Source organism: Ambystoma mexicanum, chromosome 6q (assembly GCF_040938575.1).
Source record: "Ambystoma mexicanum isolate Mex_15411 chromosome 6q, UKY_AmexF1_1, whole genome shotgun sequence".
NCBI classification, from domain to species: Eukaryota; Metazoa; Chordata; class Amphibia; order Caudata; family Ambystomatidae; genus Ambystoma; species Ambystoma mexicanum.
Window position 1 is genome coordinate 1,391,375,202 of NC_090937.1, and position 144,179 is coordinate 1,391,519,380.

The following is a 144,179-nucleotide window of genomic DNA, read 5'->3' on the forward strand; positions in this document are numbered from 1 at the left end:
GGTTGGAGGTGGCAGAACCACTTGTCTCCTGATTTAGGGGGGAAGTTGACAAAATAGGTTCAATGCAACTTTGTGTTGTTCCAGTCATCAATTTTGAGTAGAGGCACTGTGACCCCAACAATGTTCCTCGAGTAGCGGTGCTTTACAGGCACAAAGATGATCAATTTACCATGGTGGTGGCTATCTCTTTTTTCCCAGGAGATTAGGCAATAAATGTGGAAGCCATCTCCCATGTAAAAATAAATATTGCACACTATTAGGAGGTATCACATGGTACTCATAGCAATATACCATTCTATGATATGATATGATATGGCATTTATAACGCGCCTATACACAAGTGTTTCAAGGCGCAACGAGGCCAGGGAGGGGAACAGAGGGAAGACAGACACAACGATCGTACTAGGCCAGGTGTCATTGAGAGGCAAACAAGGCGAGTAATGGCCATGAGCCCTGTTGAGGCCCTCACTTTTCCTGGACCCACCCCTATATACTTATAGGACGGGGCAGGGCTGCTTACAACAACGGCAAAAAAGCAATCCCAAGAAATTAAAGAGAGTCCAAACAGCTAACAAGACCAGCAGGCGGTCAAGCTGAGCAAGCAAAACAGATTGAAATAACACCTTTCAAACTTATACAAGCAGAACATACGTAAAACAGACACTTGATAATCAATCCTAAAAGAACAAGTGAGCCAAAGAAGAAGTCAATACAAAAGGATTGGGGTAAGTAAAAATAATATGTGTCCTAAAGTTATAATGCCCATCTAACTGACTTTTATTTATTTCAATATTTGTATTTATTGGCTATTTATAATACACCTTTACACAATGTGTTTCGAGGCACAACAAGATAAGAGGGTGGGGGAATAGGGAGGACAAAACAAAATCTATCCTACTAGGCCTTGTGACATTTGGATTGTGCAAGTACAGTAAAGAGAAGTGCAGGTGGAGAGGGAAGAGGGGTTGCTGGTCAGGTCAGAAGGCCAACAAGAAAAGCTAGTGCCAGTGGAGGCCAGGTGGACAGAGCCAGGGGAAAGCAGATAGTGCATGGGAAGATAGGTCCAGGAGCTAAGTGTGAGTTAAGGGGCTGGAAGTGCTACAATGGTGCAGGCCCAGCCAGGCTAGTGCAGGGGGAGGGGCCTGGAAGGGAAAGTGCAGGTTGAGGGATGCTGGGAGTGCAGGAGAGAACAAGTGCAGGGGTAGACTGGAAAAAGGGTGGCTGGTGCCCTGTAAGACTCTGAAGGAACCACACAGCCAGTCAAGAGGCAGAATGGGAAATTGGCAGGGGATGGGAAGAGGGAAGGAAGCAGATAAAAGGAAGGTCTTGCAAAGCTAAATGAGTTCTAGCTCAAGTCTGATAGGGGCAAGGAGGCCATTCCAGAGAGAGGCACATGCGGAGGAGAGAGATCTACTCCCCACCCCCACTCTCTGCATGCAAAAGCGTCTGATCTGCAGAGAGTCAGTGCTGGATGACTGAAGGGCTTTAGCAGGGAGGTATTTAAGGAAAGAGCATTGGATGTAGCAGGGTGTCAGGTCCCAGAAAGCCTTGTGGATGAGGCAGAGGATCTTGAACTTGATTCTCTCATCAACCTTGAGCCAGTGGAGAGGTTCTAGTGCTGGAGAGATGCAGTCCCTCGGCTTGAGGCCAAGGATAAGTCTTGCAGTCCTGTTTTAGTTGATTAGTTGAAGAGGGCGAAGGAAGGAGTTAGGCAGATTGAGGAAGATGATGTTGCAGTAGTCTAGCCTGGACAGAACCACAGCTCTGGAGACTTTAACTTTCTGGGGGAAGGTGAGGAAAGGGAGAATACCTCTGACGTGAGGTAGCTGAAAGTGAGACTTCTAGGCATGGTCCGTGATGTGAGGAGAGAAGGAGAAAGAGGAGTCGAAGGTTTGACACCAAGGTTTTTTAATTTACAGGAGGGGCAGGGGAGGGGGCCTGTGGCCAGAGTGTGGGAGGGAAAGAGGGAGCAGGGGTCCCAGTCAGAAGGATCTCTGTTTTACTAGCATTAAGCACTTATACAAAAGTGAGACTATTGACTACCCCACTCATAGTCCAGGCAGGCTGGGCTGGCTGATATATTATCAAACTTATTTGTGATGCAAGTTTACCAGCTTAATTACACATTTACAATTTCAACAGACCAATGCCACATATTATTGGAACAACGTACAAAACCATCTCGCTTATGCACCTTCACAAAATCCAAACACTAAAAATCATTAGTCGTAAATGAGTCCATATCAATTTATGATTAAGACACATTTAGAAAAGTTAAACTTAAAACTATAAAAGATATATGTCATCAATCAAAACTGCATGATCGACTTAATCTAATCCTAAAAACATGATAGGGGTTAGTAAATTTGATGAAAACGTATTTAAACCATTGTCGCTAACAAAATCTGTTGTATGATTATTTTTAGATTATGCAAAATTGACCGGGGGATATGGAAGAGGTTTCCATTTTGAATAAAAGAAATTGTCTGTCCTGAAGAAGGCCGAAAAATCACAGGTGTAGAGACACTAGAGATAGTGCCTCAATCTCCATCAAGGCCGAAACATGTTGACACTTGACACTCAGTTATTAAACATATATACCACAGCCTTACTTTGTAGGAATGCATAAAATTCACTCAGACACCTGAAAGAAAGGTAAGTAATTATACAATTAGGAAATACAGTTCACAAGTGTAATACCCTAGCTTTATGAGTCCAGTGCCAAAGTTGAATTGGGGCGTTTGCCCAAAAGTCACAAGGTTCCTTTAGGAGAGGGGACAAAGTTAGAAAAGGTTTTTGTGCAGGTGAAACATGTTCCAGAAGGAATCATAGCATAATGTTGCCATGATTGTGGCAACATTACGAAAATTGCCCCTGAGCGCGATACAAATGTCCTGACCCCCATTACTGCTCCCAAGCAGAGGTGGGATTGCGGGGGTGTCCCCCGCTCTCTGTGGATGCAGTAACAGGGGTCTGGGTTGCTCGGGTGTCCCCCGCTTACCATTAAAGTAAGCGGGGGATAAGATTTTTTTTTAAAAAGGACCATGCAGCGTCAGCACCGCACCACGTAAGTGGGAGGAGCTGATGCTGCAGGGGTACAAGGATGCCGGCGGCACATACAGGAATGCGCCACAGTAAAGGGGGGTGCGGTTTTTGGGATTGCGGGCTGGGGCAGACGTGCAGAAGTGATCTATCTGATCACTGCACCACGTGGAAATTGCAGTCAGAATCCTATTTTTAATTTTTGCATGTAGAAACTTGTAAGAAACTTTGTTAGAGGCATTTTAACATGTTTAGCTGTTTTATTGTTTTAAACTTTGTTTAAATTTTCATAGTAACTGCATTGTTTGTTTATTATTGTGCTTTTACTTGGAAGGCAAACGCTAGCTCAGGGCATTACTTTTCAGCAGAAACAGAACACGAGCAGTATTAGAGTAACGTTGTTTCCTCTGCACGCTTTCAGGGCCTAAGAAAACTACAATCCCCAGCAGGATTGTAGTCATCCAATCCCATTTCTCATGAAACCCGGCGCAAAGGTGCCGGTGCACACATGCAGGCACAGTCGCAGGCAAAGTCGCAGGCACAGTCTGCTACAGTCTGTGCAAGGAGGTGCCAGGAGGTCCCCAGAGGTAAGCGAGCCAGCACCCCTGAACGTCTTTTAGGTGTAGCCAAGGCGAGCAGTAGTGTCCCTCTCTGCCTATTTTGTCGTTGACCCTAAGACCTAAGAACCCACTTGGAGGCTTATCAGGCAAGCTGAGTGCTGGCCCCAGGAACATTAATGATGGAGTCTCCAATGGAGATGATGAGTAAGCAGGAAGAAGTCGACGTCCCGCAACATTTCAATAATATACCAGCACAACTGTGTGCCAAAGGGAGCATGGAGAAGTCCACAAAACAGCCTAATAGCAAGACAGGACAGAAAAAAGTCTGCATACTTGACACTGTAACCCTGAAAATAGTCCTCCCAAACACGCGCTCACTAAACAAACACGCCCCTAGTGTCCATGATTTAATTAAAGAGAGGGACCTAGACCTTCTTTGTTTAACAGAAACATGGCTGAAGGAGCCTATTGGCCCAGTAGCCTTAAATGCTGTCCCAGAGGGATACATCTTGTATAATAAAATTAGAGAAAAGGGACAGGGCGGTGGAGTAGCAGTAATAGCCAAAGAGGCTCTACACCTTTTCGAAGCTAGCTTTGAATGTACAGGATGTGAGACCATTCAACTAAACTGACCCACACACCTAACAACTGTCTGAATATCATTGTGGTATACAGACCCCCCTCCCTAATCTCGGATTTTGAAAATGAGGTTGCTGTTCAAATTAGCAAGCTAGTCTCTGTAAATTCCTCCACCTTACTAGTGGGTGACATGAACAGGTGTAGGGGGAACCCAGTAGATAAAGAGGCTATGGCCTTGGAAAGTTCCTTGAACAATACGGGTTTCCACATAATATTCAAATTCAAACAGCAAAGTTTTCGAAATACTTAAGACAATAGACAAACCCAAGGTGCTCTCATTACCTCACAACCCTTCCAAAGAAGACTGTGATAGATTGCAAGAAACATTTGCCGCCAAAATTTTATAATCCAGAAACAACATCACACAGGAAAGGGACACCACTAGTTCAGAAACCCTCCCCAGCGAAAACCCTCTATCTGAAAGTAGAGAAAGCTTCAGTTTTACAGCTATCTCGGAGGAGGATTTTTGTCTGCTGTTGGCCAAAACGAAACCAACTTCTTGTGCGGAAAATACACTCCCACAAAGATCATACTGGACAACAAAGAACGTTTTGCACCCACTCTTACTAGACTAATTAGTGCCTCGTTTAGAGAAGGAATAGTTCCAAAAACCATTAAAGAGGTCACAATAACTCTCTTAGTTAAGAAGGAGGGTTCGGACCCTAAAGATCCAAGTAACCTACGTCCTATAACCAATTCGAACTTTATCTTGAAGATATTGGATAAAATCGCCACAAACCAGTTGCAAAACATGTGGAAACTTATGAGATGCTCCACAATCAGCAATCTGGTTTTAGAGCAGCACACAGCACCAAGTCAGCTATGTTTGGCTTACAATCACATATGCTGGAGTTGATAGATAAGGGCAAATCGGGGCTGCTTACGCCGCTGGACCTCAGCGCGACGTTCGATCTGGTTAACCACCAGTTACTCCAAGTTGCACTAGATAAAATTGCAGGGTGCTCTCCATCAGCATTGGCTTGGCTAGCATCCTTCCTGAGTGACAGGAAGGCAAGAATTCACTGGGGAGATAAATTCTCAGAAGCGGCCCTCATCCTGTTTGGAGTCCTTCAAGGAGCCAGTCTGTCTCCATTGTAATTTTAACTTATACAGGCAAAGCCTCTGTGACCTACTGGAAAGCATCAGTGTATTTTTCACATACTATGCCGATGATACACAGCTTGTCTTCGAATTTACAGGAGACTATGTCACAGATAGTGCCAAAATACAGGAGGTTTATAAGGTCATTGATATCTGGATGCAGAGACACTGGATTTGTCTTAATAACAACAAGACAGAATTTATGATTTTTGGATCCCGTCAATCAAGATCTAAGTTAGGAGCACAAAATTTGCGCTCTGAAACACTTGTGTACGAGCGCGATAGAAATAAAATATCAATCAATCAATCAATACAAAGAGTTTGCTATAAAAGAAGCCATCCTCTCAGTGTTACCACAAGTTAAAACACTGGGGATGATGGTGGAAGCATCCGTTGGTGCCGATGCCCAAGTCAACTACTTAGCTAAAAACAATGCGTATTATTTGCGCCTCCTAAAAGCCATCAGGCCCTTCATTAGCGAAGCAAATACTGCAAATATCGCAAAGGCGATCTTACTGTCTCGCTTAGATTATGGTAATGCTTTGCTAATGGGAGCAACAAAGAGGGAGCTACAGAGATGTCAGGTCCTGCAGAACGATGCTGTCCGTATAGTTAAGATAACCAAATACGCTGAACACATATTGGCAGGAAGGAATGATCTTCATTGGCTTAGAATAGAAGAGAGAATCAATTTTAAGGCCATGACGATTGTACACAGATGCCTTTTTGGTGTGGCTCCAACCTACTTCAAGGAAAAATTCTCGCTTTATATACCAAAGAGATGCCTCAGATCAGCAGATTTAGGTCTCCTGAGGGTCCCAGAGGTCAAACGGGCAGCTTGTCAAGGCAGATCCTTTCCGGTCAGGGCAGCCACATTTTGGAATATCACTGAAAACATTCTTATTTCAGTGAATTTCAAGGTAATAGGTGTAAAGACTTGAGGGGGGGTGTCTGTACTTCTGCTCTCTATTACTGTAGAGGAGAGGCGCAGAGGACCCCAGCCAAGATTCTCTATTATTGGTAGACGTGGTCGAGGAATCAAGGCCTAGCTTCCCAGGAGGTGATGAGGGCTGGTTCTTAAGTACAGTGTAGTCCCCAAGCACCCACAAAGGAATGTCCACATCCTGTATCGGTTAAAACACAGTATTATATAATTAATATTCAAGGTTACATACACTATCACGATAACTCACTGTATACTCCAAAAATCAACAATTGTAAATATGTACAGTTCTAAAGTGGTACCACTAACGTTATCAGATCGCATTTAAGTGCATACGGTCAGAATGACACACAGATCAAAATAAAGAGGAAATCAGCAGAAGAGAGAGGAAGGAAAGCAAGAGGGTTGAACAATTGGCAGTATACTGGTCCTGATACCTAGACACAGTTCTGTGTGGAGATCCCCCCCACCTGGGCAACCTGTAAAGCAAAGATGTATCACAAGCCCAGTCCATATATTATTAATCCTAGACTTTCCAATAGTTCTGCAACCCCAAAGTACCTGGCGTTGTAGTGTTCCTCGTCAGGGAATCGACAACCCTTCTTGAGTGCCCTCCCTTTAAGGCAGGAGTCACGGGTGGTCAAACGTCCAACGGAGAACAGGTCGAGCTACGACGGTGAAGTGGCCACGTCGTTCCTAGCGATGCTCGTTGGCAGGGAACCACGAAAGTCCTGCAAGGAAGAGGCGTGCGGGGCACCTCGGTGTCGGTAGTTCTGAACCGCAAAGAGTTGAAGAACTGTGGCCCAGCAAGGGTGTCGAGTCGTCAGTGTCTCTGTGGTCTTTGGGTGGCGGGAACCCACCGGTGGATGCTCCTCGGCACGTCGACGGTCAGGCCTTCACCATCAGGATACAGCGGCGACCATGCGGACGAGAGCGTCTTTGGATCATTGAAGTTCTTAGGCAAAAACGGGAGCACAGCGGCTCCAGTCAGCGACAGCTGTCGGTGACAGTGGCGGACAACAGTCTGGGCGCTTCTCCTTGGGGTTCCGCAGCAGTCCCCATCTTGGGTCGGCAGCCTGTCGAAGGTCTGTCTACCAGGGAGCTTTGGCAAAGATCAGCTGGTGCACGATGGTCCCTCGTAGCTCGGGAAGAGGGCACCTTACCAGGTCCTCTCTGGGTCAGTCCTTGGAGGCACAGCAGCTTTCAGATTGTGAAGGAGAGCAACAGCAATTCTTCTCTTGCAGCAGGGCTTCAAGGTCAAGCTTCAGTTACTCCAGTTACTCGTCGTAGTGGACTTCAACTTCTGAACACGATTCCTAGCAGTGAGAGGTCCCCAGATATACTGTTGATCTCCCATTCATTCCGCTCAGTCATACTCAAGCATCCAATCATGACCAAGGGCAATCATGCAGGCAGGCAGCCAATCAGGCACACGGTACATTCAGGCCATTCACTTCTCTCCAGACACTCACAACAAGTTATGCGTATTGGGACAAGTACCAAGCCATTCAACACTCCAAACTGCACTCATACCGGCTTTGGGCAGGGCTGTCTCAACCATTGTGTCAAACACCAGATACTAGACACCCATAACATAGAATGCATATTCGTCACACACTCCATTCACCCAGGTCCCACCCACAGGCGTACCCACCACATACGGTCGTTGAGAAGGCTCCAGCCAGTCTGGGCAGCACTTCTCCACACTACCATATATGGAACTTCCACCCAACAGCCAGTCAGGGGGAAGGGACAGAGGCAGGGCTTCCCGGTACTTCGGGAAGATCAAGGTAACAGGTGATGGAAGGCAAGAGGTCATGGGGACCATTTTGTCTCCATCCGGAATCTACCGATTCCAATGACAGGGCCTGGTCATCCCAAAATGGAGGACGCTCAGAGCACCAGTCATTTCAGCATAGAGCTGCCACCAGCCCATACCCTGCTCTGTGGGTTACACACAGGTGCCCAAAAACATACACTAGGGGCACAGGGTTGCACCCCTAACCATGGGTGCCATAAGGGTATCCCATGGGTCTGTTCACTAAACCAAAAGACAGAGCTGCACCGCCAGGAGTCCCACATGAGCTCCTGCGTGGAAAACACGACAGAATACATGGAAAAGGGCAGTAAAGGACAAGGATACGGAGGCCCTGTCCCTCTGATGCATTTCCAGCATCACAGTTGCCCATCACAGGTGGAGGGTGAAGGGTGACTAATCTCCCACGGGATAGACACCCTCATTGAGATGGTCAACATACTTTCTGGAAAGGCCATCTGCATTATCGTGACTCTTCCCTGGTCAGTGCTCAATGGTAAAGTCTAGCCCTTGCAGACTAATGGACCACCTGAGCAGTTTCGGGTTTTTACCCTTCATCTGCATAAGCCACTTCAGGGGCTTATGATCGGTTTGGACCTTGAAGGTAGACCCGGTAAGGTAGGGTCTAAAACGCCTAAGGCTCCTAACAATACTAAAACATTCCTTTTCAACAGTAGCCCACCTGAGTTCCCTACCCTTAAGTTGTCTACTGATGAATATGATTGGATGTTCTCTTCCTTTTTCATCTAACTGGGACAAAACACTCCAATTCCGGTGTCGCAGGCGTCAGTTTGAACGATAAAGGGCTTGCTGTAATCAGGCACACAGAGCACGGGTGCCCTACACAGACTTCCTTTCAAGCCATCAAAGGCCCTCTGACAGTCTTCAGTCCAATTAACCTTCTTAGGTTGTTTGGGCGAAGTCAACGCTGTCAGGGGGGCAGCTATGGTTCCATAGTCTGCCATGAAATTGCGATAATACCCAGTGAGGCCCAAAAAGGCTCTCACCTGGGTTTGAGTAGTGGGAGTCTCCCAGTCCTGTACATCCTGTACCTTACTGGGGAGAGGATGGATTCGACCCCCTCCTTCCTCATGACCAAGATACGTGACTTTCCCCTGAGCTATCTGGCACTTGGTGGCCTTGATAGTGAGGTTAGCCCTCTTTAAGGCCTGCAACATTGTATCCAGATGCGTCAAATGTGCTTCCCAAGTGGAACTGTAGACGGCAATGTCGTCTAAGTAAGCCACACAAAAGGCTTCCAGCCTACTGAGCGCATGGTTGGCCAATCTCTGAAAAGTGGCAGGGACATTCTTCAACCCAAAAGGCATGACCCTAAACTGGTAGAGTGCCTCTGGTGTTGAGAACGCCGTCTTTTCCTTGGCATGGTCCGTCTGGGTCTGTTCACCAAACCAAAATGAACTCCTGCGCGGAAAACACAACAAAACACACGATAAAGAGCAGTAAAGGACAAGAATACGGAGGCCCTGTCCCTCCAATGCATTTCCAGCATCACAATAGGGCACTCTCCAGACATAGCTATGGCCAACATAGAACCCAAAACTCCCACCTTTTCATGCAAATCTTATTCTTAGGTTTCTCAGCGCCCTGATGCCTGCAGGCTTTCGGCGCGTTACAAGCATATAGAAGTAGAAAATAAAATAGTCAACACTTTCATCGGCCGAATTGCGGGTGGTGCAGTGATGACATAGATTCTTCCAGAAGACTTCTTAAGGATTTTTAAAACAAATGTTTAAAAAACAAAAGGATTTCATTAAAAAAAGTGTATTCTAAGATTTATTATAGCAGAGACAGGAGTGTCTGTAACTATTGCGATTTCTGAACACCCGTGCTCCGATTTTCCCAAATGTCTTGGCAAGTCGACTGGGAGTCGCTGGATGTAGCTTATCCGCAGTTGCAGTACAGTCGAGTAAGCCCAGGAGCTGCGAGCGTAAGGTGGATTCTGGTCAGGACCAGGACCTGATTGCAACCCTTCCCATTGAAGAAAATGCAGCAGGAACCAATGCAGGCCTCTTCAGGACACTCTACCAGATGGAGGAAATCTGGTTCTGGTAACTGTCAATACACATGGGTGACAGCAGGTGTCTCTCCAGTCGCAATTGAAGAAGAGCTTCCATGACAGGATCCCTTGATGCTAGGAAGCTGGAACTTGGCAGGAATGTGACTCGTGGAACTAGCTGTAAAACACCAAAGTTCCGGGCTAAAATGCATAAGGGTGATGCTTCTGGTGCGGTAGCCTTATTCAGAGATGGTCGGTCCACCAGGTGGCCCAGGGATGATTCCAAAGACTCAAAGCTGCTGGAACATGAGAGGACATTTAGAATTGATGGTCCCACTATTCCATGGGCTGAAGCATCAAAGAAGGCCTTCAAAGATCAGGTAATCCAGCAGGGCGCCAACTGGACAGTTGCAGGAAAGGTTGCCAAACCTCTTCAGGAGTTGCTTGTGGCTCTTCCGTCAGCTGCACAGCTACACAGGATACTTGGCTCCATTGCTGACCTTCTGCAATGGCTGCAGGACTCCTCTTCTTATCCTAAATTCAGTTGACTGATCAAACACAGCCCTGCAATAGCAAGGATCTGCACCACTCACTCAGCCAGCAGTGGTCTAATCATGATCCAATGTGGGTTTCATTCATGCATGCACACCACACATTGAGGCACCCCAGTTGTCGAATGGGACCAGAGAGTCTTGGCAAATGCAGAACCATATTAAGGATTTCCTGACCTGAGAAGGCAGGAAGAAGGCCAAGGAACAATATGGAATGTAATGTAAGATGGCATTTGTATTGCGCCTATATCCGTTGGTGAACGCCATTGGGGGACCAAAGTCCGAAGGACTTGCCCAAATGACAAGCAAAAAATCTCTTAGCACAACAATTTTAGGGTACCAGCCACGTTTAGTAGCCAGGCGAGGTGAACATGAATGAGCACACTAAAAAGAATACAAAAATGGTCCCAATATCATTGCTGCCACCAGCTCATACATAGGCATATAAAAAAGAAACCAGAAATCCCCAGTGTAAAATTCTAGGGTGATACAAAGGTATCCCCCAGTGTACTTAATTGCAAGATGCTGTGTGCACTGTTAAAAAGTTACCCAAACGGGTAAAATGTAAAAAGACAAACGGGTGACATAGTTTCCAAGTTCTGATAGTCTGGAGGGCTGATCAGTTTCCCCATGACAAATGAGCAAAAGGCCAGGGAAGTGAAGCTTCAGTTCTCTGCAAAAAATCAGGACAGGTTAAAAAATAAAAGCAAAAAGTGTGGGGGTCCATAGAATATGAAGGGAAATTTGTGTAAAAGAGGCATCTTTCCTAACATCAGAGTCGCAGGATGTGGTCAGAAGGGGAAGCAAATGTAGTGCAGGCAGTCGTTGGAGTAGATGAAGAAAATTGAAGAGGGTAGATCAAGTTGGAGTGAGTGACGTTTGAGAGGGAGTGAATAATGCAGATGGGAGTCTAGGGAAGATGGGCCGTGGAAGTTCAGGTAAGAGTGGGGTCGGTTGGAGGACGGGGTAGATGAGTGAGGACAAAACAACAGTAATTTGTTAACAGTAACAGTAACCAGTACTATCTCTCTCTCTCTCTCTCTCTCTCTCTCTCTCTCTCGTTCTCTCTTTCCCGCTCTCTCTTTCTCTCTTTTTATCTTTCCCTTTCTCCCATTTCTTTGCTTCACTTTCTGTCTCCTGTCTCTTTCAGTATGGATCAGGCACATTTGCTATTCACTCCATTTTATTTATTGTTATTATCTGCATACAACTATTCAGCCTAACCCCAGTGCACTTTAAGTGTGGTGCTATCTGGTATTCGATGGCATCCACTGTGTTTTCGGCTGGGCCCATACAGGCTTGTCTCATGTTTGTTTTTGTGGCTTGGGGTCCGGACACATATGCCACTCCTGCTTCCCCTTTCCATGGGCTCGCAAGGATGGCACTGACAGTAACTTACACAGAGGCATTGGACATCCGTCATATCTTTGGGCAGTCTGAAATCCAACTTGTGTATACACCTCTAGTGGGGATTCATGATGGTTTCTCCAGTGCATGGTTGGACTGAATTTTGGTGAGTATATTGTCAACTGTGCATGATTTCATTCTGCTAATTCATGTATTGCCTTGACTGTATACATTGTTGATGCACTTCATGCTGTATGCGGTCCCATACCCCATTTAGCTGTCGAGCCCACTCTCATGATGGTAGGGGAACCTGTGGTGGCAATGTCACATTGAGGCACTTGTGCTATGGTGTTTACTCACTGTCTGACATTATCACTGTTGGGTCATGTGTTCATGATGTGTTATGCTGGTAAACTGATAGTCACAGGATCAGCAATATGTTTCCGTTGCAGATGTGGCCACAACAGAGTGGTTCACATAGAAAATGAATGCTACACTGTGGGTTCATGCATTTCCCATGCTAACATGCATTGAATCGCCCTGCAAACACACACACCACACCCCCACCTCAACATCCATCCACCCTCACAATACTTGTTTTCTGAGACATGCTGTATCCCTGCTGCACATGTTCACATTGACTTTCGTGATCGTGAACTGGCGCTGCTGGCTCATTTTTTTCCTTCGTTTTTTTAAGCAGCTGCAGGGGTTTCCAGGCTGCTGACACCACTCACTATACTGTGTGGTGTAGGTAGCAGGGTGTTGCGGGGGTCAACCCTGCAGCACCTGCATTTTCTTTTCTTTTTTGGGATTCCCTAAAATACATGCCACCAAAGGTTGGAGGTTTTGGTGTTGGTGGCATGCATTCACGTACTTTTAGTATAGATTTGGATGTTTTTGCTCACTCTTTTCTTCAGAGTCCGTGTCTGAGGGGATTGTCTGTGGCCGGTTTCCAATTGTAACAGGGCGCTTTGTGAAAGGTGTGTCATGTGTGTTCATATTTTTATTGAGGTTTTCACATTGCATGCCATGGCATGGTGTGTGGGGTGGGTGACATGGGGTTGAGGGAGGTTTAGGTGACATACCAGCATTTGGAGGTGCTATTTTGCGTGGGGGAGTGGAATCTGTAGCTTGCATGTGTGCCTTTTGGTCAGACAGGATTGCGTTTGTTAAAGTGGCTAGGGATGCACACAAGGCTGCAATTCCAAGGACACATGCTCAGGGTGTTAAGGTTTTGCTGTCTCTTTGTCATCATCGATTGTCACCTGAAATGTGCCAGGCCTGTATACACTCCACAGGGGGGGGTGTTTAGGTGAAAAATGTAGCCACAAGCTGGGTACGGGCTGCCTCGCCACGTGCCCTTTCCCTTCCCATGCGCAGCAGTCGTGCGTGTGGTTGAGGATGTGGGGGTACCACCATGTCCACCGGTACGCCCCGCCGGGTTGCAACGTTGTGCAGGACACTTGCTGCCACAATGATCCTGCACACTACTGGGGGCGCACATAGTAGCTGCCCACCAGAGTGGTCAAGGGAGCAGAAACGTGACTTGAGCACTCCGAATGTGCACTCCACTATGCCCCGGGTTGCAATATGGGCTGCATTGTATCTTACCTGGGGTGGGGTAGTGGAGTTCCGTATTGGCGTCATCATGTGGGTGCTCAGAGGGTAGGCAATGTCCCCTGGGGAGGTGATAATGGTTGTCATTAGTTGGGTTTGTATATTTTTCTGTGTGTAACATGCATGCATGTGCACAGGCTTTTGTACTCACCAATGAGCCATGTGTTTCCATGCCTCCCAGCTTGCAGGTCCTGGTGTAAGGCTGACATTCTGAATATGAAACTGTCATGGGTGGACCTGGGATAGTTTGCATAGACAGAGGTGATGATTCCCTTGGCATCGCATACAACCTGCACGTTGATGGAATGCCAGTGCTTGTGGTTGTGATAGATGTTCTCAGTGGCCTTAGGTGGACATAGGGCCACATGGTACCAATCAATGGCACCAAGCACTTTTGGGAAGTGTACCACCCCGTAAAAGTCTTGGATCAGGACTTGCCTTTCTGCGGGTGTTCTGGGCATGTATATGTGCTTCCAGGCTGAGGGGTGTGTAGTCATGATTGCCAACACCTGGTGTAGTCAGCGTGATTGCGTGGCCTGTGAGATGCCCCCAACTATGGCAGTTGTCTACTGAAATGACCCAGTGGCCAAATAAAGCAGGACATTGAGCACCTTTTCCAAGGGGCTCAGTGCTTGGGAGCACAAGGTGGGTGGTGTGAGGTTATCCTCCCGCTCCGTGACCAGGTCTAGGATGATATGAGGTGGAAACCTATACCTGCCATATACCTGGTTATCAAGCAACCCAAAAAGGCTGGTCCTGTGTAGGAAAATGCAGGGCCTAGCTATCCTCCTCCTCCTACGGTGTCCCACGATCACTGCTGTGAGAAATGGGACATTCATCGTAGCTGTACATGCTTGTTTGTTGTTTACGCAGACTTTTATGCTGCGCCGTGGTGCTTCCGCCTGCTTTTGCGTGGCGGACGTGTTTCCGGCTTTGCGCTTTTTCTGGCGTGCGTGGGTTTCCCCTGTGCAATTCCATAAATACGTGTTGTTAGCATGCGTGTGGACGTTGCGAGGGATTCACTGTTGTACTTCCCCCATTAAGCCCACATTTTGCGTGTTCTGCCCCCTTTTTAGGTGCGTGCGCTGGACGTTGAGCGCCTTCACTGAGTGACTCGCGCACAGCTTTCGGGATGTTACGGTGACGTGTGCACCACACGCGGATTCAGCGCAGGTCCCAGGTAAGCCACACGCAGTGCCTTCAATGAATCGGTAAACGGGCGCATTAGATATGTCAGTGCACAATCATTCCATTAATTATCCTGTTCATGTTAAATCTGAATAAGATCTATCATCAAAAAAATCCATCAAGTCATTCAAATCTCAAAATTGCTCAGAGCATAGCATCCTCTCTCCTAAAATTAATTATTTATAGTTGCTTTTTTCCAAATGTAAAAGGCGATACAAGTATAAGTAATAGTTTCTGCCATATATAAGGCAGACCAAAACTGGTCAGATAGGATCCTACTTTGGTCACATTGGAAATTTCCATAGCCTCTATAGTACCACTCTGTGAGTATGTGTCTGATGAACTCTATCTCCCTTTTACAATGGCTGCACAGTCTTTCTTCCATTGCTAACTGGACCAAGCCTCTGTGTATTCCCTGCAAGGCAATATGTTAAATCTAAGGAGTACAATAAATTGTATCAGGCTTCTGTTACCAGTTTTAAGCAAATGGCATCTATGAATCATAGGTTTCATGCCTTGAAGTGCATAGGTTGAATACAGTTTCTTTTTTGGAAAGATAGGACAAATTAGAACACATATCCTACACAAAAACTTTCTTTTTGAGGCGGATGAAAGTCAGATTCATATCTTCCATAAAAAGTTACGTCTCTCCTGTCTTGTAGGTGTCGGAAGCACACTCAGTTTGTATGTCTTTCCTTTCTTGCAGGAGTAAGCGCAGAGGCTGAATGTTTATGCCTCATGTTTCAGAGGGGTAATGTCACAGCATGAATGTGTAGGTCTCTCCTGTCTCACCGGGGTGAGAGCACAGCCTCGTTTTTATATCGCTCCTGCCTCCAACAGGTCTAAGCATAGCTTGAATACTTAAGCCTCTCTCAGTAGACATGAGCCCAAACAGAGTTGAATGGTTCATTGGCCCACTCTCAAGTCTAAGCTGAGCAATGTCACATGGTGGACTTGTTGCGAAACCTCATTACCAAATCTCAGCAAGGAATGCTGCACCTTTGCACTCTTGTCACAAGGTAGGCTCTCAGGAATCCTGAGCTGTAGACTTTGTTGTTTTAGGATAGATAACTTTCCTTATTTACAGGTTCACATCATAAATAAGTGAATGGTGCAATGTTTGTCGAAAAGAGAATAGAAAGATCAAAGACTTAGTGAGGGTCATATGAGTCCAAGCCTATCCAAAAGAATGTCTGATTTTCAAATGTCTACACTCAATTGAATAATACTTCTTCAACATCCAAAACAAGCTTAACAGCACAAACCCACATGTTTGAGGTTATGTTGTATTTTATTTTTTTGTATTAAATGTTCATCCTTGGTAATTTCTTTTATTTTTTTAGGATACTGAAGAGGAAAATGAAAATACCATAAATAGTCACCATCAGAAACAAACCAAACATGATTCATAAAATGTCCATGTTCCACTCCATCGATTCAAACTGGCTTGGTGTAGTACTTCTTAAAGAAATGCTTTGCCCTGGGCATTACTGCCTCATCCACCATTTCCCACATACTGAAGCTGTGCCTGCACGCTAGGTAACAATGAGCCTCATTATGAGTTTGGTGCTAATTTGGGTGTAAATGTGCAGAATTACTGCCAAACTCATTTTCCGTTGATACAACTTGGTCCCATGGCTATACCAGTGGTGGCAGGGTGGTGTTAATCACCATGTTTGGAGCCCGTAGTACTCCATGTGGATTTCAGAGGAATTACCAGGATGTCCACCATTTCTTTATTCCTATCCCTTCAGGCACCCTCATTTACACTCGCTGCAAACTCCCACGGCTTTTCTGGAAAACACCTTCATCAGCCCATCCAACCCCACTTACATACCCCCCTCTTCTGGTACTGTGTTGTCTTGATTGTCTGCCTTCTACCATGGAAATAAAAAAAAAGACTTACTCCGTTTGCAATTTTCCATGGCAGTGGTCATTCTTTTTTCATGTGAGATGGGGCACACAAATATGTGTGGAACTCATCTCCCACTGAAAAAATACTTTCACACTATTAGCACAATGGTGAGAACTCATAGGGTGCTCATAATGATAAACCCAACTATTTGCGTCAGACAGGGCCCGTTACAGCCCAGAATGCTTTCTGAACTCATGTCTACCTGGCTTGGGTGTGTTCAAGGTATGCCAGGCTGGCTTGGGTATATTTGTCAATGCCATATTTTATATACTGCATTACTCCTTTTTAAAGGTCTCTGGTTGGTGGGGTAGTGCTGCATCTGACAATATACAAGTACATGGATGTCTTAGCCCTGCAGCATCCCCTGTTTCGATGTATTTTTATTCAGAAAAGTAAGATGTCATTCTTAGTGTTCTAAAGAACTGCCAACTTCAATTTGTTTCCAACACGTTTTCTCCACCTCTTTTAATGTTTTAAGTATATTTTCACTGTCTTTTTCAGCTGTGTGTATTGCAAAGGCCTGGATGTTGTGGCAATGTTTGTAGCAATGGCATTCAAATTGATCTTGTCAAAAAAAGAAACAGGGCCCGTCTTTGTATTTGAGGCGTGATAATAGTCTTAAAACATTCATAAAAATTTTACCAAATATTCTCATCTGCAGCTTTGTATCTCCAAGGAGTAGACTTACAAATTGGATATTACCATCTTGCTTTTCATATTAATCCTGGTAACTGCTGCTATAGGTTGTCTTCTCCACCACTAATGCTTCGCATCCAGGCAAATCACATGATCAGGGACAGTTCCCATTAAATGTTGCTGTTAAACAGAGGGAAATATGTGGAGGATTTCTGAATCTGAAACCATTGTTGTATCACCAGTGGTTGGAGGTGGCGGAACCACTTGTCTCCGGATTTAGGGGGCAGTTGACAAAATAGGTTCAATGCAACTTTGTGGTGTTCCAGGCATCCTTTTTAGAAGAGGCACTGTGGCCACAACAATGTTACTAAAGTAGTGGTGCTTTGGACAGGCAGGGATAAGCTTCATGGGTTTTCTCACAAATAAGAGCAATTTCCCATGGTGATGGCTATCTCTTTTTTCACAGGAGATTGGGCATGAGCAATACATGTGAAGCCCATATCCCATGTAAAAATAAATATTGCACACTATTAGGAGGTATCACATGGTGCTAATAGCAATATACCATTCTATGAGAGGCAAACAAGTGAGTCCTTTTGAGATCCTCACTTCTCCTGTGACCTCCTTGTCTGTCCCCATAGAGGGGTCTATACTTATAGGAAGGCACAGGGATGCTTATAAATCCAGCAACAAAGCAATCCCAAGAAATTAAAGAGAGTCCCAACAGCCAACAAGACCAGCAGGTGGTCAAGCTGAGCAAGCAAAACAGATTGAAATAACACCTTTCAAACCAATACAAGCAGAACATACGTAAAACAGACACTTGATAATCAATCCTAAAAGAACAAGTGAGCCAAAGTCAATAAAAAAAGATTTGGGTAAGTAAAAATAATATGTGTCATAAAGGTATAATACCCATCTAACTGACTTATTTATTTGTATTTTTGTATTTATTGGGTATTTATAATGCTCCTTTACACAATGTGTTTCGAGGCACAACAAGATAAAAGTATGGGGGAACAAGGAGGACAAAACAAAAACTATCAACCTACTAGGCCTTGTGACATTTGGATCATGCAAGTGCAGTAAAGAGAAGTGCAGGTAGAGAGGGAAGGGGGGTTGCTGGTCAGGTCGGTGGGCCCGCAAGAAAAGTGAGTGCCAGGGGAGGCCAGGTGGACAGAGCCAGTGAAAAGCAGATAGTGCAGGGGAAGATAGGTCCAGGAGCTAAGTGTGAGTTAAGGGGCTGGAAGTGCTACAAGGGTGCAGGCCCAGCCAGGCTAGTGCATGGGGGTGGGGGGCCAGAAGGTTGAGTTCAAGTTGAGGGTGAGTTCAGGGGAGACCAAGTGCTGGAGGAGACTGGACTAGAGGGGGCCTGGTGCCCTGTAAGACTCTGAAGGAATCAGGCAGCCAGTCAAGAGGCAGAAGGGGTAATTAGCAGGGGAGGGAGAGATGGAAGGAAGAAGAGAAAAGGAAGGTCTTCAGATGCTTCTGGAACTTAAGGAGATGCTGCTGAAGTCTGCGAGGGGTAAGGAGGCCATTCCAGAGGGAGGCACATGTGGAGGGGAGAGATCAACCCCCCACTCTCTGTTTCGGAAAAACGTCTGATCTGCAGAGAGTTAGAGCTAGAAGACCGAAGGGCTTTAGCAGGGAGACATGTATGGAGAGAACATTGAATGTAGTGGGGTGCCAGGCCCGAGAAAGCCTTGTGGATGAGGCAGAGGGTCTTGAACTTGATCCTCACAGCAATCTTCAGCCAGTGGAGTGATTCTAGGGCTGGGGATATGCAGTCACTAGGCATGAGGCCAAGGATAAGTCTTGCAATCCTGTTCTAGATTAGTTGAAGGGGGCAAAGGGGGGAGTTAGGCAGAAGAGGCCATTGCAGTAGTCCAGCCTGGAGACGACCACAGCTCTGGAGACATTGAGTTTCTGGGGGAAGGTGAGGAAAGAGAGAATGCCTCTGAGGAGGTGCAGCTGAAAGTGGGCCTTCTTGGCAAGAACCTGGATGTGAGGAGAGAAGGAAAGAGAGGAGTCGAAGAGGACACCAAGGTTTTTTCCCGAACAGGAGGGTGTGGCGAGGGGGCCCATGGAGGCCAGCCAGAGTGTGGGAGGGAAATCGTGAGCAGGTGTTCCAGTGAGCATTATCTCTGTCTTATTAACATTAAGGCAGCAATTGTTAGCAGTGCACCATGCCTGAATAGCAGGCTGGCAATCAGGAATGAGAGGGGAAGAGGAGGAGGCAGACGAGGGAAACTTGAAGGAGAGCTGTGTGTCATCCACATAACAATGAAAGTTTGGAGTGAAGGTGGAGATCAGATGGGCTAGAGTAGATGTTGAAGAGCCAAGGTGAGATGAAGTTTGAGAGTGAGATGGTGGAGAGAAAAGGGCCCAGTTGAACGTGGGAAAGTCAGTCGGTCAAAGACTTATTGATTTTCCTGTAAAACAGCTAGGAAAATCATGATGTTATGGCAATGATATTAAAGGAAGCATTGAGCTCTCTGTACATTGTGAAGGGATGCTTACTCATCTGGCTGGAGAAAGTGGTGTCATTTCGCCCATAATCAGCCTTCACATTGAACTCCAACCTAGCACCAGCAAAAACGTTCTTTAGAAGCCATAGTCACTCATGCAAATGAAAGTTAAAACCTACCTAGACCACCAGTGGCTAGGCAATATAGATAGAGACACCGGCCCTTAAGGTTTCTTGAAATGTAAGAGGAGTTCATACGACCCAACCATCCTTACACCTAATGGCCTGGGCTCATTTACAGACAAGCAGTACATAACAGTTAAAGTTGAATGTGCATTATAAATATGGTACAAAAGTTGCCATTGAAGATTCTCAATATTGTTCGCACCAAGAACGTTACATTTTCTGTCAGCATTTAGGGGCCAGAGATCGTAAACCCTCCTGAAGTTGGGAGCACAGTTTCACCCTAGCTAGAAGCAGCAACACTCAAGTGATAACACAACACATTGCACATAGGGCAGCATGACACACTGATGACTGGGCCAGCAGTCTTCAGAGTAGGCTTGTAAAGTGCTTAGTTGTAGTTATATTATTTTTTACTGCATATTTTGTTCATCCATCCTGGGAGGAAGTTTGTCTTTTGCCCATAGTTGCAGTGCATTGTCCCACAAACGAAATAGGCCATATTACTCAGCATTAACACATTCGGCGTGAATGACTTTATGAACTGCTCACTTCGGTGCTCGTGGACTTTACAGGAGATATGTTTTATTGTTTCAGGTGGGAACAGGCATTCTAGGAGCGGCATTAATAAAGCTAAATCTTGGAAATAGAGGTGTGCAGTGTTTGAACCTGTTCTTTCTTCCCTATGGGTGCCTAGGTTCCTATTGCCTGCTTGCAGACCCTTCCTAGGGCAGGCTCCATAGGGATCACATTGTGATCAAGAGTTTCTGCCGCTAAAGTGCTATTGATTTTGACATTCTATCTGGTGCATCTCTACCAACAACAGAAGTCATGCGGCTGAAAGTCCCAATTTGGAAGAATGCCTGAATATCACAGCAAGAGCTGGTGACAATCCGCTAACAGCTCCAAAAGGGCACTGCAAATGCCACCAAAGTCTTTTTAATGAAGCACTGCGGCCCTGATTCACAGAACATTTTTCTATAGGATTGATCCATTATAAAATGCTTCTGTGAATTAGGTTCTAAGTTATTCAACGCATGTTTGCCGTTTGAACTTGTTGGACCTTCATCACCCATCACCTCTCAGGGAGTTTAGCCATTATATTTCGATCACGTTAATGGTCAGAAAAACCCTCAATAAAATAGAGCTGAGCTGTAGGAAGGTGATTAGCTATCCACCCTCATGGTCCAGTCCTACCAGTGAGATTTACAAGCGGGGAGCATGACGGGACAGCAGTGTATTCCTGTGTGTGTTCGTCATGTGAATGTCATTGCGTGAAAATAAAAGCTGTCTGTCTTTAAGATATTTCTGCAGCTTTATAATGTGTTGCTTTCTTTAAATATCATTTCAAAACAATGGTTTTAGAAGTTTATTCTGTATGTGTTATTATCTAAGTGAGTTCCAAATGTAAAGGCTACGTCATGCACAATAAACTGAAATAAAATAACCTGTTATAATAGAAGAACAGTAGCCTGTGTTTGATGTTTTTTCTATCACATATTCAAACTAAGAATGGTGTTCAATATCTAAAAAAAGTACCTTATACATAATTATCACTTTTATTAGTTAAAAGGTCCATCACATCGAGCAGCACTGCTGGCAGAAAATAATAATGATCGCCTATAAAGGTGTCAAATATAATCAGGCATAGAACAGGAACATGCCCATTTGTCCACACTTTGACAGCTCCGCACATGCCTAGAACAGAGGAATTGAAATGGTAGTTAGTGACTGCCACCTCATTCTTAAGAAGGGGATATAGATGGGTTCTAAGGGGGGATATCATAGCCTGCTGGATCATGGATACTTTTTGAGCGTATGACAAGCTTTATGTAATAAGAGCATGGGGCTGTGTCGAGAGCTGTGGTAAGGGTCAATAGGGAGCGTTTGTAGGGATCACTATTTGCACCAATGGTGTTAAGAGCAATGCATTGTTGTCCTCAGCAGCTGTATAGTGGGGAAGGTCCATGTTTCAGAACATGGCCATAAAGCAATAGAAAAGAGAGCAGGATAGAGTGCACAGCTGAATTATACAAAGGTGAGTTTAATGGTGGGAGCAAGTGGAGGAGAAAGAGCTTAGAAAAATATGTTGGCTTGGATGTGGAAGGAGACAATGGACTGAAGATTGTTTGTTTTGTGCTAGATGAGGGAGGCTGTTGGGAGAATTCGGGAGCAATAGAAAGGGTGAAAAGGATGAGGGAGTGGTCAGAGGGGGAGTTGTCAATTGTGGGAGTAGAGAATACAAGAGTGATTGTGTGTGCTTTCGAACATTATGTAGGTTAACTAGAGTTGTCAGAGAGAGTGTATTCAAGTTTGAGCTGCTGGGCATTAGTCACATTGGCAAGGGTGAGGTCACCCATTATGATAGCTAGAACATAAGCTGGGAGTGTTTTAAGTAAGATGTTGAAATGGAATAAAAAGAGGGTGAGTGTGCCCAGAGGGCAGTAGATGAGGAGGATATTAATAGAGGAGGGAGTCAGAAGTTCAATCAAGATATGCAAAAAGCAGGAGGAAGTGAAATCAGAAAGGAACAGGGGTGCCAACGATGTGTCCAGCTGATCATGAGACCAATAGCGTCCCTATTTCTGGTGAGAAAAGGGGAGTGAGAGAAAGAGGAAAACTGTATAGGATTGCCAGGGTAGCAGTGTCATGGGTACATAATTCAGATGTATGTATTATAATCATCACTGAGAGTATGGGATGATGAGATGAGAATCAAAATGATTTGTGAGGAAGGAGGTATTTTTGCAGTGCAATTGGGCTTTCCATATGTTAAAAATGGATTTCTAAAATCTGGCCAGGTGGACAGATATCAGGAGGCCAATCTAGTTACAGTGAAAATGGGAACTCTGAGATGTTACCCAACCCCAATCAAGGTAAGCAAAGAGAGTGGTAAAGACATAGCCTCAGGAGTGAGTAAGTGTAGTCAGGGGTCCACAATGAGCTCACACAGTGAAATACACAATGATTCTACTTAGACAGGTGAGTACACAAATACTTTATTTATTACAGGCCCAAAGCTCATTAGAAACACGAAACAAGCAGGTATTACTATCACACAACACTCAGTTATTAAACATATATACCATAGCCTTTGGTTTGTAGAAATGCATAAAATTCACTCGGACACCTGAAAGACAGGTAAGTAATCATACAATTAGGAAAAACAGTTCACAGGTGCAATACCCTAGCTTTATGAGTCCAGTGCCGAAGTTGAATTGGGGCGTGTGCCCAAAAGTCACAAGGTTCCTTTAGGAGAGGGGACAAAGTTAGAAAAGGTTATTGAGGAGGTAAAACATGTTCCAGAAGGAATCGTACCATAAAATTGGCATGATTGTGGCCACATTACTAAAACTGCCCTTGAGCGCTATACACATGTCCTGACCGCCATTACTGCCCCCAAGCAGAATGAGGATTGCGGGGGTGTCCACAGCTTACCATTACAGTAAGCGGGGGATAAGATATATTTTAAAAAGGACCCTGCAGCATCAGCACAGCACCACATAAGAGGGAGGAGCTGATGCCGCAGTGGTACAAGGATGTTGGTGGAACACACAGGAGTGCGCCGCAGTAAACATAAGTGGAGGTGCGGTTTTCGGTATTGCGGGCTGGGGCAAATGGGCAGAAGTGATCTATCTCATCACTGCACCGCGCGGAAATTGCAGTCAACACTTTTATCGGTGGAATTATGGTGCAGTGATCAAATAGTTTCTCCCAGAAGACTTCTCAAGGATTTTTAAAACAAATGTTTAAAAAACAAAAGAATTGAATTAAAAAAAAGTGTATTCTAAAATGTATTATAGCAGAGACAGGAGTGGCTGTAACTAGTGTGATTTCTCAACACTCTTGCTCTGATTTTCCAAAATGTCTTGGCAGGTCGACTGGGAGTCGATGGATGTAGCTTTTCTACTGTTGGAGTAGAGTAGAGGAATCCCAGGAGCTGTGAGCGTAAGGCCGATTCTGGTCAGGACCCGGCGCTGAGTGCAACCCTTCCCTTTGAAGAAAATGCAGCAAGCACCAATGCAGGCCTCTTCAGGACACTCTATCAGATGGAGGAAAGCTGTTTCTGGTAACTGTCACTACACATGGGTGACAGCAGGTGTCTCTCTAGTCGCAATTGAAGAAGACCTTCCATAACAGGATCCCTTGATGCTGGGAAGCTGGAACTTGGCAGGAATGTGACTTGTAGAACTAGCTGGACAAATACCAAAGTTCCAGGCTAAAATGCATAAGGGCGATGCTTCTGGTGCAGTAGCCTTATTCAGAGATGGTCGGTCCGCCAGCTGGCCCAGGGATGATTCCAAAGACTCAAAGCTGCTGGAACATGAGAGGACATTGATACTTGATGGTCCCACTATTCCATGGGCTGAAGCATCAATGAGGGCCTTCTCAGATCAGGTAGTCCATCAGGGCTTCAACTGGACAGTTGCAGGAAAGGATGCCAAACCTCTTCAGGAGTTGCTCGTGGCTCTTCCGTCAGCTGCACAGCTACACAGGATACTGGGCTCCATTGCTGACCTTCTGCAATGGCTGCAGGACTCCTCTTCTTATCCTAAATTCAGTTCAGTGATCAAACTCAGCCCTGCAATAGCAAGGATCTGCACCACTCACTCAGCCAGCAGTGGTCTAATCAGGGTCCAATGTGGGTTTCATTCATGCATGCACACCACACATTGAGGCACCCAAGTTGTGGAATGGGACCAGAGAGTCTTGGCAAATGCATAACCATATTAAGGATTTCCTGACATGAGAAGGCAGGAAGAAGGCCAAGAAACAATATGGAATGTAATCTAATATGTCATTTGTATAGCGCCTATTTCCGTTGGTATGGCCTCAAGGTGCTGTAGGTGAACGCCATTGGAGGACCAAAGTCCAAAGGACTGGGCCAAATGACAAGCAACAAAAATCTCTTAGTACAGCATTTTCTAGGCACTAGCCACGTTTAGTAGCCAGACGAGGTAAACGTGAATGAGCACACTAAAAAGAATACAAAAATGGTTCAAATTGTATTGCTGCCACCAGCTCATACATATGCATGTATAAAAGTAACCAGAAATCCCCAGTGTAAAATTCTATGGTGATACAAAAGTATCCCCCAATGTACTTAATTGTAAGATGCTGTGTGCAATGTTAAATAGTTAACCAAATGGGTAAAAAGTAAAAAGACAAACGGGTGACATCGTTTCGAAGTACTGATAGTCAGAATGGCTGATCAGTTTCCCCACGACAAATGAGCAAAAGCCAGGGAAGTGAAGCTTCAGTTCTCGGTAAAAAGTCAGGTCAGGTTCAATAATAAAAGCAAAAAGTGTAAGGGCCCGTAGAATATGAAGGGAAATGGGTCTAAAAGAGACTCAGGGTGAGGTCAGAAGGGGAAGCAAATGTAGTGCAGGTAGTTGCTGGAGTAGATGAAGAAAATTGGGTAGGGTAGATCAAGTTGGAGTGAGTGATATGGCAGAGAGAGGAGTAACCTGAGTGGTGTTTGGGAGGGAGTGAATAATGCAGATGGGAGTCTAGGGAAGATGGGCCGTGGAAATTCAGGTAAGAGTGAGGTTGGTTGGAGGCCGGGGCAGAGGAATGAGGAAAAAACAACAGTAATATGTTAATAGTAACAGTAACCAGTACTATCTATCTCTCTCGTTCTCTCTTTCCCCTCTCTCTCTCTCTCTTTCTCTCTCTCTCTCTCTCTCTCTCTCTCTTTCTATCTTCCCCTCTCTCTCCCTCTCCCATTTCTTTGCTTCCATTTATGTCTCCTGTCCTTTCAGGATGGATCAGGCACATTTGGAATTCACTCCATTTTATTTATTGTTATTTTCTGCATACAACTATTCAGCCTAACCGCAGTGCACTTTAAGTGTGCCAGAAAGGTAACAGAGCCTACCAGAATGAGGTGAGAGGTTTGCTGTATCCAGGCATTGGAACAAGATAGAGATCTGCTGCTTGAAAAGTCCTTAACTGAGCAAGGTGTGATCATAAATCATCAGTTTGGGAGCCCCCACAAAATGCATTTATTGCCAAGAATAGAAATGGTATAGCTGGTTCTAGGCATGTCACCAGCTAGAAGAAACAGTGATCATGCAGGTGAGACTAGAGTTGCCACCTTTGTTTGAAGCCAAATCTGGACTTGAGTGCCCACCCACTTTGTAGAAGACCCTCCCTTTTGACACACCTGCTTATAGATTTCACAACCGTAGTACAATAGCAAGAGAAGAGAAAAAATGATGTATGCAACTTATTTTAGTATGCCTATATTCTTTATTTTAAATAGAAGACTCCATTATTAAAAACAATAAAAATATGTGAGGCTGAAATGTATTTCACTAAATTATATGCCACATATTTATTGACCTAGAAAAGATGAAAAGCAAAGCTGGTTCGGACATCTAGTGATTGGCAAGCTATTACAATTTTAACAAGATGTGCATTAACCACTTGACCATTTTGCCAGATAATTACATTTTTGAAAAGGATATTAATTGTAAAGCTGCTGTAAAAACATTCCTATAAGAATTGTGTTAAACTTTGAAACCCAGTGAATCCTTGGAATTGCTCATTGAGTTACGAACCTGTGTAGGGATCTAGACGCAATTTTCACATAAATCACTGCACCGCACACATCAACACACCAAAAAACATTCCAAAAGTATATCCAGTAGGGAGAAGCTGAGAGTGTTTCTTTAACCATTTTTTAAAGTGGTCTGTTATAATTTTAAGAATATTTGCCATTTTGCCCAACCAAATGAATTTTATATGAACAAGAAACTTTGAAACCTAGTTGAAGAGAGGGTCCCTGGAATGCCCCTCTTGACCCCTATAAGCATGATATACCGAAGAGTCAGAGATGCAAGATGTGAGTCGCTGTTTTGGCCAGGAGGACCAGCGACAAATACATATGTAAACAGGTATTGTCCCAGACAACCATTTAAACGTTATCCAGCTAACGTCATCATGGATCCAGGTACCCCAACACTGATCATGGACCTGATCGACTAATGACAAATATCTAACTGTGCTGAAATCATTAGAGAGACCACGACATAGCAGCATTAGGCATGAAGCAAACTTGCATCCCTGCACGATGTTACATGGACATGCATACACGAAGAACATGCTTACACAGTTCTGTAGAAAGAAGACAGATACATATAGACACTGTCAAAAGCTTTTATTATTTTCTCTGATGAGCCCAATGCAGAAACGCAGAAACACAAGGCTAAAAGGCTACAAGAGATGCAGAGCAAGCTTGCAGCAGCTTATTAGAACTAACCTTATGGAACTACCGGATCGTATAGGAACCTGGAAGAACCAAAATACTACTAAGATATAAGAAGATTAGTACAATGTAGACATGTAGAAAGTATAGCGCAACTACAGTAGAATTACATGAAGCCACAGAGCGAGAGTTGAAGCAAAGCAGATTTAGGCTGCATGAAGCACCAAGCCAGGGCTCGCAGCCAAGGTCAGAGACGAGCAGAACATTCCTTAGCCTCAGAGACAAGGAGTCACCTGCAGAGTAAATCCTCACTAATTGCAGACCAGAAAGCTCAATTTTGCGGTATTCACCCACGTGGTGCAGCCGAGCCGAACAATGGCCATTTACTTGTGGTGGGAAGAGAAACCGTTCCTAGTGAAACAGACATGTTTATTGTTTTACAATGTTGCAACCCTGCAGGCACTCTGTAAAGCAAAGTGTTAATACTGATGGCAACAATGGGGACACATAGTCTTTCTCATTACCTTGAGAAGGTGCATGGATCGCTGAGAACCACGCTGGGTCCCAGGCCTTGGGAGATCAGCTCCAGCCGATGAAGGAACACAAATCCAGGGGTGAATAGCAGAAGGCAAGGACCAATGGTAATCCTGTGACCCTGCAACGATGTAATAGATAGTTTCTGGGAAAGGGTCAGGCAAGCTACCTGACCCAATCAGGCAGACTCTTAGATTTTTTGGGAAGAGCCTGGATTTGCCATGTCAGAATGTAACAAAAGCCACTGACACAGGCGCAGTAGCTTTTATTCCTGGATAATTATTTTCTGTTTGATCCCTGTCTGGTATCGAAAATAAAGGACAGTTCTAACTTACCCTTGGCTGAGTCCTGCGTTTGTATGCCAGGGAGGGTTCGTTGGGCCCTGGGTGCTCTGAACATTGACTACAGAGTGTGAACCCTGTCCTCTACATACTCTAGGCACATCCAGCATTAAGACGGTTCTTCTCAATCACTATCAAGCCTCTGGAGGCAGAGGCCAGTCATAAAATCCAGCTAGAAAATATTTCACCATAATGGTATTCGTTTGTCAGATGAGATAAGAGGCTGAGCTGGGTTTATTGACTAGCAAATGACGTCTGACAGTTCCTCCTAGCCTTTCACAGATACTGTCCTGTTATTAAATCTCTCATGTTATCTGCAATATACAGCAATACTATAGATATCCTGCTCCCTTAGACCATAATCAGACACCCCAAGACTTGTGGCAATTTCACAATCTTTTAAAACACAGTGAAACACAAGGCACCTCAATTTCAAAAACCATCTCTCATCTCTCATCTGTCCTCGGCAACCTCGAACAATTGTTTGTCGGACACGGTCCTTAGAGAGAAGGTCGGACAGAAGCACAAGACTGTGCGCCACTCTCCGCCTTCCCCATGACTGCCTGAGAGAACCATCCTGTCCTTCTTAATGACCACTGCTTCTAGGAGAATCGTAACAATTGTGCCTGGCATTTCCTCCTGCGCCTCAGCAGGCCGAAACAAAAATTCAATCGGTATCATCAAAATTATCATGGAAAACAAAGAACTATTTGCCCCAGTGCTGTCCAAGATAATCAACACTTCCATCCATGATGGTAAGATTCCCAAAGCCATAAAAAGGTGACTATTACACCACTGTTAAAAAAAACAGGTCTAAATCCTAAAGATTCCAGTAACATGCGCCGAATTACTAATACCAATTTTGTTCTAACTATCATGGACAAAATTGCTACAGGACAACTGCAGGCACATGTGGAAGCCAATAACATCCTGCATGAGCAGCAGTCAGGCTTCCGTGCTGCACATAGCACTGAAACTGCAATGTTAGATCTTCAAACACGCATGCTTTCCATAATAGACAAGGGCAAAACAGGGATTCTAATGCTTTTAGACCTAAGTGCTGCTTTTGACCTTGTTGACCATGCATTGTTACAACAAGTCTTGGAGAAAACCACAGCATGCTCTAAAGCAGCTCTGGCATGGTTAGCATCTTTCCTTACAGACCGTGTGGCTAGAATACACTGGGAAGAGAAGTTCTCAACACTTTCCCCTATAAGCACAGGTGTTCCACAGGGTGTCAGTATTTCCCCTCTTCTCTTCAATCTATTCATGAAATATCTATGTGTACTCTTAGAATCTATCGACGTTCATTTTACCAGCTACACCGATGATACACAGCTAGTGTTTGAACTGGAGGGTGAATATCAATTAGTTAAGGAAAAGATTATAACCATCTACAATCTGATAGACAAATGGATGGAAGACAACTGGATGTGCTTGAATAGCAAAAAAACTGAGCTTATGAATTTCGGCTCCAATCAAGCAAGGGGTAAGCTCGGTAAAGAATTCGAAGAGTTCACTATTAAAGACTCATGTATTAAGGTGGTCTCCCATGTCAAAACACTTGGGATGATGTTGGAGGCATCCCTGGGATCAGAATCCCAAATAACTTACCTTCACAAAAATAATGCATATTATATCAGGCTCATGAGAGCGATACGCCCTCTTCTAACAGAGAATAATGCAGCCACAATACCCAGGGCCATTATGACTACGGCAACTCACTTTTGCTGGGAGCATCTAAAAAATGTATCAGTAAATGGCAGATAATGGAGAACAACGCAGTCCGGGTCATAAAAGGGATCAACAGAAGAAGCCACGTGACAGAGGCCAGAAGATCCCTCCACTGGCTGGCAGTTGAGGAGAGAATCCTCTTTAAATCTATGACTCTACTACACAGATGTTTGTTTAGAGTCGCCCCATCCTACCTTAGATCCAAGTTCACACGATACACCCCAAACAGGGCCTTAAGATCTCAAACATCAGGCAAGCTACAGATACCCCAGGCATCCCGAACTATGGGTGCCGTAAAATCTTTCCCGGTTCAGGCAGCTCGGCAGTGGAACAACCTTCCAGTAGCTCTGAGAGCAGAACCAAACCTTACCATTTTCAGGAAAAATCTGAAGACCCACCTCTTTAAATAATGTGCCACCCCCCAGCCTCTATTCTTTGTCCACCCAACATGAATGCGTCTCTCTGCGCCCTGATGCCTGCGGGCTACAGACGCATAACAAACAAACAAGCAAATAAATAAATAAATAAATAAATAAATAAATAAATAAATAAATAAATAAATAAATAAATTAAATATCATGTCCAATCTCTGATTCCCAGGACCCAACTCAACACAACCATTACTCCATAAAGAAACAAAGTTGAAAAGACAGGTACCCACCTTGTTGTGCTGTTGTTATGACATGCATACAAGAATTCTACTTCTCTCACCGGATACAAATCTGGAGTCAATCATACTATGCCTTCCTCAATGAATGCGATTGTCATGTTGAGTTTCTGGGGCAATCCATGCCCAAGGGATTTGACGGGGTATCTGTCCAATGCATCAAGGTAGGAGATCCATTTTGTGTACCTACCTTAATTTGTAGATCCTAAGTGTAAGGGATTTACAGAAAAGCCCCATAGAACCCTTCTGTGTCCCTCCTTAGTGCAGAATTGTGTAGCCCCTGTCTCGATCATGAATGAAAACCTTTGATCATCTACCTTTATACCTATCCTGGGTTCCTCTTCCAGATCAGAATTAACAGACAGGACTGGCCACATCAGAGATCCCAGTGGGCTGTCCAAATTCATATACATGTTAGCACTGGAGAGCGGGAAAGAAATTGCTCCAAAACAGTCTAGTGAGTGACCGTTCCTTGGGTTAAAGGATTTTTCTCCCCTGCCTGTACCGGTGCCTGCTGTGGCATGGTTGGCTGGAACGCATTGGTGTATGCAACCCCATGTTCTGGGTTCTGTTCAACCTATACCTGTTGTGATTGCACAGAACCTGGGCATATGGCATGGTCTGGGGTTGCATTTGCTGGGTACCTATATTAAAATACTGTGGCCTACTCTGACAATCTTGTGCCATGTGTCCAAGTCTCCCATACAACCAACACTGATTCCCATACAATCATCCATAGTTAGCCTGTTTTACCAGGCCGGATTACTCTGAAACCACCAAATAACCCTCATCCTTGCAGAAATCCTCTGCTACCCATTGGAAACCCTCTCTTGATGAGGCGTGTACTCATTCATCCAACTCTGTGCCATGCTTGTTTCAATATGTCGCTGCTGTCCCGATTAAACCTGCTGTGCCTCGGCAGATCTTCTAAACAGATCTTCGCTAGTTTTTTTCTGAACAACTTGACCTCTGCCTTTTGTGCCTGTTCAGTACTATCTGTCTCCTTATCTTGTCTTCTCTGACAGGAGGGCACAATGTGTGCCTGGATCTCTGGCCAACCCATTGCCTCCATGCCAACAACCGTGTCTAAATTCTGCTGGACTTCTTTACGGAGTCCGTTTTTGCATGTGATAAAAAATAGCCACATTTTTATCCCATGCATCTCCTTTCTCTGCTCGGCAAATCTCTTGAATTAACTGGATATGTGCAGCAGGATCATCAAACAATTTTAATAGGTCTCATTATGAGTTTGGAGGTAGCCAGCGTGCTATTAGCACTATGGCTGCCTCCAAACCGGGCTCCTTTACCGGGTTCCTGCAATGGGGACTTACCGGGTCATTCCGACATAGGAGGACCCAGTAATTCCTCCTTGCAGGAACCATTCCCCATTCCCATTTGAGCCCCCATAGGGCTCAATCAGAATGGGGGGCCAGGTAATAATGGGCTCATTACAAGTGACCCGTTATTACCTCCCTCTTCCCCTCGCGGGAACCGGAAAAGACTTCTGGTTTTACCAGACATCTGGTCAGGTCCCACAAAGGGAACCTCATAATTGGCGCTGACGCAATGAAGGGGACCGGTCCCGTACTGACCCCCTTCATTCCGTGAGGGCCAGGGTCATAATGAGACCAGTGTCTTGGCCAGAATCAACTGTATGTCGGCCATATCGTAATATATGACCCGCAGAGCCCCTATACCTGTGCCCTGCAACTATTAAAGGTTTCTCCATAATAGGTGTTCGTATTCAACTGAACTCCAGGATACCCTGATCACTTCCAAGCTCATTTGACTGTTCCTCATCAGAGCCGAAAATAAGCTTTTCATGTCCCCTATGTCCAACATGACACGAACAGTTTAATTGTTAAGGCATAAATGCACTTCCCAATGCCTTTCGTGCACATAAAGAGTATCTTTGTCAAGTTATTCCAGTTCATTTGTGACCACGGGACATAATACGCCTTTCCCTGGCACTTCTGGAGCAACAGAAATTGAGTCATACGTGTCTTCCCCGTTTTCCCCTTACTGCTCACTACGGCCATACGAGTACTAAAGCATGTACTCTGACTCCATGGTGTGATCTCTATAGCCTAGGCTGGAGCGGGAGGTGGGACATGGGGCTGCTACACACCGTTCTCCCTGATCAACATCCGATTCCCATTTATCTTCATCTTCTACTCTTGTTACCATATCCCTTGGCCGTTATATGGGCACAGAAGCATACTCGATACTACTATAGTGTGCCGGTTTGTGTTCACCTTGCTCAAGTCCTGTACCCATAGCAGCACTTCAGTCTTCAAGGTCCATGTTGGCCTCCTTGATGACTGACCTATCCAGCCTAACTAGAACTTGTTGATGCCTCCACATTCCTTCTTCTCCCCCTTTACCTGCTTATTCACCTCTTCCTGCTCTTCACTTCTCTGCTGTTATATTTTCAATTATTCTGGTGGTAAAGGGTATGGCTTCTAGACCTTGAAGTTGCCAGTCTCACTCTCTCTCACTCCTCCGCCCTTAATTGCTCTGCTCCCTGCTGTTTTCCCTTTTTAGCCTTTCATTCTCAACCTTTCTGCAGCCCTGACCATTGAAGGGGTTACCTTTCCATTTTCCTTGTTATCCCATCTTTTAGAAATCATAGCTGAAAGGAGGTGTTGCCTGTGTTATTCTTGTAACCACTGGAGTGGCTGCTGGAGAAAAAGGAGGTTCAAAATCGGGGTTGGTATACCCTTCTGCAGGCGTTAAAGACTAGCACCAATTTGGTGGCAGTGCGGAAAGGAATTCCTACACTCTCCTTTTTTGGACCTTCCTCTGCTACTTTAAAATTGTGGGGCTTCCTGCACTTCTCATACATCCTCCTCTAAGATATGTAAATGATTTTCTAAATCTGATACCTTGTGCCTAGTGTCTAAGAAGGTGTACACTTTCAGTGCTATGCGGATGATACCCAGCTCATTTTCAGGCTACCCTCGGCCTCCTCCTCCTCTCCTTACCTCATCTCTGACTGTATGTCTGCCATCCAGGATTGGTGTGCTGCCAATGACCTCTGCCTTAATGCCTGTAAGACTGAGATTCTACTCATCGGCACACCCACTCCCTCCTTCCCAGCAGCTCTCTGGCCGGCCTCTCTTGGCCCTCCTCCCACTCCCACCTGCAAGGCTAAAAACCTCGAGGTCATCTTCGACTCTGCACTCTCCTTCTCCCCTCACATCTCTGATGTCTCTAAGAAGTCACACTACCAGCTGCACCTCCTTAGAGGTATTCTTCATTTCCTCTCCTTCCCCCAGAAGCTCACTGTCTCCAAAGCCCTGGTCCTCTCTAAGCTGGACTACTGTAACAGCCTCTATCTAAATCTTCCTGCCTCCACTCTCCACCCTCTGCAACTTATCCAGAACAGGACTGCGAGACTTGTCCTGCGAGACTTGTCCTTGGCCTCAAGCCCAGGGATCATATCTCTCCAGGACTGAAATCTCTGCACTGGCTCCAGTGGCTGCAAGGATTAAGTTCAAAACCCTCTGTATTGTACACAAGGCCTTCTGGGGTCTGGGGCCGCAATACCTTCAACTCTTCCTAAATAACTTCCTTCTCGAGCTCTTCGCTCATCTGCCTCCAACTCCCTCAGGGTCAGTCGCTTCTCCAAGCAACGAGGTGGTGGCAGATCACTCTCTGTGGCAGGGGCCTCTCTCTGGAACAACCTTCCTGCCTCCCTGAAACTTGAGGAGAACCATCTCTGGTTCCGGAAACACCTCAAAACCTTTCTCTTTGCTTCTGCTTTCTCTCCTCCCCACCCTTGCTGAATTCCTGACTGAAATTGCACTGGTTACCTGGCCACCCTCATCTGATCTCTGGCCCTTCCCCGTCAATTGCCCACCTGCACTGCCTCCCTGGCAACCCCTGCACTTGGGGACCATTTTTCTGTATCCCTTCAGTCCCCCTACCAGCACTTATGTCTGCACTTCCTTCCATTTGCCACTAACTTGCTGTTTATTTGTCTTTTTTTAATGTTATTTATTCCACTTTACCATGTACTGCACTTCCCCTCTCCCTTCCCCTGTGCACTTTTCCTTTCCCCCCTTCCCATGCACTTGCGTGATCTGAATGACACCTGGCCTAGTAGGATCGTTGTCTGTCCTCCCTTGTTCCACCCCTTGCCTCATCGCGCCTTGAAACACTTGTGTATAGACGCTTTATAAATGCCATATCATATTTTATCATATCATATCACATATCATACATGTTTTTCAACATTCTCTTATTATAGGTCCCCTCATTAGGCCAAGAATTAAGCATTTTACCCTTTGTTTCCCATAGCCATTGTCAATGGTTTGTTGACATCTTTACCTTATACCCAGGAAGTACCTAACACAAGTGATTCAGTGGAGTCGCCATACTCCAAACCAGTCTAACTGTAACAATTGTATCCCAAAAATCAATAATCTAAAGACAGAAGCTGAATCCGTGGCAAAACATTTCAAATCTCAAGAACCCTCATTCCTCCTTCTCAATTTCTTAAACTTCCCCAAAATAACTCACCTCTTCGATTTCACCATGATCACCCCTCTTAGCTATTCACTTTAATTATATTTCCCCCTATTACACAAAAGAAAGCATATTATCAAAAAAACACAATACCTGCACAAAACCTCTTTACTTGTTAATTTCTTCTTAATTTTTTACAACATTTTTGACGACTATGAAAAGATACCCTTTACTACTTCGACTAACCAAGAAAAGAAAATAACAATCTAGGTAAAAATAACTTTTCCATGGAGTGAGGGCTCCAACCGTATGGACAACAAAATGAAGGGTGTCAAGGGTGTAATTCAGAAAGGTATCTATGGGTAGAGCTACAATGAAGAGGCCTAGGTGAGGGCTCCAGCCAACCAGACAAGAAAATCGAAGAGTATCAAGGCACACTCCACAAAGGACGTACTGTTAAGATTCCAACTTACTCTTCTTAAAATAACAAACAAGGTAAAAATATATAGAAACAAGACTTACAACATGAAACAGTTCATTCACTCCTCTAAAACACTAACCCTTTCAACCCATCTAACCTTTGTTGTCTGACTCCACACGTACATGCCTACTTTACCCTTACCAAAAACCTCAAACCAAAGAAAAGACTCTCTTTTCCCTTATTACCATCTTGCTTTACTCCCCAAAGTGCACTCATGTAAAAATGGTCACCAAAGTGCTCCGAAATGGTTCTTCTTCAATTTGTCCTGCTCAGCTGGACCACGACACCATGCCTTGGGGAGCAGACAGGCCTTTAACCAAAATGGCACCTACAGACCTCCCCTTTTATTGTGCATGAAAGACTAGTACATGCAGAAAAGCACTGCAGCTGATTTGTGTGGACAGGAAACTCCCAAAATCTCGGAAAGCCTAGGGATCACGTCGGGGTCCCCAAATGAGGGGTGGACCTCTGATCTTGTTAACCTAAAATAGGCCCACTTCTTAAGAGGGGAGTGCACAGATGTCCGTAGTGCAAGTTTATTGTATAAATGGCTGGACAGGGCTAGATGATGCCATAGAGTCAAACTAACCTCAGTCTTCTCAAACCACACAAAGATCTCACATTGGACACATTTTGCAACAGTTATCGCACTCACACCTATTTCATTACACAGTCATCCCCCAAACATGATTGCTCAACCCTACACAAAGGAATCTAATCCCTTCAGTTCCCACACTCTTATGGATACATTTATTTAACCACCATCCCCTTTCAACATACATTTGTATCATCTCATATTTACAGCATGCCCCTTCTTTACGTAGTAGGTCATGACATCATTATATTGTAATATATTCGCAAAAACTCCTAATTTACTACAAGTTCCAATGAGTCGGGGATCTCTAACCTGAGTCTTCTCGAACCACACAAAGATCTCACATTGTACACATTTTACAACAGTTAACACACTCACACCTATTTCATTACACAGTCATCCCCCAAACATGAATGGTCAACCCTGCACAAAGAAATCGAATCCCTTCAGTTCCCATGCTCTTATTGGATACATTTATTTAACCACCATCCCCTTTCAAAATACATTTGCATCATCTCATATTCACAGCATGCCCCTTCTTTCCGTAGTAGGTCATGACATCATTATATTGTAATATATTCGCAAAAACTCTTAATTTACTTCAAGTTCCACTGAATCAGGGATCTCTAACCCTGTTGAATGATGCACATGGCTTTACCAAGGATACTTAAAACAATACGAGGAGGGAGTGAAACAAACAAATTCCCTTTGAACTAACGATAAGCATCTTATCTACCCAGACTTGCTCACGTTCTCATTCTACACAATATCTAATGACGACCATTTCAGCATGCATGGCATCTGGCCTCTTCATGGTCTTTCCTGAGAACCTGATCGAAACACAAATACCAAATGTCCACTCTGCCCATAAGCGCCTCTTGCACTGGGTTTTTTACCCGGCGCCAAACTGACCCTACAAGGACTTCCCTGGGAATTGAGGATAGACTCCCTTGTACTTAAAAATATTACATCTGTTGTCCACAATAATACCAAGTCATAAAACCCAAGCCTGGCCGCAGCTAACCTCTTGATTTTATTGCAGCTGCCCGAATGCAGTTATCTGCCTCCCCCCAGCCGCCAACCTCACTCAACTAGCTATCCAAGTTGCACAGAGTTTATCTCACCACCCCAGGTTACTGCAGCCTACACAACCACTAGCTATGAGGGGACGCATGGCATACAGATTTGTGAGTTTATCATGTACCCTGTGTTCCCTAACTGTCCTAAACACATTTCCCTAAAGACCCTAGTGTGTGTATGTCTGTGCATGTATGTTCAAGACTACTGCGTCCCCTAACAATGCTTTCTCCATCCCAAATCTCCTTTCTCGTACGTGCATATGAAGCTCCTTGCTTCCCATCTTTAGGCACTGCGTGGCACGCCATGCAATTACATTGTTTTCCTATTGCATCAGTACATTTGACATCATGTTGCTATGTGCGTGTAAATCGAAATTGTATCAACTAAACACAAAGAAACACTTGTTCCATTCTCATTTACTACACAAGAAACATGCTGAATCAAAACATTGCAACATCACTGTCACCCCAATCACCAATATGGTGTGCACTCCACAAACCCCTGTTTCCCATTGAGACCTTTATCAACCACCTCAACATGATGCTAAGCAACAAGAATGTACCGCCTGATGACAATTCTAATACCAGTTCCTGAAAGTCATTGGAAGCGCAAGCACCATCACTAAGCACTCAAGGTTGATTTGGTACCCGTAATTAGGGCACCACTTGACCTGCCTCAAGGCCCTTTCATAGCAGTGATATAAAATGGATTTGTATAAACTTGCATATGCAAAGGACATGATGCCCAGGTCTCCTGGAAACAAAGTATATCTTGATTTTCACTAAGTCACACCATTCATTCGCAAGCATATCCTTCTCTAGCACGGCAATGTTCCATGATAATACTTGTAGGGTTCTCTGGCAGTCATGAGTGACAGGCTGGTTCTGTGAGTTAATGTGTCCAAGACTAACTGGACAGTTCATTAGTCAGTCGATATCCTCTAGTCCACCCTACCATCTTGTCTTCGGGGTAGCACCTCTATATTGTTGCAAATGTTCTAATCAAATTGGAAAAACTTGTTCTTCCCAGTGTGATAAATCTGCTAGTGCATCTGAGTTAAATATAATTCATCCTGTGGTTCTAGACTAAGTGATGGTGCAGTTCTAATTTCTATCATGGAAGCCAAGGGTTAATATGTTCAATATACAATAATTTTGAGCCATGTGGCTAGATCGACATCCCTGAATTCGATACAAATGTGGTCCAGGTTTAACATATTTGGGGCTGGGACTCTCTTACATTGAACATTATTGTCTCTTATAATCGAGAGGCAGCCCTGCTTTGAGCATATCCATTGAATACATTTGTTAATGAGTGAGTCCATAGTCTCATATATCTCTTTTGGCACTTTAGGTCCATTAATCATACTGTATTCCTCCTGGGATCTCTTGTTGTCCAGTTAAATGTGCGGTGTGCACTGTTCTCTATTGAATATTGTGATCTAGCCAAAGCCCCATCATTGTGCCTTGTTGCATCCCTCTTTTGAGTGTTCAGCTGCTTGTTTGAGATGTTGTATGAGTTCTAGCTTTATCAAGCATAGCAGCAGTTGTTGCTCCTAGTCGGGGAGTTTTTAATGGTACTTTTGTGGTTATCTTTGGCACAAGCCTGAGGTTAGATTGAGCAGAGGGCTTTGAAGCATTGGTATGTACTTATGGACTCGTAGCCATATTTCTGGGTCCGAGCAAACTGTGTATAAGTGGTTCAGGCACCCCCTTTTTCATTAGTGCTTGTAATACGCTCTTTGAGTCCTTTACTTTCCCAGTCAAATTGAGAACATGATCTATCACCATCCCGATTTCATTCTGCAATGATTTGCAGTGGCATGAGGTATTAAGAATATCATCACATGAGATGGAGGCTTGACAGTCTCTGTGAGATTGACAAGGTCTACTTGGTCTTCATTCATCAGTGAGTGGTACCTGCTCGCTGTTTGAGCTGGAATGGGCCTCATTATGATTTGAGTGATATTCCGGTCGTACATTACTGTTACCGCCACTTGGTCTGGTGGATTTACGGAAAGATTATAAGTGGTGGCAGTGGTGTTATTCCCCATTAATTTTGAGTCCAAAGGACTCCATGGGGGGATATTGATGGAATTACTGCAGTGGTAATTCCGCCAGTGGTAATTATGCTGATTTGGTCAATTATTTGGCAGAAAGTGGGGGGAATTACCTCCAACATGATGCTGGAGGTAAATCCCCCACTCCAGTGTCAACTCGTAATTATGTTACTGCCACTTTTTTCCATCACCACTTTTTTAGTAATGAGCCCCATCCATATGTTGCAGGGGGTTCCATCGAGTATACAAGAGACTCCAACTTTTTGGAGGGACGTGCCACCTTTCTCTGAGGTACAGCGTCCCCATCCCTATATGCTCGACCTCATATTTTTGTGCCTTAGAGCCACTATCCATCTGTACAGGGATGGTATAATATTTTTCCTCCACCATTATTTGGATCCTCACAGAGCGATAATGATTTTTCCACTGGTAAGACTTCCCAGGTGCTAGACTTTGGTTTGTCACTGGGAGCTGACCCTGGATTTTTGTAGTAACACCCATACTAGGATTGGAGATCTTTTTTTGGATCATGTCCCTACTGCCCTTCTCTGGGTGTTCTCCACCTGCTGTCCAGATGTTATCCAAATTCTCAAGAACTGTGCAATAAGTTGTGGCTGAGATACCATTGATTTTTGTGGGGCGTGTCACCTTAGAACCATGTCCATTTAGGGAATGCAACACATGTTTTATTTTGCTGCTTTAACTTTGCACAGCAGAAGACACGTTTTTCTATGAACAAAAAGGTTGTAAATGAAATGCCTTCAAAATGAAAAAACTGTTACTGCATGCACTGTGTTTATGACCAGTTACCAAATAGTGGTCATCTGCTAGTCCCTGTACAACGTTTGTGTTTTTAACATTGTATAGATATTAATAAAATCGTGTTACTATTGGACACATGCCTCTCGAGTTTGGAGAGGTTTGTGGTTTCCTCAAACCAGTGTTTGGTTGTGAATATCTTCTTAACAACAGAGTGGCTTGCTCCTTAGCGCTTTTGGTTTGTTGTTAACTGTTTCATAACCTAATTGAGGGATCGCTAGTTGTGGGCTTTAATTCCCTTGCGCCTTCCATTTAGTCTTCTTTATTTTGCTGGTAAGACATTAACATCCTCAATTGGTTTTCTAATCAGGTGTGATCTCTTTGGGAATTAAAAGGTGAAAGACTTCTTACAGCATTTCTCTTGCCCATGTTAAAGCTCTTATGAGTAATAGCCACTTGAGAGGCTTATAAAGAGCGCAAAAATATGAATACACAGGAGTAATACCTAAAAACAACAAGATTCATCTGTGGGAGTCAGCCCTATTTAGAATGGATATGATCACTAGCACCCAGTCCATCAAAGGCCAGTGACCAAATCAGAATCCAGGATATAAAACAGGAACTAAGAATTGGGTAAAGTATAATGTTTTAAAAATATTCCTAACTAAGGATGCTACAATGCCAAGTACTAAAATACTGCTCAGTACACTGAGCACAGGATAGTATGGGAGGTTTTCTCCTTTACCAGCTTGATACACTTCCACAATACTTATACAATCATGCTTCATGACCTCCTCCCAACTGTCTACTTTTGGCAATGGGAGCTTATAACCCAGAACTCAGAGCTCAAGGGCCAACACGGGAGAAGTTGGCGGTACTCCAAGCTCTTAGATGCTGCGCCAGTTCCCTAGAGTTTGTTATTCTGCATGCCGGCAACTCCAGTGAGTGTTGAGGAATGCACCATATAGCATTCAGACCCTCAAGCCACACCGCTCCGATGCCTGCTTCCACTTCAATGATTTTTTTTAACAAGGGTTGAGCTTGCAAACCCAATATGTAGCTAGGTAAATTGCTTTATGCCATGTATGTTTGCAAGATATACAATTCCCATAGTTATACATCTAGTAGTAACATTTGGTTGTATATTGCTGTCATTGCAGAATATTAATTGTATTTTTCAAAGAGTGAGCACCCTGTACTCCTTTGTATTGTCAACAGTCTCTAGAAGAATTTCCTCCATTACCTTCTAGGAGAGAAACATGTTAGGTGTGTTGTGGCAGCTGACGCACCCCATTTAGGACCAACTGCTGTGGTACTCTAATGCTAAGATACAATGATTTGTGTGAAGTGGTCATATGTGATTAGGTCGTGTGAGATTTCATTGCATGCAAAGTTTCTGAAAACAGAATGAGAGGGACGCTGGAATGCCCCTCATGACCCCTATATGCATGACAGCCCAAAGACTAAGAAACGAGAGATGCCAGTCACTGTTTGGCCAGCCACCAGGAGGGCCAGTAAACTGTACATATGTGAGCAGATACTCTCTTAGACAACTGTTCAGATCTTATCCAGCTGACGCCTTTGCGGATACACTGGACCTTGTTGACGAACGATAAATAACCAGCTGTGCTGATGTCATTAGAGACACCATGACATAGTAACGGTAGCCATGAATCAAACTTGCATCCCTCCATGAAGTTACATGGACCCACACATGCACACAAGAAGCTGCTTACACAGTCCTGTAGATAGAGGATAGAAACATATACCTACTGTCAGAAGTCTCTCTTATTATCTTTCATTAGCAAAGATGCAGAAACGCAAGAAAGCAAGAGATGCAGAACAAGCTTGCAGCCTCTTATTGCAACTAACCATATGGAAGTACAGGACCGTATAAGGAGCCTGGAAGAGCCAAGTCGCACTAACCCATAAGGAAAATAGTACAATTCAGACATCTAGAAATCATAACAGAACTATAGTAGAGTTACATGAAGCCACGGACCTCATAATAAGGGATGATTTTAAAGCACTCTGCTCAGAACTGGTGCTCGCAGCCAAGGTCAGAGGTGAGCAGAACATTCCTGGCTCCAGGGACAGGAAACCACCTCCAAAATAGCAGAATAAATCATCACTAATTGCAGATCAAAAAAGCTCAGTTTTGCAGTACTCGCCCACGTGGTGCAGCTGAGCCGAATATTAGCCAATAACTTGTGGTGGGAACAGAAGCAGTTCCCAGCAAAGGAAACAAGAATTGATAGATGTGTTGTCTAAAAATGTTGCAACCTGCAGGCACTCTCTTCAGGCTAGGTGGATATACCAGTGGCAAAATGGGGACACATAGTCTTTCTCATCACCTTGAGAAGGTACACAGAGCACAGGGTCCCATGCCTGAGGAGACCCACTCCAGACAATCAGGGAACACAAATCCAGGGGTGGAAGGGAACGGGCCAATGGTAGTCCTGCGACCCTACAACAAAGTAATAGATAGTTTTGGGGAATTCTCAGGTGAGACCACCGGACATGCCAGGACCAGTCAGCTAACCTCTATATGTGTCGTCTAAAGACACTACCACCCCAGCCACCCAATAGAATGGGCTTGTGGGTTTTTGGGGAATAGTTCTCAGTTGTGACGACATTTGCTAGCAAAAATGCCCAACACAGGCTCAGGAGCTGTGCTTGCTAAAGAACTGTTTTCCTGTATGATCCCTGTCTGTATGGAAAATAAAAGACAGTTCTAACTTGCCCTTGGCTGAGTCCTCTGTCTTTTACTGGGGGAGGATACGTTGGGCCCTGGGTACTCTGCTGAATGGTAAATTCTGTATCAGGAAACGTGGTCCTCTGGTATGCCTAATTTACAGCTCGTAAAGCATTTGTCGAATAATTGAATCGCTCGAGTATGTAGGTACATTACAGTAAGTACAAAATAATTGATCTGTCAAAAAATGAAGTTCAGCATTTTTTTCTCACCCTTGTTCTACACTGGAAATCATTAAAGATACATTTTATACATATTTCTGGGTCGCGAGAATCAGCCAAAAACTTGTGAGATTTTGGCAAAATAAAAAAAGAATTTTAGAAGCATTGGACCTCATTATAATGTTGCCGGTCTGGAAACAAGGGTGCCAGTAAGCTCACCGGCACCCTTGTTTCCAGACCGGCAAACTACATGTCTGCCTGCCAGAGCTGCTGTGCCTGACAGGTCTGACCCTGCCGAATGTACCAGTGCCTGACTTCCCGGCCACCAGACTTGTAATTGCCCCGTGGGACTGGGAAGTCAGGCGGCAGTAAATTATTGTGGGTCCGGCAGCAACCCGCCGGTCGCACCTGCAGGTTTACCACTGGACCCGTAATGAAAGGAAACAGACGTGTATTAGTTTGAAGGAAACCAATATTCATACATGGATAAGCAAGGTAAGTGTGATAATAAAATATAAGGCAAACCAATTGATTAAAATATGTAACGTTAAAATTAATACATAGATCAAATATTTGTCAAAATAGGTAAACAGAAGAAAATGGAAAAGGCAACATATATATTGTCAAATAGAGGGCAACAGCATTTGTGCCACCATGAATATTGTTATTCACAAGAGCGTAAAAAGGAGACAAATGCATGATTGAAATGTACATTATACTTTTCCAACAACTGCACAGGAAGAGCCTGTAAAAAGATGGAAATACATGATCCAGACATTAGTAAAATAGCTGTAGAAGAACATATCCCACAAATGAAAGCAAAAGCTGAAAATGCACAAAGTGTAAGTGGAAAGTTGATGAGAGGCACATTGGCAGAACTACCCACACATCTTGCTGGGTATATATGCCTAGTGCACAGTTACTTGAAAGACAACAGTTATACAAAAAAATACAAAGGAAGTACATCCCAACATTCCAAAAAGTATCCAGGATCTGACAATACTGGAGGAATTTATAGTAACACTGGGAGGCAATACATGTTTGCTGTTTGATAATGTAGAAACAGAAAATCGGTATTTAATATTTGCAACTATGCAAAACATGGAACTGTTAGCACTCAGCAAACAAAGGATGATGGACAGAACATTTAGGAATTGTCCAAAGCCATTTAAACAATGTTGCACTATCCATGGAATGGTTGATGGAGATTTTTTTTCCTTTCATATATATTTTAATGTCAAATCGTACAAAAGAATCCTAGAGATTTTCGAAATAAATATTTTCCTATAAATACAGCACACCCAAACATATGGGGATGGATTTAGAAATGGCGGCCATAAAAAGCCTTCACATTTACATTCCCAGAGACTGAAATGCAGGGTTGTTTTTTTTCCATTACAGTCAAGCAAGATGGCAAAATGTACAAAACCATGGACTCCAAATCCAATGTTCAGCATAGAGCGAATTTGAGTTTGACATGCGTAACTTATGTGTGCTTGCGTATTTGCCTAAAAGTGAAGTCATCAATGTTTACCTTGCAATAATCACTGTACCATACTTTACAAGCAACAAGCAAGTGTTAAGCAATTGTTTAGACTGTTTTGAAGAAATGTGGATTGGGAGTCAGGCACGTTTTGGAAGAACGCATCCAACAATCAAAATAGACTATTGGAACTATTATAACGCCCTATTGCATGGGTACCCAAAAACCAATAACAACTGGCATCACAGCTTTAATGTAGCAGTGGGAGGAATAAAACCGAACATTTGGAAATTCCTGCAGTTAATAAAGACAGAAGAAGGAATACAAGAAACAAACATATTTCAGAAATGAGTGGAACGGGCATTTTGACCATCTCCTTCCTGATGGCACCAAGACCCTCGCCAAAACCAGAACCAACCATCCGGGTGGGGTGTAGCCTTGATTTTTGCAGAGTGGATCCCTGTTTCTATCATTCCAATTCAAGACTACTCCTCCTTTGAATGTCTGGTCTGTAGGCTCTCTATCTTTCCTGGCATCTCTCCCACAGTGTCCACTATCTAGAGACCACCTGGCCAGGTCGCCCTCTTCCTCTCTGTGTGAGCTGACCTCTCCTCCTCCCTCCTAGCCTCTACCTCTCAACTTCTCGTCCTCGGAGACCTGAACATAAACCTAGATACTACTAGCCCTTCTTCGTGACTCTTTCGCAACCTCTGTGACTCTCTTTCTCTCTATCTATTCTCCCCTCCGACCGACTAACTCTGCAGTGCACACCATGGATGTTCTGATATCCTCAAACCTCCCTTCCCTAACCCTCTGACCACCCCCCCTCTCTTGGAGTGACCACTTTCTAATTTACTCCCACCTCTCTCTCTCTACCCCTCAGGTTAAGCCGACTCCATCACTGCCACCTATCTTCTCAGTCATACAACCCATGAAGTATGTGTCAGTTGAGGCTTTTGCCGCCACATTTTCTCCTCCTTCTGCCGCTTCAGCTTACTCACACCCTGACACAGCTCTCTCTAAGCTTCATCTATCTATGTCTAACACTCGAAATGTCCTTAGCCCAGTCACGAGAATCCGCTTCAAGCCCAAATCCAAGAGCAACTTTTGATACGACTCTGACGTCACCACTCTTAAATGCAAGTGTAGGGCATCTGAGAGGAAGTGGGGGGCATCAAGCGCACCCCCTGACAAACTGGTCTGTCATCTGCTCCAAAGACAGTACAGACTCTTTGTCCTCTCTAAGAAGAGAGCCTACATTCAACCCTGTGTCTCTTCGGCTTCTAACAACTCGGCCGTACTTTTGAAAATCTGCAAGGGGCTGGCCAATCCTGCTGCAGTCTTGACCTCTCCTGTTCCCGCCCAGGCCCTCTGCACAGCCTTCACCTCCAATATCCCCACTAAAACTCAGGACATCCTGTCCATCCTCTCCTCTTCCTCCTCTTGCTCTTCCTCTACCACTCATGACCCATATGTGGCCGTCTCTAATTCTCCTTTCTCCTCCTTTCCCTTGTTCACCCAGATGATGGTTCTACACAAGTCTGATCTATGAAAGTCTTGTCAAAGCAGGTTCTCTCCTGCTCCTCCAGAACCATCAAGGACAACATTGACACCCTTGCACTAGGTTTGCCATATTTATGTAATCGCTAGTGTGCCACTGAAGCCTTTCTCTCCTCTCTCAAGCACTCCCTTGTGACCCCCCTTTTAAGAGGACCTCTGCCAATCCTTCTCCGGCTAACTATCGCCTGATCTTCATCACTCCCTTCCTGGGCAAACTCCCAGAAAAGCTGCCCTTATCCCAGCTTAATCTGCATACTTTATCTGTTGGTTGTCTTCATGACCTCAAGTCTGGCTTCAGTCCTGCCAGAAGCATGGATACTGCTATCCTGAATACCTGTGAAGACCTGCTCTCTAATCTTGACTCTAATCTTCTTTTTGTCCTCATTCTCCTTGATCTATCCCCTGGTTTGAAGACAGTCAACCATGCCATACTGCTCAGTCACCTCTGTGATAACTTGGGTATCACTGATCAGGCCTTGTCCTGGTTGACCTCCTTTCTCACCGACCGACCCTCTCAGGTCCAACTGTGCTCTTTCCTCTCTTCTATCTCTCTCTCTCTACTTGTGGTGTCCCCAGGCGTATACCTTTTCTCCATGGCTTTTCAACCACTACCTGGCGTCTCTTGCCCTCTGCATCTCTACTTACTTTCTGCTCCAATTTTCAGTGTTATGCAGAAGACAACCAGCTCTCTTTCAGGCTACCCTCTATCCTCCAGGCTACTCTTAGCCACCTCTGCTCCTTCTCTCATACCAGACTGTCTGGCTGCAATTCAAGAATGGTGTGTCGCCAATGATCTCTGTCTTAATGCCAGTCAGACTAAGCTCTTCCTCATTAGTACACTTGCTCCCTCTCTCTCTCTCTCTCTCTCTGGCTTCCCACTCTGGGCCCTTTTCCTGCTCCATCCTGTAAGGCTAAGAACCTTGGTGTCATCTTCGACTCCACCCTCTCCTTCTATCCTCACATCTCTGATGTCTCTAAGAAGTCAAACTATCAGCTGCACCTGCTCAGAGGTATTCTTCCTTTTCTTACTTTCCACCAGAAGCTCACTGTCTCCAGAGCTCTGGTCCTCTCTATGCTGGACTACGGCAACAGCCTCATTCTAAATCTGCCTGCCTCTCTACTTCAACCTTTTCAACTTATCCAGAACAGGCCTGAAAGACTTGTCCTTGGTCTCAATCCCAGGAATCGTATCTCTCCAGCTCTGAAATCTCTTTACTGGCTCCATGATGTGGCTGCAAGGATCAAGTTCAAGACCCTTTGCATCATCTACAAGGCTTTCTGGGGCATAGTACTGCATTATCTCCAACTTTCTCTTCCTAAACATCTTCCTTCTCGAGCCCTCCGCTCATCCACCTCAAACACTCTGAGGGTCAGACGCTTCTCCAAAAAGAGAGTGGGGGGCAAATATCTCTCCTCACCTGGGCCTCCCTCTGGAACAGCCTCTCTCAAACTTGAGCAGAATCACCTCCGGTTCCAGAAGCAACTCAAGGCCTTCCTTTTTGCTTTCGCTTTCTCTCTTCCTCTCCCCTGCTGATGTCCCTGACTGTTCCGCGCACTGGTCACCTGACTACCCTCTGAACTCTGGCCCAGGCCCCTGCAAGTCCAGTTGCTCTCCCACTGCCTCCGGGCTCCCCCCGCATTTAAGGGTCTGTACCTGCAACCCAACAGCTTATGAGCCACCCACTGGCTGCACTTAATATGTTAGCTGCACTTCTCCCCTACCGCCATGGCACTTCTCCCCTCCCTCTTCCCTGCATTTGCATGTTCTGAATGACACTAGGCCTAGTAAGGTCGTTGTTTTGTCCTCCCTTTGTTTTCCCCTTGTGTCTTGTCACGCCTAGTACAGGAGGAGCGTTATAAATGTCATATCATATCATTGGAAATAAGTCAGCACGGTATGCAAAAACATATAAAGAATTGGAAAAAATAGCAGAAAAAATGTACATCATTGGGCTTACATGATTATATTTCAAGTATGTCCTTCAATGTGACCTTTATAGTACAATAGATGCCAAAAAGAAGAAACCCACCATGGGGCAGCATCCACTATCCCAAATAAACCCCTTATTACAATACACAGTTGCCAAACCCAGGCAAAAATAAAGACCCTTGGTCATTTTAAAAATCAATATACTTGTATCATAGTATAGTTCACAGGTTCTAGTAACTGCAAAAACCAGCCTAACCGTTTATTGAATGTTTTTAAATATTTAGAACATAACATACAAAACAATACAATGTTTTATTAAATTTAAAGGATGTACCATAAAAAAACTGTATACTGTTATAAATACATGAATTTGTTACCTACAGTACGGTATATGTAACTATGTGTATTTTTTGGTTGGCCTCTGAATTAACTAAGTGATTCTCTTTAACAGGCCCGTCACGTGTCCAACGCGAGTTACAGCCAATGAAACTGACGCTAGAACTCGTGCACTGTGGTGCACTAATAGGGTAAGCTGGAACAGAGGCAGGCACGTTGTACCAGATCACAGTTGTAGCCATGATGAACGGGATCCCCCGATTAAATCGTGATGCAACGATTTCACAATGGCAAAATTCACAGTAATGGGTGATGTGTTCAAAACAATATGATGATATCTCCTGTTACGTGTACATTGGCAGCAATTAAACTGATTGTCTATATCGGGTATTAGAATAAGATAAGAAGAAACACACTTGGTTTTTATATCTCTGTTTGTGGAGGACTTAATAGTGATGAACAGTACAGTAGTAAGTGTTTTTATGTGATTTGTAATTTTGTAATTTGGAACCAACAGAACAACTTTTATTGGTTCCATTTATGATCAGTGTTACTGATGGTTAGTATGTGTTCCATAGGGTAATAATGTAGTACTAGTTCTCTAAACATAGTCCATTCCTGTTTACAGCATGTTGACTGATAAGGGCACACAAATAGGAAAGCCAAAACAATCTGATATCATACCACTGTCAGCAGGTCTTAGATGTGACAGTTCTGATGTGTATTTGTATCTAGGCTGAATGTCTCCACAGCTGCCTTGTTGAATAATAGCTAGTATGTTGCCTCCTTGGATTCTCTACTAGGAATGGATACACCTTCCCCCAGGACATACAAACTTCACCCATGAGGTATAGTGGGATTGGTGTTCCAGAGGCAACATTGATATGCTAAAGCCACCCAGACACCATTGTGCAGATCACTGGAATGCCTTTGATGCAAGCAGGCATAGGACCCAGGGTGGTTAGAATAGCCAGAGATGGGAGGTAGGCCGACCAAATGGTCCCAACATCTTGCTTTTGGTTCGGGTTCTCTATAATTTCCTGTTCCATCTATTTCATTCATGTAAAGCACTCTGAGTGGAATGTAGTAAGTCAATGGGCACTTGTTTCAACAATGGGGATTGGACCCCGAGCAGTAGGCTTGCTTTACAACAATCAACTGTGGCATTTTTCCTATAAAAGAAGAATGGTACCCCTCATTCTTTGAGTCAATCCTGGACTCTAAATGAAAGCAGTGCTCCATGACCATTGCCAATGTACATTGGGGGAGACTTCGGTTGGATGAACGCTTCACTGTGGCTGCACTTGAACAAGGTCCCTATCACTGGAGGTTAAGAAACCTCTGTATGTGCAACCCAAGTTCCCTTGAGTGGGGTGCATCAGAAGGACTTCCTATGTCCTAGAGCCACTGGATTCTGTCTTCCAGCAAGCTGAAAGTGGAATAGCAGTTGGAATTCTGTTTTACCGCCTTGAGCCATCTTCAAGTTACTTTCACCATGCTCTCTGCCCTTCGAGCCAACACAGGACTTGTGGTCCAAATGTTGGCACTTGTCAAACTTTGAGCTGCTCACCTGCATCTACAAGCTGTCTCAATGCCTTCTCGCACCACCTCCAAAGTAATCCAGTAACGTTCCCAGGACCATCCACCTGTGTACCTTATCTACAACAGATATTTGTAATTTGCTACGTAACAATATGCTTCACAATATATACACCTGTGCAGCCCTATCTCCTGCTATTTAATGCATCATGCACATCTAAGCACACATACTTGCAATTGTAACTAAGTCAACTTCATGCAATAGCGCCACAAGGCCTTTGGGCTGTGTTGTGCATTTTATAAATGCAAATAAATAAAAATAAATAAGATCATTGCCGCCTTGACTCGAGCACCGGTTCACAATTGTGAAAGCATATGTCTCACCTTATCCCGAGCTTCACATTGATCCAACAAATCCTAAACTTTACGCATCCTGACCACTGACTCAATCCCTTGGAAGCCATTGCCGCACTCTCCAACTCACCTTGAGTGCCAAATCGATCCACAAAGAGCCGATGTCTAAAACTGACTTGCCACTGGATCAAAATGACTCGACCCCTCTCAACATCAGCACTATGGAGGAAATCACAAGAAAGACTGGGTCGATACAATCAAAGACCCAAGACAAAGAAATTAGTTACTGCTAAGAGGAGCTGTTCCTTTAGTCTGCATTTAGGACCATAATGACTTTTAGACACCCTTTTCTGCCTTATTTTTATGAGACATTTTCTTGAATATTGGCATTGGGCAAGCTGAGTGCCTGAACACTCCTGCTACTCTACCCACAGTGGTATTGTACAACAAGTTGTATTTATATGTCTTTAGATGGGTGGGTTTTTGCTTGTGTTTCTAGTTATTTCCCTTTCGTATTGTTTAATTAAAAGTCTATATGTTTATAGAACCTTGATTGGAAATGATTTTATTTTGAAGGATGTGTGCTATTGCTGTCTGGGTTGCTATTGTGATCAGCTCACATCACTCCTGAAGATGTAGCCTACCTTGTCCTTCGACCACCCCCATTAATTCTAGCAAAGCCTGGTGCACCACCATACAAAACACACTTGTTGCAAAAATAGATATGCTCCAAGAAACAATCTTAGCCAAATGAAATTTACTAGACAGTAAAAGTCCACCTCCTCCACTCATGGACACGGACCATGAAAATATGGTAACACAATTCAAATTCCCGCAGGTCAGCCAAGACCAGGTCGTGGACATCATACCCAGGCTAAAACCGTCTAACTGTAAAGGAGATTGTTTCCCTGCTAAACTAGTTAAACTCTGCGCACCCACGCTTATGCCAATCATTACCAAATTTGTCAATGCCTCCTTCTGCACTAATGTTGTCCCGGCCAATATTAAAGAAGCATGGGTTACCCCACTCCTCAAAAAATCATTGGTAGACCCTATGGTACCCACAAATTACCGCCCCCTTACCACAGATCCTTTTCTGCTTAAAATAATCGACAACATTGCCTACTCCCAAATACAAAACTATCTTTAATAGAACCACCTCCGAGGAGATAGGGATAGAAAATCCAGTTTCCAGCCTAGTCAAAGTACCGAAACAGCTCTGTTGGACCTCAAAATCCAAATGGATTCCATGGGAGACTCTGGTAATCTGTGTATCCTACTACTATAAGTTCTGTCAACCGCTTTAAATATGGTCGACCATGACACAATATGCAATACATTGTCAGATAACTGCAAATTCTCGCAGAAAACCACCCTTTGGGTCAAATCCTTTCTTTCAGAACGAACCTCAAGAGTGGCCATAGGTAAGGAAGCTGCGGACCCCATACTAGTTCCTATAAGAGTACCTCAAGGTTCATGTTTCACACTCACCCTCTATACCCACCCTCTATAATGCCTACACTAAGTTATTATTTGCATCCCTTGACACATCCCTTGATGCAATAGGTGTCTTCTACACAAACTTTGCGGATGACACTCATATACTCATTCCCATCACTGGTAACCATGAGCAAGACACAATCACTGTAAAGAAGATTTATGTCATTATCCAAAACTGGATGGCTAACAAAAGTCTATGGGGCTGATTTATGGAATATGCGCGCTGAAAGACTGCGATTTGTGTGCCATTCTGCCCACAAATCCATGTTTAACAAACATGGCGCACAACAATGGCGCACAAATCGCTGTTTTCCGGCGCACAAATTCCATGAATCAGCCTGTATGTCTCAATGATGGAAAGAAAGAGATTCTCATTGTGGGTTCACCGGCCAAAATCAAATCTCTCTCCTCTGATTATTCCACCATTACCATCGATGGTACACCCATACCAATCCTCAAGCAGGTCAAAACGCTGGGCGTCCACTTAGATACTAACCTAACAATGACCAAAAATGTTAATGAACTCTCATCAGCCACGTCCTATACCTCCAAACTTATTGCGTTAAGTCGCCAATTGCGTTAAGTCGCCAATTTCACAAAATTGTATCACTGTGGCACAGGCCCTCATTCTGTCTAAATTAGACTACTGCAATGTACTACTTTTAAGCACTTCAAACACAAAGCTGGACAAACTCCAACTTCTGAAAAATAAAGCGTTGCGAGCAGCCCTCGGCATACACAAATCTGACAACATCTCAAAGATTAGGAGGGAAGCTCACTGGTTCCCAGTTAAAGCTAGAATTATCTTTAAAACACTTTGCATTACCCATAAATGCCTCAGCAAGACAGCCCACATCTACCTCAGTAACGCCATTACCCATAACAAGGCCACAAGATAATTGAGATCCATCAACACCGCTCAACTTTTTGTCCCACGTTTCAAATTCACATGGGCTGAGAGGACCAGATTTCCGGTAATGGCCCCCAAAATATGGAACTCCCTACCCTCAAATACCAGAAATGAGCCCTCCCACCAGACGTTCAAGAAGATGTTAAAAACATAGCTCTTTAACAAATACTAAACCCATAATAGACTCCCCTGCATCTGGGTGACTCAACCCTGGCCAACGTATGATTAACACTTACCATCCTCCATGCCAGCCAGTCCGGCATTGTACTTTTGTTTTATACTTACAATGTGAACAAATCTGTAGTAAGTATAATCATGGATTCTCCACTGTAACCAGAGAATCAATTGTGTAACCTATGCTGTGCATTGCCTATGCCACCCCACCCTATTGTATGAGTTGTAACTACTTTCTCACTGTAACCAGAGATTCAAGCATACTGTACCTACACTGTGATATTCCCACATTTGGGCGTATAACAAATAAAATAAATAAAAATACAGCATAACGTGAAGGAGGTATATCTTTCAAACTGTGGCTATTTCACGTTTATGATTGAGGTCATTGCTGATTTAGTAGTATTGTGGAGCTGAGAATAAAGGATAGCCATTACTCTTCCCTGTACTTGTGCAGAGCAGTAGTCATTTAGTCTCAATAGCCATGCATGTGTCTATGGAATGCCAAACTCAAAGGCATTAAATGGGCACATTCCGTTATTGTAATTCACAGACATGCATTATTGCTTGCATAATGTGATCTTGAGACTTAAGGGCAAAGGTGATTAAACTGAGCCATAGTGTGATGTTTTTTCTAGATGTGCGTGTCATTGTATTATTATTAAAGCATTGGTTAATATTTGGTGTGAGATATATTATTGTATTTTATTTCAAAACACACAAGGGCCCATAAATTGGGGTCAAGCATGATCACTTATCTGTTTGTTTTCTGCAGGGATGTATTGTTTATCAGTGAACATGCATTATCATTTTAGAATATTCTTCTGCTTTGGAACTTGGGAGTTCTAGCCAAATTCACCATATCATATTCCAGCCTTTCAACACTTAGCTTTCAAATGTTCATCTGTTAGGATACTATATTCAGTATTTGAATTGACTACAGATGGGTAGTCTTGTTTCCAGAACTCTACCTCTGCTTTCCATTTGGTGATCTTTCTTAAGAGAAACAACCCCCAGAAAGAAAAACAGTAGTGTTATATCCTTAGGAGCCGAATGGCAAATGTTAACATGGCTTTATTAACCCGATCCATGGGCTATACCAGGGGGTAATGGGCCAGCAGCCCATATAGCCTGCGGAATGGGTTACAAATGCCATTAGTACTCTGGGTTGTCAAAGAGGTAACAGAGGGGTGGTAATCGCAGGGTATTTTCTATGAATCAACAGGATGTGGGGTGCATTTAAAGGCCCTAACGAGTCCCTTTCACATGAATGGCAGGCATTTAAAACACACCCTAGCTTTTGTTTTTGTTTTTGTTTTTCAAGCAAAATTTAGGAGCCATGTGGAAAGGGGGCTACTTATCATTACCAATGGATACACAGCATTTTAATTTATAAAAGAAGGAGGAATCAAAGATCCCTGTCACATGGAACACAGGATTTTTAGACATTGAAAACAAAAACGGCCTGCACATGTGTGTGCAAATATAAACGGTTTGAAAAGTAAAAGCGAAAAAAATATATCACTGCTCACAGATAAATGTCAGGAAAACAAAACATGATGTATATTATGTTTCACCTACAAATCTCCAGTGACATTTGAAGAGCTACTTTGTCTTCACGGAAAATGTCAGCCCAAGGCAGACCCTTTTGCTGGCTCTGGGCAAAACTTCACAGCGGAAAACTCTGACTCTCAGGCTGGATGTCACATCTCCCATTAAATGACCAACCACAATATAAATGTCCTGCTAAAGGTGTCAAAATTCAGTGTTCTCCAAACATGATGGCTCGGAAAGCATGGACTTCAAGGAAAGTTACCCTTGGCCGGTGCATGACTAATATGTGTGAAAATGGGGACACTCACTTCAAAGAGCAAGCTTCCAACACAAAGGAGATTGATCAAAAAAAACTCTGGACACAGGCTGACCCAGTGAAAACAAATGGCCGGAATCAGGAGCAGAACCATTTGTCCCACATGGAGATTCACAATTTATTTAAAAGGACTATTATCATTTGGGCCTTTTTCTGATCCATCATAAGGCAGAGGGATTTCATCTATGTACCATTTTTTATGTAATTTCCAGGTGATTCTGGGGATATGAAACTCCTCTTCCTGTGACCCTGCGAACTGTAATTGCCAGTTAAACTAGGTTTCTGGCTGATCTGAACATGTTCCAAATGTGAGAGTTGATGAGCAGGTGGACAATTAAATTAGGGATTTGCTTAATAACCTACATATTCTTAACTGTTGTGCTTTTTATGAAAACGGCAGAAAGGTGTCACATGGCTGTGCTACATGATACAGATTTGTTGGCCTGCTTCCCTAATTCCCCAGGATTAGCTGAAACAGAAAATATGTTTAGTTTGGCAGTAGCTAGTAAAATCATGAAATTGTGATATATAGCTAGTTTTTGCCAAACAGTTGAAAGGAGAACAATGACACATGGGAATTGCCATGTGTTGCTCCAAACCCCTAAACCAATCCTGACTTGGAGGCTGGGTTTGGTAGGAAAGTGAAGGTTCACTGTCCAATCCTAGCGGCAGGGATTATTGCAGGGTGCTTGCGCAAAATTGTAAAATTGGTGGTGTCATTGCTGCTGTGTAAGGGGGACTGCACTAGTACATAGAGACAGAACAAGGAGAAAGACATGAGGACAGAGAGAAGAGACAGACCATCAGAAGGCTGCTGAAAGCAACCATCTGAGAGCTGTAAGGAGACAAGAGACACCAGAGGAGATTGTTGAGAGTGCATTTGGGTGGAACTGGTCCTTTCTAGGAAGGCCTCAAAGCTGACTGGGTCCTATGGTGAAGAGTGGAAGGCCATCTTTGAGAGTGAAGTGACCGGACCCCTGCCCTATCTTTCCAGAGTGTCCTTAGATGCTGTTGGCTTGCCTGAAACTTAGACAGAGGCTTGCTATGTAAGTAGAACTAAGCCCTGGAAAACCAAAAGCTGCAGAGAGTCTGCTTGCCTTGAATCCTTTCTCTTTATAGTGGGTCGGGGGGAGGGTGGACTGTGTAGATCCTTATCCTTTGTGACCAAAAATATTAATTTAATTAATTCCTCATTTGGCCGAACATTGCGGGGAGAATGTTGTTAAAATTAGAAATGAACACAGCTCACTTCCCAGTTTGCGCTGAAAATTATAGCCTATAATTTAATTGGGTAATACATGTTGTCCAGCTAACACCGACTTATTTTAGGAAGAGGGGTGTCTTTGTTCTTTAATCAGTCCAACCTGTATATCCAGCTTACCCAAAACAGGCCTTTCAGTAAGGGGGGTCTGAAATCCAGAATTCCCCAAAGCGTTCCAATTTTTCTGTCTGACTTCCCAACATAGACCAAAGCAAGGGGGGTCTGAAAAACAAAGCAATAAATAGGGAAATTGGGCCCAGACTGACAGCAACCACACATACATTCTGATGGAAACCAGAGGTCTCACTTGGGGATAGGGGTTAAGCATGTTTTTTTCAGCAGTGACATCACAGAAGACAATGGAGAGGGTGACAGCTAGGGTAGCAAATTGAGGATGCAGTGCTATAGTGTGGCCTGGTAAGGAGATGCTGCCAAGACCAATATCTGTACCAAATCAGGCTGCGTTTGCCATGGTTGCAATCAGTGAGTGGGAAAAATATAATAACAGCCCTATGAACTGTAGTAGCTCATTCAGGGAGAGCTCTGCAGATGCAGTAGGTGAAAAACAGAGCTGGCATCACTGAGCTACCTTTCAGAATTTGAGCTGTCCAGTGGTTGCAGTGATTCAACTGGACTGGACATTGTCTCATTCCTATTAGGAGAGTATTGTGCCAGCAAGGCAACTACCACCCCTTGCCAGCAGGGTCCTTTTATAGGGCCCATGTCTAGGATGGATCTTGTTAGCATCCGGGAAGGTGAAAAATTCAACCACCATTAAGAGATTGTGATGTAGCAAGCAATACATGATGCATTATTGAATGGCCCTATGCCACTAGCAAGAAAAGTTTTTTCTTGCTTTCACTTAACGTGAAATTAGAAGTAGTTTGGCAGTGTCCTTCTGTGAGTAGGATTTAGGTCGGTAGTGGGGCGGTCTTTAAAACCAACAATTAAGAAAACCATGGCACACTCTAACTTGTGTTTTAATGCAAGTTAGTATTTTTTACCAGAGTCATGGATGATGCTAATACAATAATCGGAGATGGGGAGCAGCAATAACAAGCTTATATCTTAGAACTTCATGTTTTAACTACCAATCATTGAGTTAGACATAAAAAAGTTTCACTGGTGTTAATTAAGTGGGCAGCTATGGGTTACGATCTACCAATGAGGTTGCATACTTGAGTCATTTGAGAGACATGGCCTTTTTCCAAAAGTAAAAATAATGTATTTTACAGAATAGTTGATGTCCTGAGGGATCAGATTCCCCTCATCAAGAGGTTCTCGGATCACTTTTTGTAGTTTGTATAAGTTTGCTTGAGTACTTTTTTTTGTAAGTTTGAGGTGACTGACTTTGATTGGCGAGCACATGCATCTATCTAAATTTATTATGATTGCTTTTTTATTCACCATGGTATGGAAAACCCTGTCAAGTGTTGCACCTCTGATTTTACAAGTTGTATCGTCCATGCTGATATTCGGAAACTCATTATAATCAACTAGCACCAAAATACCAATATTGATAAACACATGTGTACTGGTGTATGCAAGTTATGACCTCATTTCCGGCTCCCCTTGCTGTCAACCACAATGTGCACGGTTACACTAAAGAATAGATGACCCCTCCTGTATACAAGTTAGATAATTATACTGTCTTAAGAAACATAACACTTCTCTCCACTCATTTCTGGTTATCAATAAAGTGATAACAAGTCCTATAAGTGTTAAGTCGAGTGCTTGAAAAGAGGCGGAAACCCTTTCAATCTTCAGTGGAAATGATGTTCGGGAAGACATGTTGTTTGGCATGTTTATGAGGAAAAATGCAATAGGAACGTAAAGAACCGGAGTGGGCAAGGCAGAATATTCTCTCAGTGTTACTGCACTCACTTGAGAGCAATGGTGAGGTAATCCCTGTGATCTAGGCCTGCAAGTTCAAAAGTAAAATAAAGGCAAGATAGGAGCTACCAAGTGCCAGGACAGTGGCTTGTTAATAACGTCTCCTCTATATAAAGTGTCTGTTAACCAGTTGCCAGAATGTGGCCACGCCACACCCTCAGCGAACAGATGTACTGGACATGATCAACTGATGCTGCTATAGCAACAGATGCCCTTATATTTAATGTTGAATACTTCATATCCAATCAGTCATACACATGTGTTCAATCTCAAAGCGTGTTGTAATATCCACTTATGGTGCTTGAACCTAGCAACTTTACTATTCTCATCCGATTTTTAGATCTATAATAGATTTAACCTGTTGAACTGAACATCAGAAAATGTGTGTTTTAAAGCATGCTATTTTCACCTTACTGTGGGCTGTGGAACCATTTTCTCATTTGCAGTCAGATCATTGGGTGTATGTGTATTGCTTATTCAATTATCTAACCCTATAGAACTGAAAAACAGTGCAATCAATCTACTGTTGTAGATATAATGTATCCCCAGACCTGGACCTCATCTACAACATAACATTGTCAAAATAAAGTGTCAATGCCAGACCCTGTGTTTGATATATACAACAGAATACAGAAGCAGTTATGCCTGTGAAGTATTTTTGCCCTGTATTTGCATTCCAACTATTGTTATTGCGCATTCGCAAACACCATTTGCATGGGTACTAATGAGATTGCGAACATGCATATCTACAGTATGGCGACTTCTGCGTTTCACTCTCTTTGGGAATTGTCAGAAGACTTGCAGTCTTACTCACCCACCTCAAAAGCACTGGCACATTGAACTATTCATGCCCAGTCCGTTAAATTATGCCACATTGCAACTAAAGTTTTTTTTTTATACTTGATTAACCCACAAGGTTTTAACAAGAATTGATCACTTTGTTGGTCTTCTTTGTTTATCCATTCTTTGCTTAGTCTACTTTTCTTTGTCAGCTGCATTCATTAGAATTGAGTCCATTATTTTAGCTGTGGCCGTCACCCATGCTGTCTTCTGTCCTCCGATAAGTCTTGACCACCAGACGTCGTCTTCGAGGATGTGAGCAGAGGCCAAGATAGGATTCATGTAGGCTTGTCTGCTGTTTTCCACTCCTGGGCAAGATATAAGAAGATGCCTCGTTGTTTCGACTTTGTTGGGATTTTTACAAAATCTGCATTTGTTGGAGGTCGTGAGTCCGCGAATGGCAAGAATTTAATTAGTGTACAACAGATTAAGGCAAGCTCTTAGAAAAATGTTCCGCAGTTTTTGGTTTGGATATTTGCCCACAAAAGGTTGTAATTCGTGTGGTTTTGGGGGCACATCTGGAGTTTGTGAAGTTAGTTTGTACGTCGCTGCTTGCTCGCATTTCTTGCTCCAGTCTAGATCGTTCCTTTTTTTGTGAATCCTTGTCGGATTCTCGTTCAAGTCTTGGTTGCTGCACTGAATCATTTGTAATTTAGCTTCTTGGTCAGCTGACCAAAGGTTTAGGACTGTACAGCATCTCCCCGTCAGCTCTTTTTTGATTTCTGCCAATAGCTGGGGGCTGTTTTCCAGCAGAATTTTCTGAACAACATCATGGAGTTTCTTTCGACCACTGATTGTAAGGACATCCGGCTCAATTCTCACATTATTAGAATTATATGCGTTGAAATCGACAGATTCAACACTTTCCGCCAGAAGTTGCTTTCAAGTGTAGGCGAGATCTTCTTAGGTATACCTGACATCGCTTCCGTGCCATACACAAGCAATGGGACGACCTTGGCCTTATAAAAGTCTATAACTGGAGTTAGAGAGAAGCGGACAAACTTCTTGTCAATGGCTTTGGCCTGAGCTATTAGGCGCTTGGTTTTGTCTTGCAGATAGTTTTGCATTGCACTTTCATGTTGCGAGTTGTCAATCATAATGCTCCGGTACTTGAAGTCTGTGACCTTCGCAATTCGTTAGCCTTCCAGCTGCCATACGAAGTTGTCTGCTTTCCCTCTCCCTTTACCAAATGATAGTATTTTGGTTTTTGATTTGTTGATTTCTAGTTGATTTTCTGCAATGTACTCCGCAAAGTTGGTAAGCTGTCTCTGTAGATCGATGGTGGTTTGCTCAAGGAGGATTATATTGTCCGCATATAGAATCCTGGATATTTTGGCCTGGCCAAGTTGCGGGGGGAAGGCTCTCACCCTTGCCTCTGTTTCTTTGTAGTCTCCCATGTATGCCACAAACAGAGCCGGGGCCAAAGGACAGCCTTGTTTCACCCCTCGATTTGTGGTTATCTCTTCAGATAGGAGCCCTTGATGGTTTAAGCGGACCTGTATCCTGGTGTCAGATGGGTTGTAATGTTTCGGCCGGGCATTTCCATTTTTTTTATTTCTCCCACAATCCTGCTCTGTCTACCTGATCGAAAGCCTGATTTAGCTCAATGAAGGCCATGAAGATTCGATTGTCTCCTGCCAGTGTTTTGCTCTTCAAGACACTCAGAGTTAGTATGTTAGTATGTTGGTATTGGTTCTTGCATTTTTCTTGAACCCAGACTGAAGTGGGTCCTCACATGGTGCCTTTCTTGAACATGATTGGAATTTACGTAGCAGCAGTGACCCGTAGACTTTGCAATGGGATGAAAGTTCTTAGGATCGTCTCTATTTCCTTTTTTGAAGATGGGGACTACTACTGCAGTAGTCCAGGAGTTTGGTAGTGTCTTGGTTTTTGTTAATCTTTGGATAACTTGACTGATGAACAGAGACCATTCTGCCGGATGCTGCTTCAGATGTATATTCGAAAGCCGGTCTGGTCCTGGAGCATGTGAGTTTTTGAGTTATTTTAGAATTTCCAGGATGTCCTGTCTATCCTGAAGATCCGCCCAGGGCGGCGCATCTTGTTCCTGCAGGCTTGACGAGATCCCAAATGGGTGGTAGAAAAGATTTTAAAAGTGTGTCGACCAGGTGTCTTCGCCAATGCCGTGTATTAGCGAGTCATTAGTGGTTTGTTCAGTGTCGTTTATCAGAGCCAAGAATTTGCGAGTGTTTTTGCCGCAAACAGCCCTCAGCATGTCCTCCGAGTCCTTTTGGTACAAGGCGAGGCGGTAGAATTTTAGCCAGGTCTTGTAAAGCTTAAGTCCATCAGATAGAGCTTTTCTGTTTGCCTCTAAGCTGTTACTGGCTAAAGCTCTTCTTAGTTTTCGTAAAGGCCGTCTTTTAGCAACCAGTATTAGGTCGTAGTTATTTACGGATTTCTTTGTAACCATGCCTGGATTTAGTTTTAGTTTTTTGAAGACGTTGAGCAAACAACAGTAGTCTGGTTGAGGGTTAGGCAGTCTCGATGTTTCTAAATCGATATAATTGTTGGTCAGAGTGATGATGTTGTTCGCACCCAGTGAGAGGCGGTTTCCTTTGAGGTTTACGGGCAAGTTTGAGTTGGGCATGACTTTTTCCATCGAGAAGGAAGGCCACGTTATGGTCAGCAAATTGTGGTCACTGGCCAATGTTTTAAAGATGTTGAAAGAGGCAATGATTTCAAGCAGCGAGGTAGAGGCAAAGATGTAGTCGATTGTGGCTGATGAGTTACGGCCTTCACAAGATGGAATACTGTTAGTATGAGCGTAGGTGTATCTAAGTTAACAAGGTCTCTAGAATTCATCAAGGAGATCCAAGCTTTGCCGCGCTGCTCTGCCAAGGTCCCCAATGGGTTTTGAGTCTTTTTTGCGCAGACTGTGTTTAGGTCCCCGCAGATAAGGAGATGTGTTTCTTCATGATCAATGTATGATCGGTCGATCTCTTTCGCTATCATGTCCAGGAAAACGTTGTCAAGGATGGCTTCTGGGTTCCAATAAGTGTTCATGATTATTACAGAGGCAGTCGATAGCTTGTCTTGTATGGAGTTCCAATGGGTCCACTTCACTTGGACAGTTAGTAAGAATAAATAAGATGTTAAGATTTTGATCATTTTCGTCCCTCTCCCTGAATGTATTGCGTTTAATAGGCCTGAAGATGGCCGCCCTTTGAGTTATTTTTTGGCTGGGGCGAGGGCTAAGTCAAAACCGTCTAAGACAGGCTTTCCTGTGAGCCACGTCTCCTGAAGAAACAGAATTTCAAAGGAGTCTGGGTTTACATCTCCCGGAACCATAAGGTGGAAAAAACCCTTGTGTGTTCCATGAGCCAAGTCTAGAGATTTGGTTGCTGTTGATTCGTTGTGTAGTTAAGTCGGGTAACTGGGTGATCTTGGATTGCTATTTCCTTTGGGAGGCCAAAGACTTCGGGAGCCAGGCCCATAGGTTCTGTAGGGGGTTGAGTTTTCCCCTTTCTGTCGGCTGTATAGATGCTGTGTCGACGGTTTGCGTAAATCTTCTCTTTATTTATGTCAATGGGCCTAATGTTCTTCGTCCGGTTTCCTCGACAGCCTTTGTTTTTTTGTCTTTGTTTAGTTTAGGAGTTGTTTCAAGTTTTTTTTCCTGGTTTAATCTAAATGTGATACCTTTGTCCCCTTTGGACCTTCTTGCCTAAGGTATTTCAGTTTGGCCTTCCATGAGGCCGGATTGATGCCATGTATTTTGGCTGTTTTCAGATGGTAGCCTGTTGCGGCTGATCTTTTCTTTTTTTGTTGGAGGACTTGAATATGTGTGGCCTTTCTTGTGCGATTCCTGAGGTTGTTGGTGTCTAAGTTCTTCAAGTTCACTCAAGTCGTAGCCAAGTTTCCGGAGGTTTCCCGTGGAGTCGCGTAGCCTCTGTTTTACAGATTTGGAGGTTATGTACAGGTAGGTGGTCACCCGTCTGCCTTTGTGGCTTGGTTCTACTAATATTAGATCACTGGGTTCCACTGAGCTAAGATTTGGTATTCTTTCGAACAGATCCATTACTGTTCTTCTGTTGAGAATGACGTAATCTTTGCTGTCGCCCTTTTGGTCCAGTTTAAATGCAGGATTTGAGGTCTTCTCAGTTTGAGAGCTGGATTTTTTTGGAACGCCTCTGCTTCGATTTTCTGTGTCTTTAGATTCTGCTCTCCACTTAGTTTGTCCACATTCTTTTGGGGATCGCTTCCTCTGCAACCCACGTGAGGACGTTGGTTCTTCGAGGGGTCGACTTGTTAGTTTCCTGGGACTGTAATTTGGGGACCTCTGTGCTTTTGAGTAATAGTGACATTGCGGTCTTTCTACGGTGATTGCCTGTTCTTTATACGCTTGTTTTTCTGACCCCCATTTTTAAGTTTGGGTCGTCTTTTTACAGCGTTCCTCCAATGTCAGGAAAAGAGATTCATCTTTTGCGTCCCAGGTATTTCCAGTAGACGGGGATTCTTGAATCTGTGCTTTTGACCGGGGGCGGTGTCTCGTCAAGTATGACCACTGGACAGTCGGCGGAGTGTTGACTCAGGTTTGCTAGGCCTTCTTCCATCTTCCATCAGAAGATCTGTTGATTTTGATATATTCAGTGTGCTCGTTGGCTCCTCCAAGTCAATACAGAGATCTAAATTTCTCTCCTTTATGACTTTGGGTGCAGTGTTGCTCGAGTGGCTACTTGCCTCTGTTCTTTCCTTCTGCCCCTGCTTTCTGGGTTGCTTTGCGGCCAGTCTCTTTTCTGACGGTGGTAGGCGGAAAACCAGTTGTTTCTCCCTCCTTGGTGTTTCCAGTTGAGTGGATTTCAGATCTGTGAAGACTGGGAAGTCTTTGTTTGTCGGAGAGTAGTTTTCCTTTATATTGGGTTTTTCAAGGTCAGCTTCCAGTACCGACTCGTCTCCTTCCCATCACAGTCAGGCGGTCACTTAATTTCACATTGACCAGTTTTGTTGCCTCTATCTATGTCTTCTCTTGGTTGATTGGTACTTTTTTCAGAGCTTATGAATTTTTTTTGGAGTGGGCTAGAAGGCAGATGGTCACCTCTTCCAGGGTCTGCTGGCGAATTGGGTAGTGCTTGATTGGATTTGTTCCGATTTCTCGTTGTCTGGCACCCTATCTCTTGAATGGTATTTGGGATTTCTTGCCTCTGGTCTTCAGCGTCTTTTGGTTTTTGCCTCTGGACTTTAGCAGGTTCCTGTCTAGCGTTTGCAAGTTGAGTTTTTTCAACATGTTTTTCCATGGCAGCAATGTAGCCCTCCAAGTATAGAAGTTTGGAGTGCATCATTGCAGAGATTGTGCTGTGATCTTTTAGGGTGTCGTTTATTGTTTGTTTGTTTTGTTTGTTTGTTTGTTTTATTCACTTTTTATGCGCGCCAAACCCAAGGGTAGCAGGGCGCGGTGGCAAGGAAATGTAAAATTTACAGGTTACATCATAGTATAACGTACAGTAGAGAATACAGTAGGTCTCTGGAACACAGATAATTACAAAATATACAAAGTTCAAGTAAGGTCAATCAGAGTTGCAGATGTATAGAGTCAAGAATTAGTGCAAGTAATTCCAGTAGGAGGTAGGTGACACAGGTCAACTGAGGTCAGTCGAGGTGAGGAGTTGAATGACATTTTTTCTGAAACGAAGATAGGGCAAGTCCGCTCTTAAGTCTTGTGGTAGTGAGTTCCAGGTTTTTGCAGCCTTTACCGGGAAGCTATTTCCTCCGATCGTAGTGAGTCTAAAGTTCGGTGCTGTCAAACAATTAGAATTAACAACTCTGGTCGGTCTGAGAGATGTTCTCCTGTGGAATTTGATAACCAGGTATCTAGAGACGGAGTTATTAAGGGCTTTGTGGGTCAGGGATAACATCTTGAGATTTATTTTGTTCTCCGTGGTCAACCAGTTGTGATGGCGTCTGGCGGAGGAGATATGGGATCTTTTGTTTATGCCTAGTGCTGCCCTCAGGGCATTATTTTGCAATATTTGTAGTCTTTGAGTTATTGTTTTATTAGCTCCGGAATATAGAGCATTGCAGTAATCAATTCTGGAGAGTATTAAGGCTCTGGCTAGGATTAAGCAGCTTTTATTGGAGAGGAATGGTTTACCGGCTCTTATCAGTTTGCACGTGTAAGCCGTGGAGGAGGCAAGGGATTTTAGCTGTTTATCATGTGAAAGGGTAGAATCAAGATAGAATCCCAGGGTTTTTACATCCTTGGACACTTGGATGATATTCCCATCTATGTTGAATGAGGAGAATTCCTGGCCTAGTTTTTTGATAGTGGCTTGGGTGCCGAGGATAATCCACTCTGTCTTATCATCGTTCAGACAGAGGCCATAAGTGGCCATCCATGCCTGGATGATAAGGTATACCTTGTTCACCAATTCCGTGTCTTTCGCATGATCCCCAGAAAGCAGGAGGAGGATCTGTGTATCATACATATGCATAATTAGTGTAGGTGATACCGAGATGGTCCAAATCATCAAACAAGGGCTTGGTGAAGATATTGTATAGAGTTGGGGAGACACAAGAGCCCTGGGGGACACCGCATGAGATGGGGTGGGATCTGCCGCTGCTGAGGGGGAGAAGACTCTCATTGTTCTTTCACTCAGGAATGACTCGATCCATCTAATGGCTTCCGGGGAGAAATGAGCGGCGGAATCCAGGTGACTACAGAGGACTGTATGGTCCACCAAATCAAAGGCAGCTGAGAGGTCCAGGAGTAGCAAGAGTACTGTTCTCCCTTTGTCTCTCAGCTCGTCATTTTGGGATTTCAAGTCAATAAGGGCAGTTTCTGTTCAGTGTAGGTCTCTCTCCTAGGAGGTTGTGTAGTTCTAGATGCTTTTGAATTTGGTTGTATGCGGCTTTGTCCAGAATCTTGAGAAGAAACGGTACCGTAGTGATAGGGTGGTAATTAGTGGGGATGAGGGGGTCTAGTGTCTGCTTTTTAAGGAGGGGGAGTACCCAGGACTGTTTGAGGTTGGCAGGGATGGTGCCTGAGGCAAAGGAGGCATTAATCAATTTAGTGATAAAGGGAGATAATTCTCTGGCAGCATCTTTTATTAATTGTGCAGGGCAGATGTCACCTTTACAATTAGATGGTTTAAACGACAGGATCATTTTTTCAACTTCCAAGGTGGTCATTTTGGAGAAGTGGAAGGTATTACTATGCACCATCAAATTTTTGGTATGGGGCATTTTAGGCAAGTCCTGAATTTTGAGTACTTCTTTTTTTTGCTGGATTTTATTTTGGAGTGTGATAATTTTATTTGTTAGGGCTTGCTGGATATCTGTGCACCAAGGTTTGTCCTTGGTACAGGCGTCCGGTGTGGCGATAGGAGACTCAAGTTCCTTTAGAATGGAAAAAATCTCTTTCATGCTGGAATTGGATTTGGCTATACAATCATCATACGAGTTACGTTTTGCCTGGCAAACTTCTTTTTTGTAAATTGAGGAGAGAGAAGTTAATTTAGCTTTGTTATCGACTGAGGGGCAGAGCCTCCAGGTGGTTTCACTCTTTCTTTTCAGAATGCGTAGGTCTCTCAGCTGTAGAGTAAACCATTTATTTAGATGAGCTTTCGGTTTGCTTGATCTAAGTTTGAGAGGTGCCAGTTTATCTAGATATTATTAAATTCTTGCACTAGGGTGCTGGGGTTTAGATTAGCTGGTAATGCGTTGAGGGTCGGTAATATAGCTGGGATCACTTTCTCTGCCGTGATACATTTTTTATTTCTGGTTAAGCAAGGTGGCGCTAGTGGAAGGGCCGTGGGGTTAGGTCTGGAAGTAGCTAGGTTAAAGGACACCAAAGAATGGTCTGTCCAAGGTAAGGGCATTATGGACGAAATAGTGGCTGAACAGTTGCAGTCAGCTATCCAATCTAACGTTCTTCCCTTCAGGTGCATAGGCTTGTCAACTCTTTGAGTTAGGCCTAGTGCGTGAATAGTATTGGCTACCACTGTAGCATTAGTATCCGTGGAGTCGTGGAAACCTAAGTTAAAGTCCCCAAGGAGGATTAGTTGAGAACAAGGTTTGAGGTTATTAGTGAGTAGGTTGTGGAGATCCTCTTCAAAGGTGCCTAAGGTGTCTGGGGGTCTATATAGAAGGTGAATGGTGAGTGCTTGATTATTATTTATCTGGAGTTTGGCAGATAGGGTTTCGCAGGATCGGATCGATTGGGTGGGTACTAGTCTGAATGAGAGGCTCGTTTTACAGATTATGGCGATGCCGCCACCTCTTGCACCTTCTCGGTCATGTCTGATTATCGTGTAGCCATCCGGGATGGCTAGCATGAGCGAAGGTCCTGCTGCATTGTGTAGCCAAGTCTCTGTGATTGCGAGAAAGTCGAGGTTACCTTCTGAGATTAGGTCGGCAATGTCTAGGGAATGGGCGACAAGCGATCTCACGTTAAGGAGTGCTCCAACGATAGTTGGGGTCTTAGTGACTTCTGTGGCTTGGGGGGATAGAGTGGTAGATGTATTAGGTGTTTTAGGCTTGTTATTCTGAATTGGGCAAATATTGGAATTGGGTTGAAGAGGTAGCCTAGTATAACGAAGTTTACAGACTTGCTGGAAATTGGTTTTGATGTTGGTAGGGGGAAGAGACCTGCGGAGAGGTTCGTGCAGTTTAGTTAGTCTGGCACGGAGTCTAAGGTTTCTACTAAGTGTGTCACATGGGAGTGATACAGAGGTGGCTGTCTCAGGCGACCCATGGCTAGAATGTAGATATTGGCCAGGAGAGTTACAGTTCAAATGTATTACAGACCTCAAAGGAGGCATGGTGTTAGGTAGGTTAGCATCTAGCATGATAAGTGAGTGTAAGATAGTCCTCAGTAGGACTGTGTAAATAGCTGGTAGATACATAGTTATATAAAAGAGGCCTATCTAGAATACCACATTAGTATTATTAGGCAACAAATACAAAGCACAGTATATGCTAGAAATATCAGCATGTAGGAACAATTTGCTACCGGGCGTCACCTAAATACTAAATCAGTGTAATGTATGTAATCAGTGACTCAATGGCAATAATTCAGCTATGTCAACTTGGTGAGCACAGGAGAGAAAATACAATCAATGACTCAAAGGTAATGGTTCAGCTATGCCGACTAGGTAAGTACAGGAGCAAAAATACAATCAATGACTCAGAGGCAATGGTTCATCTATGCCGACTAGGTGAGTACAGGAGCGAAAATACAATCAATGACTCAAAGGCAATGGTTCAGCTATGCCGACTAGGTGAGTACAGGAGCGGAAATACAATCAATGACTCAAAGGCAATGGTTCAGCTATGCCGACTAGGTGAGTACAGGAGCGAAAATACAATCAATGACTCAAAGGCAATGGTTCAGCTATGCCGACTAGGTGAGGACAGGAGCGAAAATACAATCAATGACTCAAAGGCAATGGTTCAGCTAGGCCGACTAGGTGAGTACAGGAGCGAAAATACAATCAATGACTCAAAGGCAATGGTTCAGCTAGGCCGACTAGATGAGTGCTGCAGGTTACAGGTAGGTGGATAAACAGCACAGCTGTGCGGGTGGTGAGCAAGTATGCGCAAAAGCGGCATGCATATGAACAATTTAAAGAACGAGGCAGTGATTTAAACCAAATTAATAATATGAGCGTGATGGCTACTTTGGAAATACACTTCAGGGAGGAATGTTTTGTTGGCCAGATGTCCATGAGGCACAGGAGAAGAATGCAGATGCAGATTTGTAGTATGCGTGGTCAAGGTAGGTTGCAGCAGATCAGGTAAGTTTGTGGGAGATACTGATCATTTAGGGCTTCTGTGCAGCTGTAGGGATGTGAGCCCGGAGTGTTACCTTAAAGAACCGGGTGTTGGAGGTCCAGGGGGTCTGGCAGTCAGCAGTACCGGCAGAAAACAGGCTGAGAACAGGCACCAGCCTTGTTCTCGAGGGCCTTGGAAGTAGAGGGCCGGCTTTGCCTGCCGGCGCCCAATGGCAAGGTATGTAGTCACAGTGGCCAATCAGGCAAGGCCAAGACTACTGCTGTGTGCCTGGTAAGGCACAGGGTGAGACAAGCCTATATGTGGCGGCTTTCTTGGAAAGGGGTACCTCGTGTACCTCGCTGCTAGAAACAGGGCAAAAACGTGCTCTTGCAGGTGCGGGGCGAGTGCAGGGCTGCCTAGGTCCTTAGTGGGGCATCACGGAGCACTTGTGGGCATTTAGGCATCAATTTTGGAAAATCGAACTTAGATGAGATGAAAATTAGCGCAATGTGGAAGCGCTTACCGAATTGCAGCAGCTGATCCGGGAAGGTTTCCTGGCCAGGCCCGCTGCTCCTGCAGTGTCAGGGCCTCGGGAGATGAGCTCCTGCTTATCCAAAGGAATCCACACTATTATTATTGCTTCATAAAGTTTTGTGAAAGGAGCGAGGGCCACTGTCACAGCTGACATAATTGTCAGAATGTCCATTTTCTTCTTTGGCGAGTCAGCCGGTGTGGACTCTGACAATTCGTTGAGTCTCTGTGCTCTCAAAGGTGTTTCTGGTAGTTCACTGAACCTTCTGGTTCTCAATGGGGTTGGTGCCATAGAGGTCAGGGAGTCTTTTTTATGGTTTATGATACATGGAGGTGTTTTGCTTGCAGGGACCAGATTTTCTATTTCTCCCCGATCAATTGAATGGTCAAAGGGGATGGGGTTCGCTCCATGGCCTTGTTCCAGTATGGAGTCCAGGTGTTCATGAGGGCTCAGCCTTTTCTCCTCCACTGGTCTTGGGTCTAGGACGATTCCAAGGGATTTGTCTCCCCCAGTTTCTGATAGAGGTGGGCAGAATTTTGCCAGTGCAGCTGGTTTATTCAAAGATGGTATTGGGTGCGACGGGGGAGCAGAGGCACCGCTGGGCGATTTTTTGTCAGGTGGAGCAGTGGCCCCTCCGGTCTGTTGTTTGTCTTGAATCGGTACAAAGCCCCTTGTTGGAGTGACTTGATGCTGTTGTGGGTCCGATGTCTCTGGCTTTTTGGACTGTTCACCCGTCAGTTTTAACTCCATAGGAGTGTCCGTCTGCCGTGGTTCGGTTTGATGCAGTGGAACAGGCAAATTTCTGGTTGGTTCCATAGGGTTGTGGGCCTCTGCATGTTCCTCCTAGCTGAATACGACTTCCAGCATTTTGCTGTCACTAATTTCGCAGATCTTATCATATTTTCTTTTGCATTGTTTTCCAAAAAAGTCTTTTAGGGTATGAACTAGGGGAGGTTTGGTCCCCATAGTTTTGGCGGTGTCCTTGGGTATTAGTAGTTTTCTGGTTAGGCATTTAGCTGGCTGCTTTTTGCTGTTAATAGGAGGAAAAAGTTCTGCGCCTTATTTTGGAGTTCCGCCTGTATGCGTAGTTGATCCGCGTGACTCAGTTGCTCGTGGAGTTTTGGTCCTTTGAGATCTTTTAGTTTTCTTGGGGCGGGGTCCTTCGCCCTTAGTTAAGGTGGATGTTTTCGTTGGTGAGTTAATTGAGTTGCTGCTCTGGGCATCCGAATCTTCCCATTCTTGATTTGGGACCAGTGTCTTGGTCGCAGATGGGCTCCACTGGGCAGCCTCTTTAGGTTGTGCTGGCAGCGCTTTCCAATTTTTTGGTGTGGGGTGCATATCTATGCTCACTGTGAACGGTTTAGAGTGCTGAAAGCGCCCCTCTCGCGTGTGGGTCAGGGCCTCGGCAAGCGGACTGTTTTCAGGTATAGGAGTGTTAAGCCTTTCATTTGGGCTGAAGGCGTCGTCCTCTGCTGTGAGGTCACTTGAGGTTTGGGGCTTCCCTCCCCTTTCCAGAGACCTTTGCCTAGTTTTTTCTTCCACGCCTGCTAGGATACTCTCTCCCACTGAAACTCGCGGTGCTGCTCCAGCCCCTCCCTCCCCTCCGCGGCTCTGCGCCGTTCCTCCTCCGACAGATGGCACAGAGTCAGAGAACGCAGGGAGGAAGTTCGGAGCACCAGCGGGCAATGAAGCTGACGGAGCTGCCGCGGCTGACAGTAAGTCTGGGGCCACGTGGGCAGTGTTCAGGGGGGCAGGCGGGCACTCTGGATAGCTGGGGCTTTCGCCGATGTCGTCAGTGGCCGGTGTCATTTCATTACATGGCGAGCCCCGTACTTCCGTGAGGGCTGCCGTGGTTGTGTTTAGTTGCAGCAAGGACTGCTGGGGCGCCATCATGATGCAAAGCGGACCCGATGGGCCAGGGACCGCAGGGCTAGCACCTGGGGGTCTCCGGACAGCCTGGTCCGAGTCGATGAAATCTTCGGAACCTTCTGACCTGGTGTATAGGCGGACAGCCTTTCCCTTACCACTGGGGGGTTTCTTCTTTTCCTCAATGCATAGGCGGAAGCTCCTTAGTCGCCGGCCTCTCTCCTGTGCGGCGGGGCTGAGCAGAGAGCAGTCCACAGCGTCCATAGCAGCCATAGACTGCCTAGACTGCTACTTTGCCACTACTCCGCAGCCGCTCCGCAGTGTGGTGTGGTTTTTGTAGGTAAACTCTACCTCCACACAATAGAAGTTGTAGAAAGACTGGAATCAGGAAAGGAGTATTGAGTTAGCAAATAAGTTAGATTGCATACAATAACTGTGCTTCTTTTGACAATTAGATTTGTTTCTTACGTTTTGGAAAAGAATAACGTAAAGAGCGCCTGAAGGGAACAACGCTCCTTCAACCAAGCTGTTGTTCCCAAATGTCAAAGTTGCATTCTGTTTAAAGTTGTACTTTCCTCCTTTCCATTCCTCCAAATTCCCACCCAATAAAGCCTGCAGGAAACTGCACACACCCATGTCCCCTTTCTGTTTATTAAGGGGATTTTCATTTTTTTATAGATACATTTTCTTTCATTTTGAACATGGAAAGAAATATTGGGTACCTCTCGTATACAAGCAGCCACTTCTGACACATATTTTCCAGCCTTTACAATTCTTGCCTACACACAGGGGTGGACTGGGAACCAAAAGAGGCCCTGGAAATAATTTACAAAGTGGCCCCATTTACACATTTTCAGAAAGCCCAACCATTTTCCTGTGGGGAAATTTGGAAATCCCACACAAAAGAGGCCCAGGGTGCAGAGGCCTACCTGGAAATTTCCAGAGTTGCCTATAGTCCAGTCCAACACTGACTACACATACGTGTGCTTGACATGGTACTTCTTCAGCCGTCTCGTAATCAATAAGATCTCTCAATCCTTAGGCCACTCCCCAATGTTTCCTCTGATCCTTCTCCAGGAAATCCCCCACAGTGACTTTTCACTTGCAGTTGGTACTGCAAGAGTGCCCCACATCACTGATCCATTTGCTATCTCCCCCATATTTTTTCATATTTATCAAGATCTGTTCTTTGATTTCCACAGCCTGCTGAAGTGAAATGTTCATTCGGACATTTTGGAAGTCTACGTGCCCCCATTTTGAGCATGGTCGCTCAGCGGTAATACAGGCCATTGCACTAAACAGCTTATCATGCGCATGCTAGCTCTCCTCACAACCCCAGTAGGAACATATTGGGTTCCATGTCAAAATGCTATCCCAGTATCGTATTTTGTTCAGCTAATATCACACTCAAAGAAGTAAACCTAAAGCAGGAGTCATGATCAGAGCAGATGCATAACGTTTCTCCTGTGGATCCTACGTTTAACAAAGCTCACTTCTTCCCTGTGCCCCATTTGACTAACATCCAGGGAGAATACACTCTGGGGGTTATTTTGCAGAGGACTGCCACGAATTCAATAAAGTGCTGTTGTGTCCCCTGCATGACGTTTTCATCGCTTGAAAAGCTGGCTTTAATCGTGAAGAGTACATAAAGTTGAATTCACCTTTACTGTTCACTTTTACTCTTAGTGTTGTGAAAAATAAAATGCTGCCAAATGTATTCCTATGGAATCTGCCTTCAATATACCCAGGGTAAATGTGAGGCCTATTCCCTACAATAAAACTGTCATGGGGGCGTAAAACAGGGTGCTCTTCTAAGATGCAGGAGGAAAGCAAAGCGAAGATCAAATTTTGCTGTCCTCCTCTCTTACGCCATGGAAGAGCACAGAAATGTGTCAGAACATTAAATGGCGGCATGAAAGCATTGTATCTCGATTTTACTCTGCCCTTTAATGCACCACCCCATCGAAAACGACCCCCTCTGTATTTAAATTGGATTAGGCACACATGTGCTCTAATTGGTATCTCCTTAGGGCAGTGGTCTTCAAATTTTTTAGGCCTGCCCCCCCAAAGCAAACTGTGGCAGGCCGGGCCCCCCCAAAAATGCCAAATGGACAATAAATCCAAATGCCTATGAACTATCATGCACCGTCACTGCACCCTAATCCCAATATAGTCTCTGGGCTCCCACACCTACTCCCCTCACAGTGTCTGGGATCCTTCATCCCACTCCTACCCAGTCCCAGAGCTCTCCCCACCCCATCACTGACCCTGGGCTCTCCCCATCCTGCTCTCACCACTATCCCATGGCTCCCACCCAGAGAAGGCTGGTGATTTCTTTTAAGCAGAGGGGCAAATATATTTCCCCCAGATATGCCATAACCACCAAACCTAGCGAGGGAGCACAAACCATTCAACAGGGGCTCGGGGTGGGGGGATTATATGAAGTAATGGGTTAAAATGTTGCATTTGTAATGGTTTATTGAGAAGCCACCCTCAACACAGGGAGTTCCTTAGCCCTATCTCAGAGGCATATCATGCCCCTTGGATCCCTCTCCCCTGAGCTAACAATGAGCCAAGAAACAGGCCGGTGTACGGGAAATATATATTGGTATTTATTTAAATAAAGTAATCAAAATTAGCACGAAAATGTAAAACACCATTTTATCCGTGGCATAACACAATCAATGCTTCTCAGCACAAATAAATCAAAAAGTAAGTTAAAAAGAACACAATCACAATTCTTCACTTTCTGCAAATTTCACTTCACGAAATAATTACACTGATCAATAACAAAGACACTTATGTCATGTTGTGCGATTTTGATTTTCCTGAAGGATTAAAAGGGTAGCAGTAGGATTTCAAGATTGGTAATTATGATTTTTACCCACGCTTTTGGTCTAAAATAAACACAGTATGGGAAGGAAACTGAGTTTAGGGACGAGGAATTGGATGTATATCTGGGGGAGGTGTCGCTGCCTTGCCTCCAACGCAATGAAAAGATTGAGTTGGAATGGTGCGTTACACGGGAGGAAGTGCGTAAAGCGATTGCGGGCCTCAAACTGGGAAAGGCCCCCGGGGAAGACGGGTACACGGTAGGGTTCTAAAAGATCTTTGCAGGATCCCGTGCCGAACACCTGCAAAATTGTTTAATCATATCCTGACCACGGGGAGGGACCCTCCGTCCTTCAGGAAGGCATTAATAACATTAATACCGAAAAAGGGCAGAGACCACAGGAGCTGCAGGTCATATCGCCCCATTTCCTTACTCAAGTTAGATGGAAAAATCTAAACCAGAGTCCTAGCCACATGGATGGAGGGTATAATGCCAAAGTTGGTCGGTACGGATCAGGTGGGGTTTATTCAGAGTAGGCAAGGGGCTGATACTGTACATAAGACATTTCACTTGATGCAAGCCTCAGCAGGGAAGGAGGGTATCCCGGTGCTGGTGGCCCTAGATGCCGACAAGGCATTTGATCAGGTTGATTGGGGATTTTTGGACAGGGTCTTATGGAAATTTGGGTTTGGCACTATACGCAGCTACGATGGTGCGAGTGACGGTAAATGGGTGGCTATCAAGGACCTTTAAATTGCAGAGGGGGATGATGTAGGGTTGTCCGCTCTCCTTCCCATCCTATTTGCACTAACGATGGAGGTGTTGACCGAACATTAAGTCAGGCTCAACAGGTTGAGGGAATCAAGGTGGGTAGCAGGGAGTTCAAAGTAGGATGATGTGCTGTTGCACTTGGTGAATCCCGTGGAATCAGTTTCAGTTGGCTTGTCGATAATAGAAGACTACTGGCGATTTTCAGGTTTCAAGGTGAACAAAGAAAAGTCAGTGATCTTCCCCTTTGCGGCTGAAAACGTAGAGATGAGGAAGCCCTCAGGACACTGGGATTGCAAGTGTAGCCAGATAATATTAAATACCTGGTTGGTTAGAATGGGGTGGACCTGGGTGAGGCCAACTAACCCACCCTGTTGATAAGAGATGGAGGCATGGAGCAAAGGGCAGCTGTCATAGATGGGAAGGCTCAACGCCGTAAAAATGTACCTCCTCCCACGGGTCCTATATATGTTTCAGATGTTGCCAATCCGAGCCCCCGAGGCCGATCTGAAGGAGGCAAAATCACAGATCTTGAAATTTCTTTGGCATAATCGGAAACCCAGGGTGGGCTATGACACTTTGATCCTACCGAAAGACTGCAGAGGGGTGGGAGTCCTGGACCTGATGCTATATTACAGAGCGGCACAAATCAGAATTATGGTCCCACACCTGAGGGAGGATCACAGGAAGCAATGGGTCTATCTGGAAAACCAACATTTGCTCCCGGCAACGGTGGGGGAATAGCTATGGGCTCCTAAGGGGAAAATTCCATGGAGATTTCGGCAACACCCATTCCTGGGGGTCTATTGGGAAGTGCTAAGCATGGGAGGCAGAATTGGTGGGATCACCACATGGCCCTCACTGATGAGCCACATTTGGGCCCCTCTCGTACGGGATGATATACCAGAGGTTGACAGATACCAGGTATGGTTTGAGGGAGGACTCGCACGTGTGTCAACTGTGGAGGGGGGGATTTATTAGCATTCAGGGGCTGGAGGAGACCCTGGGTATTGGTAAGTTATCACTGCTCCTCTATGTTAGATTGAAGGGCATTTTCACTGCCGAGAAATGGACGGAGTCGATCCAGAGGGACTTGACGCCAGTGGAAAGGGTCCTTGATGGACACATCGAAATGAAAGGACTTATCTCACGTCTCTATGGGGCACTGTTGAAGTCAAGGGGGTGTGCAGTTGGGGGACTTCGTCGGAAGTGGGAGAAAGACCTGGCTAGTGAGTTAGAGGGGAACCTGTGGGGACCAATGTGTCAGAGGGTATTTAAGACATCTATATTGCGCCAATTTAAGCTCCACAGGGTGAAAGTACTGGGTTTATAGTCATAATCTCGAATACAAATATGTCGAAAGTCATAATGTCGAAAAAATAAAGTCGAAAACAAAAATGTCGAATTTTTTATTTTTGTTGATTTTTATTCGAAATGGGGGGTTTCCCCCCCAACCCCCCTTTTTTTTTTTTTTATGTTTTACCCCTTTTTTTACCACCGGAACCCCAAAAAAACATGTAAATTAAAAAAAAAAACAACATTTTTGTTTTCGACATTATTGTTTCGACATTATTGTAATTCGACATTTTGTTTTCGAGATAATGACTGGACACCAAAGTACTGCATTGCTGGCAATAAGACCACATGCGTCTTTCTAAGATGTGGCCAATGGTGAATCCACGTTGTTGGCATGGTTGCAGTGACGTAGCACACTACTGGTATATGCGGTGAGGTTACCCTAGAGTGCGGATGTACTGGACAGAAGTCCTGGGTTGGATTAAGGAAGCACGGGGAGGTGTGTGTCTGACCCGATGCTGGTGCTTTTTGGTCTTGAAAAACAGGGAGATAGGTGGCACGTTCTTCCCCGCCTGGAGCACTTTCTCCTCCTGACGGCCAGGGCAGTCCGTGCTAGACATTGGTAGAGGGCAACCCTCCCTACATTGAAAGAATGGGCTGGGACGGCTCGAGATCTGTATTTGATGGAAAAGATTATGGGGGTAATTCATAGAATTCAGTGCAGAAGTAGCTCACGCGGCCAGCGTAGAGAGGGAGCGTACCCCAGCCCTGTGCGCCAAACAGCATTCTGGCGCACCGCGTATTCATGGATTTACCAAGCCATTTGCAGCCATGGCACAGCGAACATCCAGCAAAGCCAGTTACGCCCCCAAGAATGCCCCTTGCGCAAGAAAAAGCCATAGAAATCCCCAATATGGCGCAAAGGGCGGTGCTAACCCTGGACCAGCTTACAGGCCCCCTACACTGTAATTGTGTGAAAAATTACACATAACCCGCTCACGGCAGCCAAAACGTGTGAAAATCAACTTGCGCCCCCCCCCCCCCTTGAATATGCATAACCTGCCTTCGCCAGGCAGATTGCATGGAAAAAGTCCCGCCTGTGGTGTGGGCTGCCTGCGGGTCATGGTCAGGGGTGATGGGCTGCCTGCGGGGCATGGTCAGGGGTGTAGGGTTGTCCCCAGTGGTGTAGGCTGCCTGCGGGTCATATTGTTACGCTCACCTGGTATCCACAGGGACGCCACCCAGCCGTAGGGACTCTGGTATCCTTCTCTGCGGTTCCCTGGTGTGACCAGAGGGGAAGTTCTGCCTGGAATACAGGTGGGCAATGTTCAAGACTGGGCAATTGGGGTAAGCAACCCCCCAACACCCTGTATGCCCGCAGCCCCTCTGGACCTCTCCCCACCTTGTTGTTAATTCAGGTGTGCTCTCCGTCCTGCCTTCTTGGCAGGGGCGCGTTGTCCTTTGTGGGCGAATGCGATCTAGTTACTTCACTGATGCCGGCCCGTTTTGAGTCTTTCAGGTAGGTCTTATTGCTGTTGTATATTGTTGTTATTCTTGCATGACTTTCTTGGTTTAAATAATGTCCTTTTCTCTTCCATAGGTGCGCGGAAGTCCAATGTGATGCATTGGCTGAATTGGGTCTTGCCGGTAAATGATGGCGTATTAAGAGCGCCTTGATGTGGTAAGTAGGCGCTATGCGCAGCGCTATGATTCTTTTCCTTTGGTGACCTGTTGTCTTTTCTTTCCCATAGATTGCGGTACTAACTCGGTGTATGAAATCCCGAGGCGATGCTGGTCAATGGGCGACTTGCGAGGTAAGCTTTTCAGCACAATCCGTTATGTTGTAAAAGTGCCTAATGTTTGTTTCTTCCTTTTTTGCAGATCCACCGGTCCGGGAGACACGCTGATCCTAGGATGCTGTTTGCAGGAGCTGTGGGCAGCGAACAATGAAATTACATGTAAGCTGCTGCTGTTAACGATGTCCTTTTGTCTCTTTACAGATGCTGTTCTTCAGATTTTCGCGGGGACAGCTGAACACGATGAGCATCACGTTGCAGGATTGCAAAGTAACGCGAAACGTGTTATCCAAGTCGGGTGTGGTTTAAATAGCTTCAAGAAAGTAGTCCAGGTAAAGTAGTTCCTAGGCTACCACACCCAAAACACTATACCGCATAGCTTGGTTCCAAGGAGCCAAGCTATGTGGATGCCTCCATGTTGGCTGGCACTTGAAATAAAGTAGCTCCCTAAACACAAGTCTTTATTAAGTATGAGCCTGGCCCCAAGAGGGCCTAGGCAAAGGATGCCTAAGTTTGTTGGAGACCCGAGCCAAGACCCCTCCTGGCCCATGGGCTTGCCTGGGGGGTTTCTGGATGTGGGTCGTGACAGCGCTCCCCTCCAAGGCCCCTCTCAAGGTGTTCCTTCTGTCCGGCCCAGGTTTAGTTGGAAAGTTTCGATGATATTTTTTGATCAGACGTGGTGCATGAATGTTTTCCCAGGTTTCCCAGGATCTATCTTGGGGTCCAAATCCTTTCCAATCAACTAGATAGTATAGCTTGCCCCTTGAATACTTGGAATCCAGGATGCCTCTGACTTCGAATTCTGGTTTTCCGTCAATAAGTATGGGTTTTGGTGGTGTCCCAATCCGTGTACCGGGCTGCATTGGTTTTAAAAGGGACACATGAAATACCGGATGGATTTGTAGGTTAGGTGGTAAATCTAGTTTGACGGCCGCTGGATTAATAATTGCCTTGATGGTGTAAGGCCCTAAGTACCTGGGTTGAAAGGTCTGGGTTCCCTTGATGGGTACAAATCTGGCGGCCAACCAAACCTTGTCTCCTACCTGATAGTCAGGGGCTTTTTTCCGGTGTTAGTCGGCAAATTGCGTTTGCTTCTCTTGGGCGAGAATAAGATATTCTTTGGCCTGTTTGAAAGCTTGAGTGATGTTGGTGTGAAGGATTTCTACTGCTGGCATTTCCAAACTGGTTGGGAGATCTTTTTCTGAGGTACGTGGGTGTCTACCATAATGGGTATAAAAGGGTGTTTGTCCGGTACTGGAATGCAAGGAATTATTATATGCGTACTCGGCTATCCATAGTAAATCTTTCCAGTCTCTTAGTTCATGGTGCAACATGCACCATAGGTATTGCTCGAGGGTCTGATTGGTCCTCTGGTCTCACCGTTCATTTGGGGATGATGGCTAGTGAATAGTCGGACGTCAATTTGCGCCATTGCACAACACTTTCTCCAGAAGCTGGAAACGAACTGGCTACCTCGATCGGAGATCAGAACTGATGGGAAGCCATGTAGTTTAACAATACCATCCAGGAACACTTTGGCTAAAGTGCATGTGTCAGGGAGGCCTTTGAGCAGAATAAAGTGTGCCATCTTTGAGAATAAGTCCACGACTACAAGAATGGTGTTAAACCCTTGACTGGGAGGTAGGTAAGTGATGAAGTCGAGGGAAAGAGTGTGCCATGCCATGGAGTGGGAGGAATATCCAAAGGTTGCAGAAAACCGTATGGTTTTTGTTTTTGCGACTTATTTTGTGCGCAGACTCTGCAGGACTGAATATATTGGATGACAGCTTTATGCCAGGCAGGCCACCAGGAGTTCTGTTTTACCTTGGCTAGAGTCTTGGTAATTTCAGGGTGCCCTTCAATCAGAGAATCGTGATAACCTGAAATGATTTGTTGTTGTAAGTCCTTGGTGGGTAGATACAGACGATCCTTAAAAAAGGGTAAGTGATCTTTGATGGAATATTGTTCCCCCTGCGCTTGCCATGCAAGGAAAGTATCTGGATTCATGGTTCGTTGAATCTCGTTTCTCAGTACTACTTGGTTTAAGGCCGTAGTGAGGCCCAAGAGTTTGTATTCCGGTATGATGGGGACTGGGTCTGGGGTTGTATATACTATGTCATCAGTACCTGTACGAGAGAGTGCATCAGCTTTTCCATTCTTGACCCCTGAGAGAAATGTCATGACATAATCATATTCAGCGAAGAAAAGGGCCCACCGCAATTGGTCTGAAGACTGGGCTTTAGATGTTTTAAGATATTGCAGGTTTCGGTGGTCATTGATAACTGTAATGGAGTGTCTGGCCCCCAGAAGGTAGTGCCGCCAGGCTTTAGAGGCGGATTTGATCGCCAAGAGTTCTTTGTCCGTGATGGCGTAATTAATCTCTGGTGGTGAGAATTTTTTTGACCAGAAGGCCACTGGATGTAGCTGCCCGGTTTCTGGATCTCTTTGTGGGAGGACAGCTCCCATTGCTATACTGGAAGCGTCCGTTTCCACGATATAAGGAAGATCTGGGCAAAGATGTTGCAGGATTGGCGCGGAGGTGAACCTTTTCTTAAGTTCCTGAAAAGATTTTTCTGCTTCTTCGGTCCAGGCAACTTTGTTGTTGTTTTTTCGTAGCAATACGGTGATCAGGTGTACGACCTGAGAGAAGTCTGGTATGAAGCGGCGATAGAAGTTCGCAAAGCCCAACATGCTTTGTACCCCTTTTACTGACGTTGGTGATGATCATTTCAAAACAGCGTCTACTTTATGCAGGTCCATTCTGATGCCTCCTGGAGTAAGAATAAAACCCAGAAACTCAACTTTGGTGAGGTGAAAAAAACAATTTTCAAGTTTTGCATATAAACGATGTTCACAGAGCTTGGTGAGGACTGAACGGACGTACTTGATATGATCCTGTTTTGAGGTTGAGTACACTAGGATATCATCTATGTACACTAGGGCGCAGACATCAATTAACTCTCTCAAGACGTCATTCATGAAATATTGAAATGCTGCGGGAGCATTGCATAACCCAAAGGGCATCACTTGATATTCGTTCAAACCGTATTTGGTACGGAAAGCAGTTTTCCATTCGTCTCCACTTCTGACCCGGACCAGGTGGTACGCTCCTCGAAGGTCCAATTTGGTATAAATCTGGGCATCTTTGAACTGGTCCAGCATTTTAGAGATAAGTGGCAAGGGGTAACAGTTCTTCACGATAATCTGGTTTAATGCGCGGTAGTTAATACAGGTTCTTAAGTCCCCTTCTTTTTTCAGTACGAAGAACAAAAGACTGGCTGCAGGGGACTTTGAAGGATGGATGAATCCGTTTGCAAGGTACTGGTCTAAATAAGACTTCAGATGATGGTTTTCAGGTTCCGTAAGAGCATAGGTTCTACCGCAAGGGACTTGAGCACCTGGAACAAGGTCGATCTGACAGTCATAGGGCCTGTGCGGCGGCAGCGTGCTTGCTTGGTCCTTCTGGAATACATCCTGGGAATCATAGTATTCCTCAGGCAAGGTATTAGTTGCTCCCAGGATTGATGCTGTCACTCCGGGAGTCATAGAGATACTGAAAGCAGGTTTCTGTTCTTGATAATAACAGGCTGGGGAGCAGTCGTTGGGGAAGGTTAATTTCCTTGCCCGCCAGTCAATCAAAGGGTTGTGAGCGACTAACCATGGCATCCCTAGTATGAGCCGGAATTGAGGTGCCTTGATGAGATCGAATGAAATATGTTCCCAATGTCCGTCCTGCACAGCAAGGTTATCTCGGCAGTGCATTGGGTTTCGGGTTCGGAAGCGATTTCTGTCCCATCCACCGTAGTCACCTTGTCTGTAGTCGGCTTGGAACATAGGGGAAGCCCCATCTCTGCAGCCAGGTCTTGATCTATTTAATTCCCAACAGCTCTGCTGTCGATGTATGCTTCAACGGCATGCATTCTTGACGACCGTTGGTTATTAATTAAGATCACCGGTATTGCAAAGTGTGAGTTCGGTGGCTCTTTACTCTCACTCGACAAACTGACCTCTACGTTTGCCAAGCTGGGTAGTTTTCCGACTTAGATTCCTTCTCTTCATCTTTTCCGTGGCCCCGACGATTTTCCTTGGAGGTTTCACTGGGCAGTCCTTCAGGAAATGCCCTGGTTTTCCGCAATATAGATATAGTTGTTGTTGTATCCATTTATCTCACTCTTGTTTTGTTAGTGGAGGTTGTACCCCTCCGATTTGCATGGGCTCCACGGTATTTTCCTGCACTCGAGTTACATTGTCTCTAGATCGAACGTACACAGCCCAAGGGTCCATTTTGGAACGGTCTGCTTTTCGGTCTTGCAACCGGTGGTCTAGTTGTACGACCAAATCTATGAATTCAGAACAGTCTTTATGAGGATCAACGACTTGAGCTAGAATGTCTTTTAATTCGCCTCGTAAGCCCAGATGAAACAACGTGGTTCTTTTGTTTTCAGGCCACCTAGCTTCAGCAACCAATCTGTTGAAAGTAGCAATGTAAGTTAACAAGTCTTGATTCCCCTGTCAGAGGGAAAGGAGTTCATTGTCCACTGCTTGTTCTCGGGTATGGCGAGCAAAAAGTTTTTCAATTTTCCTCTGAAATCCCCCAAAGTCATGTAATAAAGGATTGTCATGGGACACCAATGCCACCGACCAATCTGCTGCGCTACCACTCAGGTATGATAAAACAAAGGCTACCCGAGCTTGGTCATTTGGGAATGGTGCAGGTCTGCAAAGAAAGTGAAGGCGACACTGATTCATAAAAGCTGCGTATTTCCGAGGATCACCTGCAAATTTCTCCGGAGGAGCCAAAGGAACTGTTCCCGGTAACATGATTTGTACCAGAGTAGAGGTAGTGGAAGGCATGGTAGGATTTTGCATTTTTGGGTTGTTTCCAGGTAGAGGCGTCTGTCCTGCTTGTGATTGCAAATACTGCCTGCTTATTTCTTCAGTGCACTCTTTAGTCACTAGTAAGTCTCTCCGGAGAGCGTTAGTCTCTTGTCGGGCATAATGAACCTCGGCACAAAGTTCTCCTAACAATTGGGCCAATTGGTCTAATTCTGATGTCTCCATGTGGATTGGTTTGGCAGGCTTTGCATTCTGTTACGCTCACCTGGTATCCACGGGGACGCCACCCAGCCGTAGGGACTCTGGTATCCTTCTCTGCAGTTCCCTGGTGTGAGCAGCGGGGAAGTTCTGCCTCGAATACAGGTGGGCAATGTTCAAGACTGGGCAATTGGGGTAAGCAACCCCTCACCACCCCGTATGCCCGCAGCCCCTCTGGACCTCTCCTCACCTTGTTGTTAATTCAGGTGTGCTCTCCGTCCTGCCTTCTTGGCAGGGGCGCGTTGTCCTTTGTGGGTGAATGCGATCTAGTTACTTCACTGATGCCGGCCCGTTTTGAGTCTTTCAGGTAGGTGTTATTGCTGTTGTATATTGTTATTATTCTTGCATGCCTTTCTTGGTTTAAATAATGTCTTTTTCTCTTCCTTAGGTGCGCGGAAGTCCAATGTGATGCATTGGCTGAATTGGGTCTCGTCGGTAAATGATGGTGTATTAAGAGCGCCTTGATGCGGTAAGTAGGTGCTATGCGCAGCGCTATGATACCTTGCCTTTGCTAACCTGTTGTCTTTTCTTTCCCATAGATTGCAGTGCTAACTCGGTGTATGAAATCCCGAGGCGATGCTGGTCGATGGGCGACTTGCGAGGTAAGCTTTTTGGCACAATTCGTTATGTTGTAAAAGGGCCTAATGTCTTGTTTCTTCCTTCTTTGTAGATCCGCCGGTCTGGGAGATGCGCTGATCATAGGATGCTGTTTGCAGGAGCTGTAGGCAGCTAACAATGAAATTACAGGTAAGCTGCTGCTGTTAACAATGTCCTTTTGTCTCTTTACAGATGCTGTTCTTCCGAGGTTCGCGGGTACAGCTGAACACGATGAGCGTCCCGTTGCAGGATTGCAAAGTAACACGAAACGTGTTATCCAAGTCTGGTGTGGTTTAAATAGAAAGTAGTCCAGGTAAAGTAGTTCCTAGGCTACCACACCCAAAACACTATACTGCATAGCTTGGTTCCAAGGAGCCAAGCTATGTGGATGCCTCCATGTTGGCTGGTACTTGAAATAAAGTAGCTCCCTAAACACAAGTCTTTATTAAGTATGAGCCTGGAGCCAAAGGCGCCAGGACTGGCCCCAAGAGGGCCTAGGCAAAGGATGCCTAAGTTTGTTGCCGACCCGAGCGAAGACCCCTCCTGGGCCATGGGCTTGCCAGGGGGGTTTCTGGATGTGGGTCGTGACACATAGTCAGGGTGGCCTGCTGGGCACGGTCAGGGGTTTTAGGGGTGTCCCCTGTAGTGTGGGTGGCCTGCGGGGCATGGTCACGGTGGATGGGCTGGCTGCGGGGCAGGTTCAGGGGTGTAGGGTGGTCCCCTGTTGTGTGGGCTGCCTGCGGGGCATGGTCAGGGGCGTAGGGTGGTCCCCTGTATTGTGGGCTGCCTGCAGGGCATGGTGAGGGTGGATGTGCTGCCTGCGGGGCTTGGTCAGGGTGGATGGGCTGGCTGCGGGGCATGGTCAAGGTGGATGGGCTGCCTGCCGGGCATGGTCAGGGTGGATGAGCTGGCTGCAGGGCATGGTCAGGGGCATAGAGTGGTCCCCTGTGGTGTGGGCTGCCTGCGGGGCATGATCACTGTGAATAGGCTGGCTGTGGAGCACGGTAAGGGGTGTAGGGTGGTCCCCTGTGGTGTGGGCTGCCTGCAGGGCATGTTCAGGGGCATAGAGTGGTCCCCTGTGGTGTGGGCTGCCTGCGGGGCATGATCACTGTGAATAGGCTGGCTGTGGAGCACGGTAAGGGGTGTAGGGTGGTCCCCTGTGGTGGGGGCTGCCTGTGAGGCATGGGGAGGGCACACCCGGGAGGGCCCACACAGCCAAATCACGTGAAGAGCGCACTCCCGTACCCCGGAATACATATACTCCGCTCGTGCCCACGAAATGGCGTGAAGAGAGAACTCGTGTACCCCGGAATACACATACCCCGTTCGCGCCAGCGAAATGGTGTGAAGAGAGCACTTGCGTACCCCAGAATACACATACCCCGCTTGCGCCAGCAAAATCACATGAAGAGAGCACTTGCGTACCTGAGAATACAGGTACCCTGCTCACGCCGGGAAATCGCCTGAAAAACGCACTTGTGTACCCCCGGAAAACACGTACCTCGGTCGCGCCAGCAAAATCGCGTGAAGAGCGCACTCACATCCCCCGGAATACACGTACCACGCTTGCGCCAGTGAAATCGCATGGTAAGCGTACTCGCGTACCCCCAGATTTGCACACTCATGTGTTGAGGTGCCACATGCACCACCTGCAGGCAGCCCACATGACAAGGGTCACCCCTACACCTCTGACCATGCCCCACAGGCAGCCCATCCACCGTGGCCATGCGCAGCAGTCAGCCCACACGACAGGGAACCACCCTACACCCCTTACCATGCCCTGCAGCCAGCCCATCCACCCTGACCATGTCCCGCAGGCAGCCCACACCACAGGGGACACCCCTAGAACTCCTGACCATGCCCCGCAGGCAGCCCTTCCACACTGACCATGGCCCGCAGGCTGCCCACACGACAGGGGACACCCCTACAACCCCTGACCATGCACTGCAGGCAGCCCACACCACAAGGGACACCCCTACACCCTGCAGCCAGCCTATCCACTCTTAGCATGCCCTGCAGGCAGCCCCCACCACAGGGGACCACCCTACGCCCCTGACCATGCCCCGCAGCCAGCCCATCCACCCTCACCATGATCCGCAGGCAGCCCATCACCCCTGACCATGACCCGCAGGCAGGGCACATGGCACCATGCACTTGTGAGGCCCAACGCATGTACCGCCACACCAGTGGCAGGCACCTGCCAGCAGGCCCTGACTCATGTCTCCCCCACCAGTGACGGGCACCTGCCAGCAGGCCCCTACTCATGTCCCCCGACCCCACCCCCATTGACAGCAACCTGCCAGCAGGCCCCGACACATGTTCCCGCACCCCCATTGATGGCAACCTGCCAGCAGTCCCTGACTCATGTCCCCCCACCCCACCCCCATTGACGGCAACCTGCCAGCAGACCCGACTCATGTCCCCCCACCCCAACCCCATTGATGGCAACCTACCAGCTTGCCCTGACTCATGTGCCCCCAACAAACACGTTGTCACAACACAGGTCCATGATACAAATGCCAACCCAAATCCCACCCCACGCCGCACCACCCCAGTTCAAACACACAACCATCCATTGTACCCACTCTCCAGTAAAAAGCCCATGCCATGACATCTACAAAAGCACATGCATGCACCCAAAGACATGTCCAACAGAGCCACACGGCAGTGACACATGACTGAGCAAATGCTGACTGACACATGCACAAAACAAATGAGAGTATTCCAAACCAATATTGAACATTATAGAAATGTAATGAAATAAATGCAAAATGACCAAATGAAAATAAAAAATTAAAATGAGAAAGTAATGAAAGTTCAAAGACAATATAATGCAAACTCCAAGAAAAATGTAAATCCAAAGAAATGAAAACTGAAAAGTGCTCCATGTCCAAAGTCCAATAAACGAAATCCAAAATTCAAACCATAAAAAACCATTTCTTCATGGGATTTAAAATAAAAGAAAGTATGTACATGTCCAGAACTTTTTACACTGAAAGTCTGAAGGGTCCATGATATGAAACCTACAAAAAACCCTATGTAAAACCCAACTATATACAAAAAGTGGAACAAAGCCCATGGACTCCAAATCATTAAAAAAACAAAATTAAACCTAACCCTAAATAACTATATACAAAGGTGGAGGGCTAGTCCGACGGCTCACTTCTTGATGTTCCGGGCCAGGGCATCATGGAACTTCACTTCCATGTCCCGGCGGCGGACCTGTTCCGTGGCCTCGAGAGCTTGCTGGGATCTTGATATGGACTCCTCCAACTCCCGGCGAGTTTCCATGAGGCACTCAGCCCGCCTCAACACCCACTGCATGGAGTTCTCCACCCTGACCATCGTGAGCCGTGCTCTCTCTGCCCGCCGCCGCTCTTCATCGATTTGCTGGCCCAACCGCTGCCACACGGAAGACACTCCAGGTCCCGGTCCTCCTGCCCGTCAGCCGATTCCTACCCCTGGGATGTTGTTGGCCCTGAGTGATGACGCCTCCCATGCCGAGCCTGCTGCTGCCTCAATGCCAAATTCCTTTGCCACCATGGCCTCTGGGATGATGGTATCCCCCGGCGCCATTGTGCACATGCCCTGCTCGGTGATGCCTGAACATCCGCCAGTTGCTGGGGTCCAGTTGGTGGTGTGACCACCCCTGCTAGACCTCAGACTCCTGACTGTGGCAGGGATGTGTTCTCCACCATCCTGGCCGTGGGCTCAGGGGCAGCTCTACAGTGGGGCCAGGTGATAAATGGGTGGGAAGATGACACAGAGGATGACTGGCCCATAGGGGGTGCAGTTGAGGAGGGGGTCGCAAGAGCCTCCAGCACACAGAGGAACCCTGTGCCCGTGACCTGTCCTAGCAAGTCGAGGCGGCCACACAGGTATTCAAAATGATGTGCACTGTCCTGCCTAGAATCATGCACATCATCCCGAATACCATGCGTGTGCAACACCACACTGACTAGGACAGGCTCAATACAGTCACAGATTGGCACATCTGCAAGGAGAGGACGGCCAGTTGTTGTAGACGCATCGCCTACCTGTGAACGGGCCTGGACAGGGGCATCCCTGCTGGTGCGGGATGATACAGTCAGAGGATCAGGGACAGGATTACACACAAGAACCTCCGTGGTGACCTGTGCTGCCCCCTGCCCCTGTCCTTGAACTGCACCACTCACACCAGTAGAACCACCCCCTCCAGGCCCCGTGCGTGGGGCTGATATGGTCTCCTTCTCAACCACACCCCTCACCAACCTGGATGACTCTGTGCCATCTTCCTCAGTATGCCCCTGTGGGGGCTCAGCTACCCCTTCTGCTGCCGAGGAGTCCACCTCCATCCTTGCCCTCTTGGACCTCCCCTCGGCAGCTGCGACCATGGACGCGGCACCAGACTCCTCACTCCCGGAAGATATTATAACCTGGGAGGGGAGCTGGGCCCTGCGTCTCTGGCTGGCGGTGGTATCCCTTCCGCTGGGCTCCACAGCACCATCTCCGCCCTCTTCATCAGTCAACGCTGCAGACAAGGAGAGACAGAACACAGGCATCAGGGCACCATACAATGGTCTGCTACACACATAACAGTTGCACATGAGTGTCAGTGTCAGACATCACAGATGGCATCACACTCCCCAACACTCATGTCATTTGAACCCACACACATGCACAAATAAACTGGCATCGTGCAACAGGCATCTTCATCCATTCACATGAACGTGCATGTACATCCCAAGGGTGACAGGAAGTTGCAAGGATCATGGGGCATGACAATCACATGCACACATGCCACCACACAGACATGGCTATGGCCATCTCAGCCTCCAGTGCAATCCTCACCAACTGTCTCACATCAGCCAATCAGGCACCCTGATGTACGTGTCACATGCATCCATGGCATCTCACAGTCACACACATACTAAACAGACACACGCACATGCACATCATGCAAGTAGATGAAGGTGGGAAGGGCATCCATGTGTCACACAACAAACATGGCATAGTACACACCCAGACATGCAAACATGCGTGCATCAACACATGCAGTTGTGCATCATGCATCGGAATACATACACCACTAATGTGCACCACAAATGACTTGGTACACATGCAGCAGGGTCATGTCCCTGCACACACACATCCATGAATGGGCCATGTCACACATATGTCCAAGCTGCACACCTCTGCCACGCCTCAACATGCACTGCTTGGAATGTGAATGCACGGACACTTACCGCTCTACTCCAGACGGGTCTGTCTCTCGGGGACCTGGTGGTGAAGTATTGGGTGAATACGTTCCAGGACCCTCATCTGGTCGATGGTAAACTGGACCCGGCACCCCACTGTATCCACTGTGTCCAAGAGGCGCAGGGCCTTCCTGAGGATCCTGGACTTGAAGTCCTCTCAGTGCTTCTGGACGTGTTTCAAGTTGCGGGTTGCCACCCCCTCCACGTTGATGGCAACCACGATGTCCGACCAGATCCTCCTCGGCCCTTCATTGTCGGCGCACAGTCATCTGAAGAGGGCATCATAATGCCCCAGAACTTGCTCCACCAGGATGCCAACTTCTGTGGCTGAGAAGCTGACAGCCCTCTGCCTCTCTGGCTGGGGGTTGCCAGTGGTCCCAGATGGAGTTTGCCCCGACATGGCAACCCCGAGGCAGGTGTGGGTGGGCAACTGGGTCCTGGGGCTGGGCTGTGGAGCGATGGAAGACCAGTTGGGAGTCTTCTGTTCCAGCAGGGGTGGTCACAGCAACTGGACCCCTGCAGATGGCTGATGTGCAGGCACCAAATAGCAGGGCACGTGGGCAGCAGGCAGGCAGCAGCAGATGGCTCTTGGGAGGCTGCTCAGGGGTCTTGCTGGGCAGGAGCGTGGTCTTCCGTGTGTTGTTGCGTGGCCAGCTTGATGCAGAGTGACTCAGCATGTGAATAATCAGCACGTGTGTGTGTAATTCAAGGAAAGGCCCTTAGCATGTTAGCACGTAAGTGATGTGGCACGCGTAGGTGTTGCTATGCGCATGTGTTAAAGGTCCGCGTAGGACACCATTTTCCTGTACATGCTTTTTGTGGAGAGCGAGCGTGTGATTCTTGTGGTTCTTGCAGGTTGACACATGATTACTTCACAACGGTTGGAGTGCGTACTCCTTGTTTACTGTGGCAGAGCTCACTTCTTATTTTGGCGGGGATGTTGCCAATGCGCACACATGCTTTTTTTACTCTTCATTTTCAAAACAGACAGTGAGTCGCGCAAGTATTTTTCCACTATGGTTGCCCCTGTGTGTCACATACCCATTCAGAGCTCATTGTAGCCTGCGTGTACCACAAGTATGCATGTTTTGTGTTTCTGCGTGCCACAGCGTGCTGCAGGTCCTTAATTCAATGCACATGGGACACCCAAGGGTCGCGGGCACGTTTGTTTTTGTTTTTGGGACGCCCGAGCGTTGCGTGACTCGTCATTTTTCCCTAGCGGGCATAGACAGCCTTGCAGGAGCGCAGGGGTACCTATTCCATCTAGTGCACTGCCCCCTTCACCCCAATTGCCCAGGACAATTGTATACTGCACCTCCCATTCGCACAAGTACATCAGTGCTATGGTTGGGAGGCGAACAAGTGGTAAGGGAGGCAAAGGTGGCCGACCTCCAAGAGGTGTCTGCGGTAGGGGACATGGCCAGGATGAGCAGGGTGGCCAAGGAGGCCAAGGTGGCAGCGGTGGGAAACGTGGGCAGGGTGGCCCAAGAGGGCAGTGTGTCCAGGACCATTCAGGGACACCTATGCCCCCCCAGTGGGTCAGGGAGATGCAGCTGACACCATCCCAGCTCAGGCCCTGCTTGCCCGTCCGGATTGGTCACCGAACATGCACGGGATGGCTCACATGCCGACTTCTGTGTCGTGAAGTCCAAGCCACGTGTGGCGGTGAAAGTTGCTGTCACCAGACCACGTGGATTTGGGGCAGCAATGTCATCTGCTGCCCCGAGTAGCCAGGGTGATGAGGCTGCAGGGGCTGCTGCAGCTCCCTCCACCCCGGCTCTGAGTCACCCAGCCGGGACAGTGTTGGTCCCAGCCCCTCACACCAAGGCAGTTGTGCTGCTTGGTCCTGGCAACAGCACCCAGCAGCCAATGCATGCAGTGAGACCTTTGGTCATCATGCCATTGCCTGCTTCTAGTGGCCAACCCACCTGCACTTCAGCCCCTACAGACCGGAGTGGCGTAAGCCACTCAGGGTCCGCAGCACCTCTGAAGAGGAAGAAGCGTGCTCTTGCAGAACAGGCTGAGACCCCAGACACGGCTCACCCCTCCGGCACGTCATGGAAGCAGAGTTTCAATAATGTGGAACTAGACGCACCTGTGGGCTACGTGTCGGAACATGGGTGCGACATGCTGGCGATGGCAGGGTGCAAGACCACACCTGCTCAGCGTAGGGCCCACTGGCAGTGCATCGCAGACCACATTAGTTCCTTGGGATTTGTGAAGCGCACCGCTGATGATTGCTCAAAGCGTTGGAATGACCTCAAACGCCGAGCAAAAAACAGCTGGCTTCTAATTACGCCTCTACTCTGGTGACTGGCAGTGGGTCACCACCAGAGGAGGATGAACTCACAGAACATGAGGCAATTGCTGGAGGGTTCATCACAGAGGATCATATCCCAGGCGTGGGAGACCTACCAGATCTTGAGACAATGTCCAGTGGGTGCCCATGCATGTGTGTCCAGACCATTTGTATGTTGCTTGGCTGATGTGTTGTGATTGAGTGCCAAGTCAGGCTGTGTTGTCATAACTGCCATATGTGACCCATGTAGTGCCTCCAAGCCATCCCCTGCCCTTGGGTTTGGGGTTCACAGTATCCCTCCTGATCACTGCAAACAGTTTGCATATGATGACTGCACTTGCCCTTAAACTGCCATCATGCCACGACATTGATATTACAGTTTCTTTCTCTTTATTCTGCCTGATTCATGGAATCATTTGCATGAAAAACGCAGATTTGTGTACCTGTCTACCCGAAAACCACCATACTTCAGAGAGGGATTTTCAGCCAGAAAGGCACACAAATGTGCACTTTTCACGCAAATTATGTCATAAATCAGGTTAATTGACTACTGCGCACCTACACTAGTTACTGCACCCGCTCACTTCTGAGCCCTCTTTGAACCTTCAACATGACAATTCACTTGTGTCATGTCCAAGTGACCTACCATTGATGTATCCATGTGCCTCCCATCACTGTATTTGAACACACTGGCGTCGTTGCAGCGTGTGACACATGTGTGTTTTGTCCCACTCTTTTGCATGTTCTGTTTGATGATATGCGTTTTACATGGATGGGGACAGTAGTGATTAACTCCCATCTGGGTGTCCTTGTCAGTTCTGCCATGGCTATGTTACGTGCCATCTGTGCGCCTGCATGTGTCATGTTTTTTGATGGTCCATGCCACGTGTGTTTCTTTACCATTTTGGAGTCATCAGTGTCTGCTTTCAGGGTCCCCTTCCACTTCATTGCCACTGCATGCATGGCTGAGTGTGTGCCATGTGTGACATGCCTGATTAATGTATTGGATGTGTACATTGTGATGCCTATGTGTGTCGGCTATGCTGTTCATGCGTGTTTTCATGACTTCTCCTTTCATTTTGTGCAGGTGATGAAGCACTAGATGCTGTGGAGGAGGAGGAGATGACTCAGGGGCAGGAGTACTCAGAGCCCCAACCAAGCACCAGTGGAGGACGTGGGTGGTGCCGCATGAGTGACACATACTGTGTGGGAGAACTCCATGTACGCAATTGCACAACAACAGGGGGAATCATGTGAGATGATGGCTCAGGCTGTGGATAGGGTGGCCACTTCCATTCTCCCCCCCGAAAGGCAGGTGGAGCTCCAGCAGCAGGCAACATGGTCCACGTGCCGCTCACACAGGCAGGGCATGTTGGCCGCCAACAGGGTCCGATGGACTGAACTGGGGGCTCTGCGCACAGCCATATCTGCAGAAGCACGGGCCCACAGGGATGCCCTGACGGAAGATAAAACCTCCCTCTGAGCTACTCTGGGTGCACTTGAGGTGTCCCGGAGTAGACGGTCAGAACAGCAGTTGGAGCAGCTAACACGCACAATCTCAGCTGAGCTCCAGCCAACCCGTGAGGAGATCTGTGCATCACGTGAGGCCTTGCAGGCAGAACTCCGTGCTACCCATGATGTGCTGCATGGGGACCTCCGGACCATCATCCTTTCAAACCTGCATGCTTGCTGCCATGGAGGAGCATGCCAGGGCTTTGCGTGGTCTGCCTACCATACCACGCACACCTTCTCATGTAGCACCAGAGGGTGACAACAGCGACGGCAGTTCTCCCACTATCGGGTAGCCGTGCAGGCCATGAGCCCATGGAGGGATTTCTTTTCTCAACATTCCTGCATGTGGGTGTTGGGGTGCACCCTGCACCTACTCCCTCCTGGGTGGTCCCCCTTCACCCCTGGTCACCCATGGCATTTTTGATTTTTGTTTTTTTCTTTTTTAATTTTAATTGTTCCTCTTTTTTGTCTAGTGTGCATTCATGTTACAGTGTGTTGCTTTGTGTGGCACTCATAGGCCTCCACTGTGTGTTCCGGCTGGGCCCATACAGGCTTGTCTTGCGTTTGTGTTTGAGGCTTGGGGCCCAGACACATATGCCACTCCTGTTTCTCCTTCCCATGGGCTTGCAAGGGTGGCACCGTGTGACAGTAACTTACACAGAGGCATTGGGCTTCCATCAGTTGTGTGGCCAGTCTGTTGTCCAAACTGTGTATACACCCTTAGTGGGGATTAGTGATGGTTTCTCCACTGATTTGTATATTGTATTCAATATTGCTCATTATGCATATTTACATGTTGCTTCTTCATGTCTTACCTTGCCCGTCTTCATTGCAGATGCAGTTCATGCTGTATGCAGTACCCTGTCACATTTACCTACCAGCAACACACTGAAGATGGGAGGGGTCGATGTGCTGCCTTTGTCAGATTGTCACACTTGGACTATTGTGATTTGTCACTGTCAGACTTTGCCACCATTGGAGCCCGTATTCATGTTTTGTCATGCTGGTAAGTATATTTATTTATTTATTTATATTTATATAGCGCGCAAGCAGCCCAGGGGCACTGAGGCGCTGTTACTTGCAATAACTTAGTTACAGGGTACAGGCAAGATAGCGATTGTTGACACATTATGAATACTACAAAACATCATACTGTTGTTACAGATATTGCATTTGGTCATATATTACAACTTATATGATAAGTATTCATGCTGATGTGACGGGCTTTATGTGAAGAGGGTAGTTTTCAGAGTTTTGTGGAAGGTGGTGAGGGAGGCCTCACCTCGGATAGTGGGAGGTAAGGCATTCCAGTGAGTGGGCGCGAGATAAGGGAAGCTGGATCCGCCCGCTCTAACTCTTTTTACTAGTGGCACAGGGAGCATGTTGGTGTACGGTGATCTGGTTGGCCTGGTAGTGGAGACGGGGTGGATCCTTTGTGAGAGGTAGGCAGGAGCAGTGAGGTGAATGCACTTGTGTGTCAGTGTCAGGGCTTTGAATACAATCCTTTCCTTTATTGGGAGCCAGTGGGCTAGTTTTCTGGCCTCCAAAGTGTGTTCTCTTTTAGCAATGCCTTGGGCTGCACGGAGAGCATTGTTTTGTATGACTTGTAGTCTCTCTAAGTTTTTATTGGAGGTTCCTAGAAAGAGTACGTTGCAGTAGTCTAGCCTAGAGCCGGTGATGGCTCTGGCTATGTTGGTGCAGTTCTCTTTGGAGAGAAAGGGTCTGACTGCGTTGATAAGTTTGGCATGATAAGCAGCTGTGGAGGCTATTGCGTTGACTTGTCTATCCATGGATAGGCTGGAATCCAGGTAGACTCCCAGAGTTTTGACAGAATCTGAGACAGGAATTTTAATGGAGTCAATGGTGAAGTGACTGAATTGGGCATCTAGATTTTTTATCGAGTCGGGGGAACCTACCAGGAGGAGCTCCGTCTTGTCAGAGTTGAGGCATAGGCCGTTGTCTGCCATCCAGGCTTGGATGGTGTTGTAGAGGTTGTTGAGGGTCAGGGATTCAGTGTCATAGTTACCTGTGAGGGTGAGGAGGATCTGAGTGTCGTCGGCATAGTTGGTGTAGGAGATGCCCATAGCGTCGAGGATGAGGAAGAGGGGTCGTGTGAAGATGTTGTAAAGGGTGGGGGAGAAGCAGGAGCCTTGGGGCACACCACAGAGTATGATGGTTGGTGATGGGGTGACTAGGTCAGAGAATACTTGCATGGTTCTGTCTTGTAAGAAGGAGGTGATCCATGCTGTGGCCTCTGGGGAAAATTGGCAGTGGAGGAGAGGTGGTGGCATAGGACGCCATGATCAACGAGGTTGAAGGCCGTGGATAGGTCAAGGAGTAGGAGAAGTGCTGCTTTACCCATGTCTCTAGCATCGTTCATCTGGTTTTTCAGGTCAAGTAGGGCGGTTTCGGTCCCGTGCCTGGGGCGGAAACCAGATTGGCGGAGTCCAAAGAGTTTGTTCTCGTCAATGAAGTGTTGAACCTGCAGGTAGGCTGCTTTGTCCAATATTTTGAGGAGGAATGGGACAGTGGTGAAGGGTCTGTAGTTGTTGGGGGAGGTGGGGTCGAGAGTTGGCTTTTTTAAAAGAGGGCGGACCCAAGCTTCCTTGAGGGAGGCGGGGACTTTCCCTGTGGTAAAGGAGGCATTAATAAAGGCTGTTAGGAAGGGAGCTAGCGCTTCCGTGCAGTCTTTGATAATGGAGGCTGGGCATGCATCACCTTTGCAGTTAGAGGGTTTGATGTTCCTCATTATGTTGATGATGTCTTTTTCCTGAATGGGTTTGAAGGAGAAGGGTAGGGGGGGTCCGGGGTAGGTGGTGGGAAAGGTATATGCTTAATAGGTAGGGCTTGTTTGGTGGCTAGTATTTTGTTTTTGAGGAGGCTTAATTTGGTTTGCATGGCCGTTTGTATTTCATCACACCAGTCTTTGTCTTTGGTGAAATTCTGGGGGGCGGGAGTGGGTGTCTCGAGCTCCCTGAAAATGGCGAAGATTTCTTTTGTGCTAGATTGGGCTGCCGAGATTCTGGATTCAAAAGATTTGGCCTTTGCTTGGGTGATTGCCTTTTTGTATTTGGTGGATAGGGCTTTAAAAATCATCTTATCTTTGTCAGAATGGGACGTTTGCCACTGTTTGAGTGCAGCTTTTTTCTCGTTGCGGAGTGTGAGGAGTTCAGGGGTGAACCAAGAGTTGGAGTGGGTAGTGGGCTTGGATTTGCGAGGTTTGAGAGGGGCAATGGAGTTGATAGCTGCTTTGATGGCAGCATCATAGGTTGTTGCGAGTGTTTCTGGGTCTGAAGAAAAAGGTGGTCTGAAGGCTGGACCTTGGAGGAAGGGCAGTAGCCTTTCCTTAGTGAGCTGGCGGGAGCTTCTGGCGAGGCAGGGTGGGAGCGGTTGAGGTGAGGGGGCAGCAGGGGAGCTAGTGGTGAGGATGCTAAAGGTGATGATGTGGTGGTCAGACCATGGGGTGGGAGTGTTTCATGTGATGATGAGTGGGCAGTTGTGCTGTGCGATCCAATCGAGCGTTCTGCCCTGGTTGTGAGTTGGGCTAAGGATGGTGTTCTTGTAGCCTAGAGCCTTGAGGGCTGAGTCAAGGGATTTGGCTGCTACGTCCTTACTATCCAGGAGTCCTAGGTTGACATCCCCAAGGAGAATGGCTTTGGGCTGTTATTTGAAGTTGTCAGAGAGGAGGTGGATGAGAGAGGCTTGAAAGTCTCCTGTTGGGCCTGGAGGGCGGTAGACAGTGTGCATAGTAATGGTGCAGTGGGGAGAGAGGGTTATTTTGACTTGGAGGTAGTCGCTGTTGTTGTTCAGGGATTTCTCTACCTTTCTAATAGAGAGGTAGTCTCTGGCAATAATAGCTATACCTCCACCTTTAGAGAGGCGATCTTGTCTGGTGATGGAATAGCCAGGGGGTAGGGCGAGGGAAAGCGCCGGGCCGGAGGCCTCATGTAGCCATCTTTCAGAGATCATGAGTAAATCTAGGTCATGGGAGGTTAGGAGGTCGTGGATGTCTAGAGCGTGGGCATTGACGGACCTAGCGTTAATCATGGTGCATTTCAGGTGGGGTTCAGTAGTGGCTGGGGGGGTTCATGAGGAGGGAGGGTGAGGTGGAGGGGGTGGTTGCACTGTGGGTGTTTGGGGAGTTGCCCATCACAGATTTTACACTGGGGGGCTCATTTTCAGTGGTGGTGGACACATGTGGAGTAGCATTTGGCACAATAGCATTCAAAATGGTGGTAGAAGAATTGCACACCACAGATTTTACACTGGGGGGCTCATTTTCGGTGGTGGTGGACACAGGTGGAGTAGCATTTGGCACAATAGCATTCAAAATGGTGGTAGAAGAATTGCACACCACATATTTTACACTGGGGGCTCATTTTCGGTGGTGGTGGACACAGGTGGAGTAGCATTTGGCACAATAGCATTCAAAATGGTGGTAGAAGAATTGCACATCACAGATTTTACACTGGGGGGCTTGTTTTCGGTGGTGGTGGACACAGGTGGAGTAGCATTTGGCACAATAGCATTCAAAATGGTGGTAGAAGAATTGCACACCACAGATTTTACACTGGGGGGCTCATTTTCGGTGGTGGTGGACACATGTGGAGTAGCATTTGGCACAATAGCATTCAAAATGGTGGTAGAAGAAATGCACATCACAGATTTTACACTGGGGGCTCATTTTCGGTGGTGGTGGACACAGGTGGAGTAGCATTTGGCACAATAGCATTCAAAATGGTGGTAGAAGAATTGCACACCACAGATTTTACACTGGGGGCTAATTTTCGGTGGTGGTGGACACAGGTGGAGTAGCATTTGGCACAATAGCATTCAAAATGGTGGTAGAAGAATTGCACACCACAGATTTTACACTTGGGGGCTCATTTTCAGTGGTGGTGGGCACATGTGGAATCACATTTGGTATGGAGGCAGTACAATTGTATGAGGGGTTAAGTACTTTATTGGCCGCTGTATTGGTAGTACTTGTAGTGGATGCAGGCTTTGAGGTTGGGCGGAGGAGCCTGGCCTTATTAGCAAGTAGAGAGGGTTGTACAGTACGTGAGCATAGCCGGGCATTACGGGTGCTCGTGGGGATGGGCTGTGAGCTGATGGCTGCTTGCAAAGTACGGGCGCGCAATCTGAGACGCCTTGAAGTAGAGCAAGGGTTAGAGAGAAGCTTGCAAAGGTTGTGCTTCTTACCTTCCGAATGCGGCATAGGTTTGGGGCAAGAGGCAGACGAGCAGCGAAGAGCTGCAAAGAGCACAGGATGCCTTTTCTCCTGGCCTTCTCTCGTCGGCTTCGCCTCACGGTCCTCTCCCCCTCCATTTAAAGCAGGAGGGGAGGGGCAGGCAAGCCGGCCTGACGAATGGGCTAAGTTGCTGTGGGTGTTGTGGATGCATCCATGGCAACAGCTACGGCATCCATTTTGGAGGACTTTCGATCGGCACACGCGGCGGGAAGCTTCACAAAGGAACACACGGTTGTTCCTAATGAAAGAACAGCTGATCCAGCATCTAGCTGGAGTGGGTGGAGACGTGCTCGCAGCGGAGCTGCAAAGAGCACAGGAGGCCTTTTCTCCTGGCCTTCTCTCGTGTGCAGTTTCTTTTTCATATGTGAGAGGGAATTGTCTGTGGCCTGTTTCCATTTGTGACGGTGCACTTTGCGACAGTTGTGTCATGTGTTGTGAATTTATTTGGTTCCTTTCACATTGCATGCCATGCCATAGTGTCTCGGGCGGGTGACATGGGGTTTGGGAGGGATTGGGTGGCATACCAGTATTTGGGTGTGCTGTTGTTCGGCAGAATTATAAGCAGTAACCTTTGGGAACACCACACACAATCAGGACTACAAGTGACGGTACAAATTCACCTTTGGTACAAGCCTGTACTACACAGTAAAGTGGTAGCAATGGCTGAGCAGCCAGACTTATCTCAAGAGTAAGTGAGCAGTATCAATAGTTACACAAAGGACAACAATTACTATGATTCAAACAAACACTGACTCAAGGTTTCTGAGTAAAAGAATATGCATTTATTTACATATCAGTTGTAAAAGATGTCACTAAAGTAAAGCAGTTGGAAAATCACACACTTAATGCACTACACCACACCCAATAGATTCTGCACAAGTTAGGCTGAAAATGAGATGTGAGCAAAAAATGCGCTCCCGTAATTCAAAAAGGGAGGGAAAGACAAAGTTATCAAAAACAGTGTAGCAGCACAAACAAGTCATAGGCAGGGCAATCTAGAAAAAGGAACTACAGTGAGGAAATCAATTCAATAGGCCTGGGCCAATGTTAGTGGGTCAAAGTCTGTTGCTCAAGATCACACAATTCAGGGTAGTTTGCGGTTAAGTCATTGCCAAGAGTTCAGGACGAAGTTGGTCAGCAGAAAAGTTAGTTTAAAGAATGGAGAAGGACAAACCCTCGGATTGGCAAAAGGTTTCACACACTTTCACCGCAGCTGGACGAAACGAACAACCGGATTCGAACAGTACCTTAAATGGAGAAGAAGGCTGTTGCTGATGTGGACGTTCCTGGCAGTTCCTGCAGGCTTACGGTTCATGAAGCGACTGTCAGACTGACATGAAGTAGGAAGACTGGAGGGTCCTGCACAGCCCAGAGAAGACACCAGCAGCAGAGCAAGCAACAAATGAAAGGTGCGCTCCTTAAAATGCAAGCAGGGTCCCTTCCTCCTGGCTATCCGGTTCACTGTAGCTCTGTACAGCAAATTCGACCAGAGAAGGGAGGCCTGGCGAGCAGTTTGGTAAACTGGTTGTTCCCAGCAGCTCAAGGGGAGAAGATTCCTTGCAGATCTTCCCTGTCATTGGAGTATGAAGATTCGGACCTGAAGCAGGGCTTCACCGGGTGGTTCAGTCGAGGTAGGGGTCCTCTTGTGTCAGCTGCTCTTCGGTTCGCTCGTTCCAGTGGCGACTCTGCCTTTCCAGCCCCAGAGACCTGCTTTTTATGCAGTTTTCCCCCATTCACACAGCCTGGCTGTCAATCACACAGCAGGGTGGCTGTCCCGCTGGGACAGTCACCACAACCAATCAGATCAGAGTGCGACATGGGTCTCCAAGGAGACCCTGTGCAGGGAGTCCTAAACCCCTCCCTCACATCCTGTCCCCCCAGACATACAGGCGCCTAAGGAGGGCTTCTGTGCAGAAGCCGGCGAAAGGACGGCAAACAAAGGAACCAAACCTGGTTTGACGCGCAGAGTAAAACACGAGAAAGACTTTTACAAAAAGAAATGGTGACTAAACCCAGCCGGAACCGTATAAAAACGTACATGGTCTAGCGGGTTAAGTTTGAGGCTACCAAGATAGCCTAAAATAATACCAGGGCTATTTAAGATAACCGCCATAGGACAAACAGGGTAGTTACCACTGCCACCAGCCAAGTCTTAATGAAAAGGGAGTGAAACAATGCTCCAAGAGAAACAGACAAAAAGGGATAAGTATTAACCATTTCCAGAACTCTATTTAAGTTAGTTTGTACTGGGTCTGTGAGTTTTAAAAGAGACTAATAAAGTCAATTGCAACTTTACATGTTCTGGGAGACAGTAGTCAGTCCCAGGAAATGGAGTCCGAGTTGGGAAGTCAAAAAGACAACCCTGTGTCACTGCACTGAAGGTGCTGTGTAACACACAGTAAAATTGGATGCCTATGGAGTAGGAGAGGTTCCACAGTCTATGAACACAAGAAAATGTTAAACACACACAGCAAAACACATGTAAGAGTGGGAAAAAAGGCTCACACTCTTACCAGGTGAAAAAATAAATCCCAGAAATCCAGCAAAGCTACTGAGGGTCTCAGTAGGTAAGGAAAATTAGCCATTCTGGAGATTTCTCCCTAACAGCTGTTTTGCAAGGGGGTAGTCCTTTATAAAGCATGCTTGTGTGCCTTTTACTGACACAGCATTGGCTCTCTTTAAGTTGCTAGGGATGCACACAATGTAGCAATTCCAGAGAAACAATCTCAGGGTGGTAGGGTTGTAACAGTTGACTGTCCCTTTGTCATCATCGATTGTCACCTGGTATGTGCCAAGCCTGTGTGCACTCCACAGTGGTGGGATTTTAGGTGAAAAATGTTGCCACAAGCTGGGTATGGGCTGCCTCGCCACATGCCCTCTCCCCTCCCATACGCAGCGGCCATGCATGTGGTTGGGGATGTGGGGGCACCACCATGTCCACCGACACGCCCCTCCGGTTTGCAACGTTGTGCAGGACACATGCTGCCACAATGATCCTGCACATTACTGTGGGCGCATATAGCAGCTGGCCATGAGAGCAGTCAAGGGAGTGGAAACGTGACTTGAGCACTCCGAATTTGCGCTCCACTATGCCCCGGGTTGCAATATGGGCTGCGTTGTATCTTACCGGGGTGGTGTGGTGGGGTTCAGTATTGGCATCATCATGTAGGTGCTCAGAGGGTAGGTACTGTCCCCTGGGCAGGTGACAATGGTTGTGATTAGTTGGGTTTGCCATTTCTCTGTGTGTGACATGCATGCATGTGCAAAGGCATTTGTACTCAACAATGAGCCATGTGTCGCCATGCCTCCCAGCTTCCAGGTCCCGGTTTAGGGGTGCCATTCTGAATATGAAACTATTATGGGTGGCCCCTGGATAGTTTGCGTAGACAGAAGTTATTATTCCCTTGGCATCACATACCACCTACACGTTGATGGAATGCCAGTGCTTGCGTTTGCGATAGATGTGCTCAGTGCCCCTAGGAGGACATAGAGCCACATGGGTGCAATCAATGGCACCCAGCACTTTGGGGAAGTGTGCCACCCCGTAAAAGTCTTGGACCACTCCTGCCTTTCTGCAGGTGTTCTGGGCATGTATATGTGCCTGCGGACTGAGGGGCATGCAGTCATGATCGCCAACACGTGGTGTAGGCAGCGTGACTGCGTGGGCTGTGAGACGCCCCCAACTATGGCACTTGTCCACTGAAATGACCCAGTGGCCAAGAAATGCAGTAGATTGAGCACCTTTTCCAAGGGGCTCAGTGCTTGGGAGCACAGGGTGGGTGATGTGTGGGAATCCTCCCACTCAGCGACCAGGTCTAAGATGATATGGGGTGGAAACCTGTACCTGCCATAGACCTGGTCATCAGGCATCCCAAAAAGGCCGGTCCTGGGTAAAAAAATGCGGGGCCTGGCTATATTCCTCCTCCTGTGGTGTCACACAACCACTGCTGCGAGGATTGCTACATGCATCGTAGCGGTATGAGCTTGTTTGTTGTTTGCGTGCACTTTTATGCTGCGTGGGGGCACTTATGCCAGCTTTTCCCTGGTGTACGTGTTTCTGGCGCGTGGGTTTCCCCGGTTTGATTTCATGAATACATGTTGTAGCGCGCGTGTGGGAGTTGCAAGGATTTGGCAGCGGTACTTCCCCTGTAACGCCCACATTTTCAGGTGTTGTTCCCCATTCCGTGTGTTCCGCCCCCTTCTTAGGTGTGTGCCTTGGGCTGCGTGCGCCTTCACTGGCCGTCTCGCGCACAGCCTTTGGGATGTCGCAATGATGTGTGCGCCACACGCGGATTCAGCGCTATTCACACAGGTAAGCCATGCGCAGCGCCTTCCATGAATCGACAAACAGGCGCGTGTGTGGCTTTCGCAAGCTTGCGCGGCGATTTTCACGTTTGCGCCCCCGTTTTCAGCACACATTAATTCCATTAATTACCCTGTATAGCAGCAATCCATGGGGGGGTGCCACCCTAGAGTTGGAGTGTCAGTAGTTCCGTGATACCTTTGTATGATGTACTGGGTGCCTGGAGGAATGCTCTGTATACCTGGGCCGGCCGAGATAAATGTTCTTTGTGAGTCACACACTCTCCGGGAAAGAAAGACTATAATCATAGTACCTGGAAACACTCAAGACACTGTTTTAACCGTACTAATGTTAAAAAATGGGGCACAATGAGACCAGAACCAACTTATCTTTACTTGTTCGTGATGTAGGAGGGCGGGGGATGAGACGGGGACATAAGGTCACAAGGGTGATTTGCAATGTCTAAAATGTTGTTTTGGGACATATCCCTGAATTTGATTTACGACGTTATATGTTTGACTGTGCCAAAACTTAATAAAACTCAATTTACAAAAATAAAATAAACACAGTGATTTGTCGGTTTGTTTTTCAGACCCTCCCTCCCCAGACTTGCTTTGGCCTATGTTTGGGAAGTCAGACAGAAAAATTGTAATGCTTTGGGGTTCACTTTCTTTTAAGGGGTTCCTCTAAAGCACCTATCATGCTCTTCATAGTTCGATTAAACCTCTCTACCAGTCCATTTGTCTGTGGATGGTAGACTGTAGAGAACGTGTAAGTGACACCACAGTTTTTCCACATGGCTTGCATGCAGTGGGACGTAAAATGGGATCCCCTGTCGGATATCACTTCCTTAGAAAACCTGAATCTGGTAAAATTACCAAGTAGAGCCTTAGGCACAGCCTGAGCCATTGTCATGGGTATCAGGCAGGTAGTTGGGGCAAGCTGGGTGGAGGCCTGGCAGTCCTGGAATAGGCACACAAAGAACCCATAGCAAATCCCTCCTTTAATTGCTTCCTAGTGTTTGTAGTCACTTCCGGGTTACCCCTTCCTGTTGCCAAACAGGAAGTGAATGATGATGTATGAGCTCTCTAGTGTTTGGGTGTGGCTGGCTATATAAGCCACACCCAAGATTCTTCCAGTGCTTCGTCTTGCTTACTGTGAGCTGTATCAGCAACACACTCACCGTGCTCTGGATCAGCCAGCTTCTGCTTACCTGCTCCAGATCATCCTGCTTCTGCTTACCTGCTCCGGATCATCCTGCTTCTGCTTACCTACTCCGGATCATCCTGCTTTTGGATACCTGCTCCGTAGCATCCTACTTCTGCTTACCCACTCTGGATCATTCTGCTTCAGCTTACCTGCTGCGGAAGAACTTCCGTTCTTACTCCACGCCGCAGCTACCTCCAGTCAAGAGGGGTCTTCTACACCGGCACCTGTAAGAACAAAGAAGAACTGCATTAACACGCGCACATCAGTAACGCTGCACATACTCACCGAATCTTCCCGAGATGCTGCAATCCAGGTCAGTTGTCAAGGAAGGCTCATCCATCGCTCCTGCAGAGACACAGGTGAGTGTGACAGACGTAACAGTCCGCATAGGTATTGCTTCTGGGTATCTTGTAGCATGGTCTACTATAACCAGGATAAACCTGTTCCCTGAAGATGTGGGAGGGTCAAGGGGACCAACAATGTTGATGCCTACCCTCTCAAAAGGAACACCCACCACTGGGAGAGGCACCAGGGGTGCCACATTCTTGGCTCCACTCTTGCCAGAGGTTTGACATGTATGACAGCACCTACAGGATTTGTCAACTTCTGAACCCATCTTAGGCCAGTAGAAGTATAAGGAGAGCCTTTCCTTGGTCTTTTTGAAACTCAAATGACCAGCCATAGGTATCTCATGGGCCAACTGTAGGAACTGGAGTCTGTTGGCAAGGGGCACTACACTTATTTTGCAGTCCCCAGGGATAGACTCAGTCGGTTCACTGTAGAAGAGGCCATCTTCCCAGCTTAACCTATGCTTTCCAACATCTTTCCCATCAAGTTGAGATGCAGCCTGTTGTTCAAGACCTTCGAGAGTAGGACACTCCATTTGTCCTCTGCTGAAGTCTACCCTGTTGGGTCCACCTTCTGCCAGTACAGACTGCAGCTCAGGATATTCAACAGGGTCAAGATCTCCAACCAAAACAGTGTCTTCATCCAGATCTGATTCCTCAGAAACTGGATCACCCACACATGGTGGCACTGCACACTCTGCCTCAGCAGGTGGAGGAGTCACAGGTGTGACTTTGGAGAACCTTGGTGATGTTCTTGTTGGTAGCACAGGGGTGCTGTCTGACTTTTTCCTTGAGGTCTTGGGTTTCCCCTTTGCCTCCTTCTTTCCAGAAATAGCAGTGAGCAACTCCTGTGGAGCAGGAGTGATAGTTTCCTCTATCAACTCCTCTGGAGAGCCTCTTAAGGTCCTCTCCCTTGCAGGCCTATTGAGCTCCTGTCTCCTTTTACTGGGAGGCCAGGGAGTACTAGACACAAGTCCAAGAGTTTTCAGGTCATTGCCCAACAGGACTCTCCCAGGCACTTCACTCTGCACACTAACAGGTATTTTAACAGTCATATCATTTCACAGGATGAGAGCTGGTAACTGGGAAAGCATTTGCAAGGGGCCTCCAGCTAACTTGGCAACATCCTTAGCAACATCCTCTACCTCGAAAAATGATTCATCCACTACAGTTATGCTGGCTCCAGTGTCTCTGATGGCAGGAGTCTCTGGCCATTCACAAGAACACTATCTTTATAATACTCTTTAGTATTATCTGGGATGGAATTATAGACATCTAAATTCTGTTGTTCCCACAAGCCCAGGGACACTAAAGACACACTAGCTGAGACTCACATGAGTTCATCAGCCAATAGGTGAAAGTTTCCACTTGCCATAGGTACTTCTTCCTCTGGGGAGAAGGCTAAGGAGACAATGTGGACCCCTGAAGTTTTACCCTTACATCGGGGATCCCCTTTGACATGGTCAGTTGACCCACAAACATAACATTTCCCAAATGCTTTGATGAATGGGGGTTTGTTCTGACCTCTATCTGGTTTGGGTCCAGATGGTGCACTAGCCTGATTCGGTTTCCCTTGTGGTTTATCCTTATGTTGCTGTTTGTGGCCCTCCTATGGATTGGAGGTAATAGAATTCTCCCTGTTATCTTTCTTTGGCTGCTTTCCCTCATCCTTCTTCTGAGTTGCCCCAGAATCCTTGTGAGTAGCGCTCTTGGCAACACATAAGTCAGCAGCCTTAGCTAACGTCTTGGGATCTATCTCCTTTGAATCAGCCAAGTGCTGTCTGAACTCAGGAGATTAGGCATCATAAATTGACTACAACATAACAAGATTTCTCATACCTTCATAAGTGTTTACTCTGTAGCCCTTAACCCAACCATCTAAGTTTTTCAAACATTCACATACCCAGGTAGTCCAAGGGGTACCATCATGATTTCTGAGGGTCCTAAACCTCTTAAGGTACTGGGAAGGGTCTTCCCAAATCTAGCAATTCAAGTTAGCTTCACACACTCGAATCAATCCTATCCACCTCCCCCAACTCCATCACAACATCAGATGCAACAGTGGGTAGCCTAGAGAAGAGGCAGGGAAGCAACTGATTCCCTGTAAGGCCTTGAATCCCATGGTTATATTTAAACATTGCCAACCAATCCAAAATATCAAGCTTAGTCTCATACATACCCACAATTTCTTTAGGCATGCGGGGTCTCTTATGACTGGAAGACCTAGAAGACTCTAGGAGAGAAGCATTTTCAATAGACAACTTTTTCATTTCTAAGGCATGGTTCATCTCCATTTCTCTGAGCTTAAGATCTTGATGCTTTTATTCAGTTTGAGCATTTAAACGTTAAAATTCCAATTCAAGCCTCATCTTTTCTAGAGCAATGAATTCAGGACTGAGTGTAGGACTTGTAGGGGTCCCAATGGACAAAGGTTGAGGTTGCTGAGCAGGTAAGGGAGCAGTGCGGCCTACATTATGAGACACCTCTGCCTCTTCTAACTCATCAATAATAGACACATTATCATCCTCAGTATTTTCCACATTTGCTGAGGGGTCGGGTATTTCAGACCCACGCTGCAGACTTTGTTTCTCTAACAACCTTTCAATCAATTCAGACTTTTTGCCTTTGACAGAGAGATTCCTTTCTCTAAACAGATTTTTCAGATAATCCACAGTGTAACTAAGGAGGGTTTCCTGACTGTAGATTCCCATATCAGACATGATTAATATTGTTTTTTAGTGATGTTTAGCCTTGTTGTTAGTTGATCCAAGGTAATAGCAGCACTCTAAGTGTAATCACTATACTTGATCCTCACCGCTGTACACCAGTGTTAGGCAGAATTATATGCAGTACCCTTTGGGAACACCACACACAATTAGGACTACAAGTGACAGTACAAATTCACCTTTGGTACAAGCTTGAACTGCACAGTAAAGTGGTAGCGATAGCTGAGCAGCCAGACTTATCTCAAGAGTAAGTGAGCAGTATCGATAGTTACACAAAGGACAGCAATTACTATGATTCAAACAAACACTGACTCAAGGTTTCTGAGTAAAAGCATAGACATTTATTTACACATCAGTTGTAAAACATTTCACTAAAGTAAATCAGTTGAAAAATCACACTCTTAGTACACTACACCACACCCAATATATTCCGGACAAGTTAGGCTGAAAATGAAGTGTGAACAAAATGTCACTCCAGGTATTCAAAAAGGGAGGAAAAGACAATCTTATCAAAAACACTGTAGCAACACCAACAAGTCATAGGCAGGGCAATCTAGAAAAAGGAACTACAGTGAGGGAATCTATTCTTTAGGCCTGGGCCAATGTTAATGGGTCAAAGTCTGTTGCTGAAGATCACACAGTTCAGGGTAGTTTGCGGTTAAGTCTTTGCCAAGAGTTCAGGACGAAGTTGGTTGGCAGAAAAGTTAGTTTAAAGAATGGAGAAGGACAAGCCCTCGGATTGTAGAAAGGTTTCACACACTTTCACCGCAGCTGGACGAAACGAACAACCGGATTTGTACAGTACCTTAAATGGAGAAGAAGGCTGTTGCTGAGGTGGACGTTCCTGGCAGGTCCTGCAGGCTCACGGTTCCTGAAGCGACTGTCAGACTGACATGAAGTAGGAAGACTGGAGGGTCCTGCACTGCCCAGAGAAGAAACCAGCAGCAGAGCAAAGCAACAAATGAAAGGTGCACTCCTTAAAATGCAAGCAGGGTTCGTTCCTCCTGGCTATCCGGTTCACTGTAGCTCTGTACAGCAAATTCGACCAGAGAAGGGAGGCCTGGCGAGCAGTTTGGTAAACTGGTTGTTCCCAGCAGCTCAAGGGGAGAAGATTCCTTGCAGATCTTCACTGTCATTGGAGTATGAAGATTCGGACCTGAAGCAGGGCTTCACCGGGAGGTTCAGTCATGGTAGGGGTCCTCTTGTGTCAGCTCCTCTTCGGTTCTCTCGTTCCAGTGGCGACTCTGCCTTTCCAGCCCCAGAGACCTGCTTTTTATGCAGTTTTCCCCCATTCACACAGCCTGGCTGTCAATCACACAGCAGGGTGGCTGTCCCGCTGGGACAGTCACCACAACCAATCAGATCAGAGTGTGCATGGGTCTCCAAGGAGACCCTGTGCAGAGAGTCCTAAACCCCTCCCTCACATCCTGTCCCCCCCAGACATACAGGCGTCTAAAGAGGGCTTCTGTGCAGAAGCCGGCGAAAGGGCGGCGAACAAAGGAACCGAACCTGGTTTGACGCGCAGAGTAAAACAGGAGAAAGACTTTTACAAAAAGAAATGTTGACTAAACCCAGCCGGATCCGTATAAAAACGTATATGGTCTAGCGGGTTAAGTGAGGCTACCAAGATAGCCTAAAATAATACCAGGGCTATTTAAGATAACCGCCATAGGAAAAATAGGGTAGTTACCACTGCCACCAGCCAAGTCTAATGAAAAGGGAGCGAAACGATGCTCCAAGAGAAACAGACAAAAAGGGATAAGTATTAACCCTTTCCAGAACTCTATTTAAGTTAGTTTGTACTAGGTCTGTGAGTTTTAAAAGAGACTATAAAGTCAATGGCAACTTTACATGTTCTGGGAGACAGTAGTCAGTCCTAGGAAATGGAGTCCGAGTTGGGAAGTCAAAAAGACAACCTTGTGTCACTGCACTGAAGGTGCTGTGTAACACACAGTAAAAATATGATGCCCATGGAGTAGGTGAGACTCCACAGTCTATGAACACAAGACAATGTTAAACACACACAGCAAAACACATGTAAGAGTGGGAAAAAAGGCTCACACTCTTACCAGGTGAAAAAAAAATCCTAGAAATCTAGCTAAGCTACTGTGGGTCTCAGTAGGTAAGGGAAATTAGCCATTCTGGAAAATTCTCCCTAACAGCTGTTTTGCAAGGGGGTAGCCCTTTATAAAGCATGCATGTCTGCCTTTTACTGACACAGCATTGGCTCTCTTTTAGTAGCTAGGGATGCACACAATGTAGCAATTCCAGAGAAACAATCTCAGGGTGGTAGGGTTGTAACAGTTGACTGCCCCTTTGTCATCATCGATTGTCACCTGGTATGTGCCAAGCCTGTGTGCACTCCACAGTGGTGGGGTTTTAGGTGAAAAATGTTGCCACAAGCTGGGTATGGGCTGCCTCGCCACGTGCCCTCTCCCCTTCCCATGTGCAGCTGCCGTGCATGTGGTTGGGGATGTGGGGGCACCACCATGTCCACCGGCACGCCCCGCCGGGTTGCAACGTTGTGCAGGACACATGCTGCCACAATCATCCTGCACACTACTGTGGGCACATATTGCAGCTAGCCACGAGAGCAGTCAAGGGAGCGGAAACGTGACTTGAGCACTCCAAATGTGCGCTCCACTATGCCCCGCGTTGCAATATGGGCTGCGTTGTATCTTACCGGGATGGTGAGGTGGGGTTCCCTATTGGCGTCATCATGTAGGTGCTCAGAGGGTAGGTACTGTCCCCTGGGCAGGTGATAATGGTTGTGATTAGTTGGGTTTTGCCATTTCTCTGTGTGTGACATTCATGCATGTGCAAAGGCATTTGTACTCACCAATGAGCCATGTGTCGCCATGCCTCCCAGCTTCCAGGTCCCGGTTTAGGGGTGACATTCTGATTATGAAACTATTATGGGTGGCCCCTGGATAGTTTGCGTAGACAGAAGTGATTACCTTTGGCATCGCATACCACCTACACTTTGATTGAATGCCAGTGCTTGTGGTTGCGATAGATGTGCTCAGTGGCCCTAGAAGGACATAGAGCCACATGGTTGCAATCAATGGCACCAAGCACTTTGGGGAAATGTGCCACCCCGTAAAAGTCCTGGACCACGGCCTGCCTTTCTGCAGGTGTTCTGGGCATGTATATGTGCCTGCGGACTGAGGGGCATGCAGTCATGATCGCCAACATGTGGTGTAGGCAGCGTGACTGCGTGGGCTGCGAGATGCCCCCAACTATGGCACTTGTCCGCTGAAATGACCCAGTGGCCAAGAAATGCAGTAGATTGAGCACCTTTTCCAAGGGGCTCAGCGCTTGGGAGCACAGGGTGGGTGATGTGTGGTCATCCTCCCACTCAGCGACCAGGTCTAGGTTGACATGGGGTGGTAACCTGTACCTGCCATAGACCTGGTCATCAGGCATTCCAAAAAGGCTGGTCCTGAGTAAAAAAATGTGGGGCCTGGCTATCCTCCTCCTCCTGCGGTATCACACGACCACTGTGCGAGGAATGCTACATGCATTCCAGCGGTATGAGCTTGTTTGTTGTTTGCGTGCACTTTTATGCTGCGTGGTGGCGCTTACGCCAGCTTTCGTCTGGCGTACATGTTTCTGGCTTAGCGCGTCTTTTGTGGCACGTGGGTTTCCCCGGTTTGATTTTATGAATATGTGTTGTAGCGCGCGTGTGGGCGTTGCAAGGATATGGCAGTGGTACTTCCCCTGTAACGGACACATTTTCAGGTGTTGTTCCCCATTCCGTGTGTTCCGCCCCCTTCTTAGATGTATGCCTTGGGCTGTGTGCGCCTTCACTGGCCGTCTCACGCACAGCCTTTGGGATGTCGCAATGACGTGTGCGCCACACGCGGATTCAGCGCAGATCACAGGTATGCCATGCGCAGCGCCTTCTATGAATCAACAAACAGGTGCTTGCGCGGCTTTCGCAAGCTTGCGCTGCGATTTTCACGTTTGCGCCCCCGTTTTCAGTGCACATTAATTCCATTAATTTCCCTGTATAGCAGCAATCCATGGGGAGGTGCCACCATAGAGCTGGAGTGTCATCAGTTCCGTGATACCTTTGGATGATGTACTGGGTGCCTGGAGGAATGCTCTGTATACCTGTATACTTTGTGAGTCACACACTCCCCAGAAAAGAAAGACTATAATCATAGTACCTGGAAACACTCAAGACACTGTTTTAACCGTACTAATGTTAAAAAACAGGGCACAATGAAACCAGAACCAACTTATCTTTACTTGTTCGTGATGTAGGGGGGCGGGGGATGAGACGGGGACATAAGGTCACAAGGGTGATTTGCAATGTCTAAAAAGTTGTTTTGGGACATGTCCCTGAATTTGATTTATGACGTTATATGTTTGACTGTGCCAAAACTTAATAAAACTCAATTTACAAAAAAAAAATAAACACAGTGATTTGTCAGTTTGTTTTTCAGACCCCCCCTCCCCAGCCTTGCTTTGGCCTATGTAGGGAAGTCAGACCGGGATCAGCTGGACAACAAGGATTACCCAATTAATGTATAGGCTATAGTGTTCAGCACACACTGGGAAGTGAGCTTTCTTAATTTCAAATTTTAACAAAATTCACGCAGTAGTGTTTTGCCAATGGAGAATTCATTAAATTAATATGTTTGGTTAAATAGGATAAGAATCTACATAGTTTTGTACCAAACCCACTATAAAGGGAAAGGATTCAAGGCAAGCAGCTCCCCCACCATTTGGTTTCACAGTGATCAGTTCTACTTACATAGCAACCCTCTGTTTAAGGTTCAGGAAAGCCAGCTGCTACTCAGGACACTCTGGATATATAGGGCATGGGTCTGGTCACTCCACTCTCAAAGATGGTCTCCCGCTCTCCACCATAGGACCCAGTCAGCTTTGAGGCTTTCCTAGAAATTGACAGCACCACCCAGAGGCACTCTCAACAATTTCCTTTGGTGTTTCATTAAAGCTGTCAGATGGTAAGTTTCAGCATCCTTCCTGATGTTCTGTCTCCTATCTGCCTGTTCCTCTCTCTCCTTTATCGATCCTAGTGCAGTCCCCCTTATATAGCACTGATGACACCACCAATTTTTAAATCTTGGGGAAGTACCCTGCAGTCATTCCTCCCACTAGGATTGGACAGTAACCCTTCTCTCTCCCCCCAAATCCCACCTTCAAGTCAGGATTGCTTTAGGGGTCTGGAGCAACATATGGCAATTCCCATTTTTAATTGCCCTTTGTTCTCCTTTCAACCTTTTAGCAAAAATTAGTTATGTATCATAACATTACTAGCAATTGCCATACTAAACATATTTTCTGATTCAGCTAATCATGGAGAATGAGATAAGCAGACCACCAAATCTGTACTGTTTAGCACGGTCATGTGGCACCTGTCTGCCATTTCCCTAAAAAGCAAAACAATTATGAATATGTAAACATATCCCTAAATTCATGTTTCACTCACTCACCAACTCTCACATTTGGAACATTTTCAAATCATCCTGAAACCTAGTTTAACTGGCGATTACAGTACTCCGAGTCACAGAAAGATGAATTTTATATCCCCAAAATCGCCTGGAAATTACATCAAAAATAGTACATATATAAAATCTACCTGCCTTGTAATGGCTGAGAAAAAAGCCTAAATGATAATAGTCCTTTTAAATTAATTATGAATCTTAATATGAGACAAATGGCCCTCCTCCTGCCTTCCGGCCATTTGTTTTCACTGGGTCAGCCTATGGCCAGAGTTTTTTGTATGTCTCCTTTGTGTTGGAAGCTTTCTCTTTGAAGTGGGTGCCCCCATTTTCACACATATTAGTCATGCTTCATCCAAGAGTAACTTTTTCTTCTAGTCAATGCGTTCAGAGCCAGCAGGTCTCCTGAACACTGAATTTTCGACACCATTAGCAGGACATTTTATTGTGGTTGGTCATTAAATGGAAGATGTGACATCCAGGCTGGGAGTGGAAGATTTCCTTGTGAGGTTTTGACCAGAGCCATCAAAAGGGTTTGCCTGGCGCTCACATTTTCCATGAAGGCAAAGTGACTCTTCCAATGTCACTGCTGTTTTGTAGGTGAAATATAATATACATTGGCCCTCATTACGATACTGGCGCTAAACCATGGCGCTATTAGCACCATGGTTGGTGCCGGTATCGTAACGCGTCCGCCAATGTTCAACGGGGAATTACCACCCCATTCCAAGGTTGGCGGGGCGGTAATTCCCCATGGAACATTGGCCCTTCCCCATTCCAATTTTTGCCCCATAGGGCTCAATGGGACTGGGGAAGGCGCTAAGTACAGTACCGCAAATTGCGGTACCATACTTAGCACCAAGGTCTAGACCAGCCGTTCAGGTCAGGTCCCGCAAAGGGACCTCGTAGTAAGGCGCTAATGGGTTAACGGCGTCACAGCCTTTTACGGCGCCGTTAACCCGTTAGCGCCATAGTCGTAATGAGGACTATTGCATTTTTTCAACTCGGACATCATGTTTTGTTTGCTTTTATTTGCACACACCCGTGCAGGCTGTTTTTGTTTTCAATGTTTAAAAATCTGGTTTTCCATGTGACACGGATCTTTGATTCCTCCTTCTCTTGTAATCAAATGCTGCTAGTCCATTGGTAATGACAGGGAGGCCACTTTTCCACATGGCTCTTTAACTTTACTTGTAAAACAAACACAAGGGCCATCCTGTTTTTGTTTCAGTGTTTAAAATCTTGCTATTTGTGTGAAAGGGACTTCTATTTTTGGTCTTTAAATGGACCCCAAACATTTTAGAGTATTCCTTAAAAAGAAATTGGGTAAAAAAAAAACAGTTTGCAGTTGGTGCTGGGGGGTCTAGGGGGAAAGCATGATATTTTTTACTGGACATCTATGATAGATATCCAGTAAAAAGATACTATCCCTGTCCCTTGGGCCCCACAGTGCCTAACACAATCAACATGATTGTGTATGAAATCAAGATGCTGGGAGGCCCAGGGGGAAAGCATGGTATTTTTTACTGGACATTCTATATGCGGTTCTCCCAATGAAGGGACACACCACCTGCCAGATGGGTCACCTGTAGAACTATATCCAGACCCATTTTTTTCATATATTGAAATACGTCCCCTGTCTTGACAATGCCACATAGGTGACATTACAGGAGGGGTATTTAACTATTGGTCTTGTAATGCTTTCTAGAAATGATTGGCCTCTGGATTTTCCATCTCACCTCCAGACAGAAAAGGTCTCAGAATCACAACCTTCTCAATCCCTTACAATACCATCCCCAATCAGGGGCCCCACGGCTAAGAAAGGGCCATACCCACTAACATCTAAAGCCTATAGATCTCTTCCACCCTGACAATGTGTAGGTGAATGACCGTGGGGAGGGGAGTACTGTTAATTCACTGAACCCTTTGGTCAACTCGACATTGCTCTTAAGGGCTGAACTCATGCAAGGAGGAGTGACACCCATGATTAGGACTTCTCTTCACCAAACTGCTTTTTAAGCATTCCCAGGATTGTCCTTGCTCCCTCTGTTTACCTGATCTTGGGCCTATCATCCCCATTTGTTTAATCCACATTCAGTCTCTTCAAGTGGTGTGTACATTTTCTCACCTTCCTGGTGGCATCCCTGGTTCTCCTGTTCAGCCAACAGCAAACTGGACAGCAATGGTGCAGCGGCTCCTTTCCCCTGCAGCATTGAAGTTCATAAATGTAGTAGATCTACAACTCCAAAAATATTTGTGGCATTCATTGTCTTTCGAAATTGTTTGAATTCTACTGCTACCTCGGTCACACCATATTTTAATTGCTTGTGCTGGGTTACACCACTTTTGAATTTCGGTACTGTTGGGGTTGCAGCACATTGTAACTGCTGTGGTGTAGTTAACACCACATTTGACCTTGCTCGATACACTTCATTTGAATTTTGCTGCTGTGGGGTTGCACCACATTTGAATTTTCCTACTGCTGGTTTGAATCACTATTGAATTTTGCTAATCCTGGGTTTCACCTAATTAGAACCCTGCTGCTGCAGGGATGCACTACACTAGAGTTTTGATTAATGCACCACTTTTGAATTGTGATACTGTGAAGTTCCACCACATCTAAATCCCATAACCTTGTGTATACTAAGCTGAAACTCAACCCTCTGAACAGAGTCCATTGGATATCCCCTCAAACAGAACTTACTTGGAATTCTACCACTTGGAACCCTAATCCGCTGGAATTTTCTCTACCATATCCCACCCACACCTAATTCCCAAGACGTCAACTCAAATCAATAATACAACCATGAGACAAGTTCTACAGGTAGGTCTCCGCCCCTGCAAGCCCCCAAAGACTGCCTATTTCAGCACCCCAATCAATCCAATCCAAATCATTAATACAACATGAGACACGTTCTACAGGGAGGTTTCCACCCCTTCGAGCCCTTGAGACACAGTCTATCTCAGGAACCTGCCACCACACACCCAAATTAAATGTCATGCAGTAAGGAGTATCGACCTCGAAAAAGACCACAAGAAGAAGTTCCCCTCCTGGATCAATCAGACAAACCCAAATCTAAGACTCAAGAGAAAAAGCAAGCCACCACAATCCTACAACCACAGTGAGGCAGACAGCACTGTGTGAGACAACACTTCAATCTATCCCTGAGACCAATAAAGAAATCAACCCAGGAGGGTATTCACCCCTGGAACATGTAACAAACATCAATCCAAGACTACAGATAAATAGCAAGCCACCCCAATCGTACAATGACAGCGAGGCAGATGCAACTGTGTGTGGCAGCACATCAATCTACCAATGAGACCAAGAATAAAGACATCCCAGGAGGGCATTGCCCCAGGAACAAAGGACAAATACAAAACAAGGTACAAAGCAAACCATGTTTTTACAGGTAGGCATATGTTGTCCACCTGACAGTGGGAAGCCAATTACAATCCTAGTTCCTATAGAATGTGTATTTAGATGTTCCCCTTAAGCCAATCCTGAACCATGATTTTTATGAAAAAGTTGTTGAGAAAAATCGAGCGTACGTCAGTTGATGTTCGGTGTTACTCCCTGTTTTAGATACTTGTTAATAAAACAGCACTTTGCCATCTTCCTGAGTTGGTTCGATATTTGGACTCAGAGCTATTCTGTGTCAACCCATCTACTGCATGCATGTTCCTAAAGGGCCCTAAGCTCAGCATCGCCCCAAGATCAAAGGACAAATACAAAACAAGGTACAAAGCAGACCACTACAAACCTATAACCACAGGGAGGCAAACACCATTGCATGAAAACACACATCAATCGGGCCAGCAAAAAACCGTCTAACACTGTCACAGTTTATAACACGGCACACTCCATCCAGTGACTCCTTCCCCGACAATGAATGCAGCGTACAATAAATCACTTTTTACTTTTAATAAACCACAGAATCGTTTTGAGTATGCTTTCAACCCGTCTTGCACCCAACCTTCACAAACAGCCCGTGTCAGAATGTTACATGTATTTTTCTGTGCGGTTCAATCTAATACCGCTATTTATTTATTTTTAGGCATTTTTTCTCAATTATTCTTTTTCATGAATATTTCATAGATTTCAAACATTAGTTTTTCTTTTCCCAAGTGAGTGTGCAAAATATCACGACAAACTGTTAGTGAACCATTATCAGGGTAATTCATAGAATTTCGCAGAAAAGTGTCGCAAGCGGCTGGTGCAGAGTGTCCGCGTGCGATTGTCTGCGCCAGGCACGTGCGCTAAAACCGATTTCCGCGCACAGCGTATTCATGGATTTTAGGCTCCCAAACCAGCCGTGTCGCAGAGTATCGCAGCGACCCTGCAGCAGCGCCAGTAACGCCCCCAAGAACGCCCTCGCGCAAGGAAAAGCCATCAAAATCGCTAAATCATCGCAAAGGGCTGCGCTAACCCTGGACCAGTTTACAGGGCTGCCAAACAAGGAACGCAAAGCGGGTAACGTGCATATCAGGGGTACGCGTGAAGTTATACACGCGATTAGCCAGGGTGCCAGGGTACGTGTATTTCAGGGGTGCGCGGGAAGTTCAACACGCAATAGTCCAGGGAACGTGTATTACAGGGGTACGCGGGAAGTTCAACACGCAATAGTCCATGGAACGTGAATTACAGGGGTACGCGGGAAGTTCAACACGCGATTGTCCAGGGAACGTGTATTACAGGGGTACGCGGGAAGTTCAACACGCGATTGTCCAGGGAACGTGTATTACAAGGGTACGCGGGAAGTCTTACATGCGATTAGCCAGGGCACGTGTAATACAGGGGTACGCGGGAATTATCACACGCGATTTGGCAGGGTACGTGAATTACAGGGGTGCGTGGGAATTATCACACGCCATTTTGCTGGGTACGTGTATTACAGGGGTGCGTGGGAATTATCACACGCGATTAGGCTGGGTGGGTCCTCACAGGTGTTCCCTGTCACCCTCCACGGCCCCTGCAGGCAGCCCACAAAACAGGGGACTACCCTGCACACCTGCTCATGTCCCCCTGCACCCCCACCCCCCAGCCACCAGGGGCACCCACCACCAGGCCCCCACCCATGTCTCCTACCACCCCCACCCCCCAGCAGTGCAGGGGCAGCCTCCACCAGGCCCCCACTCATGCCCGACTCATGTCTCCCACCACCCCCACCCCCCAGCACTGTGGGGCACCTGCCAGCAGGCCCCAACCCATGTCACCCACCACCCCCACCCCCCAGCAGTGCAGGGGCATCCTCCACCAGGCCCACACTCATGTCCTCTATCACCCCCACCCCCCCCGCCACCAGGGGCCCCCTCCACCAGGCCCCCACTCATGTCTCCCAGCGTGCTATGTGTATTTCAGGGGTGCGCGGGAAGTTCCACTCGCGAATAGCCTGGGCGCGTGTATTTCAGGGGTGCGCGGGAAGTTCCACTCGCAAATAGCCTGGGCGCGTGTATTTCAGGGGTGCGCGGGAAGTTCCACACGCGAGTAGCCTGGGCGCATGCATTTCAGGGGTGCGCGGGAAGTTTTACACGCGACTTCAGCAGGGTACGTGTATTTCAGGGGTGCGCGGGAATTCTCACACGCGATTTGGCTTGGTACGTGTATTACAGGGGTGCGTGGGAAGTTACACACGCGATTAGGCTGGGTGGGTCCTCACAGGTGTTCCCTGTACACCCTCCACGGCCCCTGCAGGCAGCCCACAAAACAGGGGACTACCCTGCACACCTGCTCATGTCACCCACCACCTCCAACCCCACCATCCAGGGGCACCCTCCACCAGGCCCCCACTCATGTCTCCCACCACCCCCACCCCCCCAGTCACCAGGGGCAGCCTCCACCAGGCCCCCACTCATGTCTCCCACCACCCCCACCCCCCCAGTCACCAGGGGCAGCCCCCACCAGGCCCCCACTCATGTCCCCTATCACCCCCACCCCCCCAGTCACCAGGGGCAGCCTCCACCAGGCCCCCCACTCATGTCTCCCACCACCCCCACACCCCAGCAGTGCAGGGGCAGCCTCCACCAGGCCCCCACTCATGTCTCCCACCACCCCCACCCCCCAGCAGTGCAGGGGCAGCAGGCAGTCAGGCAGCAGCAGGTGGGAGCGTGCTCGGGCTCTGGGGGGCAGTAGTTCGGCCTTCCGGGCAGGAGCGTGGTATTCCGTGTGCGTACGCGTGGCCAGCTTGGTACGGAGTGATTTTGCACGTGAAAATCCTGCACGTCAGCGTGAAAACTGAGGAAAGGCCCTCAGCGCGTAAGCGCGTCTGTGACGTGACCCGCACAGGTGTTTCCTACACAGTACGTGATGACAGAGCACACGTGGAAAGACTGCACGTCAGAGTGTAATTGCGCGTGATTGGTGGAAATGGCCCTACACGCAGAAGTGACAAAGCGTGTGATTGGTGGAAATGGCCCTACACGCAGAAGTGAAAAAGCGTGTAATTGGTGGAAATGGCCCTACACGCAGAAGTGACAAAGCATGTAATAGGTGGAAATGGCCCTAGCGCGTACACACCGCGTAAGTGACGCTGGACGTGTGGGCCTGTATAAAAGGTACGTGTAGAACACGTTTTCCTTGTACGTGCTTTTCGTGGAGAGCGAGTGGGTGAATTCTGTACTTCTTGTCGTTTCACACGCAATTTACTTCACGGCGTTTCAAGTTCGTATTCCCTGTTACCTCTGACAGCTTTTTCTCTTTTTTCTCTTTTACTGGTTTACCTGGGCCTGTTCCCTCAAACAGTGTTCCCTTCTACTGTTGTCCTGTCTCCTCAGACAGCGTACAAATCTTCTTTTGGCGGGGGTGTTGCCAACCAAACGTGCTCCTTTTACACGCTCGTTTACCAGGCAGACGGTGAGTCACGCACGTATCTAACATCTGTGCTTGCCCCGTGTGTAGCCTACCCCTTCAGAGGTCATTCTAGGCTGCGTGTGACACGCATACGTTCATTCTTGTGTTACTGGGTGCCACAGCGTAGTGCAGGTTTTTCTTTCTGCACACGTGGTCTAGGAGGGGTTGCGTGCACATCATCTCCCTTTTTTGGGCCTCCTGTGCGTTGCGTGACCCGTCATCTTTCCCCAGGGGTTACATTCAGCCTTGCTAGAGCACTAGGGTACAATTAGCATCTGGTACCCAACCCCTTTCACCCCCAATTGCCCAGGACAATAGTCTACATCCACTCCCATACGCACATTAACATCAGTGCCATGGCTGGGAGGCGAGGATTCCGTAAGGGTGGCAAAGGTGGAAGAGCCACAAGTGGTGGCCGTGGTGGATCCGGTAGGGGACGTGGTCGTAACTTGCAGGGTGAGCCTGTCCCCCCATGTGTGGAGGACCAGTCACGGGCACCCATAATCCCCCCCCTGCCCCCCTCCCATTGAGGCTGATGTGGCTGACACCATCCATGCTCAGCCCTTGTTGGACCAGCCCATTGTGGCACCAGACCTGGCTGACTCCATGGCTGACTTCCAGGTCAGCAGGGCTACGACACGTGCGCTGGTGCACGTTGATGCCATCATGCCACGTGGATCTGGGGCAGCAAGGTCATCTGCTGCACCAAGGAGGCAGGGCGGAGAGGCTGCAGGGGCAGCTGCGGCTCCATCCACCCCAGCCCTCACACACCCAGCCAGGACAGTGTCGGTCCTAGTCCATGCTGCTGACATTCCCCCTGACACCATCACACTAGAGCCAATGCCTGCACCAACTCCCATGCTGAGTGTGCAATCCCACACTCCTGATATAGAGTCCACCAGGGCTCCTGCCCCTAGTGTCCAGAGCGGCGCAGGACACTCAGGATCACCACCACCTTCCAAGCGGAAGAGGAAGAGTGCTCGTCCGGCACAGGCTGATGCCCCAGACACGGCTACACAGTCCGGCCCGTCCAGGAAGCCCAGCTTCACGGATGACGAACTGAATGCACTTGTCGAGTATGTGTCCGGACATGACAACGAGATGGTCATTGTTGCAGGATCCAAGACCACACCTGCACAACACCAGGCACACTGGCAGACCATTGCGGACATCGTAAGTGCCCTTGGAATCGTGAGGCGCACAGCCAATGATTGCTATAAGCGCTGGAATGACCTAAAGCGCAGGGCAAAGAGTAAGCTGGCCTCAAGTCATGCCGCAACTCTAGTGACTGGAGGTGGGTCTCCAGTAGTAGACACGGAACTCAATCCACATGAGTCAGTCGCTGGGACCTACGTCACGGAGGAACAGATCCAAGGCGTGGGAGATCTGGCTGATTACGAGGCATTGTCCGGTGAGTGCACATGCATTTGTGTGTCATCCATGTGCATGGTGTGTGTGTGAGGGCTTCTGTTTGTGTGCCAGGTGAGAGTGTGTGCGCCTGAGTCGTATGGGTCAGCCATGTGTTTCATGCAATACTTCCTGCGCAGCTGCATTTGGCCATAGCAGTATCCCTTCTGCCAACAGTAGACATCTAGCCCAACTGCACGCCAGTTGCCCTTGAAGTGGTACCTTGCCACAACATTGTTGCTTATTTTTCACTGTTCATTCAGTCAGATTGTTTGCATTCCCCCACTTTTACTAGCCATGTCGTTGTCCACTAGTCACATGTCTGACATGGCTATGGTGAAGTGGAGTGACTTTGTTACCTGGATATCATTTGTAGACACATGTCCCTGTGCAATTGGACCATTTCAGACTGGCAGCTCCAGGTGAAAAATCTGACCTGTTAGAATTAGAAAAGCAATTACATGCGGGAACTGGACTGAATGATTAGGTGCTGCCCTCCTCTCCATCTTCACTCAATAGCAATGGTACATGCCATCTGTGTGATGGCATGTGTGTTTCACCTGGCAATCACAGGCCAATGTGTGATGCCACTGCCAGGCAGCATGCACAAAATGTGTTCATTTACCATCTTGGTGTCATCAGTGTGTGCCATTTGCCTGCACTTCATACGCAGTGAGGGTGCATGCATGGGAGGGTTTTAGTCATGTGGGACATGTGTCAATCAAGTACTGGTTCTCTTGCTTCTCAGCCCTCATTGTGTGCCATGGTGCTAATGCCTATTTCCATTTCTTTGTTTTCATGTCTTTGCAGGGGAAGACGCACCTGATACTGCTGGGGTTGTGGAGATGGTGCAGACCCAGGAGGGGTCCGAGGGCCGACCAACCACCAGTGAGGGACGTGGTGTGGTGGTGGGGGAGAACCCACAAGTGCTGCAGGTCGTGCTCTCAAGGGGTGTCTCTGGCTGCACCTCCCCCGAGCTGTACTCAGGTGTTGATTCGGATGAGACCTACGTGCCGTCGCAGGTGAGTGTTCCAGGGAGGGATTCTGTTCTGTCTCACCCACCTGCACCAGGGTCAGAACCCTCCATGGGGATGTCAGTGTTGGCAGCTACGCCTTTGGTGGTTACGGATGCATGGTCACACTCCGCGACATCTGATCCTGTTCCTGGGCCAGCAGATCAGAGGGGGAATGCAGTCCTGCAGTCTCAGGCAGTGCCGGCACAGCAAGGCGCAGTTCGCCTTGCCCCAGACAGGTGTGGTGCCCGCCGACGTGGTGGCCGTACGCCGCCCGGCAATACTGCATGGGAGCAATCCATTTACGGTATGGCAACCCAACAGGCTGCATCATCCGAGATGATGGCTCAGGCCATGGATAGGGTGGCCACTTCCATTGTCCCCCCAGAAAGGCTGATGGAGCGACTAGAGCAGGCAACCGACTCCATCTGCCAGTCACACAGGGAGGACATGTTGGGGTCCAACAGGGACAGGCGGGCGGCACTGGCGACTCTGCAGGAGGCCATCTCCATTGAGTCCCAGGGCCACAGGGAAGCCCTGAGGCAGGAGCTCCTTCACCTCAGGACGACTCTTGTTGAGCTTGAGGCTTCAACACACCAAAGGACAGAACAGCAGCTGGAGCGTCTCACCCGCTGAGATGCAGGCAACGAGGGCGGAGGTCCGGGCATCCCGTGAGTTGTTGCATGGGGACCTCCGCACACTCATCCTCCAGAACCAGACCTACCACACCCGCATGCTTGCAGCCATGGAGGAGCAGACTAGGGCCCTGCGTGGGCTGCCTCCCATAGTGCAACCACCTCCGGATGCAGCTGCACAGGGTGATAATAGCGACAGCAGTGATACTCCCACAACAGGGTAGCCGTGTGGGCCATGAGCCCATGGAGGTGTTTTATTTTCCCAGGATCCACGCAGGTGGGTTCTGGTGTGCATCCTGTCCTCGGACCTCCTGGGTGGCCTCCCCAACCCCCCCGGGCCCATCAATGGCCATTTTTGATTGTTTCTTATTTTTATTTTTATTGTTATTTATTTTATTCCCTATTTTTTGGGACGATTTGCTGGCTTCCGTGGTTCCTGTGGGCATACGCTGCATTGTGGCTGGGCACATGCAGGCTTGTAATGTATTTGGTTCAGATGCTTGGGTTTGAGTCACACACACCCCTCCTGCTTCCCGTTTCCATGGGCTTGCAAAGGGTGTGCCCAAGTGACAGTGAATTACACAGTGACGTTGGACTCCCATGAGCTGTGTGGGCAGTCTGTAGTCAATACTGTGTATACATTCCTAGTGCATATTGCTGTTGTGTTGTACACTGCATGTTGCATTGATGTGTAACTCTTCTTCTGTGTCTACCTCCGAATTTGCAGGTCACTTCCTCATGTCTACACAAGGACCTCTAGTCTGGAGATGGGGTCCATGTTGGCAGCAGTGCACCTACAACTCTACATGGCGCCAACACTGCACAGTTGGTAGTGGTGGGAGTGCAGGCATTTCCAGGTGGTGAGACTACTAATATGTAACATTTGTGATGTCATGTTAATGGTACTACGTGCTCAAGTATGTAGTTGGTCCGGCATTGCTGTGAGCATTTCAGGTGTTGCAGGTTTCTAATAGGGACACTGTACATAGTGAGACTAGTGTCATGTTGTGGGGATTACTTTGTTTACCTACAATTAGCATGACATGGCACGGTGTGTCGTGTGGCGGTGCTGGGGTTGGGTTGGCTGACATGGCACTGTCCTCTTGTTGCATTTTGCAAGTGGGTAATCATTTTAGCTGCTTGAATGTGTAACTTCACAAAACTGCATTGGTGGTGTCTGTGTGGGTAGGGATGCACACATTGTGACACTTCCAGGTGAACAATCTCAGGCTGATATGGTATTCACGGTTCATTCTCCAGACATTCAGGATCAGTGTCAGGTTGAGTCATCATTGATTGTCAGATGGAATGTGCCAGGGCAGTGTGCACTCCACAGGGGTGTGATTTCTATGTGAAGTAATTAGCCACTAGCTGTGTACGGGCTGCCTCCCCCGTGCCCTTTCCCCTCCCATGCACAGCGGCTGTGCATGTGGTTGGGGATGTGGGGCCACCACCATGTCCACGGCCAGGCCCCGGCGTGTTGCAACGTTGTGCAGGACACATGCTGCCACTATGATCCTGCACACTACTGGGGGAGCGTATAACAGCTGGCCGCCAGAACGGTCAAGGGAGCGAAAGCGTGACTTTAGCACTCCGAATGTGCGCTCCACTATGCCCCGGGTCGTAATGTGGGCTGTGTTATATCTTACCTCGGGTGGCGTGGTGGGGTTCCGAATTGGCGTGATCATGTGGGGGCTGAGAGGGTAGGCACTGTCCCCTGTGGAGGTGGTGATTGGTATCATTGGTGGGGTTGTGACCTTGCTCAGTATCCAACATGCATGCATGTGCAGTGGCATACATACTCACCAAGCAGCCATGTATCGCCATGCCGCCCAGCTTCTAAGTCCCGGCTTAGGGTGGACATTCGGTAAATGAAGCTGTCGTGGGTGGAGCAGGGATAGTTGGCATATACTGAGGTGATGATTCCCTTGGCATTACATGCTACCTGCATGTTGATGGTATGCCAGTGCTTGCGGTTCCTATAGATGTGCTCAGATGCCCTGGGGGGACGTAGAGCCACATGGGTGCAGTCGATGGCACCTAGCACTTTGGGGAATCGTGCCACACCGTAAAAATCCAGGGCGGCAGCATGCCTTTCTGCAGGTGTTCTGGGCAGGTATATGTGCCTGCGGACTGATGGGCGTGCAGTCATGATGTTCAAGACCTGGTGTAGGCAGCGTGACTGGGTGGCCTGTGACACCCCACCCACTATGGCACTTGTCCGCTGAAATGATCCAGTGGCTAAGAAGTGCAGTACATTGAGGACCTTCTCCAGGGGGCTGAGTGCTTGGGAGCACAGGGTGGGTGATGTGAGGTCATCCTCCCACTCACTCACCAGGTCCAGTATAATGTGTGGTGGAAACCTGTACCTCCCATACACCTGGTCATCAGGCATCCCGAAAAGGCTGGTTCTGGGTGTGAATATTCTGGCCCTGACTATCCTCCTCCTCCTCCTTTGGTAGCCCACTGCCACTGCTGCTAGGAACGGTATGTTCATCCCGGCGTCTGAGCTTGTTATTGTTAAAGTGCGCAAATTTATGCTTTGCGCGTGTTCTAAGCGAGCGTGTGACCCGCGCACCCCTGGAATCCAGTTCCCAGTCCAATAGCGTGTGGAAATTCACACACAGCACGGGATACAGCGTGTGACCCGCGCACCCCTGGATTCCAGTTCCCAGTCCAATAGCGTGTGGAAATTCACACGCAGCACGGGATACAGCGTGTGACCCGCGCACCCCTGGAATCCAGTTCCCAGTCCAATAGCGTGTGGAAATTCACACGCAGCACGGGATACAGCGTGTGACCCGCGCACCCCTGGAATCCAGTTCCCAGTCCAATAGCGTGTGGAAATTCACACGCACCACGGGATACAGGTTCGCTGACGTACTTGCGTGTGTAAGTGCCCGCGCACCCGTTAAATACACGTACATAGGCCAATCGCGTGTACACGCACTTTTGTCCAATTACACACGATGACACTCTGACGTGCAGTATTTCCACGTGTGCCCCGTCATCACGTGCTGAGTGGGGAACACCCGTGCGGGTCACGTCACAGACGCGCTTACGCGCTGAGGGACTCTGGTCCAATAGAATCGCGTATGCGTGCTGACGCGCTTACGCGCTAAGGGCCTTTCCTCGGATTTCACGCTGACGTGCAGGATTTTCACGTGCCAAATCACTCCGTATCAAGCTGGCCACGCGAAAACACACGGAAGACCACGCTCCTGGCCAGAAGGCCGAGTTACTGCCCCTCAGTGCACCGAGCAGCCTCCCACGTGCCATCTGCTGCTGCCTGCCTGCCTGCCTGCTGCCACCGTGCCCTGCCATTTGGTGCCTGCACATCAGCCATCTGCAGGGGTCCAGTTGCTGTGTCCACCCCTGCTGGAACTGAAGACTCCCGACTGGGATTACATCGCTCCACAGCCCAGCCCCAGGACCCAGTTGCCCACCCACACCTGCCTCTGGGGTTGCCATGTCGGGCACTTCCATTTCTGGCACCAGTGACAATCCCAGGCCAGAGGGGCAGAGGGGCACCAGCTTCACTGGCACCGAAGTTGGTGTCCTGGTGGAGCATGTCCTGGCCGACTGTGTGGTTGCCATCAACGCGTAGGGGGTGGCAACCCGCGACGTCCTGAAGATCAAGAAGCGCTGGGAGGACTTGAGGTCCAGGACCCTTGTGAAGGCCCGGCGCCTCGTGGAGGGGGGCCGGGGCCGCATGAGTTCCATCCAGATGAGGGTCCTGGAACGCGTACGCCCAGCGCTCCACGCCCAGATCCTTGAGAGGGAGGCCCGTCTGGAGTTGAGCGGTAAGTGTCCAAGCATTACTGTGTGAGACAGGGCATCTTGCGGTGTGCTGGTTCTATGATACTTGCCTGTATGTGTGCCATAGGCCATGTATGCATGTATGTGTGCAGGGACATCATGGTAATGCATGTGCGACCAGTGATGTGTGACCCACATGGTTGTTGCATGTGTTCAAATGCCGCATGGGGAGCCCTATGCAGATTTTGAACATGAGAGCATGCCAGTCTCTGTACCTGGACATGGGTGGGGGTGAGGGATGGGTGCTGATGCCAGGTACATATATGGTAGCCATGTCTGTGTGCCTGACCTGCGTGTCTGTGACTTGTGCATGCCATGGATGCATGACACATGTGTGTGACAATGCACAGATTCAGTGAAGCAGCCAAATTACCCTTGTATCCGCTGTGTTTGGTGTGTTTGGGGCCAGATGGATGTGACTGAGGTGAAGTGTGTGCATGTGATAGGCATGAGCCATGATACATGTGAGTTACATATCATTGAATGTTTCAAGAGTCCATTGGACATGCATGGAAATGTCCATGGCATGCACCATGCCTGTTACTGTGTGTGTTTTGCCTGGACTGACCCATGTGTTGTGGAGGGACATGATGGAAGTGTACTTTGACAGTGGTGCTCATCTGCTATTGCTTCCTGTCTAGGGGACCATTGTACAGTGCCCTGATGCTTGTGTTCTTTGTCTCCCTCTACGCAGCGGCTAGTGAAGAAGAGGGCGGAGACGGCGCTGTGGAGCAAGGCGGCGGGGATGCCCCCACGGCTGCAGCGGAAGGAGTGGGTGAGCCCCCACAGGGGCCTGCTACGGTGGGAGACGGTGAGGAGCCATCCAGGTTGGTGGTTTGCACAGAGGAGGAGGAGGCCGCCACTGGGGCACACATGGGGCCTGGTGGGGCATCCCTGCTGGTGCAAGTGGTGCAGTCCAGGGCCAGGGGCAGGAGGCAGCACAGGTCACCGTGGAGGGGCCTGTGCATGTCGCTGTCCCTGACCCTGTGAGTGCACCTCCATGCACCAGCAGGGATGCCCCGTCCCAGGCCCGTCCGCAGGTAGAGGGGATGTCCATGTCACCTGACTCCCCTCCACCTGCGGACGTGGGAACCCCTGGCCGTGCGGAGAAGGTCCTGATTGGGGTCGCGATGCGCACGGCTGTGATTCGTGATGCCGTGTGTGCTTCCCGGGAGGAGCACGCACGTCATCACGAAGTGCACCGTGCCGACGCGGCCCAATTGGGATCGGCCATGTTCGGGGGTGTCCTGCATGTGTTGGCCAATGTGGCGGCCCTCTCCTCCTCTGTGCAGGCTATCCACCAGTCGTTCTCCTTGCCGTCTTCAAGCCCAGATGCCACCAGGGCCCCCTGTGGACCTGCCCCGACCAATGCAGCCAGCTCGGTGGGGATCCCATCCCTGCCACAGTTGGGAGTCGGAGGTCCAGCAGGGGTGGACAACACAGCAACTGGACCCCAGCAGGTGGAAGATGTGACAGCATCATCAGGCAGGGCACGTGCACGACGGCGTCGGTGGTTTCCATCAGCCTGGATGCCGTCGTGCTGGCAGAGGCAGTGGCGTCGGAGGCAGCAGCGGGCTCGACGTGGGAGGCATCATGGCTCGGGCCATCAAGATCAGAGGGGCAGGCATCGGCCGGAGGGCAGGGCAACCCTGGGATGGTGGTGTCTTCCGTGTGGGAGCAGTTGGTCCAGCGGATAGGTGCGGAGCGGCAGCGGGCGGAAGAGGAGCGGCTCGCCATGGTCAGGGCGGAGTTCTCCATGCGTCGGGCGTTGAGGCGGGCTGAGTGCCTCGAGGAAGCTCGCAGGGAGTTTGAGCTGAACATGGGGTTATCCCTGCGAGACCTCGGGGCCAGGACAGAGTCCCGCCTCCAGGACATCGACATGGAGTTCGATGATGCCCTGGCCAGCAACATCAACAAGTGAGCCGCAGGACTTGCCCGCTGCCTTTGTATATAGTTATATAGTTAGTTAGTGTTAGGTTTCCTTTATTTGTTTTTATTATTTTGGACCGCTCGGACAATGGGCACTTTTTTGTATATATTTTTTTCATTAGGTAGTAGTAGGTTTCCTTTATGGTGTTGGGCTCATGGACCCTGGTACATTCCTGTATTTAGTTTGTTTTTTGAAGGAACATTTTATTTTTTTCATTATTGTGTTCACCATGTGGAAATGGTTTTTCATTCTTTTGCTTCTACTTGATATTGCTTTGGTCAACATTTGTTTTTGTATTCCTTTTTCGTTTTTTGATTTTTACTTTTGTTCTCCAACATGGACCATTTATTTTGTTATCCACATAGTTGTATGTTTGATTTGTTTACTTATTTTTAATCTTTAATACATTTTTGATTTTTACTTCCACTTGTGTTATTTTGTCTTTGGTTTCATACATGTCATGATATGAGTTTTGACATTCACTTGCAGCCATTGTGTATGTGTGTTTGACGGACATGTGTTCATTTACATACTTGCCATTGGGGTTGTGTCATGTAATTGCATTCACTATGTGGGTGGATGCAATCCTTGCCTGGGTGTTTGTGCTGGGTATGCTGCCCATTACTGCCATGATTGTGTATCGTCAGGACCTGGGGGCAGGGGGACATGGGTGGGGGCCTGGTGGAGGGTGCCCCTGCACTGCTGGGGTGTGGGGGTGGTGGGAGACATGAGTGGGGGCCTGGTGGAGGGTGCCCCTGCACTGCTGGGGTGTGGGGGTGGTGGGAGATATGATTGGGGGCCTGGTGGAGGGTGCCCCTGGTGGCTGGGGTGTGGGGGTGGTGGGAGACATGGGTGGGGGCCTGGTGGAGGCTGCCCCTGGTGGCTGGGGGGGTGGGGGTGGTGGTAGACATGAGTGGGGGCCTGGTGGAGGGTGCCCCTGCACTGCTGGGGGGTGGGGGTGGTGGGAGACATGAGTGGGGGCCTGGTGGAGGGTGCCCCTGGTGGCTGGGGTGTGGGGGTGGTGGGAGACATGAGTGGGGGCCTGGTGGAGGGTGACCCTGGTGGCTGGGGGGTGGGGGTGGTGGGAGACATGGGTGGGGGCCTGGTGGAGGGTGACCCTGGTGGCTGGGGGGTGGGGGTGGTGGGAGACATGGGTGGGGGCCTGGTGGAGGGTGACCCTGGTGGCTGGGGGGTGGGGGTGGTGGGTGACATGAGTGGGGGCCTGGTGGAGGGTGCCCCTGCACTGCTGGGGTGTGGGGGTGGTGGGAGACATGAGTGGGGGCCTGGTGGAGGGTGCCCCTGGTGGCTGGGGTGTGGGGGTGGTGGGAGACATGGGTGGGGGCCTGGTGGAGGCTGCCCCTGGTGGCTGGGGGGGTGGGGGTGGTGGTAGACATGAGTGGGGGCCTGGTGGAGGGTGCCCCTGCACTGCTGGGGGGTGGGGGTGGTGGGAGACATGAGTGGGGGCCTGGTGGAGGGTGCCCCTTGTGGCTGGGGTGTGGGGGTGGTGGGAGACATGAGTGGGGGCCTGGTGGAGGGTGCCCCTGCACTGCTGGGGTGTGGGGGTGGTGGGAGACATGAGTGGGGGCCTCATGGAGGGTGCCCCTGGTGACTGGGGGGTGGGGGTGGTGGGAGACATAAGTGGGGGCCTGGTGGAGGGTGCCCCTGGTGACTGGGGGGGTGGGGGTGATAGGGGACATGAGTGGGTGCCTGGTGGAGGGTGCCCCTGCACTGCTGGGGTGTGGGGGTGGTGTGAGACATGAGTGGGGGCCTGGTGGAGGGTGCCCCTGGTGGCTGGGGTGTGGGGGTGGTGGGAGACATGGGTGGGGGCCTGGTGGAGGCTGCCCCTGGTGGCTGGGGGGGTGGGGGTGGTGGTAGACATGAGTGGGGGCCTGGTGGAGGGTGCCCCTGCACTGCTGGGGGGTGGGGGTGGTGGGAGACATGAGTGGGGGCCTGGTGGAGGGTGCCCCTGGTGGCTGGGGTGTGGGGGTGGTGGGAGACATGAGTGGGGGCCTGGTGGAGGGTGCCCCTGCACTGCTGGGGTGTGGGGGTGGTGTGAGACATGAGTGGGGACCTGGTGGAGGGTGCCCCTGGTGGCTGGGGTGTGGGGGTGGTGGGAGACATGGGTGGGGGCCTGGTGGAGGGTGCCCCTGGTGGCTGGGGGGGTGGGGGTGGTGGTAGACATGAGTGGGGGCCTGGTGGAGGGTGCCCCTGCACTGCTGGGGTGTGGGGTGGTGGGAGACATGAGTGGGGGCCTGGTGGAGGGTGCCCCTGCACTGCTGGGGTGTGGTGGGAGACATGAGTGGGGGCCTGGTGGAGGGTGCCCCTGGTGACTGGGGGGTGGGGGTGGTGGGAGACATGAGTGGGGGCCTGGTGGAGGGTGCCCCAGGTGACTGGGGGGGTGGGGGTGATAGGGGACATGAGTGGGTGCCTAGTGGAGGCTGCCCCTGCACTGCTGGGGGGTGGGGGTGGTGGGAGACATGAGTGGGGGCCTGGTGGAGGGTGCCCCTGGTGACTGGGGGGGTGGGGGTGGTGGGAGACATGAGTGGGTGCCTGGTGGAGCTGCCCCTGGTGACTGGGGGGTGGGGGTGGTGGGAGGCATGAGTGGGGGCCTGGTGGAGGGTGCCTCTGGTGACTGGGGGGGTGGGGGTGGTGGGAGACATGAGTGGGGGCCTGGTGGAGGGTGCCCCAGGTGACTGGGGGGGGTGGGGGTGATAGGGGACATGAGTGGGTGCCTGGTGGAGCTGCCCCTGGTGACTGGGGGGTGGTGGTGGTGGGAGGCATGAGTGTGGGCCTGGTGGAGGGTGCCCCTGGTGACTGGGGGGTGGGGGTGGTGGGAGACATGAGTGGGGGCCTGGTGGAGGGTGCCCCAGGTGACTGGGGGGGGTGGGGGTGATAGGGGACATGAGTGGGTGCCTGGTGGAGGCTGCCCCTGGTGACTGGGGGGTGGGGCTGGTGGGAGACATGAGTGGGGGCCTGGTGGAGGGTGCCCCTGGTGACTGGGGGGGTGGGGGTGATAGGGGACATGAGTGGGTGCCTGGTGGAGGCTGCCCCTGCACTGCTGGGGTGTGGGGGTGGTGGGAGACATGAGTGGGGGCCTGGTGGAGGGTGCCCCTGCACTGCTGGGGTGTGGGGGTGGTGGGAGACATGAGTGGGGGCCTGGTGGAGGGTGCCCCTGCACTGCTGGGGTGTGGGGGTGGTGGGTGACATGAGTGGGGGCCTGGTGGAGGGTGCCCCTGGTGACTGGGGGTGGGGGTGGTGGGAGACATGAGTGGGGGCCTGGTGGAGGGTGCCCCTGGTGACTGGGGGGGTGGGGGTGATAGGGGACATGAGTGGGTGCCTGGTGGAGGCTGCCCCTGCACTGCTGGGGGGTGGGGGTGGTGGTAGACATGAGTGGGGGCCTGGTGGAGGGTGCCCCTGCACTGCTGGGGTGTGGGGGTGGTGTGAGACATGAGTGGGGGCCTGGTGGAGGGTGCCCCTGGTGGCTGGGGTGTGGGGGTGGTGGGACACATGGGTGGGGGCCTGGTGGAGGCTGCCCCTGGTGGCTGGGGGGGTGGGGGTGGTGGTAGACATGAGTGGGGGCCTGGTGGAGGGTGCCCCTGCACTGCTGGGGGGTGGGGGTGGTGGGAGACATGAGTGGGGGCCTGGTGGAGGGTGCCCCTGGTGGCTGGGGTGTGGGGGTGGTGGGAGACATGAGTGGGGGCCTGGTGGAGGGTGCCCCTGCACTGCTGGGGTGTGGGGGTGGTGTGAGACATGAGTGGGGGCCTGGTGGAGGGTGCCCCTGGTGGCTGGGGTGTGGGGGTGGTGGGAGACATGGGTGGGGGCCTGGTGGAGGGTGCCCCTGGTGGCTGGGGGGGTGGGGGTGGTGGTAGACATGAGTGGGGGCCTGGTGGAGGGTGCCCCTGCACTGCTGGGGTGTGGGGGTGGTGGGAGACATGAGTGGGGGCCTGGTCGAGGGTGCCCCTGCACTGCTGGGGTGTGGGGGTGGTGGGAGACATGAGTGGGGGCCTGGTGGAGGGTGCCCCTGCACTGCTGGGGGGTGGGGGTGGTGGGAGACATGAGTGGGGGCCTGGTGGAGGGTGCCCCTGGTGACTGGGGGGGTGGGGGTGGTGGGAGACATGAGTGGGGGCCTGGTCGAGGGTGCCCCTAGTGACTGGGGGGGTGGGGGTGATAGGGGACATGAGTGGGTGCCTGGTGGAGGCTGCCCCTGGTGACTGGGGAGTGGGGGTGGTGGGAGACATGAGTGGGGGCCTGGTGGAGGGTGCCCCAGGTGACTGGGGGGGTGGGGGTGATAGGGGACATGAGTGGGTGCCTGGTGGAGGCTGCCCCTGCACTGCTGGGGGGTGGGGGTGGTGGGAGACATGAGTGGGGGCCTTGTGGAGGGTGCCCCTGGTGACTGGGGGGGTGGGGGTGGTGGGAGACATGAGTGGGTACCTGGTGGAGGCTGCCACTGGTGACTGGGGGGTGGGGGTGGTGGGAGGCATGAGTGGGGACCTGGTGGAGGGTGCCCCTGGTGACTGGGGGGGTGGGGGTGGTGGGAGACATGAGTGGGGGCCTGGTGGAGGGTGCCCCAGGTGACTGGGGGGGTGGGGGTGATAGGGGACATGAGTGGGTGCCTGGTGGAGGCTGCCCCTGGTGACTGGGGGGTGGGGGTGGTGGGAGACATGAGTGGGGGCCTGGTGGAGGGTGCCCCTGGTGACTGGGGGGGTGGGGGTGATAGGGGACATGAGTGGGTGCCTGGTGGAGGCTGCCCCTGCACTGCTGGGGGGTGGGGGTGGTGGGAGACATGAGTGGGGGCCTGGTGGAGGGTGCCCCTGGTGACTGGGGGGGTGGGGGTGGTGGGAGACATGAGTGGGGGTCTGGTGGAGGGTGCCCCTAGTGACTGCGGGGGTGGGGGTGATAGGGGACTTGAGTGGGTGCCTGGTGGAGGCTGCCCCTGGTGACTGGGGAGTGGGGGTGGTGGGAGACATGAGTGGGGGCCTGGTGGAGGGTGCCCCTGGTGGCGGGGGGGTGGCGGTGATAGGGGACATGAGTGGGTGCCTGGTGGAGGCTGCCCCTGCACTGCTGGGGGGTGGGGGTGGTGGGAGACATGAGCAGGTGTGCAGGGTAGTCCCCTGTTTTGTGGGCTGCCTGCAGGGGCCGTGGAGGGTGTACAGGGAACACCTGTGAGGACCCACCCAGCCTAATCGCTTGTGTAACTTCCCACGCACCCCTGTAATACACGTACCAAGCCAAATCGCGTGTGATAATTCCCGCGCACCCCTGAAATACACGCGCCCAGGCTATTCACGTGTGGAACTTCCCGCGCACCCCTGAAATACACGCGCCCAGGCTATTCGCGTGTGGAACTTCCCGCGCACCCCTGAAATACACGCGCCCAGGCTATTCGCGTGTGGAAATTCCCGCGCACCCCTGAAATACACGTACCCTGCTGTAATCGCGTGTGGGACTTCCCGCGCACCCCTGAAATACACGCGCCCAGGCTATTCGCGTGTGGAAATTCCCGCGCACCCCTGAAATTCACGCGCCCAGGCTATTCGCGTGTGGAACTTCCCGCGCACCACTGAAATACACGCGCCCAGGCTATTCGCGTGTGGAACTTCCCGCGCACCCCTGAAATACACGCGCCCAGGCTATTCGCGTGTGGAAATTCCCGCGCACCCCTGAAATACACGTACCCTGCTGTAATCGCGTGTGGGACTTCCCGCGCACCCCTGAAATACACGCGCCCAGGCTATTCGCGTGTGGAACTTCCCGCGCACCCCTGAAATACACGCGCCCAGGCTTTTCGCATGTGGAACTTCCCGCGCACCCCTGAAATACACGCGCCCAGGCTATTCGCGTGTGGAACTTACCGCGCACCCCTGAAATACACGTGCCCAGGCTATTCGCGTGTGGAACTTCCCGCACACCCCTGAAATACACGTACCCTGATGGAATCGCGTGTGGAACTTCCCGCGCTCCCTTGAAATACACGCGCCCAGGCTATTCGCGTGTGGAACTTACCGCGCACCCCTGAAATACACGCGCCCAGGCTATTCGCGTGTGGAACTTCCCGCACACCCCTGAAATACACGTACCCTGATGGAATCGCGTGTGGAACTTCCCGCGCACCCCTGAAATACACCTACCCTGATGGAATCGCGTGTGGAAGTTCCCGCGCACCCCTGAAATACACGCGCCCAGTATATTCGCGTGTGGAACTTCCCGCGCACCCCTGAAATACACATACCCTGGCTAATCGCGTGAAAAACTTCACGCGAACCCCTGAAATACACGTAGCCCGCTCCCCCAGGCCCGATCGCGTGAAAAACTTCATGCAAACCCCTGAAATACACATAGCCCGCTCCCCCAGGCCCGATCGCGTGAGAAACTTCACGTGAACCCCTGTAATACACGTAGCCCGCTCCCCCAGGCCCGATCGCGTGAAGTTGTACCCTGCTGAAATCGCGTCTGAGACTTCCCGCGCACCCCGGTATACACGCACATGTATTTTTTGTCAGCGGGTGTCCGTGTTTGTGGGTACCCCTTTGCACGTCATTTGTCCTGGAGGGCCACAGTATAGGACATTCATCATGGCAGTATATAGGTGCTATTTGTTGGCGCACCTTTTGGCGCACATTTCTTACAGCCGCAGAGACGCTACCGCCTGCTTTCTTGTGGCGGTCGTGTTTGTGCCTGTGCGCTGGTTTGAGCGTGCGCTTTTTTGCCCTATTCTATTCCATGAATACGTGTTGTAGGCGAGCGTGTGGGCGTTCCGTGCACTTGTGCCCTGTACTTCCCCCGTGACGCCCACGTTTTTGCAAGTTGTTCCCCATTCCGAGTGTTACGCCAGGGTTCCGCCTACTTTTGTTGCGTGCGCCGCGCTATGTGCGAATTTCGCTGTGGCCTGTGCGATTTTCGCTGTGACCTGGCGCACGCTGTTAGATGGCCTGTGCGCCAACGTGCGCGGCGCACTTTTTTATCGCACATCCGCTGGTTTTCTCGCGCACGGCCTTCCATGAATCGACGTGCGCTGCTTTTCGTGCGATTTTCGCACTTGCACTGTGATTTTCGCTATTCCACTGCGATTCGCACGTTTTTGCCCACTTGCGCCGCGCTAATTATTCCATGAATCGGCCTGAAGTGTTACAAAACATAAAGCCGTAAAACCATAAACCAGTAAGTATTTGTTTTATACTTCAGTGCAGTCAAGAGTAAAATGAACTACAATGCAATCAATTGTTCCAACATATATGTAGAATCCGCACAGTTTGAACTGAATTCATGTGTACAATTTCAATATGCCCTAACTGTGTTCATGTTGCAGTCTCAAAAAATGGTCATGCTGAACGTTCAATAATGACCAATGCGGGGACGACATCGGAAACTGGTTCCCTTGGCGTGGTATGGACTGTTTAGGTACAGTGTGATCTTGGTCCATAGATATTTCGGCAAGCAATGAAGGCTGCCTTCTGGGCCTGTGGTCGTGTCTCTGATAGAAAGACCCCTGTGTGAAGGTCATGTTAGAGTGAATGCTGTTCCTACATACTGGAGCTCACTTCCATAGTGAATACGGAAGCCTGGGAGCAGGATACACCATCTGTGGCCCGCTCTGGGAGGCTTGTGGTGGAGCTGTCAGGTACAGGTCAGACTCCTGTTCTGCCCCTCCATTTAGCACTCTCAGCATCTAAATTGTGCCAATTGATATTGATATTGATAGTTTATTTGTATCGCGCCTATACACACGTGTTTCAAAGCACTTCAAGGCAAAGGAGGGAGCAAGGGAAAAAACAATTACATTCTTACAAGGCCTTGAGACATTAAGAATGTGAAATTAACTATCGTACTAGGCCTGATGGCATTTCACATAGTGCAAGAGCTTTGACAATTATAAGGAGAGGAGGGAGGAAGGGAGGGGGAGGTAGGATATGAGACAGACAACGACTATCATACTAGGCCTGACAACATTTTTGGTAGTGCTGGATATTGACAAAAGGTTAAAGGGGGGGAGAGGAAGAAAACAAGTGACTATCGTACTAGGCCTCACAACATTTCTGGTAGTGGTGATATTGACAAAAGGTGAGGGAGGCAGGGACGGAGAGGAACAAACAAGCGATTATCATACTAGGCCTGATGACATTTCTGGTAGTGCTGGAGATTGACAACAGGTGAAGGAGGGGGGGCAAAACAAACGACTATTGTACTAGGCCTGGTGAAATTTCTGGTAGTGCTGGAGAAAAAAGGTGAGGGAAGGTGGGGAGAGGAAAACACAGGTGATTATCATACTAGGTCTGACGGCAATTCTAATAGGTTAAGTGCATAAAATATAGTGAGGGGAGAGGGGAGAGGAGAGAGGGAAAAGACAGGGAGAGGAAGAGAAGACTGAGGAACAGTGAGTGGGGTGAAAGAGAGGAAGAAGCAAAGCTGGCGAAATACAGTGTTATAGAACCCTTTAGCAAGTTGAGAGAGCACATCAAGTTGTAGAGGTCAGTACTGAACACATAATGTTGCAAGAGATCAACAAGTGCAAGTTAGGATTCAAGTCGTAGATGGGCACAACATGACTCATCATCACCATGATTACGTGATGCTTAAGGAAGTCCAGCATGAGAATGATGAGATTCAAGATGGGTGAACCAACATGAGTCACATGAGTCCCTAAGTCAAATCAAAGCATCAGCAACAAGGCAGTGATGTGTCACCATAATGTGTCAATACAAACTCCCACAATGGGCAGGGAGGGATTGTTGATGCAGGGGGGGATAGCAGGAGAGGGCTGCTTTGGGGAGGGGGGCAACAAGATGAAGGAGTTAAGGATTTAAGCATACAGGCATCACATGCATACAACAGGGGGGACAGTGAAATACAAGAGGCAGGCAGCGTTACACAACGTACACAATTTACTGTGCCACGGAGCACTTGTCCTCACCCCAGCATCACAGAAGTTGAGGTTGGGATTGCCTGGTGATGGTGGGCATGGCCTGTGGGGACAGAGGGGTAAACACATGTTGATGCATGCTTTCTTGTTGTCTAAGCAGGGGTTCAGGCCCTGGGTCCTCTTGGTCCAAACAGGTCCAAACACAATTTGCCCTTTTCTTTTTCTGCCCTTCACTTCGGACGCTGGGGCAACAGACACCCTTGATCTAAGAGTTAAGAGAAGGAAGGAAGAGGCAGGGATAAGAAGGTGGGTGGTGCTTAGGCCATGTGGCCTAGATCCACTTGAACCTGCTTACCATCTGCAAAGGAGGAGAGGCTGGAGGGCTCCTTAAGTATGGAAAGGAGCCAGAACTAAAATGCACCATGTTGGCAGGGAATCATCGAACAGACTATGTATTGCAGCTCAGCACACTAGCATTAGTTTCCCTCACTCACACTGATTGACAAAGAACACAGGTTGCAAATGCCTTATATGCCTTATGTTGAAAGCAACCTTATTGTCGGCCTCTCTTTTCACCTCTGACTTCCTCTCATCTTCCTTTAAATGCATTGCTGTTCAACATTATACGCCATCCCCCTTGCTATTCTACTCTTCTGTCTATCACCTGGCTCCCCAGAAATCTTCTTTACTTGAGCATGGACTAACTCTCGACTTCTTCCAACTGAAGCGCCATTCATCCATCTAAGAGACTTCAACCTCGCAAAGTTCACCATGTCCAGCTTCTTTAGCTTTTCTACATTCTCTCTGATCATTTCCAGGTTGACTTTCACAACTACCCCAAGCATAAATCAATGTATTCTCCATCCTCTACTTTGTCTTCAGCTCTACCCCCTTCATAATCCCCTTCCCCTCCAAATATTCAATGCTTCACTTTTCTTTTTCTGTTCCCCGTACCCGTACCCTCTTCTCCTCACCATCAATCCTATTTCTAAACAAAACTCAAACCCGGACTCTTCTGGAACACCATCTAATGGAATTACTGCTACCACCACTTGGTATGGTGGAATTACTACCAGATTATAAGTGGCGGTTGCACAGTAAATCCCCATGTTTTTAGAGTCCATTGGACTCCACCGAGTTTTTTTGCGGAATTACCGCCGGTGGAAATTCCGCAGATTTTGCATATTTTTCAACAAATAATGGGAGGATTTCCCTCCAAAATGATCCTGGAGGTAAATCCCCACTCCATGGCCATACTCGTATGTGTGTAATTCACCCTTTTACCAACACCACTACACATGGCTAAAATTTCAAGCAAATGCAATCGGTGTCACCAAATTAAATTATATAAAATCAATGTCCTACTGTTCGTCAAGTGTTAACCAGCTCAGGGTGTGCCACGTGGCCTGTTATACATAGTTATCTGTCCTAATTCCAATAGTTAAACAAGGCCAAAATTACAGGCACGAAGAGACTGACATGATGAAGGCAGTGTTCTGGCACGGTGTTAATTTGAGATTCAAGCTGTCCTGCTTCATTGATTGATAGATCTGTCATGCTGCACAATTTCACATTGCGGCTTGAAGTATAGCAGGATAAGTGGTGCATAGACTTAAATGGAGCTCAGCATTTAAGGGGTTACAGAGTCTCTTAGACACCCCTACTCTTGGAGCAATTGAATAAGCCATATGACTGCCTCTCTGATTTTCTAAGAAACCTATTATCTGCAGAGCCGTTTTTCAAAGAGCATCTTCCTGAACACACATGGCACTGTATGAACACTCCCAGATCCCGCAATAACTAAAATAACGGAAATTCTACAAAAGGCGTTAGTCCCTTAGGAAGGCATTAGGGCAAGTTGGGACTTTGTTCTCTTAAATCAAAATCAATGACAATAAAAAAAAAGTGCAGGACCTGCGCATTACGTTTATGCGTCGCATTGCCATTTTTCATATCTGCCACCATCAGCATTAGCTGTCGTTGCAGTGAGTTTTCATAAATGGAACTGATGTAAGGAATGGGTTTTCAACCTCTTGACACATTTATGATACAAATAAATGTCAAGATTTTCATTTTGTTCTAGAGTAGCATGAGTGAGTCGTATTTTCCATCCGACTGTCAGCGTGTTATAGTTTCCAAAGCGAGCACACTGCACTTAAAGTTTGAAATCACTTTTCATTTTAAAGAACTCTTCCCCTCTTGTCCATATTGTCCTTAAAATGATGTTAACCATTTTTTTCTGATTGATTGTGCGCTGTTTTATTTTGAGCATGTTCCTGTTTTATTTTGAACATTTTGAAGTGAGTTGATTTTTATATTTTGTAACTTTTTGCCAAGAATAACATGACGAATCTTCACATGTATTCCTCTTGTGACATGTGCAGCTAATAACTGACATAACATATGCAATACCTACTTAAAAACAATTATCATTCTGTGTCTTTTCAGCATATTGGCATATTGCAACCTAACACATGTACACATCAGCCAAATTAAATTAAGTGCACCAATAGTTGAATTTATTACCATTTATTTTGCATGTCAAAATTGTATTTTCACCAAGAAAACAGTTTAGAGATCAGTGCTTTTCTACAGTGTTTCATCCAAATTATTTTTTACAAGAACAATATTTTTAAACAGTATAGTGGCTTATTCATATACAGCTTTTAGGTTGTGGGTCTGTATATGTTGGAGTTAAACAATTCGTTTTGTCAAAGACCATAGGGCTCATTACAAGTGAGGCGGTAAAGGGTTAACGGCACCGGTAAAGGTGCTGGTGCCATTAACCCCGTACCGCCTCATTACGAGGTTCCCTCGCGGGACCCGCTCTGTCCTTGTTAGCATGCTCCCCATTCCCAATTGAGCCCTACCTTGCTACCGGCACCCTTATTTCCGGACCGCCAGGCTCGTAATGAGGCGCAATGGATATCAGCACCCTCATGGCATTGGGATTATCCTAAACTGACACCTCACCAGAAATCACCTGCTAGAATGTGCTGCCTTGCCCAGCAACCAATACCCACGAAATAATTAGAAATTTGACCTATTTCACTACTAATAGAACAACAGTGGCGAAGGTGCATCTGTGTAACTGAGTAGAACAGACAATATGAGTTCACCATGCCTTTAACAGCCTAACTCAACCCAGGTGTCTATGAAAACATGACATCACATTAGTCACAGCAACAAAGTGCTGTATTGGTGTTATGCTGCTCTTTAAAAGCCCATACACACAAACATTAACACACACCTGCAGCTATTTCTCCAAATGAGACCACAGGCAATAATAGAAGCCTTGATTAGTCCCTAGAATAGCTCCCAGGCAAGACAGGACAGAGTCGTCTACACACCTAGATGCCCTGCATAATGTCTCCACCCAGGCAGACAACAGCTTTTTGGCTGCTGCGTCAGATTTCACATCCCTAGGTACTAACAGGAGTTTTGCCTAGTCATCATCTGTCAGTATCATTTACAGTGATATTTTTCGGCCACCTGCTTCTTAAACAACTCCCCAAATAATATGAGATGGAACTAGACTAATAGCACCATGCCTAACAATGCAGAAGTACACTGGGTGTAACTGTGCCTGTATTGTGTGTCAAGTTTGGTTGCATGGGAAACATGTACTCAAGAGCAAAGGAGAGACCTCTGTAAAGCATTCGGGGCTGAACTCCCTTACTACAGACGGTGACCACTAGTCTACCCTACACTGGGAGGGTGAATGATGTCTAAGCACCTGCATAAAGCGCCCCTAAAAAAAAATTAAAACCTCTGATTTAGCTGTGCAAACAGTAATGTCCTCATATTTTGCCTCCAGTAATACTTCCACGCTTTACGGACAAAAGGCAGAACAACAAAAGTGTGTTAGTAGCAATTGTCTGTCTCGTCTCAGCCATTTTTTCCTTAAACTCCAGATGAACTCTGCTGTGTCCTGCCCACCCTGTGTGGTGTATCTCTTGAACTAGCCCTATCTCACAAATAATGTAGTCAAGAAGCCCTGTACTTCACCCATAATCAATGTACTGCCCATGTCAAGTCCCCATCCCTCATGGCAATACCAACACAATCATTGCCTCCGCCTCCAGCAGGTAAATTGTCTATATCAGGTCAACCCTGAACGCCCTTCCACACAACTCTGCCCAGGCTTTCAGGTGGGGTTAGTAATATTGGCACCATTCCCATGAGCATTGTCCTGGATTGAGAACCAACACAGTTAAAAAAAAATGCGCCAGCACCTACACAGACAGCCCCCACCTGAAAGGCAGAACCCAATGCACGTAATGGTTTCCTGTTTGCCTCATAACAGAGTCCAAGAGATTTAGCCCAAATCTGAGCCATGACGGTTATGTGTTATACCCAACTGCCGGTTGGGGTGAAAACAGTAGCAGGTATCTTTGGGTGGCCACAGTCATTGGTGCCACTAACACCAATTGAACATACTTGGAGGGGTAACGTGTTGAATGCTGCTTGGCATGGCATCCGTGATGATCTTGTGCTGCACCCAGGCCCTTAGCACTGGTGTTGGTTGAAGCCAGGTCACTAATCGACTCAGTGGATTTAGGGATAATATTTTCCCAGCAAATCGTACATTCATAGGCTAATGTTGTTATGCATGGTCTCGTTGCCCTGTATCACTCTCTTCTCTGAGCCCTCTGCCGTTCTGAAAATATCACCTTCTGTCCACTTCACAGTCCTGCCCGGTGGCAGGTAAATATTATGCAAAGGTCAAGACTATGATGGTTGAAGGGTGAGAGAGTCATTCACTCCCTGGGAGTAGTGTAACAATGACTGCCTTGCACTCTCTGCAATGGCATGCACCAGGTAGGTCTCCTTCTTCATCACCTCCCCGACCTCTGCCGCTTCCTTCTTGCCATCAGGCAAGTCCAACACCTGCTGAAGCACCATCACAGTCTGGTCTTACTCCTGAGGCTCCTCACCAACAAGAGGTTCACTTTGAAGGGTCTTCACCGCCTCCTCAGTATCGCTGACCTGCTGGCATGTGAGCACCTTCCCCTCAGCAATGGCCAGACCCTGACAGAAAATATCCCACTGTAGTCCTCCTCCAGGTTTCTTACAGCAATCACCCCTACATCCATCAAGAAAATGACAATGTCCACCTGCACCACCTGCGTGCCTTCCTGTTCCAAAACATGACCTGCATGCATGGGAGCTCACAGAAAGGACCATGCCTTCCATATTCCCATGAAAATAGAAGCCCTGCCTCCCTTCCACCTGTTCCTGGGGCACTGCCTGCCATTCCACTCCTACTCCAGAACATGCAGGTTCCTCATTCACCATCAATCATAGAGGAATACTCCACTTCCTCCAATAAGGAGAAACATATATCCTCCCCCACCTCCCTCCTTCTTCTGTTACCTTCCTCGCAAACACCCTAAGAATAGAAAATCTTATCCAAGGAATGAAGAACCATAAGGAACAAGACAAGACTCAAGACACAACACTAAACCAACAAGAATGGCACATCACTAAAACCGTAATTGGGGAAATGAGACAATGGGCCTCATTACGAGTTTGGCGTTAATCCTGCTGCTGCGCCCGGCAGGATCATACCTGTTGGGCGTCAAGGCCTTGGCAGGCAAACTGGTAGTTTGCAGGTCCTGAAACAAGGGTGCTGGTGAGCTTCCCAGTACCCTTTTTTCTGGACTGGCAAACTTGTAATGAGGCCCAATGACAACACCGAACACGTGGCTGGAAAATGGAAATGGCTACAGAACGTTTTTGACAAGTTTTTGGAGTTTTTTGCAGAATATGTTTAGGACAGGACTTATCCATGGGAAACAATACTGAAAAAGTGAAAAGAGCAAAAGGCTTTTTAATTTTTTTATTTGAGAGTAACTAACAAAGCATTGAATAAACAGTAAACAAAGCTACACAAAAATTGCCAACAGAAACACTCCTAAGAAAAAGAAACTAATAACATTAAATAAATAACCTATATAAATGTTTCTAGAACTGCCCAAAAACTCTCCAAATGCACTAAAATGTGAGTCTGTAATGTGTAACATCTTCACTCACAACCTAGTGAAACCCAAAAATTAACATGAAGTGAGCTACTCCATTGAAAGAGTCTTGAACCTCCTTCATGAGATTCTGACTGGCTGAACAAAGTCAATTAGTCACCCCGAGAAGCCTTTTATTGGCTGAACTAACCAGATGTAAGAACATTTATCTATGATATTGTATTTGTATCATTCTCATGCCCAAGTGTTTCAGAGCACGGCAGGGCAAGGGAGTGGAACAAGGGAGGACAGAAACAATGATCTGACTAGGCCCAGTGACATTGATAACTCGCAAGTACAGGTGAGAGGGATGGGGGAAAAGTGCAAGGGGGAGAGGAGGAGTGGAAAGTGGAGAGCAAGGGATACAACAACTGGTAGTGCAGCCAGGAAGGTGGCAAGTGCAAGGTTTAAGGCGTAGACAAGTGTTGTCTAATAAGTGCAGTTAAGGGGACTGTAGGGTTGCAGATGCAAACCTAAGTGCAAGGGTTGCCAGGTGGCAGTACCGGTGTGTAGCCAGGGTGGGCAGGGACCTGGGCCAGAAATCAGAAGGGTAACTAGGTGCCGAGTGCCAAAGCAGACAGATCAGCAGGTGAGAGGAAGAGTGAAGGCAGAAACAGAGGAAAGTTTCAGCGAGACAGGGAGGCTGTTCCAGAGGGAGGTCCCAGCTGAGGAAAGATATCTACCCCTAACTCATTGCTTGGATAAGCGACTGACCCTTTGGGAGTTGGAGTAGCGAAGAGCTCAAGTAGGAACGTATTTACGGAGGGAGAGTTGAAGGTAATGTAGACCCAATCTCCAGAAAGCCTTGTGGACAATGCAAAGTGCCTTGAATTTAATCCATGCAGCCACTGGGAGCCAATTAAGAGATTTCAGGGCTGGAGAGAAACGATCCCAAATCTGAGCCATGACGGTTATGTGTTATACCCAACTGCCGGTTGGGGTGAAAACAGTAGCAGGTATCTTTGGGTGGCCACAGTCATTGGTGCCACTAACACCAATTGAACATACTTGGAGGGGTAACGTGTTGAATGCTGCTTGGCATGGCATCCGTGATGATCTTGTGCTGCACCCAGGCCCTTAGCACTGGTGTTGGTTGAAGCCAGGTCACTAATCGACTCAGTGGATTTAGGGATAATATTTTCCCAGCAAATCGTACATTCATAGGCTAATGTTGTTATGCATGGTCTCGTTGCCCTTTATCACTCTCTTCTCTGAGCCCTCTGCCGTTCTGAAAATATCACCTTCTGTCCACTTCACAGTCCTGCCCGGTGGCAGGTAAATATTATGCAAAGGTCAAGACTATGATGGTTGAAGGGTGAGAGAGTCATTCACTCCCTGGGAGTAGTGTAACAATGACTGCCTTGCACTCTCTGCAATGGCATGCACCAGGTAGGTCTCCTTCTTCATCACCTCCCCGACCTCTGCCGCTTCCTCCTTGCCATCAGGCAAGTCCAACACCTGCTGAAGCACCATCACAGTCTGGTCTTACTCCTGAGGCTCCTCACCAACAAGAGGTTCACTTTGAAGGGTCTTCACCGCCTCCTCAGTATCGCTGACCTGCTGGCATGTGAGCACCTTCCCCTCAGCAATGGCCAGACCCTGACAGAAAATATCCCACTGTAGTCCTCCTCCAGGTTTCTTACAGCAATCACCCCTACATCCATCAAGAAAATGACAATGTCCACCTGCACCACCTGCGTGCCTTCCTGTTCCAACACATGACCTGCATGCATGGGAGCTCACAGAAAGGACCATGCCTTCCATATTCCCATGAAAATAGAAGCCCTGCCTCCCTTCCACCTGTTCCTGGGGCACTGCCTGCCATTCCACTCCTACTCCAGAACATGCAGGTTCCTCATTTTATTTGAGAGTAACTAACAAAGCATTGAATAAACAGTAAACAAAGCTACACAAAAATTGCCAACAGAAACACTCCTAAGAAAAAGAAACTAATAACATTAAATAAATAACCTATATAAATGTTTCTAGAACTGCCCAAAACTCTCCAAATGCACTAAAATGTGAGTCTGTAATGTGTAACATCTTCACTCACAACCTAGTGAAACCCACAAATTAACATGAAGTGAGCTACTCCATTGAAAGAGTCTTGAACCTCCTTCATGAGATTCTGACTGGCTGAACAAAGTCAATTAGTCACCCCGAGAAGCCTTTTATTGGCTGAACTAACCAGATGTAAGAACATTTATCTATGATATTGTATTTGTATCATTCTCATGCCCAAGTGTTTCAGAGCACGGCAGGGCAAG